Source organism: Cydia fagiglandana, chromosome 14 (assembly GCF_963556715.1).
Source record: "Cydia fagiglandana chromosome 14, ilCydFagi1.1, whole genome shotgun sequence".
Classification (NCBI taxonomy): domain Eukaryota; kingdom Metazoa; phylum Arthropoda; class Insecta; order Lepidoptera; family Tortricidae; genus Cydia; species Cydia fagiglandana.
The window spans coordinates 17,261,708-17,405,886 of record NC_085945.1 but is presented as its reverse complement, the minus strand read 5'-3'; the positions used below and the strand labels follow the sequence as shown (position 1 = coordinate 17,405,886).

Genomic DNA, 144,179 nt, shown 5'->3' with positions numbered 1-144,179 from the left:
CAAGAAAAAAGTCATGGATATATGTATTTTACCTTCACTGACTTATGCAAGTCAAACCTGGCTGTTTACTGCAAAAATTAAATCTAAAATAACTAAATGCCAGCGAGCAATGGAGAGAAGCTTGCTAAACATAAAAAGAGTTCAAAAAATACCACATATAAATATAAGAGCTGTAACAAAACTAATAGACGCTCTCGAGCACGCCAAAACACAAAAATGGAGATGGGCTGGACATGTCGCCAGGCTGTCAGACTCGCGCTGGACTTTGAAAGCTACCACCTGGAAAGGACCTGCAGGCAAGCGACGCTCCGGGAAACCAAACAGCCGTTGGACTGATGACATAAATAAAACAGCCGGTACAAACTGGAAATATATAGCTACAAACAGGGATAGATGGAAGTCCTTGGAGGAGGCCTTCACCCGATGAGGGGTTCTTGTCCACCACAAATAATCAATAATTTGTATATTTATAATATGTGAAAAATTGACTTAACAATAACAATAAATAATTAAAATTGACATTATATCTTAAATAAATACTTACAAATAGATACTAACATATTTTTGTTGTAATGTAATGTAACGAATTGGACTCGAAATAAAAGGCTTTTTTATTTTATTTTTATTTTATTTATTTATTTCTGTCCTATCAGCCAAGAGACAATAGTGGCATAGTTTGTTAGAAGAACAACTGCTACAAACGTGCTTAATTGATGTCCCATCATGGAAAGGCCTTATAACTACCAAAAAATTCAAGTTTGGTTCATTTAAAATTTAAATACGAAAAAACTAGTATTTTAAGAGTAGGAGACCGTAACCATGGCAACTAGTGACAAGAAAAAGTTGATTCACCCAAGTGGTATTATAATTGACGAGTCATAGAATCATTGCGGTTGTATAATGAGTGTCGGCATTTCAAACGATCCCCTTATTAGTATTATGTATTATGTCATATAAATGTGGTGATAAAAAATGTTTTATCACCTCTCGTCTCGGCAAAGGTGTGTCGCATCGCATGCTTTATTTCATCACTATTTTTGGTAGGTTATACAGGATGGCACAGAAAGAACTGATAGATAGATGAAATCGAAGATACGTTTAAAGGAGATTTTAACTTTTGTGTTTTTAGTTTTATTGTGATCTTTCAAACGTCGCTAAAATATTGGATTAACTTTGTTAGTTGAATTAAAATATTGTCTCTGATTATCCTGATAGTGATTTATGAAATAAAAGTATTTTAATGTTTTTTTTCCTAGCCTATTTGAGTGTCCCATAGCTGGTCAAAGGCCTCTTCCCTTGATTTCCATGACTCCCGATTAGGTGTTTCCTCCGATATATTAAAAAAAATGTGTGAAAATACTGTAAATGATCATAATTTTTCACACATTCATACGTTTACTACGGCCTAGTTACTCGTTACACACAAGACAGTAAAAACTGGTTCCAATCGAGCGCCGAAGCAGGTTGCGCTTGGAAAAATGGAATTCCTTCGATACGCATCTAATGTCCTTTTGTGAGCAAAACAAAGGTGGATTCCACAGAGTGCAGTGCGGGTACGAAAACTATGAACATGGTACCTACTTTATCTCAAATAAACAAAATATTTTTTTGAAAACAATACCCCTAGTGTAAATACTATAAATTTCATTCGATAGCGCGTACGCGTAAGTCTAATTTTCACAACATTCATTTTTAATTTTTATTTCAGTTTATAAGTCTAATTTTGTATGGGATTTTGAGTTTACAAAACGTCCCATGGCGCGCTGGTCAAAATCCCATACAAACTGAGACTTAACGGAAACGCGTAGGCACGTCCGTCAGGCTATCGAACACTAGGGGTTCAGTTAAATAATATCACTAATGAGAAGAAGATGTAGAATAGAAGTGCCAAGAAAAAAATACATAATATTCTTATTATTTCTTAAATAATTCCTTATGTACCGTGTAATTGTAACTTGGTGTTATAAATAAATTATTTGTATTTGTATTTGTATTTGTACTTAAGTAAATGGAAAAATTAACTTATGTACTTAAGTAAATGGAAAAATTGCTAAATGTGTGTTTACGACCACGACAAGGAGCTTTATCTAGAACAGTTTGCATGATGATGTTTGATCTGACGTAAACCGAAAGCTCGACTCGGTTTTAAATCAAAGTAAGGACACTTATTTATTGGTACCTACCAATTTACTTATAATGTGTACATTTATCCTCATATTCAATTTGAATAAATAAGTAAATATTCTTCATTGCACCAATAATTATACATTTTATATACATGTACGTAAAACTACCAAGAAATTTTAACGGATAAATATAACATAAAAAATATAATTTAAGTACTATAATTTTTAATTCAGTAAAAGCTGCTTCTGATCACGTCTTCGATCCCACCCTGTATCCATAGTTTACGTGTGCACCGCTACGTTTACGTTACAATATGTGTATGTATGAAGGGTGGCATGCCTTAATGGGCTCATTGTGTTCAATACAGCTATAAACCATCTTTGTATACATAGTGTATTAGACTTTGATTTATATTATATGACTTCATTAAGAGCAGTTAGAACCTTGTTCAGTAGAATCTCGCTAATCCGGACGGGTAAAAACCGGGGCAAAAAGTGACTGATCACAGAGGTTTCCGTAATTTTGAATTTTTTATGGTATATATTATAATAATTTAGGTAATTAGTAAATAAACGAAAGATTGATTGAAGTTGGTACGATTCGTGACGGTAATTTCATTAAATTAAACTTAAATGATTATTTATAAGTAACGAAGTCTGTTGCGGATATCATTACTTTGTTTGGAAGGAAGCATGTTGTTAAAGAAAGCTTTCCAGATAAGTAGATTTTCGTACAACGACCCACCTGTTGCTATCTATTGCACGTGCATATATTGCTGTCAAACTCGCACAGTGATATTGACAGCCGGCATCACGGGCGGGACAGCAATATAATAAAGCGCGTGCAATAGAGATAGCAACAGGCGGGTCAATCTACGAAAATATATCGGGAAATATACCATCCACCAATAATTAAATTATTATTGGCTTTTCTAAAATAAAGTCCCCGCCGCGTCTGTCTGTATGCATATTTGCGATAAACTCAAAAACTACTGAACGGATTTTCATATGGTTTTCACCTATCAATAGAGTGATTCTTGAGGAACGTTTAGGTGTATAATTTGCTAACCCGTGCGAAGCCGGGGCGGGTCGCTAGTCCTAAATAGTCGTGGCATACAAGATTTTATTGAAAACAATATTTTTTTAGTCACATATGACATGACGGACACATGACGCCAAATACAGATAATGATCTCATTGCATCGTGTTTAAAATATCTTTAACTTACACTTTTTGTGTATATCTGATTAACTGCTCGTTAGATAAACTCGTGATAAAATATTGTATCGCGTAAGATTGTATAAAAAACTTATCGAAATATCACGTTTTTGGTCTTTGATTGATACCCTGATTAAGGATGTAAGCTCAGTGGGTAAATATTGATCCAGTGACTTGCGACTTACTGCCGTATTCGAACTTCAAGATATTCACAAGAGACGACACGTACTAGATCCATTCTAGATACGTTATAGTTTAGATATCAACTAGTTCTCTTTTGCAGCGCAATTCGGGCAACCAATGTCACTTTTACATTAGATAGAGTAAGATATCTATTAGATGTGAATTGGATCTCTAAGTCTTATCCTCTTGGAAATCGTTCAAGAGTATCTCCAGAATCGCGCAAATGTCAAATTTGACAGGTTAGATCTTAAACATTTCGTTATCGTACTATCTTGGTGATGTCTAAAAGATATCTAATAGATGTCTATTTCAAAATCTGAATCGGGCCCTTATTTACTTAGTCACTTACTACGTTGGCTCAGCGACCCAAAATGAGACTTGGCCTCCGACACAAGACAGCGCCACTTTTCTCGGTCCTGTGCGACCTCACGCAAATTGTTGACTCGAAGTTCGAGACTTGCGACGCCACTTAATTATATCAAATAATATGTGATTGGTTTCCAAGTAGTGTCATGCGAGAGTCAACTCAAATATCTTCGTTCAGGAGAGATTATTATTTGTTTGCGGTAGATCTAAGGAAATGTATGTTGATACAAATGAAAGAAAAAACTCAAAACTAAAAAAGAGCATTTATGAAATTTAGAATAACTTTGGACATTGGTCAACATATTGATTTGATCACAGGAGATGACACATCGTTCCCACGCTAAGGAGTGGTCACAGCTAGAATTTTAGGTACCTACTATAAGCAATTACTTAAGTACCTAAGTTTTTTTAACAATACACATTCATAATTCTAATTAATTACCACCCAATCAATCATACTAGTGTAGGTACATCAAATTAGTAGTGTCATTAATTATTATAATTGTTATTGCTTAACAACTAAGGTAACCGTTAGTCAAATCGGATGCGATCTTCAAAGCAGGTGCGTATAGGATGCGCGTGCGACTGTTTTTTCCCAGCGAGTTGAAAGGGCACGAGTGAAGGCCGTCTGACCGCATCCGTCATATAGTGATGCTACTCGTACTACTTATATCGATACGATACGATAGTTATTACACTGACTTATTATTAACCCTTAGTCGCAAGATTTTTTTATTAATAAAAAACTTTTCTTTCATGTTTTTTAGATTTATACAAGCCACAAAATAAGTGAAAAAAAAAAATCTACAGCCTGTAAATAAGTAGGTAAGTAATTCTGTCTGTCTGTTACCTCTTCATATTTAAACCGCAAACTGATTTAAATTAAAATTAGTATGAAAAATAAAGATTTTTTTAAGAACTGAGGAAGGATATTGGATAGTTTTGTCAATCATCATTATTATCTCACTCAAATTCAGTTGTGGGCAGAAGCTTGTTCATTAATATATATATATATATTTTAAATGGATGTGATGTTTATTCAGGTATAATTCTAGAGTAATACAAAATTAAAACTAAAGTTAAGAAATCAAATATATTAAATCGTATTTTGCAACATGTAGCGCAATTTTCGATTAAATACGTGAATGACCCGTTTTAATATTGAGTCTCACTGAAGTTTAGTCATTCGAATCTGTCAAATATAAAATGCGGTTGAATTTCGTCTCTCTTTTTCCGACAGTTTAACTTTTTTGTAGAAAAAAAAGACAACATAAGATTTTTTGGAAAAACAAGTGTAAATTATTGTGACCTAAAGGTAATTAATTATTGTACCTTCATAGATCATTAATATGGTATGGTTAAATTTTTATTTTTTATTGACAAAACTAACCTGCTAAAGACTAAGGACTATAAGGTGGTAAAACAATAGGTATTGTTTACTACAAAAGCTTTCTACAAAAAATATGCATTAATAAATTAAAATGTACGAAGCTAGAAAAACACATAGCTACAAACAAATTAAACATTTTAATAAACATCAATTCCTCCCAGCGACAATCACAATTTGCATATTTTATGTAACAGTGCCAACGTCGATATCGTAACCACGTCACTATTACCGAAACAAAATGTGTTAATAACCCATTGATGCGCAACTCTAGTGTCACAACACTAGATTGAAGGATAATGCTTCAGTTCAATATACACACACTAAGATTTATTTTAACTATCACTATTTAAACTTGAAACAAAAGATACTCCGACTTGATTGTCGCTTACACTTTTCTCAACGCTACGCCAATAGCAGAATACAATTTTTAACGTAAGCGCCTTTTACCAAACGGTTACATTTTGTTAACAAAGGTGTTCACACTCTTAGCTCATTATCAATGAACTTTAAGATGTTAATTAATTATATGAAGAAAATTAATCACTCATTCATAAGATTGGTTTCGGGATATGTTATATCTGTAATTGTCTTCATTTTAATTATCATTTTGTGTCATCGGACTAATAAATTTGGCTGCGTAATTGCGTATTGAACAATCGGTGTACTTACATATATGTCAATATAATATTTTATATATCTGATGCACGGGATGTTTTAAAAGGCGAGATGTAATCGATGACTTTATTCATTTATCTTGAATGGTTTCTGATTGTTTTGAATAAAGTTTTTATTATTCTAATAGAATTGGGTCAAAGTAATAAACGTACTGGTGCTCGACGCGGTCCCAGTACATGTCATCTTGAAACTTAAGTCATTGTCAATAGAAGTGACAGCAAAGTGTCATCTATTGGACATTAGCCTTTTGAGCACTAGTACGTTTACCTTAATGTATTTAGTACTTTGTCCGCTCTTAATTTTTAGTAAATCGTCACATCCACATTAAATATTTCTGTAGATACCAGTGGCGGCGCGTCCATAAAAGCCGATTCCCACCGGCTTGCCTGTTTTTGGTCGTTTGAGCAGAGTTGTAAAGGAAATATGTAAGCAAATCAGCCCCGGCTTGCCTATGGATATATTTGACGCGCCGCCACTGGTAGATACATATTGATATTATAGATACTTATAAGTGTATAATTCGGAATTGTTGTGTATACAAATAGTGTGATTTAATTACTTATAATAAAGGATAAAAATTAAATGCCGGAAATAGATTTAAGTACGTACTTAACTGCTGCACGTGTAAATACAAACAAGGCCGAAACGTGGGTTTCAAATGCATAGATTTATCATCATTTACCTATAAAAAATACAGTTACATATTTATTTTGTTTTAGCCTTAGGAAAACTTACAGCTTAGATCGACCGTTTAAATGGGTCTTCGCCTGCGCGGTACGGGGGCGACGGGGTGGGAAGACTAAGGGCGGCGGGGAAGGTGCGGGCGGCAGGCGCACGGCGCCCGCACCTTCCCCGCCACCCGCACGTCATCCCTCCCCGTCGCCCCCGTACCGCGCAGGTGAGGACTCATAGCGGTCGGTCCATAGAGGAACAAGAGAGGTAAACGACATAGAAACAGTGAGCCAATTACGAGTTTCCACAGATATAAATCACTGTAGATTACAATAATCATTAATGAAGAACTAATTTTATTCACGTAATAAAACACTGAATTAGATTAATAATTAAAATATTAAATTTAACCTTTCGACGTGATTTATAAGGATGAATCTAGAATTTAAATAACTGCACTCGCATAAATGTCAAATCAAATTAGTGCTACGTGAGAGATCGACATATACATTTATTTTATTTTGTTAAGATCTTTATTCTTCTTTTTTTAATTTATTATTATTATTTATTATACCTATACATATACTTGGTAAGCGCGTTGATTAAAATTACTTAGGATGACCCACCTACTTACAGGACGGCGTCCACCCATATAACCATTCCAGTCGCAGGATCATCAAAGTGGTAACTAAATGTCAGATGTGTCGTAACAGAGTCCACACAATGTGTCTAGAATTGTTTCGAAACAAAGTGTCGTCGCCGTGTGTACACTTTTCCGTAACAAGGTGTCGACACATTTGTGTGCACTTTGCGTGCGGTTTGCGACTAAATCTGACAGCAAATTTGTGACAGCAAATGTCAATATAAAATACCTCTTGAAAACCAAGGTTTGTCAAACTACTATTAGTGTCTCGTGTGCTCGTAAGTAATTCTAGTAAGTCATCATGGGCGATGCAAATGATAATAATCGACCAAAACCATATAAACACCCAACACCCGTCAACCTTTTACAGAAAAGTTTTTAAAGAAATGCAATAAGCTACTTAGGTCAGCCAACGAATGCTCCAAAAAGTTTTAGAGGGAAATGCTCGGAACACAATTTTTGACTCTGTAACTTGGTTTGGACAAGTTAGGAGGTGAACATATCAAAAGTCCCCGGCCGTAGCCCTTGAGCGGGGGGAAGAGAGGGGGCTTTGAAGGTCCCATTTTCCGGTTTTTCGATTATATCTCGGAAACTATGCATCTTAGCGACATGGCCACTTATACAAAATGAAAGATAATTTAATTTGTTACAAGTTTATTCAGTCAATTTTTTCGATATGTTGAATAGTTTTTGAGATATCCGCTCTTGAAAGTTTATTTAGGGCTCTCAATTTTATCTTGATATATCTACATCAGTGAAGGTGCTAGGCCGTGTATGGTATCGTTTTCGTATAAATCTGGCTTGCTGAATCCATTTAAGGTATCACATTGACACCATTCCACAAAATAAAAATAAAAAACTTTTTAGGGTTCCGTACCTCAAAAGCAAAAAACGGAATCCTTATAGGATCACTCGTGCGTACAGACGCATGTCTGTCTGTCTGAGTACACAAAATAGTTCTTTACCTATAGATGACAGGAAAACCTATTAGAAATGTGCAGTCAAGCGCGAGTCGGACTTAATGTACGGAACCCTTAATACGCGAGTCCGACTCGCACTTGGCCGGTTTTTTTTAAACTCCTCTTGACGCTTAACCGCTGAACCGATTTCGTTGAAATTTGGTATAGAAATAGTTTGCGTCCCGGAACAGGACATAGGATAGATCTTATAACCAAAATCATCTTTTGAAGGTGTGAAAAGTGGCGTGGAAATTTGTACGGGAAATCAATAACCGCTGAACCGATTTATATTAAATTTGGGATGGTCTACATCTTTGATTTAGTTAAAAATGATAAAAAAAACATGACTTCAAACCTAAACTTAAACAGTATTAACTTCAAGAAGTCAATTCTGAATTCCCCCCTACACCTCATTTCACACCTTTAAAGGATGATTTTTGAGATAACTTATTATGTCCTGTCTCGGGACTCAATATATATGTATACTAAATTTAAATTAAAACTGTTCAGCAGTTTAAGCGTGAAGAGGAGTTTAAAAGAAAGTACATGTTTTTACTTTGGAATGGTGTCAATGTGATACCATAACTATATTTGGTACTGCGAATTTATACGAAAACGATACCAAACATGGCCTCGTAGCTTTACTGTTGTAGAAGTCAAAATAAAATTGAGAGCCCTAAATTCTTATTACTTGACCAAACTTGTGTAGAAGGAAAAGGAAAAATAAAAGTCTTCGGCAGGAATATAAGACACAAATATAACTTTTTTTTTGCGTTAGTATTTCAATCATCAAATATAAACATACCTTGATTATATCATTCTAGTGAGATCCTCACAGATAAACAAAAACATTTACTTAAAAAATTACAAGGTCGAAATGTCACGGAACTTGTGAGAGTAATATGTGAAAAATAAAAACTTTTATGACAAAAAAATCTGGACACAATTTAAGAAGCATCCCATTGCGTCGAGGAATCATCTGTATTTTTGCTTGTTTCATTACCTCCTCGCTTCTTTTTTTGTCCTTTGTATTCTGTAGCAATTTGTTAGATCTGAAAATAAAGATAACTTGCGTCGTCACGGATGTCGATTTATAGGTTTTAGGGAGTGCAGAATTCGAAAACGATGATCATTTTATAATCCAAGATGGCGGCTACGTATTTTGTCATAAAAGTCGTCATGAATATCGTTTTATAGGTTTTAGGAAGTGCCGATTTCGAAAATGATGACCAGTTTGGAATCCAAGATGTGTGCCGTGCACTTTGTCATAAAAGTCGTCATGGATATCGTTTTATAGGTTTTAGGGAGTGCAGAATTCGAAAATGATGACCATTTTGGATTCCAAGATGTCTGCCGTGCACTTTGTCATATAAGCCGTCATAGATGTTGATTTATATCCGCATTCGACATGGTCGACCATAATATTCTCATAGCGAAACTGGAGTTCTACGGCATTAGAGGCCAGGCCTTAAATCTTATAAAATCTTACTTTCACAATAGAACTCAATTTGTGGAAATTACAAACGTAGAAGGTAAATATGAGAATGTTATCAAATCCAAATCAATCAAACTAATGCGAGGAGTACCACAGGGTTCTATCCTGGGCCCAGTCTTTTTTGTGCTTTACACTAACGACCTGATACAATTTATAAGCAAAGAAATTCGGGATATCGGCCTAATAGTTTTTGCAGATGATACCAATGCAATTGTAAGCGCTAGTTCACTTGAGGCTCTGAACAGAAAGGCGAATCGAGTGCTGGAATTATTTGACTGGTGGTTTAGCTGTAACTACCTGAAGGTGAACCCAGGTAAAACCTGCGTTATGCTCTTGAGGTCTACAGTCAGGCAAAGAGACCATTTGAATCTGTCGTTCTGTGGCGATAAAATAGAAAACGTAAGCAGTGTAAAGTTTCTCGGTACTCATATAGACGATTTACTTACGTGGAAAAACGAACTCGTAAGCATAGTAAACTCCATTAGCTCGGCTTGTTATATCTTACGAAGCTTACGGAACATAGTGGAGCAAAGATACCTCAAGATGATATACTATGCACTGGTGGAATCAAAACTTCGTTATAGTGTCAAGTGCTGGGGGAATAGCTATGAGTATAACATGAACAAAGCCTTTGTTATCCAAAAACGAGCCATGAGGACTATAGTGCGTATTCCACAAACTGAGTCCTGCAAGGAATATTTCATAAATCTCAAAATACTTACTGTCCCGTGTCTGTACATCCTTCTGCTCCTCACTGACTTGGTCAAAAGTCTAAAGGAGTACGAGACCAATGAAGAGAGGGAGACACGTGTAAGTACTAGAAGAAAATACCTACACTGTAAACTGCAGCCTAAACTTAATATAGTCACTCATTGCGCAGAATTTCAGAGTGTGCAGCTCTACAACAAGCTTCCCAGTGAGTGGAGGAACATCGATAGCCTTGTTATCTTTAAAAATAAATTAAAAACACTGCTGCTGAAAGAGTGCTTTTATTCTATAGTGGAGTTTACAACCTACCTTAGTAATTTGTCTTCGTAATGTTGGTATTAACTATTTTAGATAAATACGTATGATATTGTACTGCATGTTAGATTTTAAAATTCCTACATTTAAGGACCTAGATTTATGCAACTTAGTATGTAGTTATATTCAAATACAATTGTCACATTGTTCATGAATAAATAAATAATAATAATAAATATAGGTGTTAGGAAGAGCAGATTTCGAAAATGATGACCATGACCAACAAAACGACATCCATGTCGACTTTTAACATAGTACATGGCCGCCATCTTGGATTCCAAAATAGTTATTATTTTCTAAATCTGCGCCCCCCAAAACCTATAAAACGACATCCATGACGACTTTTATGACATAGTGCATGGCCGCCATTTTGGAATCGAAAATGGTTATCGTTTTCGAAATCTGCGCCCCCCAAAACCTATAAAACGACACCCATGACGACTTTTATGACATAGTGCATGGCCGCCATTTTGGATTTCAAAATGGTCATCATTTTCTAAATCGGGGCCCCCTAAAACCCATAAAACGACATCCATGACGACTTTTATGACATAGTGCATAGCCGCCATTTTGGAATCGAAAATGGTTATCATTTTCGAAATCTCCGCCCCCCAAAACCTATAAAACGACACCCATGACGACTTTTATGACATAGTGCATGGCCGCCATTCTGGATTCCAAAATGGTCATCATTTTCGAAAGCGGGGCCCCCTAAAACCTATAAAACGACATCCATGACGACTTTTATGACATAGTGCATGGCCGCCATCTTGGAATCCAGAATGGTCATCGTTTTCGAAATCTGCGCGCCTTAAAACCTATAAAACGACACCCATGACGACTTTTATGACATAGTGCATGGCCGCCATTCTGGATTCCAAAATGGTCATCATTTTCGAAAGCGGGGCCCCCTAAAACCTATAAAACGACATCCATGACGACTTTTATGACATAGTGCATGGCCGCCATCTTGGAATCCAAAATGGTCATCGTTTTCGAAATCTGCGCCCCTTAAAACCTATAAAACGACACCCATGACGACTTTTATGACATAGTGCATGGCCACCATTTTGGAATCCAAAATGGTCATCATTTTCTAAATCTGCGCCCCCCAAAACCTATAAAACGACACCCATGACGACTTTTATGACATAGTGCATGGCCGCCATTTTGGATTTCAAAATGGTCATCATTTTCTAAATTGGGGCCCCCTAAAACCTATAAAACGACATCCATGACGACTTTTATGACATAGTGCATGGCCGCCATCTTGGAATCCAAAATGGTCATCATTTTTGAAATCTGCGCCTCCTAAAACCTATAAAACGACACCCATGACGACTTTTATGGCATAGTGCATGGCCGCCATTTTGGATTCCAAAATGGTCATCATTTTCAAAATTGGGGCCCCCTAAAACTTATAAAACGACATCCATGACGACTTTTATGACATAGTGCATGGCCGCCATTTTGGAATCCAAAATGGTCATCATTTTCTAAATCTGCGCCCCCCAAAACCTATAAAACGACACCCATGACAACTTTTATGACAAAGTATTTGGCTACCATCTGCATGCAAGACATTTCTATTATTTTTACGTACAAAAATGGCCCCCTGTCAACTTCCAACCGAGATTTAATCGATAATTTATTCGATTAATGTTCAGATTAATTCAATTTCAATCTATGTTAGGTCGACTAAACTAATCGTGATTAAAATTTGAGGATAAACTTTTTTTATTCCATTAATTAGCGCCACTTGCACCATTCCACTAACCCGGGGTTAACTGGTTAAACCTGGGTTAGTGGGACGGTGCAAGTGGGCCTTAGTCGAATAAACAGTTAATCTATTAAGTCCCATCTCTGACCACGTCATTTTTACACTTTGAGAATATCTGAAAACAAATGAACACAAGGAGCCATTTTGCAAATCCAGTAACTTTGTTATTACTTTTGACAGCGCGTGTCATGTGTCTACACAGAGTCGACACAAAGTCGAAACATTTGCGACTACTTTATAACTGCAATATTTCTCAGCCTTAAACAATATTTATACATCATAATTAACAAGTTTCGTAGTACGTAAAGCGTTATTTCTGTTATCTAAGTATATTATACGCATCGAAGTACTAAAAATGCATCAAATAATATATTTATGAACACAAGCACTGAGAAGTAAACAATTTCATTTCCGGCTAAACTAAAACAATGTGGTGGCGCGTTGATTATATTACACTTAGTTTATCAAATCACTCGAGCAGTTTAATTCCCCATAATAATTGAAGTCCTATTGTAATATAAATGCAAACAATATATAATTACGTCTTGTAATCCGTTTTAGAGATGGCGTATTAATGTCACTTATTTTTATTTAACTATTTTTCCATCTGACAGTTTCCATTTGACAGGAACAAAATGAACGAATGAACGAATGATTTTGGCATAAAGTAGTCGCAAACTAGTAACAATGTGTGCACACGGCGACCACACTTTATGTCACTTTGTGTCATGTGTCGACCCTTCCCCATTTCTGGTAACTGTGTCGACACGGCGACGACTCTGCGACTGGAATTGTGACCGAAACAGACGGTGTCGACACAAGATGTGTCTACACCGCGTCGTAACGGCGACTGGAAATGGTTGTATGGGCAGTTGGTCGACCTAATATACATTATTTTCTTATGATTCTCCGATTCTTTCGAGATGAAATGGACTTTGGTCTTACCTATTATTCTTTATTTATATCGCTTCATGAGAATCTTATGGCTTTCTGAGCTTACGTCACAAAGCGTATCTATCATTAGTATTGAAGCATCGTAAATTTTAACGTAAGCGCCATCCGCCATAAGGCTCCTATTCTGTACATATTTCATCATTGCCGAAAGTTCATACTCGCGAAATGTTTTACGACTGATAGATTTGGCAACGAACCGCCCGATCCTTGTTGTCCATATAGAGACAGTATCGACAGGGTCGAAGGTCAGGCGTCTGGGCAATTTGTCGTGATCTCTAACACGACTTGTACACGACCATTATTGGACGTGTGATGGTTAGGTCGAAGTATGAATTACGTTTCATACTGATAGGTATTTATTGTTTTTGGTATTTTTTTTTTCGTCTTAAGTTAGGTTATTTATAATATGAATATAAAAGTAAAATATGAAAACACTTACAAACAATAAAAAATGCATATAGCAATGCATTGTTATATTATTGTTACTCATTTTTTTAGGTTATTATAATATTTATTAAAACCGAAAACGTAGGTACTTCATTAATAACTAAATTAGAATAAAATTTAACCTATAATTAACCTACAAAACTAAAACTAATACCTAAAAAAATACGTATCAATGTGTTTTTCTTATTCTGTATTTAGAATTCGATAAATAAATTTACATAATTACATAATTATTTTATTTTCTAGATTTAAATGCTTATAGCAAATCGACCCTGTCATCGGCATTTTCCCTCCATTTGGGGTAGAATGCGTCCAAGTCGTCCCGCCATCTCCAGGATGACAGGGTCGAGTGGAGAAAACGAGGGGAGGCCTTTGCCCAGCAGGGGGACACCAAAGTAGGCTAGAAAAAAAAATAGCAAATCAATCTGAGCCGTAAATCGATAAGAAATTGAGTTAAGGTGATAGATGTCACAAGCTAGTGTAAACTGTATAATTAGGTAAATTAAAATTTAATTATGGCTACTCTAAAGGATGAATCACGCTAGACCAGGCCGGGCTCGGGCCGAGGCATCCGATACGCCATTTCCTATTACGGCTGATCGGTGATCAGATGGTGCTTTCTATTAGCAAACGAAGCGCCGGAAGCTGCGACCCGGCCCATGCCCAGTCTATAGTTCGTTTTTTTTAGCATTAGAAATAAGGTAAACAATCTGGATGTGTCTTTTAATTGAAAAACACGTTTTATATGACAAATATGTAACAATTATAAATCTAATACGATCATTTATATTCTTCTGCTTTCGTAATAGTTAGTTACTGATTTTGATTTGGGTTTTTTTTATTTATTTTTTATTTATTTTTAAAAAGCGTGTTTCAATAGAAGACATGTCAAGATCGCTTACCTTCTTTCAAGTTCTTTCTAATGCTAAAAAAAACTAACTATATTGTGAGTCAAAAGCGTCCTTTTCAATATTCATACTAAAGCCATTTAAACGTGTTGTTAGTCAATGTATCATCGTATTGTTACCACACAATTCTAACATTCCATAAAGGTTATATCTCAAATGTGTCTATGTAATCCTACATATATTATACGTACAATATGGTGTTTACGCCTTTTTTAGCGGAGTAATAAAAATCTAGCTCTTAGTCCGCTCTCCCTGTATGACCTTTAAGGTCAGACGTGCGTCTTTGTTTAATCTAAATTGCGCTATGTCTTTGTAGAGATGAGTAATAATAAAGACTAATAAAATACTTAGTTAGGTATGTATTATAAATTATAATAAACCGCCTAACGGCCCAATTCGAACTTTAAGATACGTCAGCTAATAGATCTAGAAAAGATATGGATTAGATATGTCAGTGTCAAACAAGTGTCAAAAGCGACGTTTCTTCAAACAAAAACGTCACTTTTGACACTTGTTTGACACTGACATATCTAATCTATATCGTTTCCATATCTATTATTTGACGTATCTTAAAGTTCGAATATAGGGGTAAGCCATTGGTCACTGGTCAGGCAACAAAGGCCCATAAGATACATATCTTACAAACATACATACAATAATTATAATAATATTTAAAACTAAAACAAATTTTGGCGACACAACTGTTTTTTGCTGCGTTACCTGTTCTGTTGTAGGATTCGATAGATTCCTACGGCACCGCCGAAATACTACCTACGCCTTTCGGCCAGGATTCCGCGCTCGCAATGGTTTCCAGAGGGTCTACCGCGAACCACGTTCGACGTGTTGCCTCCCTGTCACACTAACGTACGAATTTACAAGTGCAAAAAAAGAGGCAACACGTCGAGCGTGGTACGCGGTAGGCGCCCAGTAGTGGCCGCGGCACGCGCACATTTGTGTCGCGGTTGATAGTTTGTAATCTTAACATCTCTTTGCTCAGAGATAATAATGCAATTATCGATTATTGACGAATGTATTGATGATAGAATATAAAGATATTAAAGATAGAAAGAAGAAGCGCTGGTGGCCTAGCGGTAAGAGCGTGCGACTTTCAATCCGGAGTTCGCGGGTTCAAACCCCGGCTCGTACCAATGAGTTTTTCGGAACTTATGTACTTACGAAATATGATATTTGCCAGTGGCTTTTCGGTGAAGGATAACATCGTGAGGAAACCGTACTAATCCCAATAAGGCCTAGTTTCCCCTCTGGGTTGGAAGGTCAGATGGCAGTCGCTTTCGTAAAAACTAGTGCCTACGTCAAATCATGGGATTAGTTGTCAAGCGGACCCCAGGCCCCATGAGCCGTGGCAATTTGCTGGGACAACGCCAGGAAGAAGAAGAAGAGTATTGATGATAAAATACCAATTATAAACAATGCATCGATGACACGTAAGACGATGATGATAAGTTTTTTAAAGTGCATGGTAATTACTCGTTACTTTTTTTTGGTAGGAATTAGTGTTTATTCCCATTAAAGGATACAATATTAAAACTAAAGTTAAAACTAGAAATAAAATAAAAATACAAACTACAATATATACTTGCACTGAGAGAAAAGGATAACAAAAACACACTTAGAATTACAAAAATAAACTTAATCCGGGGACAAGGAGAGTCAACTAATAGGAACAAATTGACTTTTGCAATTTCTATTAGTTCTTGCAATTTCTATAACCTTTTTGTTGAAATTAGATTTAGGATTACTGAGCTGTTTGTAGAATTAAATAAACTTTACAGAAATAGTGAAACATCCATAATTATTACTAAACTTCATTTTTTCCCCCAGTACAGAACTGTTTAATTCCTGGTGATGATTTTTCTCTCAGTGTACCTACAAAAAACAACAAACCAATTATAAAAAGATTACTTATACCCGTATTAACGATGATGTCTCTGATATTTTAATAAGATACAAATACAAATAGTTTATTTCCAAAAAAAAAACATGAGATTTGTTCCAAACGCATCCTTGTGACGTAGGTTACGGAAATGTCAATTTATGTTTTTCCTATGTTTTTTTCTCTGTTGCAAAATGTGTATAAATAAGTTTTTAAACAAAACATTGTTTTACATTGTTCAGAAATACCTATACATCGTCTGTGAAAATTTGAACCGTCTTAGCTATCACGGTTCATGAGACACAGCCTGGTGACAGACAGACGGACAGACAGACAGACGGACAGTGGAGTCTTAGTAATAGGATCCCGTTTTTACCCTTTGGGCACGGAACCCTAAAAACGTTAAATAGTCGTATTGTCTAAGCTTTATATATTGTCTAAGGAAATATCAAACGTATGTCTTGTACTTATTATAAGCCTTTAGTTAATTACCGCACAAACTTGAACTTTAGTTTTGACAGGCCTGCGCTGTTTCTAATTTAACAATGTTAAAGTTTATCGGGTTTGACTGTGATGTCATTGCTAATCAAGTTTTACATTGTTTATGTTTAGGCTGTCTATCAAATTTATGATGCATAGCGCATACATAGGTACATTGTGGTCCATGGCAGTCTAGAAACATTTTACATACCCTAAAACTAATGCACAGGCCCCCCGTTTGAATTCTTCGTCCGAATTCCTGAGTTAAGGATTTTTTCTATGAATTTTTAATATTTATGTATAATATCGTCTAGTACTCACAAAACAGGACTTGTTGAGCTTACTGTGGGACTAGGGACTGTGGGACCGTTACGACCTTCAAGAAAAGTGCGCACTCCCATCTTAAAGGCCGGCAGCGCACTTGCGACCCCTTGTCAATGGGCGACGGTTTTTGCTTACCATCAACTGATTTATGTGAGAAATTTCCCCGTAATATTTATACAGGGTGTCCAAAAATTAGTGCATTCCCGTTGCCAGGGAGGTTTTTGGATTATACAGACATGAGCAACTTTTACTATGAGACCAACCTCTTTTAATAATCTCCCATAGAAAATAGACCAGTCAAAAAGTATAAAACAGCTAAATATTTTTTTCACGAATTCGAGGTTGGTCCCATAGTAAGTTTCTCAGTATAATCCCAAAACCTCGCTGGCAACAGGAATGAACTTATTTTTCAGCCACTGACTATATTTACTCATTTATAATCCGACTGTACCATTGTGTTGAAGCTTGTAAGTGGTTTAATTGTGAATCTAATATAATTGTGAAGCCTATTTATGGCAAAATTCATTTTAAAATATTCTGATGACAAATAGATGAACGGATGAATCGGATGATGTATTGTGGGAAAAATTCTAAACATTTCTAACGATGTAATAGTCCAATAATACATAATATATAATAGGTAATGTGCTATTCAACACCGTTAATATGTGTACCTGGGAGACCAAGCTTTGCTCGGAAAACATATAAATGTTTTGTTTTGTTATATGCTTTATACAGGTTGATTCAGGAGACGTGAGCAGGACTAACACTGCGCATTTTGTAAATTATAAGCAACTGTTTCGTATCAGGTTTAGTGAGATTAACGTTAATTTTCAAGTCGTGTTGAAAAAAAAAAATTTTACGACATGCATGGTCACCCTAAAATTAGAATACTAAACTACCGATATTCTGTGTAAAATTGAATGTCATCACTGTCATCACGGTCTGGTTACTTTTGAAAACTCGTATCTCACTGAGGTTTGACAGTTTATTTTCTTCGTAATCAAAATGCTGTCATTACGGTTAAAAAGGTTTTACGTTTATTAATTAGGTCTTGTAGGGTAACCATGATTGTAGAGAGTTAAATTTGCCCTCACCATAAAGTTAAAAAATAGGAAAAAGTGTCGTTGTTTCACCTAAAAACAACGGTAATCGATCAATTATCAGTTACTGGGTGTGCAGGATTAGTCCTGCTCACGTCTCATGAATCACCCTGTATGTTGTCTCCCAGATATTAAGTACTAGTTATTATATAAGCTGCACTGCTAAAGATACCTACATTTTAAGCGCACTAAAATACTAACAATCACCTCCATTAACAAATACCAAAACAATACATCGAATTACCAACCCGTTCTCAACCACTTCTCAACTATGTATCTTCATCGAAATTAGCGTATTCTTTTATCTTCCTCGTAAACTTTAAATCAATCAAAATGGCCGTGACCCGCAGCCGGATGGGCCGTAAATGTGAACATCAACATTCATTTGTTAAACTATAAAGATTTCAACCTGTTTAGCGGCAATGGAAATTTTCGACAGATTTTAGGTAGAAAATATAAATAGAAAATATTAATTTGGCGTAAAAACATACTTTAGGTACTACAACATAAAGTTAAATAAAGAAACCAAATAGGATGCCGATCAGCATAAATTAAACAGAGTCTGTAAGAGATACAGATACCTAGTTGTTAATAGTACATTGCGCAACGAAGGGGCTAAGTGAAATATTGTAAAGAGATAGATAGATAGTAAATTATGTTTGAGACTCGTGTAACAATATTCTTACCCCCGCCGGATTTACACACAATGTTTTTCATCACACTTGAAAAAATTAAATTTTTAACGAAATAATTCATAAATACGATGACATTTCAGACATTCGTCCGCCATATTGTAACTTTTTGACTACTTAGGCACGATTGAAAATTGTACTAAGTACTATAATATAAATTCTAACCACCTATTCATAAAACTTTACGGACATGATTTAGTTAAATTATGTTTTATGCCATTATTACATATAATAAGTCAAAATGACGCGATTATTAGCTAATTGGAGTTTGTAGCGCGTTGCAATGATGAATAAGGGGGTAAATTATTAATTTGAATAAAATTCAAACTAGGTGCCTTCCCTGAAATTACTTTTCCCCAACTCAAAAATGCTGCCACGTATAAGTAAATTCTACAAAAGCACTATCATTTGTATTAAATACGATTGCATATTGACGGGTTAAACTTACCATTGCCAATAACATACAATTATACATCCATATAACGAGTAAGTGTATTAGTGAAGACATTATTTTGCTATTTTTATAAGTGGTAACATTTCTAGCGGTCGGAGTTCAATTTACGAAATCGCCCGATAATTTTCGCACCTGCATTTGCTATACATTCGCGTATCTGATATTTGCGTATATTCTGCAACATCGTACCTTCTTCTTAAATTTCGAAATGGTGGCATTGGGTACCTAATTGTTTTGACATTATAATGTGCTAAAGTAGCTACAGAGTGGGTGTCATAACGTAAACTATATAGCAGGTGTGGCTCACTCCGCGTTTTCATCGCTTTGCAACAGGAAGCTACAAGTACATTCGTTCCACACCAATTTTGGTGGCATGGCGCTGTCGCCACCTAGCGGCCATATCTGTCCTGATAGTAACAGACGCGTTTTGTTAGAGAGTGAGTCTTCTGTACCTAGTAATATTATTTTTTCTGTGACTGATGTAGCGAGTAAATATAGCATTTACTGCAAGATACCTGACTAATGGCTTTCTGAATGCCTATCAATAGACAAGGTCCCTAGTCTACGGTCACGATTCGAACTGAAATTCTAAACTCATCATGAATACGAATGGTTAAAGTTATCATTACCTATGGCCTTAAGATCTTCGATATGCATAGATTACCTCCTATAGATTTTTCATAGATTAAATATTAGAGTTAGACCATCAAAAGTCTGCAACGATTTTGATAGCATACGCAGCTAGTGCAAGTGTTATTCATAGGTACGTCGTTTGTCATTGGAGTTTGCCGTGTAATATAAAAACTTGCACTGAATATGCTATCAAAATCGTTGTAGAGTTTCCGTGGTTTGACTCTAGGTACAGACTCAGCATTATGGCGGCTATAAGTCATATTCATTTTCTTGTTCTATGAATCTCTTACCACTGTATATGCCAGCAGCCCCTGTTTAGTCCATTCAACAGTGTATTTCGCTAAAATTTTCGAACGAGCTCGGCTTACGACTGCTCCGAACAGTAGTGAAAAGTGGAGAAAAATGAACAACACGATTGTAAAATGATACAATTTAAAATGGTGCAACTACAGCTCTTACGAAAAAGTGACTACTGTACCCCACTCTCCCCTGATTTAGGCATAGTCTAAGCCAAGGGAATTGGGCTGAATAACAATAAGCGATCGACAGCCCGCCTGTTTCCGGTCGGGTGTCTCTCTACACTTCATCTTCAAATCAGAATAAAAGATAAAAGTGTGTGTGCGATTTGCAAAATTGCAATGCATGATTCGTGGGCACATATCACCGTATATGCTCCATCTAGAGTGAGTGATCTGTATCGATACGATAATTACCCATTTTGAGAAACAATGTGTTAAAACCTTGGCCATGTTTAGGTAATATCCTTTGTTTGGCATCAAATGTCTTAGTAATCACATGTTAGAACTCAATGGCAGCAAAGAAGCGCATGGCCCGTTGTGAGGGCCGGTACAGACGGACTGCAACCCGACTGCATTGTATGGGAACTGCACGCCTACGTTGCAGTTGGCGGGCAGTCGGCGTGCAGTTCCCATACAAATCCGCTCTCCGGCTCCACTCCACCACTCTCTCTACGTCACTGAAGCCGCTTGCAATCTTCCTTATCTTTGATCGAAAGAAGCTTGAGGTCGTTCGCGAATAGTAGACATCTAACTTCCTTGACTACTTCCGGGAGATCCTTAATCATGATTATAAATTCTAACGGCCCGACGTTACTTCCCTGACTTACTCCGGTCCTGGTAAAATACGGTTCAGACTTGTACCTTGCATACTCAACAAACTCAACATACTGGTGATTAGAGGGCTGGCAGCTACTTCGGCCAGAGACTAAGTCTGGCCATCCAACGAGGAAACGCTGCCAGTCTGCTGGGCACCATAACACATGACAGCGACCTAGAGAGCATTTTTTATTTATAAGTTTATTTATAAGTCTATTTATATGATTATTTTAAGTTTTATATTCCATGTAGTTTAGTTTGTATTTTTTGTCCCAATAAACTCTCTCGCTTTTCTTAAAAATGTGAACGTAGTACAACATGAGTTTGAATTGAACATGAGTTACACCTGAAAATGACACATGTCATATTAATAACAAAATACAACTTTGATTTACATACTGCTGGCGGTCTCTCAAATAGTCTGCGAAAACTGCAGTAATTCGAGAGTGCAGTCAAGCGCCGCTAAAAAAAATTGCAGTCGGGTTTCAGTCCGTCTGTATCGGCCCTATGAAACACCTTCACTCACAAGTATAGCAAAAGCGATGGCTGAGCTCGCTATCTTTATCGAAAGCGCAGGCGCTTGGGAGTAACAAGAGTCTCGAACCAAGCCGCCGCTATACAATCGCCCTCATTTTAAATACGGTACCTTACCGAGGGGTGATTTTTTATTGTAATTTAGGTTTCGGGATATTTTATTTTTAAATGGACATTATGAAATAAAAGGAAATTTGTCGGGGACATTCAAGTAATATAACTATGTAAGTCTGGTACTAGTTTTCGTTGCCAGAAATTGCTATACAAAGAAATTTGAGCGAGTTGAAGTTTTACATACCAAACTTCTATTTACCTGCTCTATTTTACTTACTTTGTATTTATATGTACTTACTTTGTACTTATGTACTATCATTTTTAGCAACTAGTACCAGACCTACAGTACAGTACCTACATTAGTATTATATATGTTACTTAAATGTTCATTCAAAGTTTTATGTAATTTATGTAAACATGTTATTTTAAAATACTTTGACTGTATGGTAGCCGGCTTTTTGCGGCGGTTTCATGTGACTATAATAATCTAAGTAGGTAGATTTTTAATAAGTGTTGAATATATTTGTCATATCTATTTATTCAAGGTCGGTCTGACATTACACTTCGAGCGGATCAGCCGCGAAGCTTGACCCCAAGATAACACCTTATCTACGGCAATATTTCTCAGAATTATTAGGAACAGAATTTTTACTCAATCCCAATGTACTTGGTAATCCCACATACGTGTGTGTGTTTTCATTGAAGGAAAACTTCGTGGGGAAACCGGAGTAATCCCAATAATCCCAGCACAATCGGGTACCAATTAGTTGTATGAAAATGGTTTGCAAATGTTGAAGTAGATATAATGTAGAACGTAGCGGGACGGTTCAATTTACTAAATTTATATTAAAATACACCCCGACGACGTTTCGAACACTTTCATTGAAATACTTACTTTTTAGGGTTCCGCACCCAAAGGGTAAAACGGGACCCTATTACTAAGACTTCGCTGTCCGTCCGTCCGTCCGTCCGTCCGTCTGTCCGTCTGTCCGTCTGTCTGTCACCAGGCTGTATCTCACGAACCGTGATAGCTAGACAGTTGAAATTTTCACAGATGATGTATTTCTGTTGCCGCTATAACAACAAATACTAAAAACAGAATAAAATAAAGATTTAAGTGGGGCTCCCATACAGCAAACGTGATTTTTGACCAAAGTTAAGCAACGTCGGGCGTGGTCAGTACTTGGATGGGTGACCGTTTTCTTTTTGCATTTTTTCCCGTTTTTTTTGCTTTATGGTACGGAACCCTTCGTGCGCTAGTCCGACTCGCACTTACCCGGTTTTTCATGAGTAGGTAACTATCGCGCTAATCAAAGTGGTTTGGTATATGTACCTACTAAATAAAAGCTTATTAAAAAAGTAAAACAGACTTTTGCAAATCATAATTTTATGACTAAGTAGTGGCTCTGCGAGCTGTACCTATACACTTCGTGAACTCCCATTGCTCTGGCATTTTGAAAAATTTTCAGACAACAAAACCCATATAACCCACAAAAAAGATATTGAAAATAATTTGTGTAATACCTACGAACTCTAGAGGAGATCATCTGGTCATACAAAAGAATGTTTACCCAAGCTCAAAGGTAGAAGAGACTACTTCTCTTCACTCGGTCAATTATTTATTATTATTTTATTATGATCCCATAATGTTCCACTGCTGGGCAAAGGCCTCCCTATTTAATTGATAAATAAAGTAAGCTAGTTACATTAAGGTATGTTTATTTGACTTTAGGCTTTGACCATGGGGCCCTATCGGTTCCACGATTCCGTTATCAGTTGAGCAACTATTCAAAACAACTTATATTTAATCTAATAAACAACTAATTTAGACTCTGCTGCTATAACATTAAGGTTAATAATCGGAGACACTCGCACTGGTAAGTCCAAGAACGTCAGCGATTCAGCCGGGTTACCCATTTAGGTATTATGTTACATTTATATAAAGCTACATAACTTATTCAGACATTGCCGAGTTGACCGACAAATCGTCAAAGATGTCGCTAAAATTGTTTTTGTTCACGTTTTTAACTATTCGAGTGGCATGCGAGCAAAAGGCTAGTTTAGCGTTTGTGATAGACAATTCAGTGGTTTCAGCTGGTGACATGTTAAAAGTGAAATCTTACGCTAAAGATATGGTGAATATGATTCTAAATGAAGTTTTGATTGATGATATATTAGTGATCACCTTTAATGAACCAGGTATGTTTATTTTTGTTCAGCACGAGCATAATTAAAATGTTATATGCCCAAGGAAAAACACACATGAAAAATGTCGGATAGTTTTTCTTTGGCTTAATATTGAGTATAATAAAAAGTCGTTGATTAATAGTAGTAGAAGAGCCGGCCGCAAATTTTCTAACCGACTTGATACCACGATGAAATACACAATGGGAAACCATAAAAGTGATGCTAAGTCCGAATTCGATAGTCTGCCACGGCGGAACTTGCCGAAAGTACGAAAAAGAAGGCCACTTCCGGTGCGAAAAAAGGGGGCTGATTTAACCCATCTGATACCGAAATAATAATTATGGCAGCAGCTAGAAATTTACATGTAGACACATAAAAGCGAAGTCTGCCAGTATTTTTTTAGCCGGAAGTGCTTGGCAGACGCTCTCAAAGGTGGCCAACGGGACCCCTAATTTAACCCATCTGATACCACCATGAAACCAATTCCAGTCGGTAGGTATGAACCCTCATGTCAGGAATATATAAGTCTGCCAAGGCTATTCCTGCCGAAACACCTTGGCAGACGAGATTATGTAAGCAAGGTCGGCATCGGTTACCCTACACTAACCCATCTGATACCACCATGAAACCAATTCCAGTCAGTAGGTACGAACCCCCATTTTAGGAATATATAAGTCTGCCAAGGTTTTTCCTGCCGAAACACCTTGGCAGACGAGATTATAAGCAAGATGACCATCGGTTACCGTACACTAACCCATCTGATACCGCCATGAAACCAATTCCAGTCGGTAGGTATGAACCCTCATTTCAGGAATATATAAGTCTGCCAAGGCTTTTCCTGCCGTAACACCGTGGCAGACGAGATTATGTAAGCAAGGTCGGCATCGGTTACCCTACACTAACCCATCTGATACCACCATGAAACCAATTCCAGTCGGTAGGTATGAACCCCCATTTGAGAAATATATAAGTCTGCCAAGGTTTTTCCTGCCGAAACATCTTGGCAGACGAGATTATAAGCAAGATGACCATCGGTTACCGTACACTAACCCATCTGATACCACCATGAAACCAATTCTAGTCGGTAGGTATGAACCCTCATTTCAGGAATTTATAAGTCTGCCAAGGCCTTTCCTGCCAAAACACCTTGACAGACGAGATTATGTAAGCAGCATCCGCATCCGAGGGATCCGTATTTTGGAATTATACAGATTACGGACATTATTAATAGCTGTAGGCTTATTTATTACTTTATGATTATACATATTTGTATATTATTATGTTATTAATAAAATATATTTATAATTTATTAAACCTAAACTTAATACATTGGGAATTCATTACCTGTTTACGGCAGTAGTAGGGATTAGTGGGTGAGTTCTGGCTCACTGAGCGAGGCCAACAGTCCCTCCCCCTTTTTTCCCTTGTTGAAGCCCTGCAACCTTGCCTTGAACCCAAACTAATATCATTGTAGCTCGAATCTAACCTAATCTATTTTTATTGCTTTTAAAATATTTCAATTATCTACTTTTGCAAAGTTAAATGTTGTAATCTCTATTTCGCAAAATGGAATTTTAATGTGACTTTAATGTATGTGCAGTCTACTTAGTAATTGGGTTTAAAGATATAAAAACACACATTTTATTTCCTATCCTAAGTATCCTATCCTAAGTTTATTCAAATAATATTCTGAACATATATAGTAACATCATTACTTATTCTGTGTACAGTGGAGAAAACGAATGAAATCATGCAATTTGATTTTGCTATTTTTAAATAAAGAGTAACCAAACAGTATTTTCCACAGTTGTTGGTAATGATACCATCTCTTACAATTTCTCTTCATGAACATTTTATGATACCTAACCTTTCAGTTTTCGCCCGAATTAATCAAAAAATTCACCAACACCATTTACACCAACCAAATAGAAAACGGGTCCGTGTCCGAATTCGCGATCTCGAGTCCGGGTCCGCGTCCGGGTCCAGGTTCAGGTAGAAGTCGAATTCAAAATCTTGCTTGTTTTGCCAGTGGGGTAACTTGCTTAACAATCAATTAGAAAAAGACAAGTCGTCGAGGAGTTCCGTTCTGATCACCATCAGCAATACCACTTCATCAAATGCCACTGTTCTTAATGTAAATCCTTGTTTGCCTGATGAAAATACAAAAGTCACTATACAATGCCATTCAGATTTGTAGAGTTCCCTCGATTTCTTATGGATCCCATCATTAGAACTTGAGCTTGACGAAAATGTGACTTAAAAACCTAACGTGCTTAACAAACATAACGAAGAGGACAAATCCCCAAACATGAGCTATGCGTCGTTGAAGAGTTCCATTCTGATCATCATCAGCAGTTTCAATTCATCAAATGTCACAATTTTGAATGTAAAAGCTTGGTTTGTTTATAAAAACACCAGTATCACTATATGTTAGTGTGGTTAAAAAAACATTTTTTTTTCCTAAGGGGCCCTTATTTAGTTACACTTATTATGCTGATAAAATACACCAAGTTTCGTAATTTATCTCAACTACAAGGGTATTATTCAGAATTTTATTTAAATATCTGGTTTCACACTGTGCTTCACCACGTTGAAATTTTGTTGAAACCCAAAAAAAAAAGAGTATTATTCAGAATTTTATTTAAATATCTGGTTTCACACTATTTGCACATATGATGTAGAATTTTGAAGTAGAAAAACATTTTCTTTCAAAATAATATCTTTTAAATCACACTTTCAAATAATGTGAAAACTACTACTTACATAAAAATCTAAAAAATAGTAACTTATTCTTTTTGGATTTCATACAATTTGAAAATTTTCTAAGTGTTTGAGCACCCCCTTGTAGTTAAGATAAGATTACAAACTTGGTGTATTTTGTCAACATAATAAATGTAACAAAATAAGGGGGTGCCGCTTCTTCTAGCTAGTTTGAATTTTTCCCATACGAACGTGAAGCACTCTACTACTATATGCAGCACAACGTCCTGAGTAGCGCAGGCTGGTGCATGACAAAGTGCGCGATTTCGAGAAGCAACGTAAAGTTGACCTCAACACTAAACGCGATGATCTGAAAGCGCGCCAGCCTGCTTCCATTCACTACCACTATGTGGCAGGTGTTCTCACGTGCCCTCAATGTGCGCGGAGGTTCACCTCCAAGATCGGCTATGTCAGCCATATTCGGGCGCACGAGCGCCGAGCTAACTAGGAGTCGAAGTTGTCGCCATGATCGAAATCGGCCGGAAGGATCATCATCATCATTTCATTCACATAGAAGATTTGAAGAGTGCCCTCGATTCCTCATAAATCTCACCATCAGAACTGGGTTTTGACAAAGACGGAACCAATCTGTATGTATATACTTACAAGTTACAACTCAACTAAAAAAAGAATTTTCAAAATCGATCCCGAAATGACGGAGATATCAAACATTAAAAAAACCGAATTAATACCTCCTTTTTAGGGTTCCGTAGCCAAATGGCAAAAACCGGAACTCTTATAGATTCGTCATGTCTGTCTGTGCGTCTGTCCGTCCGTATGTCACAGCCACTTTTTTCCGAAACTATAAGAACTGTTGAAACTTGGTAAGTAGATGTATTCTGTGAAACGCATTAAGATTTTAACACAAAAATAGAAAAAAAACAATAAATTTTGGGGGTCCCCCATACTTAGAACTGAAACTTAAAATTTCTTTTTCATTAAACCTATACGTGTGGGGTATCTATGGATAGGTCTTCAAAACAAAAATGATATTGAGGTTTGTAATATAATTTTTTTCTAAACTGTTTTAAAAAAGAAGTTTTCACTTCAATAATACAAAAACAATAATAAAGCAAACCCAAAAAGCGGCCAAGTGTGAGTCGGACTCGCCCATGAAGGGTTCCGTAGCAGCAAGTAACAACAAAATTGCGGTTTACGATTTATGACGATTAAAAAAAACTACCTACTAGATCTCGTTCAATCTCTTATTTTAGAAGTTGAAGGGGGGGGGGGGGGGGGGGTGCACACACTTTACCACTTTGGAAGTGTCTCTCGCGCAAACTATTCAGTTTAGAAAACAATTATATTAGAAACCTCAATATCATTTTTGAAGACCTATCCATAGATACCCCACACGTATGGGTTTAATGAAAAAGAAATTTTAAGTTTCAGTTCTAAGTATGGGGGACCCCCAAAATTTATTGTATTTATTTTCTATTTTTGTGTTAAAATCTTAATGCGGTTCACAGATTACATCTACTTACCAAGTTTAATCAGTTCTTATAGTTTCGAAAAAAAGTGGCTGTGACATACGGACGGACAGACACACAGACAGACAGACAGACATGACGAATCTATAAGAGTTCCGTTTTTTGCCATTTGACTACGAAACCCTACAAAGGAGGTATTAATTCGGTTTTTTTTAATGTTTGATATCTCCGTCATTTCGGGATCGATTTTGAAAATTCTTTTTTTAGTTGAGTTGTAACTTGTAAGTATATACATACAGATTGGTTCCGTCTTTGTCAAAACCCAGTTCTGAGGGTGAAATTAAGGAGGAATCGAGGGCACTCTTCAAATTTTGTAGGTATACATATAGTAGTAGGGTGGTTCACGTTTGTATGGGAAAAATTCAAACTTTAGCTAGAAGAAGCGGCACCCCCTTATTTTGTTACACTTATTATGTTGACAAAATACACCAAGTTTGTAATCTTATCTTAACTACAAGGGGGTGCTCAAACACTTAGAAATTTTCAAATTGTATGAAATCCAAAAAAAATAAGTTACTATTTTTTAGATTTTTATGTAAGTAGTAGTTTTCACATTATTTGAAAGTGTGATTTAAAAGATATTATTTTGAAAGAAAATGTTTTTCTATTTCAAAACTTATACATCACATGTGCAAATAGTGTGAAACCAGATATTTAAATAAAATTCTGAATAATACTCTTTTTTGGGTTTCAAACAACATACAAAATTTCAACGTGGTGAAGCACCCCCTTGTAGTTGAGATAAATTACGAAACTTGGTGTATTTTATCAACATAACAAGTGTAACTAAATAAGGGGGTGCCCCTTAGGAAAAAAAATGTTTATGAACCACCCTAACATATAGTGATACTGGTGTTTTTATAAACAAACCAAGCATTTACATTCAAAATTGTGACATTTGATGAAGTGAAACTGCTGATGATGATCAGAATGGAACTCTTCAACGACGCATAGCTCATGTTTGGGGATTTGTCCTCTTCGTTAAAGATAAAGATAAAAAATAAAAAATAGTTTATTCAAGTAGGCATATTACAATGCGCTTATGAACGTCAAATAAACCTTTACCGGCTCCAACCATACACCTCTGCCCCGAGAAGATTTAAATCCCCCCTCAATTGGAGGAGGGTATCCCAATATGGGACCGGCAACAAACTCGGCGGGACACATCTTTTCAAAACATTATTACATCTTATAATTAGCATGCATTACGAGTAATTAAGAAAAATACAATTTAAATTACTATAGAATTCATGCAATTATACTCAGTGAGTACATAACTTTATAGAATTTGATATAAAAAATAAACATATATGTACATGAAATCACAAATACGTAGCTCTTTCAGAAAACATATCAAATCTTACAAAAGGAAAAGAAATTAAAATCAATAAAAGAAATGAGAATACACATTAAATTAATCTGACTGATTGTTATGAGATGCTTTCATACAATTTGATGTGCTTTCTTACCTGAGCTGAGTCACCTTTAACTCTACACATAATACAATATTTTTAATTGCTACTTGTCGTTATTACAGTTTCTGGTTTGGACTATGCATGTTTGTCTGTCATGTTTGTTTGTTAAGCACGTTAGGTTTTTAAGTCACATTTTCCTCAAGCTCAAGTTCTAATGATGGGATCCATAAGAAATCGAGGGAACTCTACAAATCTGAATGGCATTGTATAGTGACTTTTGTATTTTCATCAGGCAAACAAGGATTTACATTAAGAACAGTGGCATTTGATGAAGTGGTATTGCTGATGGTGATCAGAACGGAACTCCTCGACGACTTGTCTTTTTCTAATTGATTGTTAAGCAAGTTACCCCACTGGCAAAACAAGCAAGATTTTGAATTCGACTTCTACCTGAACCTGGACCCGGACGCGGACCCGGACTCGAGATCGCGAATTCGGACACGGACCCGTTTTCTATTTGGTTGGTGTAAAGGGTGTTGGTGAATTTTTTGATTAATTCGGGCGAAAACTGGAAGGTTAGGTATCATAAAATGTTCATGAAGAGAAATTGTAAGAGATGGTATCATTACCAACAACTGTAGAAAATACTGTTTGGTTACTCTTTATTTAAAAATAGCAAAATCAAATTGCATGATTTCATTCGTTTTCTCCACTGTACACAGAATAAGTAATGATGTTACTATATATGTTCAGAATATTATTTGAATAAACTTAGGATAGGATACTTAGGATAGGAAATAAAATGTGTGTTTTTATATCTTTAAACCCAATTACTAAGTAGACTGCACATACATTAAAGTCACATTAAAATTCCATTTTACGAAATAGAGATTACAACATTTAACTTTGCAAAAGTAGATAATTGAAATATTTTAAAAGCAATAAAAATAGATTAGGTTAGATTCGAGTTACAATGACATTAGTTTGGGTTCAAGGCAAGGTTGCAGGGCTTCAACAAGGGAAAAAAGGGGGAGGGACTGTTGGCCTCGCTCAGTGAGCCAGAACTCACCCACTAATCCCTACTACTGCCGTAAACAGGTAATGAATTCCCAATGTATTAAGTTTAGGTTTAATAAATTATAAATATATTTTATTAATAACATAATAATATACAAATATGTATAATCATAAAGTAATAAATAAGCCTACAGCTATTAATAATGTCCGTAATCTGTATAATTCCAAAATACGGATCCCTCGGATGCGGATGCTGCTTACATAATCTCGTCTGTCAAGGTGTTTTGGCAGGAAAGGCCTTGGCAGACTTATAAATTCCTGAAATGAGGGTTCATACCTACCGACTAGAATTGGTTTCATGGTGGTATCAGATGGGTTAGTGTACGGTAACCGATGGTCATCTTGCTTATAATCTCGTCTGCCAAGGTGTTTCGGCAGGAAAAACCTTGGCAGACTTATATATTCCTGAAATGAGGGTTCATACCTACCGACTGGAATTGGTTTCATGGCGGTATCAGATGGGTTAGTGTACGGTAACCGATGGTCATCTTGCTTATAATCTCGTCTGCCAAGGTGTTTCGGCAGGAAAAACCTTGGCAGACTTATATATTCCTAAAATGGGGGTTCGTACCTACTGACTGGAATTGGTTTCATGGTGGTATCAGATGGGTTAGTGTATCGTAACCGATGCCGACCTTGCTTACATAATCTCGTCTGCCACGGTGTTACGGCAGGTAAAGCCTTGGCAGACTTATATATTCCTGAAATGAGGGTTCATACCTACCGACTGGAATTGGTTTCATGGCGGTATCAGATGGGTTAGTGTACGGTAACCGATGGTCATCTTGCTTATAATTTCGTCTGCCAAGGTGTTTCGGCAGGAAAAACCTTGGCAGACTTATATATTCCTAAAATGGGGGTTCGTACCTACTGACTGGAATTGGTTTCATGGTGGTATCAGATGGGTTAGTGTAGGGTAACCGATGCCGACCTTGCTTACATAATCTCGTCTGCCAAGGTGTTTCGGCAGGAATAGCCTTGGCAGACTTATATATTCCTGACATGAGGGTTCATACCTACCGACTGGAATTGGTTTCATGGTGGTATCAGATGGGTTAAATTAGGGGTCCCGTTGGCCACCTTTGAGAGCGTCTGCCAAGCACTTCCGGCTAAAAAAATACTGGCAGACTTCGCTTTTATATGTCTACATGTAAATTTCTAACTGCTGCCATAATTATTATTTCGGTATCAGATGGGTTAAATCAGCCCCCTTTTTTCGCACCGGAAGTGGCCTTCTTTTTCGTACTTTCGGCAAGTTCCGCCGTGGCAGACTATCGAATTCGGACTTAGCATCACTTTTATGGTTTCCCATTGTGTATTTCATCGTGGTATCAAGTCGGTTAGAAAATTTGCGGCCGGCTCTTCTACTATAGCTCGTTAATAGTCGTTGGTTGTTAACTTTTGGTGTGGATTAGGGTTAGAAATAGGTTAACTTAGAAAAGAAATAAAGAAAGGCACTTGTTCGCCAAATCGAGCTTTTTGCACGGTAAACAACTATCGTAAAGTACCTTTTTTTTGGAGAACTGGGTTTAAAGCGAAGCAATTAAAGTACAATCGCCATTTGATACTTATTGAACCGGCCACTCGGCCAGGATGCTCACTAATATGTAAACATTTGGCGACTTTTAAAGGATTAAAGTGAATATCCAGAAAATTGTCAACACACTGAGCTCTCGGATATATCCTATAGCATCTATGTCATTATTAAAGGAGTTCATATCAAACCATTTAGGTACATATGTATAATATTTATGTAAACAAAAGATTGTAAGGTCTGCTAGGGAAATTGAGTCTTGCGACTATGACGCAAATGCAACTACTCTAGAAATACAAGAGCCACTCCACTCCTTTATGACTCTTGAAAGTGTGCCATCAATAAAAGCGGCTAGAGATTTATTTAGACCCACTGATTTTTAGAGCATTTGTCCCATAGGCCCCGTGCATGAACTGTAGGGCAGCGTAGGAGCCGTCAGAATTTTGGCGCGAGGCGTAATGTGTCGTTTATGCTTCCGACGTAGCCCACTAGATGACAGAACCTACTATGCACAAGGAAACGTACTGACGAGAACGGTAGATGGTAGCACTTGCTTTGGCAATGTACATGTGCACATATGTTTCCGATTCAGGCCACAAGATGGCAAACCCTCCAACGCGCACGCGGTCTCTATAGTCGCAATTGCTCTGGCTAAGATCGACTTTTAGTGTTCCGTACAAAACTTTGTTCACGGAATACTTATTTGACAACACTCATTCAATTTCAGAGATCACTAGAACTATGACTCAAGACATTCGTCTAGTCAGGAAGGCATTCGACTTGATAGACGTCAAAAGCGACAATGTTGGCCCAGAGATGGCGTTGTCAGGCATCGTAAAAGGTCTGCAGGAGAGCCAGGATGGCTCATACCTGTACGTGTTTACACACTCTTCAGCCAAAGACTACGACAGGATTGAGGAAGTCAAAAGACTGTGTCAAAGTAAGAAAAGCAAGGTGAGGGTTAGAAAATTGACTATAGGCCAATCTTAAAATGAGTGCCACTTCACTGTAAAAGGCTTAGGTTAGCGGAGCGGCCAAGATGTTCACAATATCTGAACACGCACTCTAACGCTTTGACAATAGAGGCGTGTTCAGATATTTGTGAGCACCCTGGCCGCTCCGATATATTTGATGGCGACTGTACCTACATACAATAGTTACGAGTAGAACCAGGCGTGGCTCACTCCGCGATTCCGTCGCTTTGCTGCAGGTAGCTCCGTTCGACCCCAATTTTGGGGTTTGCCATAAGCCGCGCGTGGCGGCCATATCTGTGCTGATCGCAACAGACGCGTTTTGTTAGAGAGTGAGTCTTCTGTACCTAGTACTATTATTTATTCTGTGGTAGAACTGGCTAGCTGAGCGCCCGTTCTACATTCACGAGGAATTCTTATTGAATAAATTATGAGCATTAATTATTACTACCCACTGTAATGTTGGCTTTTAACCGTAATAGTTACCTTATTTTGTTTTAACCATACTAATATTATTTACTGATTATTCTTAATGTTACTATTAAGTATATTTATCTTCCTTGACGTGCAAATGACTTTACAAATAAAAGAGTATGAGTATGGTCTAACTAGACCTTTCAGTGAATTTGATCGCGATGATTTTTGCGTCGCAGACGTTGCAGTACGTATTGAACTTCCCAATTTTTCTCCCTGGATGGATGCTGACATTATAAAGCCCGTGCTCCTATAGTTTTCACGAAAGCGTCTACCATCCAATCTTAATTTTACTTATACAAAAAAAAATACAATTTTATATTTTTAATTAATTATTTATTTTTCAGATCTTTTTCATCCTAACCGAGGATAGCCAAGCGAACAATTCACAAATGGATGATATTTATAACGAAATAACAGTGGAGTGCGGCGGGGAACTTATTCGGACAAACAACAGTACACTGGACAAGGTAGGTATTTAATTATTCAATGAAAACCGGCCAAGTGCGAGTCGGACTCGCGCATGACGCAAAAAACGGCAAAAAAATCACGTTTGTTGTATGGGAGCCACACTTAAATATTTATTATATTCTGTTTTTAGTATTTGTTGTTATAGCGGCAACAGAAATACATCATCTGTGAAGAAACTGACTAGCTATCATGGTTCATCCAGCCTAAACAATAACGTCAATAACTTATGAAACAGCATATAAATATGTGTGTATTATTTTACCTAAACTGTGTTTTTCAGACCTTCCAGTACATAAGGGAGAGCATAAAGGTCGCCAAGAATGTTATAAAGTCTACACTACTGCCTTCATCACGAAGAATGGAGATTAAAGTAAGTAGACTACAAAGGGGTTGTCCACAAATCACGCGAGATGTTTTCGGCTACCTACTTTTTGAATCCCCCTTCCCCCTTGGTGATATTTGGTAAGGTTTTGACATAACCTCACGTGCATTTTTGAAATTTTTCTATCTAACCGGTCAAGGCCAGGCCCTCCAAAATTTCGTAAAATGAACTCGCTATTTTGAAGTGCGGAGTGAAGATTCATGTTTAACGAAATCGAGAAAAATTAGTATCTACTCATGTGGTAGGTATTTTTTCTTAGTTTCGTTACTGTAGAAAAATACACGTGAGGTCTCCTTATACCCCCCTCTCCCAACGTGATCTGTCGAGATTTTTTCGTGACCCCCCTCCCCCCTATCGAACCTCGCGTGATTTGTGCACAAGCCCAAATTTATATTTCATACGAAATATCATCTTTTTGGGTCTTATTTGTTAAAAAGCTTATAACGTGTAACCTTTGTGTGTGCTTTGTAACAAGTATATTTTACTCGAAAAGGCTCTCTTGATTGTTCAAAAACTAATAAGAGTTACATTTCATCTACATGTGAGGCAAAATAATCAAATGCGAATTTTATTGTGAGTTGTTTTCTTATGTTTGCTGACAAAATTGACTTTTAGATGATGATTTTGAATCAGGAATATTTTTTGACATTCATTTTGAATCGATTTTCTTTAACTTTATTTGATATTTTACAGTTTAACCCTCGTGCCTTGAAACCCACGCAACGCTCAAGTTTCTATTTATCGAATCCCGGGTTCCCCTATACCTAACTTGATTTGATTTTCGTTTTCAGTTCAACAAACGCGAATCCAACGATTACGTGTTAGTTTCGGCCTCAGGAAAAGACGTCGAACTGAGGGTATTCGACGAAAAAGGCAATAGAATTGGAAATTACGTGGCCTGGTTGGATAATCTCAAGGTATTTTATTTTTACTATTGTTTTTACTTAAGAAAGAAAGAATATATATATATATATATATATATATATATACTTAATAAAAATGATTTTGACGATATCGTCTTATAAATCGATGAACACCGGTGGCATGCACGAAAAAGTGTCACGTTGTGGACAGATCTCCATGGTAACGTTGTAGACAGATCTTCATGGTAACGTTTCGGTCACTTATTCACAACCTTATTCATTAATGTTTTCTTATGACGTTATCACGCAAAATTATCGTCCGTAAACCAACTTTTCAGACAAGTGGATCTATTTCGCATGGCCGCGTAATATCCTTTTTTTTCCTAAATGTCTAAATTGTTAATCATGATAATTTTAAATGTACCTACTAAAAATTTACTTCTTCCTATTTCTAATAATGGTAGAAGTTTAACAAGTTAAGTATCTACTTAAAATATGACTCGCGCAAAACCAGGCCGGGCACGGGCCGAGGCGTCCCACATATCATTTTCTATGACGGCCGATCGGAGATCACGTGGTGCTAACATAGAAAGCAAAGCGCCGGCCCGGCCCGGCCCGGTCTAGTGTGTGAGAACATGAGATTAAATAATAATATATGACACATCGAAATTCTTTTACAGGCACTGAAACTAGAACATTTGCCAAACGGCGAAATCACTGTCAAAGCGAAAAGTATGACCAACGGTCACTTGGCGGTCTTCGGGCACATCCCAGTACAGCCAGTTAAGAACGATCTGGACGATACAAGACGCAAGCCACGGCGTTATGGATATCATTATTTAACATAGCCTTCACAAATGACAAATCCCTTTGCCACTGAAATTTGAACCTATAGTGTAGGAAGTAGAGTTGATTTTGCGTTGGAAATTGAACGAGGCAAAGCAAACGCGACTTTATTCCAATTGAATAGGATTTAAATTTCACCGAAATCAGGTACTATAGGCAGGACCTTGGGCCTCAGGATAATAAGATAGTATCGGCGAGACAGAAGCTCACCGCCTCCGTTGGGTCGGCAACGTTGTAAGAATGTGTGAGGATCGCGACGCTAAAGGCTCCTCCTACACGATGGGCCAGCGCCGGCCACTCCAAGGGATGCAGCCATGCGGTAGAATGAGATAGCAATATCACTTGCTCCCTCTAACGCATAAATGCGTCCCTTGGAGTGGTCGGCGTTGGCCCATCGTGTAGAAGAGCCATAAGGCCCCCCCCCACATCTGGCGTCTTTCGAGCGTCGGCGCGCGGCGTCTGTCGGCGTCGGTCCAGCGCTATGGAAAATGACGTCGCTGCGCAGTTGCGTCGACGTTGCGTCGACGTCGGCCATAGAATTGTAGACGCCGACGCTCGAAAGACGCCAGATGTGGGGGGGGGGCCTAAAAAGGCATACTTGGGACGATCAGTAGGGCGGAGGCCGAATGGACATGGCCCACGCCCCGTAGACAACATGCCATCGCTAACGCTTTATAGCGAACGAAACGCAACAGTCACTGTCACACTAATATGGAAGAGTGATAGAGAGACACAAAGCGATTCAATGGGCCCGATTCGGATTTTGAAATAGACATTTATTAGATATCTTGTAGACATCACCACGATACGACACGATTTGCTTAAGATCTAACCTGTCAAATTTGACATTTGCTCGATTCCGGAGATACTCTTGAACGATTTCCACAGGATATGACTTAGAGATCCAATTCACATCTAATAGATACCTTACACTATCACCTTGGTTGCCCGAATTGCTATTTGCGCTGCAAAAGAGAACTAGTTGATATCTAAACTATAACGTATCTAGAATGGATCTAAATGGCGAAGCGCAAGTGATTGTCACCTTGGCTAGGCCGCCTGGTGTCCCTGTGGCGATGCTGTTGAAGAGAACTTGCGCGATAACCAAGCCCATTGGGTGAAAGATTGAGGATCGAGACTACTGGCGTGTACTCGTTGGAGGCCAAGACTCATTTTGGGTCGCTGCGTCATTAGGTACAGTCTGGAAAAAAGATTAGAAAATAAAAGTGGCAACACTGTAGTGTCGTCCCGTTTTCTTATATAAATTGGTTTGAAAGAAACGACACTACAGTGTTGCCACTTTTTAATTTTTACTATTTTTTGCCAGACTGTAGTTGTATTACAAAATGTTTGCGTCGCAGGATATTTCGAGATTGGTTTATTTTGCTCATGTTCATCCGCTAATGTGGTATGGCACGCTGCTGTGTGGAAATTCGACAGATGCTTTTTACCTAATTTTATACAGAATACAGAAACACAGTATCACAGTCAGACAGTGTCAGCACAGTTTTTTCCTACAGAATAGCTAGTTCCTACAAGGCTTATTAAAATTTCGTCAAAAAGCCCTTTAAAACGCACTACTAAAATGTGATTGTATGAATCAAAGGCCAGTCATTGGGTAGATTAATTTTAAAAATTCACTATGATGAATAAGCGAGTATTATAATATTTATATTATAATTAGTTTTGTTATACTTACTTAAATTATTATTATTTTCTATCAAGTCACTATTTAATTTGTGATAAATTATTTAAATACAGGTTTTATCGAAACAAGTAGGTATATGAGGTTTTTATTACTTTTATTACTTAAACTTAATTAAAAATAAAATTGTAATATGCTGATAAGTATATAGGTACCTTACGTTAATTGTAATTTATGATAATTGAAGAACATTTTAATTTTAATAAATTAAATAAATTTTATTAAAAAAGAATTCATAATTATTACAATGTATGTTTTTTATTTAATTATGTCTTAATTGTAAAGAGGAACTAAAATTTAATGCTTTTATAAAATAGCATGTCATCGTGGTCGTTACTTTCTAAAAAATGTATAACTAAGTGTGAGAATGACGCGAGAATTGACGTTAAAGGTGAGAGTCCATTTCCAACGACAGCTGCATTAATTACTGTTCATTTTAGCGATGGGCGAGTCGAGTTATCTGATTCGAATAATCCGAATCAACCTACAGATGAGTTGATTCGAATCAAGACTATTGGCAATCCGAATCAACTCGGCCACTAAACTGACTGGTAACTTGGTATCCGATCCGCTGACTCGGCGAATGAATCGCCAATTCACCAACTCTCCGAGCCGAGTCAACGCTACGCTAAGGCCATTCAAAAATAAACCTTAATTCCATAGCCCGAAGGTTCTTTTTACAACAACTGCCGCTTGATTTGCCATCCCGAGTCGAGTTCACTGGTAGTATGGCCATTGAAAAATAAACCTTAATTCGGTGTCCTGAAGGTTCTGTTTACAACAACTGCCGCTTGACTCGTTTGCGGCTCCGCGGCCCGTGACCTTGTCGCGAACCACGCAAACCGTCGAGTCGAGTCAGTTCGAATTTCAACTCGGATCAGTGGCCGAATCGATTCGAATGATTCGAATCGAAAAAAAGTGGACTCGTCACATCGCTAGTTCATTTTACTATGGCAATTGACAATGACAGCGACGCGTTCAGTACCGGTAATGCAGCTGCGGTTAGAAATGGAATGTTACCATAAAAGTTTAATCATCATATCTGTACAAGTGTACAGTACGTTCTAACAAATATGTAGGTAAATGCGAAAGTGACGCATGGCAAGACAGGTGATAAAGATGCGACCATGATACCGCTTCTGGTTATTTTACATTGACAACTATTTCGACTACGTCCCAACCCACGGTATTATTGACGTAGCAAAGGTACTTCCCGGCTGTCGCTCTCGATGCTCTGCTTATAACGTACTCCGACAAAAATACGGATTCATTTCTGGAAAAGCAAAATACAGGATTTCTTACCAAAAAAATAATGACAACAGGAATAAATCGTCCATGCCTGCCATCCAGTTTTAATTCCCTCAAAATGATCGCTATTTTTTTTACTGACCGACCAGAAGTGAGGTCTTAGGATGAACTAGTTAACTGACCGAGCATTGACGAAGGTCTCCATTTCAGTTTGGGTAAAAATGGATGGAAGATATTTCGAATTCAAATAAAACAAAAGTAATGAAGCTCTGTTCGAAATTGAATCGAATGGGCTTGGCTTACTCATGGCCACAGAGGTAATTAGCTAATTAGTACGCACCTATTACGCGTAAGATCCTCGACCTTACTAGGGTAGCTATACCTACCACAGTGTAAAGAGTAACAGTGGACCGACGTCTTAGATGTTTGCGTAAACGCCGACACCGCACAAGAACGCAGTAGGGTTGTCACAGACCTTTAAACAAATGCCCAAGACTTGCACTTGACTTACTATAAGACTCGCTAGCCCTGTAAGTAGTACCGAGCTACTAAAAATGGCGAGGTAAGCAGCTCAGGTGCGCTCGACCCACCCTTCGCCCCTCGCACCCCGCACGATTGCCCTGTCTGTAGACCGACCGCTTAAATAAGTCCTCTCCTGCGCAGTACCCCTCCCCGGCGCCCCCGTACCGCGCAGGCGAGGAGTCATTTAAGCGGTCGGTCTATAGACGGCTTCGTCGAATGACTATTCACTTTATTGTTTTATAGGCTGTGGCTATACCCACGTATATAGTATATTCATCCGGTTATCCGGTCCTATGAACTTCCAAGTGATGTTGGGCGGTGGATTCGCTTCTTCCACGCGACAGGACAGCGTTACCGGGTTCCCGGTCCTTACGGTGACAGTCTTTGCCACTGGAGTGATGTACGGACGGACTGAAATGAAAATTGACGTGAGAAAAGAAATACGAGTACAATTAGTTTCAATAGCTTTTTTCAAAATAGCGCTATCTAGGCCCTAGCATAGAGAAATATAGTATGAATAGAGTGCTCACTCCATAGATCAGTTTTGGTACCAAAACGACTATTATTTTCGCAGTCGACATCTAGCATCGAGTAGCGGAGTTATCAGTACCGCTACTTGATATGATACTAGAATTCGCTTGTTACGCGACTCACGAAAATTGTATTGACCAACAATTCACAACTAATATTAAAAGCAGAAGGAGTTGAAAACAGAGTTCCGGTTAATCTGATTATAATATTAGCTGAAAATTGTTGAGCATTTTGAGTTCGGTCGTTGGAACATCTATTGTCAAGTAGCAGTACTGATAATTCCGCTATTCGATGCTAGCGGATAACCAATTTCTTACCAAAAACATTAACGATAACGGTTTTCTCGGCAGTGCCAGCCTCGTTCTCTGCAATACACCGATAGGATCCCGAATCATTGTAACGCGCCTCAAACCTTAAAATACAACAAATGTTAGATACATATGTCCATTTTACACAAGCGGTCTTTTCATTCATAATGTTCTTACCACCTCATGACTTCATTTGATTGTTTAACCCTTAAATCATTTCGTAGTCATTCGATCTCAAACCTATCTTGTTGTAGAGATGTGTTTTTGTTTTAAGTATGATGGCTAGATGTTCGTGTCTCCAGCGGTACCTCGGGCGTCCAGACGGCATTCGGCCACTTGGTACTCCAGAGTACGTCCTCCAGACTGCAGAGTGCAGAAAGACCCTATCGAAGTCGGCGCCGTCGACTGGACAGAAACGGCTTTGGGCTGAGTAGCAGGGCGGCCTTTGGTGTTGGAGGCCAAGATCCATTTTGGGTCGTTGCGCCACAGCACTCACACCAGTACGTAAGTAAGGCTAGTATGTTGCCTTATATGAGTTTAGATTATATTGCTTACTTGAGGTTAGTTCCTTCCACAATATGGTTCTCATCAGGAAAGTATGTGCCGTCAGCACGCTCCCACCTTACTGTGGCTTTCGGCTCTGCATCCACGGAACACTCAAGTGTAACCATTTTATCAAGTAACACATCATGTGTAGTTGTTTCTGCGTTTTCTATTTTAGGGGCATCTAAAAATTAAAAAGTTTAAATTCAAAGTAAGTAAGTAAGTAAGTAATTTATTTATTGTAAACTGTGTAGGTACATAAAGGTGTTCAACAAGAAAGTATCAACAGTTGCTGGTTTCGAGCGTACAATTTATAGCCTTAAAAATAATTAACAACTATATACATTATAACAAACATCTAATCTTATCATTAATACATATCACTCGCTGTTTCCATCGCTTCGAAAAATTCTTTTAAACTATAAAATACATTTTCTGTAAGAAACCGTTTAAGTTGAAATTTAAATTTGTTATCATCTAACATTTTAATATAGTTTGGCAGGGCATTAAATACACGTATAGAAGTAAAGAAGGCGCTTTTGTAGTACAATGTGTTATTTGCCTTTGGACATATTAGGTTGTACTTGTACTTTTCTCTTAGATTGTCAAACACAATATAAGTATGTACCTTCGTCATTGTTAAGATGTTTGGGTCTTAAAACATTCATGCTTGTAATTATCCGTAATATTACTTCAATTTCCATTGACTAATCCCTTTATCGCAGAACATAACGTCGGGTGACAAGCAAAAGTCACTAAGTACTATCAAAAAATTAAAGTAACAATGCACTTTATTGCACTTGTAACACGGTTTATTTTCCAATAATTTCAATGGTGTTAGTGACTTTTGCTTGTCACCCGCGACGACAAGCATATGAAAAAACCGGCCAGCGATTCGCACGAAGGGTATCATTACGCAAAAACGTGCAAAAAAATCACGTTTGTTGTAAGGGAGCTCCACTTAAATATTTATTTTATTACTTTCTTAATATTTGTTGTTATAGCGGATACAGAAATACATCATCTGTGAAAATTTCAACTGTCTATAGCTATCACGTTTCATGAGATACAGCCTGGTAACAGACAGACGGACGGACGGAGAGACGGATAGCGGAGTCTCTTAGTAATAGGGTCCCCTTTTTACCCTTTGGGTAGGTACGGAACCCTAAAAATCAAACATATCACAACAGCAACAGTATTGATATGCTAATAGCTAATATATAGGTAGAGAAACCGCGAAAAAAAATTGCAACTTACAAATAACTCTCAATTTTATTTCTCGGGAATCTTGCCCTTGCTCATTGACGGCGTCACATTTATAAATCCCATTGTGTTCCGATTTTGCTTCACCAATGACTAGTTTTTCTTCTTCAATTTCAATATCTTTAGGTAAATCAGTAAAATCATAGGTGTCCGCGGGTTTGTATTTCCAAGTTACGATTGGGTTTGGCCTGCCTTTAGATATTCTGAAAATTGTTTGGTTATAAGAGCTTGTTTAAATGAGTGTACACAGATTAAAAAGATTTATTAGCTATAGGGAATTCCATAAACAAGCTAAATAATAATTATGCATCATAACAAATTCTACTAACTCTACAGTTACAGTAAGTCTTTGGGTATTTTAATTTGAAAGGCCATAAGTATGTGAGTAGAACAGCAGCTGCATTGCATTTAAAGAATAATTTTCTTATCGATGTAAAATTGTCGTTTTTTAATAAAATATAATTGATAAATTCAAACCTGCAAGCCATTTCAACCTCGTCGCCAAGATGTGTAGTCAATTCTGTCTCTGACATTTCTAACACAGGCACTTCTGGAAAGTAAAAACACAACAAGTAACAACAAGAAATTAAACAGACATAACACTAATTAAAAAAGACATATTTTTTTCAAATACCTAACTAAATTCTTAATTTTAACAAATGATTGTCTGAATATCGGAGAAATAAAACGTACCAAGTCCAGATATTCTGACTTCAACGGGATATGACACAGCATTTGCACCGTTTCTTACATCACATGTGTATGTACCAACATATTTTGAAGTCATATTCCTAATAACCAGCGCATTATCCTCTTGAAAATATTCTACTTCATCATAACGATTAAAAGTAGAATCATCATCTCCGGCCTCGTTTGTAGTAAATACTACAGTCTTGTCATTGTGATACCACTTTATAACTGCTTCCGGATAAGCATTTACTTCGCAATATAGTTTTCCTTCTGCCTCATATTCTATAGTGATATCTAAAAATGACACAATATTTTAGTCATAATTTCTATTTCTATTTCTAAAGTTCGGTAAATATATTGCGTGTTTTTATGAGTAAAGTAAATCATTACTATCATTAGGTATAGGTAATTAGGTAACAGTTCAAATGTGAAGTATGACTTTAGACTTGTCACGATACTGTACCTTCAGGCGTCTTGATCATTTGGAAAACATATGGTCTGTATACATAAAGATCTGTAGTTTTAGAATCACTTCCGGTATCAGTACTAGCTTTGCATGTTAATGTTTGATTTTCCTTTATATTCGGTACTGAAACATAACTTATGTATGTTGCAGGATACTGCAACAGACTATCCTGAAATAAAAGAAAACCATTATTTATTGAAATTTCAGGCTCAGGTAGGTTACTTGTTTCGCGGGTCCAGTTTACATCATCTTTCATCATCATCATCATACAACATCATCTTTGCTATATTGACAGATATCGATAGCTATGGTTAGTAATTAACCTAATCAAATACTGCTTTGACAATTGCCTTTTTATCCGGTGATGTTTTTAAGATTCAGTTGGTTTAATTATATATTATTTACTAATGCACTTAGTAAGATTCTTATTAAAGTGGCTTTTCTAAGCCATTTCATACCTCAGCTGTCATCTTCTGTCCATCTTTGTCTTCCCACCAGATTATTGGTTGAGGATATCCTGTGACCTTACACGCAACTGTTGCGTTTTTCTTATAGTCCGTTAAAGAAGTCTCCGGGATTATAGAATCAATGACGGCTGCAGACCAAGATGCTCTTGTCACTGTTGAAGAACATCATAAAAAATATAAAATCGAAAAGTATTAACGAGGAAAGTCAAAAAAAAAAGAATCTGTAAAACAAGAATTTTCAAATTGAATTATAGAACTTAAATGTTTACAAATAAGTGATTTGATTTTGAGGTATTACCGTCTTTTTGCGATTCTAATGTTTTGCTGATAATCCGCACTGGTTCTGAAGAGACTTTGTCGATTCCACTCACCTAATAAAAAAAATGGACAAAGGAAACAGAAAAAATGAGAGGAAAGCATTGGACTGATATTAAAGTGATAGTTTTAAAAGCACTCAGTAAAACAAGCATTACGAAAAACCAGAGTTCACACCTAAAAAGAAAACATGCATAATTATAGAATTGGACTTCTAACTAGAAAAGAAGAAAATAAATCCTTGTGGCAAATTCTATGAACTTATAAAAAAATACTTACAGTCATTCTAAATATACATCCAGGTTCGAAATAGGCCTTGGTGATGTAGACTCGGGCGCTTACTTCACTTTCCATTAAATTAACGGTTCTCTGGCTATCTTTGTTTAACATGTGGATTGTTAAACTACCCAGCTTGTACTCATAGGACATTGGTACAAGGACGAAAATGAAACTTTCACGACCTGAAAATAATATTATTCTGAAACTTTCACGACCTGAAAATAGTCTTATAACATTGTTGTTTCAAATAACAATGTAATAGTCGAGAGATGTCGTTGTTAATCTTAAATTTGTTAATCGTAAATGTTAATATTTCTAATAGCTTTATAAAAGTTAAAATTATAACAGTGAACAGTAGGGCATGCAGTACCGGTCCCGGTACCAAGAATTTCATTTCCCGGTTCTGGGCATGGCCGGAACCGGGATTCCCGGTTCTTCCCGGTTCTCAAGGCATCTTTTGATTACTTTTAAGAGATTGTTTCTGTTAGCGTATAATCTTTATGAATTACTTATTTTCTTATAAATAATTGCATAAGAATTAATAAATGACTTATTTTATTATAATCAAAGACTCAATTGGCGGTCCAACCTATTTTAACCGGCACACATTGCCTCCGCCTGGGCCGAGCCACACGGCCGTAGCGTAGTCGATGCGCTCAGCACTATATGACGGCAAGGCCTGCCTGCGCGAATGCCTACTTTACTAGGTTAGTTTGTCAGGTTATTTGGGTCCCCCGTTTCATAGTACCATTCTTAAATGTTATATAATGTCCCGAGCTAAAGTACTAAAATATTAGTACTATTGAAATGGGAATAAATAGTCATATGATGAGAACCGGGAAGTACCGGTACCGGGTCTTCAGTACCGGTTCTTTTGACACCATAAAATTCCCGGGAATTCCCGGGAATATGAGAACCGGGAATTCCCGGGAGCATGCCCTAGTGAACAGTGAAGTGTAGCTGATATTTTCAAACACTGGCTAATTTTTTTTTCTGCTCGCTATTGATATTGATGCCAACTGTTCCTATTGGGTAATATTGCAATTCCTGTTTTACAATTTTGGCGCCAAAATTAGATTATAGGCTTAGACTCTTTAAAGTCAGAATATCAATCCAGGCAACAGTAGTGAAGTTATTTTAACTGTGCCATGATATAAAATAAAAGCGAGAAGCGAGAGTTTAGTTTAGATGAAAGAGAGAAGCAGTATACCTGGTAGTGGTGATGATGTTGTTTCCTCGATACTTCTTGGGTGCAAGGGAGAGAACCCAATAACCAAAGGACATTCCGATCTCTTATAAATGGTCACAGATATCACTCCCTCACACCATACTGAGGCTTGATATTCACCTCGGTGAGGCCCTACGATTCTGACAACCTGCAAAACGAGGATTTGCAACTGATTGGGTGAATATAAATATGTACATATATAATATCAGATCTCAAAAGTTTCATAGACGTAGATAAATCTAGAGTACTTAGTTGAAAAAAACATTGCCGGCCAAAGTATTATTATATTTAAGTCACCAGATGGCAAATCTATTTACAAATTATGTCTATTTATGATCTAGCTGTTCCTGGGCGATAACTCCTAACGCTGTTAAAATATTTGAATAATGAAATCCCGTGACCGTCAGCTGCCGTTCTATTGGTAGTTTCGGTTCTATCTGTGTTTTGGAGAAAAAATATAAGAAGCTATTACAAAAAAGTAGGCTGACTATAAAGAGGAGATTAAACGAGGTGGAATGGTCCCTTCAAACGTGTATACCTGCAGTTGTCTAGTTTCGATCAGCGACTCAGTTCGAGGACTGTGTCCACTCTCGTCAAAGAGCTGCAGAGCAGGCCGCTCTCCAGACACGGAGACGATAACGTCTCTAGTCAAACTGTCCACTGGAATCTAAACAATAATTATGTGGATTTTAGCAACAGCCACATGAAGCTTTTCGAGAGTAAATAAGTTACTTAAAAATACCAAAAGTGTGCTTGTAATAGAAGAACTTTAGTAAAAAAAAAACAATTATAAACTAAAATTAAAAACTACATGAAGCTACAACTAACTACAAGGTAAACTAAAATAACCTATAAATAAAAAACTGGCTCCAGTTCTGTGCCTTGGGGCAGGGTGCCAAGAAGGATGGCGGCATTGCCGCGCTGGACGGCAATACCAATGGGTTGCGCAAGGTAGGAGCCAGCCCTCTTGTCACCCGTCGCCTCGACGACGACCGACGGCGGCCGCACCAGCTCTGTTAGATGTTCCTGGAAGATGGGACGGCGCAAGGGTGTCCATGCATGTGGCATCCCAAACCAAAGGCCGTCCCATTTTCCAGGGAACGAGGGTCATGCCGTCCGGTATTTTCCCATCATCGCGGGTCAAACCAGACGGTTCCAGAACCGCCGGCACTCCAGCCGTGAAGAGCTCGGCGGAGGATGTGTAGATATGATAGGCTTGTGAGGAGGATGTGATAGGCTTGCGTGTCGTGAAAGACGGCCGACACTTCTCGCACAAGATACCAAAACGCGTCACGTTAGCACCGCACTGGCACAGATGAGGAGCCACACAAGCCACCCCCAAGCGGAAACACAAAGAAATCCTGAACATGTTCGTAATATTTCAATAAATCCTTCAATTTATCTAGGATCCTGCCATCAGCCCTCAGCGAGATGACGTTGGAACCAACTATGAAGGAAAAACCAAAGTAATAAGTAGAATATAAATTCCCCAGAAATGTAGGAACATAACAAGTAGACTTTGACTAGGTAATTGAAAAAGAAGGAACTCACTGTTAGCTGTCGGTAGTCAGTAACTGGCTCGAAAGGTTTTACATCGTAGTATCCATCTCTTACGATTTCTTTCATAAACCGGAAAGCCTGAAAAAAATTATTAAATAATTGTAGGCACCAAAAACATATTCAAGTGCTCACAGTTCGTCATTATCTTGAGGCAATAAATATTACATTCTAAAATTAGTTGCATTAGTTTCCTTTCCGCTACCCAAAGGCTATCTAAAAGATAATGATTAAAAATACCGTTTTTTTTTTAAAGATACCGGCCTCTTCGGCCTTGCGGCTTGCGGGCTAGTTTTACCTCTACCTCCAAGTTGTAATTCGTATATTATGAACACTAGTAGCAGGACGCCATAGCGTTTTATTAGGGCGAGGACCTCTGATGCTCGCGCGGGTTCGTACCTGGTGCAAAAGCCTTCGCTATCTATCGCGGTAACGCGGCAAGTGTGATAGGCACCTTTGCACCCGGTACAGCTCGCGGAGGTCTTTTTTTTTTGTTATATTTAAGAATATACCATTATAACTGCTTTATTTGCTGAATAAAAATTATTTCCCCAATTATAGATTTAAAAAAATATATCATGAAGGAACAGTAAATAAGTAGTATTTGTAAGTAGTAAGGAAACTTACCTTTCCATAATTGTTTAGATCCAACTGGAAGACGTTTCCGAAACATACTTTCGTTACTGTATTGTACGTTTCTAGACTCCCCCTGTGTCTTTCGGAAACCGGGCAACTGCCACTCATAAAAACGATCACCTGAAACAGATTTTGATCATTCAATAATAGTATAATGGTTGATCGTTACATTAAAAGAAACTGACGTTTTGCCTAATAACGTCTCTTCTCTCTAGAAATTTTAAGCAAGAGTGTAATACTTGAACTGAACCTGAACTGTCTCTGAGCAGGCGTGGCTCACTCCGCGATTTCGTCGCTTTGCTACAGGTAGCTAAAAGTACATCCGTTCGACCCCAATTTTGGGGTTTGCCATAAGCCGCGCGTGGCGCTGTCGCCACCTAGCGGCCATATCTGTGCTGATCGTGACAGACGCGTTTTGTTAGAGAGTGAGTCTTCTGTATCTAGTACTATTATTTATTCTGTGCTCTGAGCAGAATCTGCTGAACATCAAATAAAAGATTCTAAGTAGGCGTTTAGGATTTTTCTTTTGCCACAATCAATATAGATGAGATGCAACTTAGTTGAAATAACAATACGCTAAAATTCTGTATATCCCTTGCTGTAGGTATAACTTTTTCCGATCCAAAAAGCAGGGGTGCTATTTGAAATAGTTTTTGGCGCATAAAGACATGGCAAATCTTGAATTTGGTACGGTATTCATGCCTCGTACGTAGTTACAATTAGCACAAGTCTACTTCTACACATTTTCACTTTTTGTCATTTCCGTACAGTTTACAAAATATGTAAAAGTGAAAATTTTAACTAAAAATCTGTTAAAATGATAAGTCAAAATGACGGGTAACAATTATCTTCAGGCTGAAGTCGCCTAAGTATACCTAGGTAAGTACAAGAAATATATAAACAAAAAAGTAGGTACCTTGCTACGTGTTATATGACATAATCTTTCAATATCATCTAACTTAGCCTCATCTTTCGCACAAGCATCGGTGAACAAGAAAATGTCCGATTCAGGCCTGCTTTCCTGTAAAGCCTTTTGTAAGCCGGATAGAGAATTTTCCGGAATATCATGGCCACCGGAAACGGATAGAGAATCTATGGATTTCAAGAATGAATCTCCTGAGGTAAATATTTGTGCTGGGCCGACGTCTGAAAAAAACAAATTATAATTAAATTTTATTGCATGTATAATGAAAGCTTTCTAAATTGACGATTTTTTTAAGAAGAATCTGAATATGTATTTTATAGAAATCGGGATTATGTGTTGTATATAAAATTAAAAGCCTTTTCTTGCCCACACAAGTTACATAAAGTTACTGATTTAATTTTACCGGAAAAAGATACAATAATACTTAAATATAAAAGTTGATTAATGAAGATGATTGAAATGTGAATTAATTTATAAATCTTTAATCTTCCTGACACGCATCTTACAAAGAATGGGTAACATTATTTATGCTAAAAATGCAATGTATTTTTTATTGCGTGCAAGCCATGTTTGAAGTGAAAATGAGAAAATTTCACTTACCCGGGTCATTAAAAGGTACAACGATGAAATTTTCTATTGAGCTTGTATTCCCAATCGATTCTACCAGCGGCCTAATTCTTGTCCTTATCATACCAATCTCGTCCTGCATTGAATATGTTGTATCTATCACCAAAGTGAAAGATTTGGCATATACACATATTAAAAGTGAACATATCACTGCTAAGTGTCGGAACGACATGTTGTAAAGACTAGTGCTAATATGTAACTGAATGGTCAATTCTAAGTGACCTAAGTGGCCTATGTTTTAATGATTTGCTCTTAAGGGTAAGTTGATATGAAAAAACCATCAGACTGTTCAAACATGCATAAACAGAAAAAAAACTGGACACGTGCGATTCGGATTCACTTACGGGGGTTCGTCCGTGCCATTTACGCAAAAAATGGCAAAGAAAATCATGTTTGTTGTATGGTAGCCCCACTTAAATATTTATGTTATTTTGTTTTTAGTAGGTATTTGCTGTTATAGCAGCAACAAAAATACATCATCTGTGAAAATTTCAACTGCCTAGCTATCACGGTTCATGAGATACAGCCTGGTGATAGACAGACGGGGACAGCGGAGTCTTAGTACGGTACGGAACCCTAAAAACCGATATACTCTGGCACAGCCACTTCCAATAGAAAATTTGAATTTAGCGCCTATTTCTACTACATACTGTTAATTTTTAACAATGTATTTTTTATGTGGAGCTTGAATGAAATATCTTTTAAAAAACCGGGCATGTGCGAGTCGGACTCGCGCACGAAGAGTTCCCTACCATAATGCAAAAAACAGCAAAAAAAACGGTCACCCATCCAAGTACTGACCCCGCCCGACATTGCTTAACTCCGGTCAAAAATCGCGTTTGTTGTATGAAAGCCCCACTTAAATCTTTATTTTATTTTGTTTTTAGTATTTGTTGTTATAGCGGCAACAGAAATACATCATCTGTGAAAATTTCAACTGTCTAGCTATCACGGTTCGTAAGATACAGCCTGGTGACAGACGGACGGACGGACGGACGGACAGCGAAGTCTTAGTAATAGGGTCCCGTTTTACCCTTTGGGTACGGAACCCTAAAAACGGTCGGATCAGAGACTAAGTAGTTAAGTCCGACTCACGCTTGACTGCACATTTCTAATAGGTTTTCCTGTCATCTATAGGTAAAAACCGGGCAAGTGCGAGTCGGACTCGCGCACGAAGGGTTCCGTACCATAATAATAATAATAATAACCCCGCGGGGGCAGCTTGTGGCGAGCTGACGGTGAGTGGCGACACCGCGGACCCCTATTCCAGAGGGCCCTGTCATCTGGCCCTCGCCTCTGTGCTTGCCTTGATTGGCCGGCCAGAGTGGAGTCGCAAGAGCGGGACCTATGCTCCAGGTTGGAAGTGTAAAATGTCATAACGCCGGCGGCCTGCTGAACGGATCACCGGGATCTGGCTACCGCAGACTCACCTCTCGACAACCTTACAGCCGCTCCGAAGTGTTGCCCTATTGTCGCACTGTGCATGCGGCCGTTGTAGGGCCCACTAAATGAGTAGGCGAGTCACCACCTGTCTTACACAATTTTGAGACTGATTGTCACGGCAGGTGTCCGCTAGTCTCTCCCATAGCCCATTATCCAGTCCATCCAACTTTCAAATCTATAGCCCATGACCTTAGTTCCCATCGCAGCACAAAAGTGCTGCACTCCAATAGTCTTTGCACCTGGCGGAGACCATCTCCGGATGTATCACATTGTGCGTTCGGAGATAGTATCCGCCACGTGTATCCCTTGCCTTTAGATTAAATTGTCTTAAAGGGCCTCTGCGCTGTTGGCTTCGGCCCCACGCACGCCTCCCAAAAGTCCGGGATCCCATGGTCCCGAGATGTGGAAAGGACAAACAAATAATAATAATAACCCCGCGGGGGCAGCTTGTGGCGAGCTGACGGTGAGTGGCGACACCGCGGACCCCTATTCCAGAGGGCACTTTCATCTGGCCCTCGCCTCTGTGCTTGCCTTGACCGGCCGGCCAGAGTGGAGTCGCAAGAGCGGGACCTATGCTCCAGGTTGGAAGTGTAAAATGTCATAACGCCGGCGGCCTGCTGAACGGATTACCGGGATCTGGCACACCGCAGACTCACCTCTCGACAACTTTACAGCCACTCCAAAGTGTTGCCCTGTTGTCGCACTGTCCGTGCGGCCATTGCGGGGCCCACTCAATGAGTTGGCGAGTCACCACCTGTCTTTAACAATATTGAGACTGATTGTCACGGCAGGTGTCCGCTAGTCTCATCCCATAGCCCGATATCCAGTCCATCCAACATTCAAATCAATAGCCTATGACCTTAGTTCCCATCGCAGCACAAAAGTGCTGCACTGCAATAGTCTTTGCACCTGGCGGGAACCATCTCCGGATGTATCATATTGTGCGCTCGGGGATGGTATCCGCCACGTGTATCCCTTGCTTTTAGATTAAATTGTCTTAAAGGGCCTCTGCGCTGTTGGCTTCGGCCCCACGCACGCCTCCCAAAAGTCCGGGACCCCATGGTCCCGAGATCCGGAAAGGACAAACAAATAATAATAAAATGCTTTATTGCACACTACAAAAGAAATGGTACAAAAGTATGAACAGGTACAAATATGTAGGTAACAACAGGCGGACTTATCGCTAAACAGCGATCTCTTCCAGACAACCTACCATAATGCAAAAAAAAATAAAAAAAGCAAAAAAAAAAACGGTCACCCATCCAAGTACTGACCACTCCCGACGTTGCTGACTTTGGTCAAAAATCACGTTTGTTGTATGGGAGCCCCATTTAAATCTTTATTTTATACTGTTTTTAGGGTTCCGTACCCAAAGGGTAAAACGGGACCCTATTACTAAGACTTCGCTGTCCGTCCGTCCGTCTGTCACCAGGCTGTATCACACGAACCGTGATAGCTAGACAGTTGAAATTTTCACAGATGATGTATTTCTGTTGCCGCTATTTGTTGTTATAACGGCAACAGAAATACATCATCTGTGAAAATTTCAACTGTCTAGCTATCACGGTTCGTGAGATACAGCCTGGTGACAGACGGACGGACGGACGGACGGACGGACGGACGGACGGACAGCGAAGTCTTAGTAATAGGGTCCCGTTTTACCCTTTGGGTACGGAACCCTAAAAACTATTACCTATGTGTATTTTTTTTTTCAAAATATTTGACAAAATATTAGGTCGGACAGACAGACAGACCCACGGTGATCCTATAAGGGTTTTATTTTTTCCTTTGAGGTACGGAACCCTAAAACTTTTTTTTTTAAATTCCTTTACTTGGAACATGTATTATTTATGAGAATTTTCTGCAAGTAGCACATTGATATTTACTTGTATAGAGGATTACTGTCATAGTAACTTTTGTAGTCACAGTAAATTTACTGCCATCTATCGACACACGATTAAAACTAAAATTAAAAATATTAAAAAATGAATACAAATATGGATAAATAAGTTTTTTTATATTTATTTATTATTTATATATGACTTTGATCCGTGTTCTTTCACTGATTTGTGTTAAAATTGTTAAATAACAAATGGTGTTGTGAACGCCATCTAGCCGAGTATAGGCCAAAGATGTGGCGCCATATACCTATTCGAGAATGACTTTTTCTTGATTACCAAGGCACGTTTTTTCCTTAGACTTTACCTATCTTATACGGAGTTACATATATCTTTGCTAGTAGGTAAATTCAATAATCGAAGAGCCTTAATGTTTCCTGCATTCTGTTGCATTTGCTTGCAACAAACTTACATAGTGGATGCATTATTGATAGCGTTTGACCTATATTTGTAGGCATAAAGAGTTCGTTATGTCCTCGCCACGTGTTTGGATTCTAGGTATCTACTGATAACTGCTTATAACATGTATCTTTTGATTAAATATTAAAATTATATCACAGCACCATCGTCGTCGTTCGTCGAACTAGGACCTCAAAACCAAAACGGCCGTTTTAACTTTGGACGCATAGATTGACGAATCCAGCACCATAAAAACTAGTTTGATGTTTTTAAAAGGTACTTAAATACACAATACAGTACGTAGCGGTCCCCTTTTTAAAATACCTGTCGTTAAATTTAAATAATCAAGATTAATTATCAGTGGCGCTAGTGTGCACGTCGATGGGCTCTTAATTGGTATTTTCACCGTATTTTTCATAAAATAGGACAACTTTGCCCACAGACAGACAGACAGGGGAGGCCTTTGCCCAGCAGTGGGACACAGTATAGGCTATAAAAAAAAGACAACTTTGATGTTCAAATTTTATTAAAATAGATTACTAAGTATAAAATTTAGATAAAATAAAATCATGAAATAGCATAATGGTTTCTGGGAATCCCAAATACAACAAAAACTAAAACGTATCAAACTAAGGTGTCACTTTCATACTCATTATCAGTATCGTAAGTAAGAAGACTAAGAAGCAACTAGCAATAACTTTTTATGACTACGTATTAATCAGGATTGTTGATATAGGTTGATTAAAAGTCCCCTTGATATCTTAGGTCAGCGTCAAATGAAACTACAATACCTATTGTTTAACTGGTTTCAAAGCAATTTAACCTCTATGGTCATTGTATTAGTGTCCTAATTTCAACGAACATTTTGTTAAGTTATGGCGTTATTTCATTAAGCAATCACTGATATCTAGTTTCTTCTTTAAAAGCAAGTTTTAAAAACCGACCAAGTGCGAGTCAGTCTCCCGCACGAAGGGTTCCGTAACATTACGCAAAATACGGCAAAAAATCATTGTATGAGAGCCCCACTTAAATATTTATTATATTATGTTTTAAGTATTTGTTGTTATAGTGGCAACAGAAATACATCATGTGAAAATTTCAACTGCCTAGCTATCACAGTTCATGAGATACAGCCTGATGACAGACAGACAGACGGACGGCGGAGTCTTGTCTTAGTAACAGGGCCCCGTTACGGAACCCTAAAGAGTATGAATCATAGTATGGAATTTAATTTATAACGTTATTATTTTACTGAGCAAGCTCTGATTATCAGGTGTACTGTCTTCTTTACATAAATCAGTTTTACAAATTAAATTAACGTAGTTTTTATTAAAAATGACAGATAAAGAAAGTTTTGTGTTATTTATTTTGTTTCTTTTAGTAATAGATAGGTGTGTTTGCGATGTGAAAAGTAGTTTAACTTTTGTTATTGATAATACCGCCTCGATGACAGACGATATAGATGCAGTGAAAGTGGGTGCAAATGCTATATTTGATACCGTGATGCGCTCAAACTCTTCGCATATTGAAGATTTTGTTTTGGTGACTTTTAACGATCCAAGTAAGTTCTCATACTACTAAACAATATTATTTAACTCACATTATAGACGGGTCTAACGCGAATTATATTCAATCACCTTGATTTACCGACGTTTCGACACAGGTTTCACTGGTCGTGGTCGCGGCTGACTGATGTCCCAGCAAAATGTCAAAACAGAGATTTGTGCATCTACCCGACGAAAAGTGTATGGAAAAGTTTGGGGTAGACATCACATTTTCAAACCACCCACCACACATAATGTTAATTATTGTCAATAGTCCGACACGAAACACTCACCGACATCGGGAATTGTGTCGGGTAGATGCACAAATCTCTGTTTTGACATTTTGCTGGGACATCAGTCAGCCGCGACCACGACCAGTGAAACCTGTGTCGGAATATTCGTCGACCGCCATATTGGTAACATCGCCTCGTGATTCATTTCTTTGTTTTTGCTCATTAGTGTTGTTTAAAGTGTAATATTGATAGCGTATTATGCAGTAAATTAATGTGGAAGTGTGCAGATAATGAAAAATTAATCATGAAACGCGTTTAACCACCATTCTGGCGTCAACGCCGGGTAGCCCACGAGGGTCCTTGTAAAGTCCAGCTATCACCTTACAAGAGCTCATAACCCTAATACCGAACAACGTCGTGCTCTACGAGCATTTGGTATTTCTACCTCTAACCGTGGCTGGCTAGAGCCCTAGAGGCCATAATTTGATAGTTTTATACCGTACACTGGCTAAAGTTTATTTATTACAAATAATATTAATTCGATCCCACGTGGGATCCACTTTGACGTTGGCGAAATCATCGACAGTATCGATGGAGCCATATTACCCAAAGATTGATTGAAACCTGTGTCGAAACGTCGGTAAATCAAGGTAATTGAATATAATTCGCGTTAGACCCGTCTATAATGTGAGTTAATATGTATTCAAAACGCGACAGTTTAAAATATTATAATATTATTTAAACTGATAGAGAAATGTTTGTTTATTACCCGTTTGAGACTGATCCTCGTCATATATTGACAGATTTGTCCACTAACCAGATTTGCCAGACAGTGATTACACAATAAGGTATACCTTACCTAGTACAAATACCTAAATAGCAAATTAAATCGAAAATACTGTATGAACAAATTACTATATTAAATGTTTAGATTGCCTACTCTTTAAAGACAAGTTAGCATGATTTGCAATTTAGCAATGTTGCGTGCGACTTTATACTCGACTTGAGGCCGCGCTTAACAATAGTCGCGCGCGACAACGCAGGTCATGCTAAACGATTTTAAACGAATCGATACTACGCTTTTTTATTTGTTCATGTTGTTATAGCAACCCAATTTCGGACAAAAACAAAAGATAGAAGTAAATTTAAGAAAGAACTCAGGGATATCACGTTGCACGGAAATCCCGACTGTCCCGAGATGGCAATGGCTGGCATCAAACAAGGGATTCAGAACAGCCGAGAAGGTTCCACGATATATGTGTTTACTGATGCTTCGGCCAAAGATTACGAGAAATACGGTGAAGTAGAAGCGCTGAGCCAGAAGATGGGATGTCAGGTAATATCACGATCATCATCATCACTTTAACATAGATTGGATCTGTCAAATTCTTAAAGGGGCCCACTGATTAACAGTCCGCCGGACGGTACCGGCCTGTCAGTTGTTCGGAACTGTCAAAATTTTGTTCTAACTGACAGGCCGATACCGTCCGGCGGACTGTTAATCAGTGGGCCCCTTAACAATTACACGATTACAGTGGCGTTTCATACTTTGTCAGAGCAAAGCAAAGAGAATAGAGTGTAATACGGAGTTATATAATATATTTGCTGCAAAGTCAGTGCAACGTTGCTTTATTTACTTTATATTATTATTTATATTGAAAACAGAAAGTATTATTATTTTTTGTTCAGCGGTGAGGTGGATAATGCCGGTTCAGTTGAGGCGAAGATAATTAAAACCGTCTTGTATAGTCACAAATAATTATATTATCAAAAGCACAAGTTACATATTTAGGTGTAATGTGAAGTATAAATTATTCTCGTTCCCATGGTAATATAATTCAAGGATAGAACAATACCATAGATAACTATGAAAAGGAATTAGTCTTCTGTTGGACTTGCCAACATGCTGGGGCGGGCCGAAACCTTCGCCTTAAATAATAATAAGTCCATAATTTGCTACTAAAATAGGTATAACCTCATTACCCAGCATCATGGTATAATCCAATTAAAGAAACTTATGTTTACAATGAAAGCTAAACAATAAAGAGTAACATCTTATTAAACGTTATTCAAATCCTACAGAAAAAACAAGAGAAAATCAATATTATTGAGATCATCCTAAGAAATATTACCTAAATAACAACAAATACAACGCATATGTTGATAAACGCAAGAAAGAGAACTAAATGTACTCTCTTTAACTTCTAAGTAGTGTTAACAAAGCAGCAGTTTACCTGCAAACACTTAAGAGTTATAATCAAAGAAACAAGAACCTTGTCAAACTATAAACTTAGCTTACACACATATTTAGACATACCTAGTGTCCAAACTTAAAGGTGTATTAAAAACACAATGCATAAAAGCTTACTTATACAATAGAAAACTATTCAATGGGTAACACAGCAAAACCGCTTAAAGATCGTTTGTACACCTTTTTATTAGGTGCCAAGAGGTCTACAACGCGTACCTTATTATCATCACCAGGATATACTTTAACAATTCTGGCCATGGGCCATGTCATGGGGGGAGAGTTAGGCTCTCTCATAATAACTAACGAACCAACTTTAACATTTGGTTGGCTATCGCGCCACTTGGGACGACATTGTAATACATTCAAATAATACTTATGCCATACCTTCCAAAAGTGGCCTTTAACCTTGTTACAGATCTCCCAGAACTTTAATCTATTATTAGGTAACTCGGCCAAGTCCGCTTCCGGGAAGGATGTCATAGAAGTACCAATCAGAAAGTGGCCAGGCGTAAGGTAGCTGTAATCGTTAATATCGTCAGCAGTTACAGGCAAAAGTGGCCTAGAATTCAGGGTCCCTTCAATTTGACATAAAATAGTATTAAGTTGTTCATACGTCAGTACATAAGCCTGCAATATACGCTTTAAGTGGTACTTAGTACTTTTAACAGCAGCTTCGGCAAGACCAGCAAACACTGGTGAATAGCTTGGCACAAAGTGAAAGGCAATACGTTGCTGTGCCGCATAGGATTGCACCAGAGTCTGATGATCCTGTGATGCATTTAAATTGTACAGCTCAGCTAATTGGTTCTTTGCCCCCTTAAAGCATCCACCATTGTCACAAAATACGTCGGTCGGAAGGCCTCTTCGCGCTATGAATCGCTTGAAACATGCAAGGAAAGCATCAGTGGTTAAGTCTGAAGAGAGCTCCAGATGTATAGCCTTTGTCACAAAACAAACAAATACGCATATATAGCCCTTTGTCTGTAAAGCTCTTCTTACGCGAGAATTCTTTACTGCTATTGGACCTGCAAAGTCGATGCCGACTTTTTGGAATGCTCGGCAGGCCGTGACTCTTTCAGGTGGCAAAGAACCCATCAGCTGTTTTGCACACTGAGCTTTCATTCTGAAACAAGGTAAGCATTTGTTAACTATACTTTTTACATAGCTAAGACCATTTACAATCCAATATTTATCATTTAAGCTTGACAATAATAACTTGGGCGGAGAATGTAGCAGCCTAAGGTGCTCGTGCTTTACAATAAGCTTTGTTATGCGAGATTCCCTTGGTAGTATTACAGGATGTCTTTGTGAGTATGACACATTTGCGTTTTTTATTCTGCCACCAACTCTCAGCAAACCATGATTGTCAAGAAAAGGATGTAAGGAGTTGAGCGAACCTTTAACATTATCTAAGTTAGCCTTGAGACTGTCAATTTCATGTTTAAAGTAAATGCCTTGCTCACGTTTTATAATCTGAAGTAAAGCTAATTGAAGCTCCTTAGCGGAGAGATACTCAAGATTATTTGTGTCATTAGTTTTTAAATTAGAGCAAAACCTCATTATATAGGCCATTACCCTTACCATTTTGTTGAGATCAGAAAACCTTTCTAAGAAATCGTAAGGATCTGATCCTTTTTGGGTAACTAACGTCACCTTGGCACTAGAGGGCGCCTTTTTCAATTCAGGTAGGTCATCGATTGTAGGAGGGTTAAGCTTATCATTAAAATTATAGTTACCTTCCTGTAGAAAGCTTGGGCCGTGCAGCCACATGGGTATGTGACGCAGCTCATCTGGATCTGTACCTCTGCTCAAGCAGTCGCTCGGATTTTCTCCACTGGGTACATACAGCCAGCGCCATCTATCTGTGAGATCTCGAATCAACCTGACCCGATTGGCAACAAAAGCTTGGAGCCTTAAAGGCTCTGTTTTCACCCATGGTAGCGCAATTTGCGAATCAGAAAACAGATATACATCTTGTATATTTAATTGCGATTTTAGCGATTCATAAACTCGAGCGATTAGTTTAGATAATAGTAGCATGGCACACAGTTCTAAGCGAGCTTTGGTGAGCGTATCCTTATTGCGGGGGTTGATTCGAGATTTAGCACAAAGTAATGAAAGTGAAGCATTACCGTGTTCGTCGACCACCCGAAGATACACACAACAGCCGTAACCAGTCGTGCTACATGCATCAGCAAAACCTATCAATTGCAATGCAGAAGCATTGGAGGGAATATGCAGGTTCCTATTAATAGTGAAGGGTTCCATTTGAGATAATTTGGAAGCAAATGAAGACCACTCCTGAAGCAGCATAGCTGAAGGAACCTCATTCCAACCTATTTTTACAGCATATATTTTTTGCATGAAAGCCTTTGCCTTCATGATAATTGGCGCTATAAAACCTAGCGGATCATAAAATTTCGAAATATAGCTTAATATTTCTTTTTTGGTAGGTTTTTCCTTTTTAAAGGCCTCGGGGCAAGAAAAAACAAAGACATCGTCTCGCATATTCAGTTTTAAACCTAACGTCTTTAAATATAAATTATCTTTCTGGAAGTCTAAGTCATCAAACTGCCGTTTATCGTTGGGAATGCCCTCTAAGACTCTCTGATCATTAGATGCCCACTTGTGTGTATTGAAACTACCCTTACTTAACAACTCCCTTAATTGCGATTTGGCTTCCATCATAACCTTTAAATCGGAGTTTGAAAAACACATATCATCTACATAGGTGCAATTTCTTAATATATAAGCTGCAAGTGGGAAATCACTTTCAAACCTATCTGCTAGCTCTAGTAAGCATCGAGTGCTTAAATATGTACTACTCTTTTGCCCATAGGTAACAGTATCTAGCTGTATGCATTTTAGAGGCTCATCGGGATTGCTTCTCCACAATATATTTTGCAATTTGGCATGCATCGGATTAACATCAACACATCGAAACATGCGTCGTATGTCTGTGGAGAAGGTATAGTTGCCTAATCGGAACAAAAGCATTATATCAAACAACTCTTTCTGTACCGGAGGTCCGTTAAGCAAAATGTCATTGAGCGATACCTTTTTGTTAGTTTGCAAAGAACAGTCAAAGACTACCCGGGTACGTGTAGTTTTGCTAGAGTCATTAATTACAGCATGATGGGATGCAAAGTATAGAGGATCATTCTCAAAATCCAATTGATTGAAGTCAATATAGTGCCCATGCTTCAAGTCTACATATTCATTGATGAACTTTTCATAATCTGATAGCAAATTTATATTTTTGTGCAATCTTTTTTCGAGGTTAAGGAACCTATAATAAGCCATATCAAAAGAGCTACCAAGCACATCATTGACCTCATTCAAAGGAACTTTCAAAGGCAAGTCAACCTGAAACTTGTTATTTTCTAACACCGTTGTGCTCTTAAAAGTATCTTCACACATTTGATGCTCTGACATGCGTTCACAAAAGGTTTCAGGTATGCTCTCTACATTCCAAAATCTTTGTAGACTGTCATTAAGACTTGAGTCACATTGTGTACATAAAAGCGTTACCTTACTTTTGTCACTGGTTTGTTGTCGTGGTAAACCCCCACCTATGATGTAGCCAAACTTTGTATTTACAACCGTCGGGTGTGGACTGGCTGGGTCTTCAACAGGCTGCGCAGACCGCTCCTGCTGACCCAGAACTGGCTCCAGAAGGAGGACCTGGAAAAATATGTCAGCACCTAGAAGTAAATTGATCTCAGACGGCTGATGGAAATCAGCATCAGACAGAGTGATCCCATCAGGTATACTAAAAGCGTCCAATTTGATCGCATTTTGTGGCAGCTGGCATGTAATTTTTTCCATTACATTGCAATTCGCAGTGACTCGGTAAGGCATGGTCAAAGAATACACATCTAAAGGTATAGAATACTGTGTATCAGTACTTTTTCCACCAGCACCAATTATGTTGCTGTTGTCCTTGCTTGGGGTCAATCCTAAAACATTTATTAATTTAGTGGTGGCTAAAGAGCTTTGTGAACAACAATCTAAAAGAGCTTTCACATGAACCTCACTACCTGTCCGTGAATATAACTTCACTCTGACTGTGGGTAATAGTACCCCATTATGCCCCAAGTTTGATATTAAAGAAACTTGGGGTTGGTTAGCCGAGTCCGGATGCAGTAAGGTATTATGAGCCTGTTTGCAAGTACTGCACCGGAAATGAAAGCGGCACTTTCCATTGTGTTTGTTTAGACAGACAGAGCATAGGTCATTATTTTTGCTGAAAGCTATCCTTTCACTACTAGTAAGCATTTTAAATTTGCTACAGTCAAATAGTCGGTGATTGGACTTACAATAACTGCAGGCAGGCGAGACGGTCGCTGTCACATTTACCACTGCCTTGTGGTGAGACTTCCCGGGTGTGGGCGACGGCTCAGCATTCTCCAGTGCCAAGGCGCGTTTCTCCAAGTACAGCAGGAACTCGGTGACTGTGGGCTCCTCAGTGTCATCACGCTCCAATTGGTATGCCCGTGACGTGTAGATGTCTAATTTACGGTACAAAATAGCCAATATAATAGGATTCCAATTATCTGTACTTACATTTAAATTCTTTAATGCAGATAAAGATTGTTTAATGCATGACACAAACTGTCTTAAATTTGCAGGGTTAGATTTGACCAAGGCATTTATATCAAGCAAGGAATTAATGTGTTCATTTACAATTTTGAACTTATGGTTATACCTCTCCTCTAAAAGCTTAAGAGCCTCCTCGTAGCTGCCTTCAGCTAGAGGCAGGTTCTTAATCAAGTCAAAGGGTTCATTTGCGAGAAATGAGCGCAAATAGTACAATTTTTGGACATTGTCAATTGATCTATCGTTGTGTATTATTGCCTTAAACAAGTTAATAAAACCTGTATATTCACTATACTTACCAGTGAAAGTTTCAACTTTTATAGTAGGCAGTTTAGCCTTTTTGCAGGAAGACGCGGGAGCGTCAGACGAGGGCGCATCAGACGAGGACGACTTGTTTTTTATAGCCTCATTGAGGATAGTGAGAATGTTGTAGTATTTTGCCTCATAGTCCTCCACATCCTCCGCGTCCGCTTCGTCTAAGGCTAAAATCTCCTTATTACATTGCTCGTAATCTTTGAATAACTCTTCTATCCTGGCGCGCTTCGTTTCCAAGTCAGAAATTGCACTAAGGCCAACATCATTCTCATTATTGCTAAAGTTGAAGAGACGAGTGATTGAGGCCTTGGTGTAACCTCTTGCAGCTCGCAACCTCCTCAAGTCTTCAGATGCCATTATTGGTGATTGCGACTTAAAGGAGTTAAAGAACCACATAAACTTTAGGTATAGTGTAAACTACTTAACATAGGCACAAGCTTCACTCCCTACAATGACCAGTAAAGTTCAACCATGAAATGTGTTTTAAAGTATTCGTTAGTTGACAGCATTGACAACCCAATGCTGCAATGGCGGCTAATATGAAAAATTATTTTTTTCGCGACGAATGACGAATGACATTTCGACGAATTACATAATTAAAATTGTAAATATTTTGTAAAAACTTGCGCGATGCGAGGAATGTAGATTCTCGATGTGTAGAAGCGAAGAACCAACGTGATGCTCGATGCGACGAATATAAGTTTCGCGACACACGCGCGTTTTTGCTTGAAATGTAGATCCACGATGACCACGATGAATTTGAAGCGTGGGGTGTGCGTGGGACCGACGATATGCGCGATGCGACGAGTATGTTTGCGTCGCATGCGAATCTTTGCGTGAACAGTTGCACGAATATATGACGATGAATGTATGCAGCGAATAGGTATTGCACCCCTATTGTTTCGCGCCGCTTGCGTACTTCTTTTTAAAAGCGTGAATATTCTTGCACGAAGAAGCCGATGGATCGGTGACCATTTATCGCAAGCCGGAATTTTCTATCTTCGTCCTTTCTTCTCTCTCGAAGGACCAATGTTCAGCGGTGAGGTGGATAATGCCGGTTCAGTTGAGGCGAAGATAATTAAAACCGTCTTGTATAGTCACAAATAATTATATTATCAAAAGCACAAGTTACATATTTAGGTGTAATGTGAAGTATAAATTATTCTCGTTCCCATGGTAATATAATTCAAGGATAGAACAATACCATAGATAACTATGAAAAGGAATTAGTCTTCTGTTGGACTTGCCAACATTTTTTACTTTACTTTTTGTGTGTCAAATCATTTTTATACCTAATTCAAGAAGTGAAAAAGTCATTTTATGGCTTACAAACAGGCAGTGTAATGTACTTAAATAAGTACGAATTAATCATTAATTAAAGGCGACTGAAAAATGTAGGTGCGAATGGATATCGTCTCATATTTAGAAAATTTGGATTTCGCGCATTTTTCTACTGACAAGATTTGCTTGACCATCTATAACTTATTTACAGATAGTATTTGTTCTAACCGGCATTTGTTACGGTAACAAGAAGGCGCCACAGTACGTGGTGTATAACAAACTCGCCAAAGCTACGAATGGGCAGGTGTTTCACTTACAAAAAAGTGAAATCGGTGAGGTGAGCAATATTTTCCAACAAGTAGGTACTGTAAAATGTGCCTACTTTGCTACAAGATTCGTCATTTTTTTTAAATTATAATGTTGTGGTAGGGTAGACCGATCGCTAGTATTTTGTCATAATTTCAGATTTAATTATAATTTTGTCATAATTTCAGATTCTGAAGTACGTTCAAAATACGATAGAGAACCGCAAGAATATACTGACAAGTAAAACATTTCCCGCAGGTTATGGCAAGTTTGACGTAAGTATTGTATGAGGCCAAAATTTTGCGTCAAGGTATACTACTCATAGAGTTAGACCAAGAAAAATCTGCAGCGATTTTGATAGCCCACGCAATGCAAGTTAATACGTCATTATTTCATAGACATGTGACGTTTAAAATAACACTTGCACGGCGTGGCCTGTCAAAATTGCTGCAGACTTTTCTTAATCTAGCTCTATGAACAGAAGAATTAAAATTTACCATGGGGTTTACGTTAGACTGTAAATTATTAATTTTTTTGGTTCAATTAAGTACTAACACAACAAACAAAACACTTGCAAAAATCGGTAGGGTAGACCGAGGTAAGTTAAAACGGAGGTAAGTTGAAACAAGGACAATTTTGCGGTATTTTGAGGCAATTAAGGACGCATCTTGAGACAAGGACGCACATTGAAGGACCAGCGGACGGTGTGACGAGGCTAAACATCGTTTTATCCAGCTCGATAACACTTATTATATAGATGTCTCAAAATTGAAGTTGTTTCACTCACCTCGATCTCCCCTACTTTCATAGAGAAAAAAAAAACATAAATTGCTCACTCCATAGGTACATCAGTAGGTGGTACCAAAAAGACTAATATTTTCATAGTGGACATACCTATAGCATCCAGTAGCGAAATTATCGGTACTGCTAAGTAGCAGTAGTAGTACTGTCAAGATAGATGTAGCACCGACCGGAAAGTCTTGTTGAGCATTAGACTTTCCGGTCGGTGCTACAAGTCGGTATCTTTTTATTTTACCAAAACTGATGTATGGAGTGATGGCCCAGTTAAATTAAGGGTTTCACCTCGGAATGAGAGATAATAAGCTTGTCTTACTATATTTGTCTATGGTAGTATTGACACTTTCTGAGCGTATGCCTTGTAATTTTATTTTTCAGGTACCCATAGACGGAGATACGAAAGAACTTGTCATTGCTGTATCAGGCGAGCGTCCGTCGGTTAGCGTGACCGATTCCAAGGGCACTATGTGGCCTACTACAGATATCACCAGACTTAGTGAGATTGCGGTAAGCTTTAGTGAATCATCATTATGAATTACACCGACACACACCCTACACACGCACACGCACACCCCCGACACACACACACACACACACACACCCGACTCACACATACATACACACACACACACACACACACACACACACACACACACACACACACACACACACCCGACAGACACACACACACACACACACACACACACACACACACACACACACACACACACACACACACCAAAACCCACCTGCAAAATACCGCCTGATTCAGCCATATTTGCCAAAAATATCAGCATATTTGCTTTGATATAACAGAGACAAATATTCCTTTATAGGTGGTGAAGGTAGCAGGCGTGACACCTGGTCTCTATACAGTGGAAGTGGGCAGTAAAAGCGAGACCCATGTAGTCGTATCTGGGACCACCTCAGTACACTTCCAGCATGGATTTTCGACTATCAGCCCTTCAGATATCAAGGATACTGTAACGCGGCCAGTTCCGGGTATACGACACATGAAATTCTAATTCCTTTCTTAAATTTCTAGATGGGTTCCGCAAAAACTTAAGTCACTAAAACCTAACGCAACCCTACTCAGGAAGTATCTCCCTCTTCCAAAATCCAGATAATTATAACTAGGTATGCCTGTGTGTAAAAAAAATTAACAATTTTTTTAGGTGTAAAATCCCACCTCTCTATAAAATTATCAACTGAAGGTGGAAACTTGGAGCTACAAAGTGTTCAGATATTAGACATGAATGACAATATGATCTCAGAAACACCACTAAAACTCGTAAATAAAACTGAACAGTTTTACACCACTGCGCAGATTATGCCACCAGATGACATGTTCAAAGTCGCGGTAAGATAATATTTGCATCAATTGAAAAGTCTACTGTGAACGTCCCAAATCCCAATGTTTGATCTTAATTCCAGCAATTGACACCCAGTTTGTCAGCACTAAATTAGAGATACCAACTAATGACACAATTTTGACCACTGGATTGACATTATTATCGTAACTGGGGCATACACCGAATTTTAAAAACAAAATTTGTGATTCCTGTGGACAATAAGTAATTTTGTGGACAAGTTGTGAGCATAAAATATGATGATTTTTTTCACTCATGCGAATCAGAAAATTAGGCTTTTTAACTTCTTTTGATATGTCTACAGGAAACACATGAAACTAACGGCTATAGAGCCGTATGTCATCCAACTCAACCAATGACTATTTTGGTTTTAGGTATAGTCCTTTTTCCTCTAACCGCTCAGAGGCATATAAAAATGTCTCCCATTCCATTCCTATCTTTATTTTGACAAAAATTGCATTTGTCTTGGCAAGTTTGAATGTGAGCGGCTAGAATTCATGGTTTTGAATTACATAAGACACGGTGGTTTTCAGATAAAAGGCTACGATGTCAACAGCAAAACCTTTCTAACGAGAATTAGTTTAACACCAGTTAAACCTCAGGAAATTAAGCCTGGTAAGGATAAAGCTGATTTTACCTATTTTTGCTGGTTATCTTACTATTGCTGTCACTGATTCAATTGATTCACACCATTTTTGGTAAATTGACCTGTTACTCTATTGTTCACCATCTTCGTAGAGTTGTCTTATCTTGGCTTTTTGCCACAACTCATGGGGGCATACCGAGCATCCCAAAAACTGGTATTAGAGTGGATAGGGTAAAAGATCGAGAAACTGTAACTGCTGAGTAAATTGCTATACGGCGGTAGTCGTTCAGATAATTTAACCCGCGGCGATTCGATTGTGTAAATATGTCCTTAAGCCTAATAATTTCTAATTTGACTTCCGAAGTTTCTATTCGAATGGTCAGTTGCTTTTGAATCACGAATTCTTACGCTAGGTAGTTTTAGATTCACCTGTTTTGCCGAAGAGGCATTAAGGTAATTCAAGGGGAATTTACTTAAAATGTTTTGTTTTAATGTGTAAACAAAATATTACAGCTGCAGTTAAAAAACCTCCCGAGATAGATTGCGACGCTAAAGTTAATGCTGCTTACGGCAAATCAGTGGAATTGAAGTGCAAAGTCAGCGGTTATCCAAAGCCAGACGTGATTTGGGAGACTGATGACAAATCGGCTGTTTTCTCTCATTTTGTAAGTTTTAGTACACGTAAAGAAAACATAATGTCTTTACTTTGTGCTTTTTTACAAATTAAGTCCTATATGTATTATAAAATTTAAAGTTACAGCGTGAACATTGGCATGTCAAGTCAGTAAAACCATTATCTTAATAGCATACCTGCATACATTAGTGATGCAGAGATGCTAAGATAATAACTTTGCTGACTATACATACTGTGTTAGCGTAGGTACTTAAATTGTAGTTTGTTTATTCAAATGTTTACTGTATAAACCCTAAATCTAAGAGGGTGGAATGTGAAAAATAAATACTTACATATTTCTACACGGTTCTAAGAGATAAACCATTTGGTCCATTGGCCAGTCACCTGCAACACAACAAAGGCCGCAAAAATATCTGACACGGTCTTATTTGTAGGGCCATATAAGAGCATATTTTTGCGGCCTTCGAAGAATAACGTATAATGCAGGTGACTGGCCAAATGTGAGAGCACTTAGTTATTGTTATTTATATTATATTATAAGTGTCCCAATTACTTCTTTTTTATTTTACTTTTTTTACAATGTGTAGGTATCTATAAAAGAACTGCCGTATGACTACATCACCGTGCTCACAATAAATAATGTGAGAAAGAACAGCACTTACACCTGTAAAGCTGCTAATAGCGCAGGTAGTGCCGAAAGCAGTACCATTGTTAAAACAAAAATGGATAGATACTTTAAGGTTATAGCTTTTCCAAAGGGTAAGTTTTTATTTTATATCAGTTTGCTTAAGTAAATATAATAGTCAATGTGCCAATCGTTTACACTCCGTGGAGTAACGTAGTCATCTCTCTCTATCACTCTTCCATATTAATGCTTTAACTGTAGAAAATACTCTGAAACGCGAACTAAAGAGATTATCTTTATTTTTAATAACCTGTTCTAGCGTCCGTCCCACTGCTGGGCAAAGGCCTCTCCCCTTGATTTCCACGACTCTCGTTGTTGAGCCTTTTCCGGCCAGTTATCAATGAAGGTGTCTAAGTCGTCCCGCCCATAGATTTATAATATACAGAGATACCTTCCATAGTTGCTGCGCCGTCAAAGAGAACAGACAGCGTTGGGGCCTTGGTCCCGCCATCTCCGTCTGGGCCTGCCACGTCCGCGCTTATTTTGCGGCATCCATTTGCCGGTTGGTGCCTATACTAGCCCACCTATCCGGATGCATGCAGCAGACGTGACCCGCCCAGTCCCACTTCTGCCTGGCGGTCTTCTCCCCTACGTCAGCTATGCGTGTTCTGGAGCGCAATGTAGAGAGTAAAGAGATTATCTATATTTGAAAAAGTATTCCGGGATGGCAGATACTTTTGGCTCCTTGTTTCACCCGCTACTATTGATACTGACGACTGTACAACCTGAAGACTAGATAATCGTAACTTCGTAACATAGGTATGTTTCAGATACTATCATCGAGTACCAGAAGTCAGTAACAATACTCTGCAAAATAAAAGCTTTCCCACCAGCGACAGTCTCATGGTACAAAGGTGGGCGCCCACTCAGACCTGAAGGAAACCTGGATGTGTCAGAAGACGGGTCCGTCCTCACTATCCGGTCTATGGAACCTAAAATGGCCGACAACTACATATGCGAGGCGAGAAATGATGTTAGGAGGAAAATTTACAAGTTCAGTGTGGATATTAGTGGTGTTGGTTAGTAGTTTTATTAGATTTGAGTGATTGCGATTTGGATTTTTTTGGCATTGAGCATCCTGACGGTTTATTCAAAATTCCTTACTTAAAATGAGAAAAATCGAGACAATGTCGCAAATTAAATCTTTGGTGAAATTTTTAGAAGTAGGTACCTACTACTACCCTTTGACGCACACGTCAGTTACATGTCTATTTTTGTTTTTAGTCTATTCGTTTACTGTTAAATAATCTAATCCTATTATTTTTCTCATTCTTAGAGGCGCCAGAAATAAATAAGAAAATTACCAGCATCACGGCTGTGAAAAACTCCGAAGTGGACATTCCGTGTCAGTAAGTTTTTTACTAAATTTATTTTGACGACTATATTCAATTCAACATGACGATTACATAACGACGATTAAGAAGTAGGTACCATAGAAGCAAAAAAATAAAGGAAGAACAGATCAAGAAGGCAAAAGCTAAGATTAATGTGTATTGTCGAATCAGGAGCTTAAAACAACAGCAGAGAAGATATAAATTAATGCCAGTACTCCACCTCTATATCTTAAAATTAAAACACGACACGATCCCCATCGCCATCGCAATTTTGAAAATTTACCAAAAACTGAATCGGCAAAAAGATACACTTCATTTAATCATCGAACCTGCTCACATAATGTCTCGAAGAATTCATCAACTTTCAAAGAAGATTTTATTGGTCTGCTAAATAAGACTTAGGGGTTCTTCTATGTGTGGATATTAACTATTTATTATATTAATTTTTAACACCTGTTTAGGATAACTAAAGGCAAGCCAACACCGACGATTCGTTGGTCCTACAGAAATGCCGCTGGTTCTTACACCAGCTTACACGAGACTACAGATACCATACATTTATACAACATCAACGACACCAATGCAGGCTCATACACGTGTGTGGCAGAGAATGTGGTTGATAAGGACATCCATGGAATTGATCTGTTTGTAGAATGTAAGTCACGCTTTTATATAAATTCTTTATCTTTCAAAAAAAATTACATCAAAAATCTTTTTGAGTACCTACCTTCTAAACAAAAACATGTTCTGCCTACTCATTATGAGGATTCAGGAATAAAACAGGTGAAATATAGCAATCGAAAATAGTAACATTATGAATACATTTAAGTAAATGCATTTTTATCAGTAGTAAAATGGTTTCTTTTTATATAATAGAATATAAAAGTGGCCAAATGATGCCAATTAAATGTGGGAGGCAACGTAAATGATCTATAAAAATATCACGTCACCAGCATTTTTTTATATATTTTAGACAAGCCGTCAATATCAAGACCGTACCCGTCTATATTGACTGCAGACCTAGGGAATGAGGTAACGTTGAGGTGTTCTGTCGTTGGAGAGCCGGCACCAAGAATCACGTGGAAGCTCGATGGTGTACCTATATCGAGAACTGCAAGACATATTATTTATGCAGATGGGACTCTCCGGTGAGTCTAACATCGACGTTCGCTTGACCTTGTCCCATTCACTTATGGTCGGCGATGTAAGTTTCTTCTATACTTGTCAATTACCCGTCATTTCATCATCCACACGCTTTTTTTTCGTAGGTATTATCTCTTACACAGTCCATCCACATTTCCCCTGCTTTGCCATTCATTTTGAATCCCTCCATATTAAGTTTTGGTCACTTTCCTCGCCACGAGGCTTTCGTTCCTCCCTTACTTATTTTGCTTCGAGTATAAATTACAGACTTCTTCTTGTATATTCATTCTTTCTACTGTGAGTGTATAATCCCAATATCATCGGCTTCGGTCACCTACTCAGAATGGGAGAGGATCGGGCTGTCTTGGGACGACTTTTCAACAAATATGGTTATTATTTTAGAATGATTAGGTCCAATATAAATTATTCCCTTTTTTCAGATTTTACGCTATTTCATCAGATGAAGGAGAATACGAATGCGGAGCAAGCAATACGCATGGGGTAGACCGAATTAGTTACACACTCCATGTTTATGGTGAATATGCGTAAACACTTATTTGCTGTAGTTTTAAGCAGTTAAGGTAGTCACATACCTAACTAATTTAGATCTCATAAAATATGATCAAAAATCAAAGTGACATTTCTTTAACCAAAAACGCATACTTTTGACAGTGACAAATATTAATAACACATTCAGATCAAATGAATAGCCTGTTATGACAATCAGAATTAGCCTTGTATAGCTGGTATAGCTATATTGCTATAGCTGCTATAGTTATGCTAACGACACAGCCACAGTAAGGTAGTAAATAAGCAACTATTAGCTTTAGGACAAATTGGCATATGGCATATAAATTTAAGTTACCTTTTATTTCTTTGTCAATTAGACGATATTATTATAATCCTTTCTATTACCTACGTTTTTTTGTCTCAGTTCCAGTCGATATTGAGTCTCCCACCAACAGTTTGATAATGCAAATGGAAGGGTCAAGGGTAACATTGCCTTGTAGAGCGGACGGGTCTCCCAAGCCAAGTATAACTTGGATCTACCACAGCAAAGACGCTAAAATCGGACCGAGTCGAATGAGGTAATAGTTATTTGTTTTACAAGGGGGCAAAGTTGTTGTTTAACCGCTCGTGCTAATATTGATACCCGAGCAAGCGAAAGATTCCAAAATTGAACCACGAGCGTAGCGAGTGGTTCGAAAAATGGAATCTTGAGCGTTGCAACGGTTTCAAAGCACGATGGTTAAACAAAATTTGCCCCCGAGTGGAACACAACATTTTTCACCACACCAACCCGAAGCAAATATTAAATGTAAAATATCAAACAAAACCAAACCAAATCAAATCCAAATGAATGTTATGAAATATTTATCACCCAAAATTATCATTTAAAAGTCAATTCTACCAGCAAAAATTAGAAGAAATCTCAATATTTGCATTTGATTACTTTGCCTCACATGTGAATAAAATGCAACTTTGCTATCAGTTTTTGAAGTGCAAAGTAAGCCTTTCCGAGCTGGTGTGGTGAAAATAATATTGCATAAACCAGTTACGGGCTATGAGCTCCCTCAGTAATCAGAGAGCGTAACATATCAGACGAGTGACTAAAAATAAAAACACGCGAGTTTTAACCAGGGATGTTGCGGATTCAGATTTTTTGACATCCGCGGATGCGGATGCGGATATTTAAAGCCCCACATCCGCGGATGCGGATGCGGATGCGGATGTCAAGATTTGGTACTTAAAAAACGTAAAATATTACATTTTTTATTTAAAACACGTAAAATATTACATTTTTTATTTAAAAAAAACGAAACGTTTAGTATTTGAGCAAGAATATTGGTGCGTTTTATTTAATAAACAGTAACTTGGCCTACTTTTTGGGATCTAGACGATTTTGTTATATATAAGGACGAAATTACCTAGCTATTATGCCGCCGGCGCCGCCGCAGATACGTTTCTGTTACCGACTTGGTCGACATCCGCATCATGCGGATGCTCCGCATCGATTTTATGCGGATGCAGATGTGGATGTTGAAAATAATTCGGATGTTCCGCGGATGCGGATGCGAATATTCGCAACATCCCTGGTTTTAACCATAAAATTAGCTTAATGTTAGTATGTTTCATGATAGTTTAAATTGAATTCTTTATATCTATTCAGGCCAAGCGACGATACTGGAAGGTTAAGCTTCGACAGGATACAATTGAGGCAGAGTGGTGAATACACTTGCGTGGCTACCAACTCCAGAAGTTCTAAGAACATCACGTATGAAGTTTCAGTTTTAGGTAAGCTGAATACACTTGACTTCCTTAAACAAAAAAAAAAGGAAATTAAATGATGAAATTAACTTAATGTTCTTTGAGAGTGTCTATATTGATTTGAATTCTAAAATTAAGCGAACTGTGATCTTCCTATAGTATTAAAAGCTTTAGTATTAACGATAACGGGACATCATTGCGTATAATTAAGTTTTAAAATTAGGTACTTCTGACGTTTCGTTAATAAAAATTGTAGTTAATAAAAATATGAAAACCGTGTAAATTTTAATCAGTACCAGAAGCTTTCTAACGCAGAGATATCTCGGCTGATATGGCAATGCCAAAGACATTATCATAAGCTACCATTGCACCGACTGAATATAAGAATGTGAGGGAGTGTCATTATACTTAAAGTTTTAAACGTCATATTTTCATAGAAGTTAGAGATTTGACATTGCCTCACTTTCTCATTTCATTGCCAATGGCTTGCAGAGTTAACTGGGTCTCACTCTAAACTCTGTAACAAGAAAAAAAGATTAAAGACCTAGTTTTTCAATTACAATACAATGTACAAGAGTACGTTATATTTCAGAATGTTGTTCAGTTTGATTTACACAGTACAGTAAAGTATTTATAAAGAACAAATAATATTTAACCATCTCATATACTTCTCACGTATATGACTTATTCTGATTCTTACCTTTCGGTCCGCAGCACCTCCTAAAATTTACTACACTACAAAAGAGTTCCATGGAGTAGTAGGTGACATGGTACTTCGGATTCCGTGCAATGCTACTGGAAACCCAAAACCTGAAATCACGTGGACTATGGAAGGGTACTACTTAGCTTCAGGTAATGTGCCACGTGATTTGAAATACAGGTTCTTCCATAACTATTTTTAGTTACAAGATACTTCTGCAAGCGAAGCGAAGAGAAATTTTTTTCAAATAAAGAAATAAAGAAAATTATATTTATATTATATATATTTTTTAAAGTACATGTTTTAGGTACCAAATGGTATGACATTAATGCGGATGGCAGTCTCATTATTAAGAATATCAAAGACATATCTGCTGGGTATTACTCATGTAAAGCTTCCAATGATTATGGACAAGCAGAGGAAGAATTTGATGTCGTTGTTGACGGTAAGTACCACAACCTGTTTTAATTGTAAAATAGGAAGTTTTACATTTGGAGCATTTATTCAGAAAGGAATGCTTTGTAGAACAAGGTTTGTCTAGCTCTTTACCTTTCACTTATTTGTTACTGTTACGTCTGTTACCTACAGATTTTCCTGATTTTGGATTTCGTATCAATAAATTCAAGTTGAGAAAAGGAGACTCGGCGTTGATCCCTTGTAATGTTCCGCGAAAAAAAACTGACAGATTACTATGGTATAAGGTAAGATATTATATTGTTTTGCAAAGACATGTACTTATCTGCTATTTTTCCAGAAACATTGTAATTTATGAATATGATTATCATTTTAACCATAAATTTTTCGAATTTATTTATAAATTACCAGATATTCAAACGATATTAATGTTTTAGCGTAAGATATGTATGATGTGGATGTACTTTAATAAATAAATAAATAAATAAATAAATAAGAATGCGGCGTGAACCGGTTTCGTTCATTTTTGCATTTCTGTCATAAAAATAAGTAGTCGGCAACGGTGCTTCCAATTAATCGTAAAAGTATAAATGTCAAACTCTCTACAATGTTTTATACACTTTTGTTACAAATGGAAGGATCATTCACATCAGGATCTTTCAACTTTTAATGATTAGTATTAAAACTTTTTTTCAGGATGGTCGACTTCTTCCTTCCTCTGATTTAGCATTTCGCGTCTTGACCGAATCGGACTCGGGAACGTACACATGCCGCGTTAGCTCTATGGACCGACCAGCAATGAGTGGTTCCACTACGTTAGAGGTTGGCTCCAAACCACGATTTGAATATCATCACTATAACAATAACATAGCCTTTATGCCCGGAGAATCTGCCACGATGGACTGTACTGCTACCGGACTTCCAAAACCTAAGGTGAGTTTAAAATTACCTTTTATTCAATAGCTCTGAGCTCTCAGCAAGTTACTACTTATACCAGTTTACCAGTAGCTCATTAGGAAAATCTCTGATATTCTTCTCATCCTTATTTTCATGAAGTTTGAAAAATATGTTTGATGTCTGTCTTCAACTTTAACGAACTATCAAATTTGATGATTTGGGTTTCAATAATTGTCCTATTTGCAGGTGCAATGGTATCATAATAACAGACCGATACGCTTCAAAAACTTTAAATATGTCTTGGACATGTACAGCGACTACGACAAAGGACGCTACACTTGCATCGTCAGGAACTCACATGGAACAGAGCAGCGAGAGTTTGTCGTTTCGTCATTTGGTAAGAATTCCATGTTTTTTTTCAGTAGTCTCTCTCCCTCTTTTTCCATTCATCTCGTACATGCACATTCGTAAGCATCTAGGTTGCTCCTGCCTTTGACCCTACAGCCATTTCGTTGGGTCCACCATCTAAGCAATCGGCGTATAGTTTCGGGTACATTTAGCAGAGATTCCCAGCACGGAACCTATTGGAGCTTGATGGCATCGAAACAAAAATCAAGTAGCACCAGCTTTTCAACTGGCTTTCGTAGATTATCACTCGCCCTAATGCCTTAAACTACGTTGAATGATAATGCCATAGCAAAGTGGGTGGTCGATTTAAAAATAATAGCCTTAGAATTGACATTCAGGATAAACATATTTATAGCAGAGAGGGTATAACTGGATATATAAATTTTTTCGTACATTTTTATTTCAGGATGCCTGCTAAATATAAAGCACGACTTTAGTGCAAACGGACCTCTAATGTTGACTTCCGATAATAAAGTAGCTAACTTTAAAACTAGCGGTGGCTACATGCGTATACCTAAAGACGAAACCATCAAGTTGGTGTGTCCTTCGAGCTTTAACACGATCCGTTTAAAAGAAATGTTGGTAACTTGTGAAGATGCGCAACAATTTTTGCATCAGTCATCAGGCAGACGTTACGCTTACCCTGACCTTAAATGCAGAGACAAATGGCGACCAATAGTAAAAAGAACAGGGCGACGGTGTGCAAAAAGAAAAGCTGAAATATTGAACGTTGGCTTCGAGACAGGAGAAACATTCGAGACAGTTTACGAAGTTTGCCTTGCCCGGGATTCAAAGAACCCTATTTATACAAAGCTAGACATGCAACCATCGCTAGCTAATTCTGTAACTGATAACGATACTGTATGGTTTAACTATGGTTCTCCTGTGGACTTGGATAGTTTATACGATTGCAGTAATCAGAATGCAGAGACCTCAGCGATTTTGAATAAGGAGTTTCACACAGGTGACGGCTGTTGTTTTGCGAAGAGAATGTTGGTGAATCCTTTGGACGTTGCTCCTGGGCTACACGATGCCACCTACACCCATCTAAATGTTGTGCCTCATTGGGGCACTTGTAACTCTAAGGTAGGCATTTTCGGTTGGCGCAGAGTGATAACCTGCCGGTGTATTATGGATGGATTTATCCATCTTTATCCACGTGATAAAATAACTGTCACCTTTTAATACAGTGGGATAGAAAGTGACGGACACCGTTTTATCACGCTGTCACGTAGACAAGAACAACCATCATATCCGTACTGATAACTTATGTGAACTGGAAATTTGGATTAGTGAAAGGTTTATGAATGCGTTGCGTAAAATCTATTAGAGACACTGAATTTCCTTTTGCCATCAATATATTATCTTCCGTTTATTGCTTCTCACAGTATCTTTATTTCGATCTTAAATTAAATGATTTAGTGCGAGAATAAAATTAAACACGAGGCCTTAACTTATTTTTATACAGAATTGGGAAGAAGTGGAGCGTCGTATCAGGAATCTGGTGGTGTCTTCGGACCGAACCCTACAAGTATTCACCGGCACGGCGTATAACCTGCAGCTGACGGATTCATTCTCGAGACAAAGGAATGTGGTTCTTAACAGCAGGGGAAAGGGTGTCCAGGTTCCGAGGTACTTGTGGAAGGCAAGTAAATTTATCTTTCTTTTACACATAACTGTAAAAAATTTGTTTCCCAACTTCGTTTGGACATATTATAACATTTATAACTGAAAATTCGATGTCAATGGTAATTTGCATTGCTAATGAAAAAACCTTTGTGGGGAAACCTGCAATGCATCTGAGAACAAATCAAAAATTGCGTAGAGTTAGACCAAGATAAGTCTGCAACGATTTTAATAGCACACGCAGTGCAAGTGTTATTAATATAAACTTGAAACTTCTATGAATGTATGACGTATAAATATCAGTTGCACTAAGTGTGCTATCAAAATCGTTACAGACTTATCTTGATCTAACTCTACAATTATACAACTTTGTACAAAGAAAAGAAGTATTTGCCTTTCTAGTAGTGAAAATCTGTATCTCTTAAAAATACGATATGCAATTATGTCTTATTGTTTGTTTATTTTCTTTAGGACTATTCCAATGATCCTTGCTATGGTCGTTTAATATTAAAAAAACGGACAAAGGTAATTCAAATCTTCACTAAAACGTAATTTCACGTTCATCATTTCATTTGTTGTATTCTTCATTGCGAAGTCCATCTTTTGTACCATATTTTATGCAAAATAAAGATATTTAATATTTGATTTTTGATCACCTGTTCTACAATCCAGCTAGTCCAAGACCCGTCTACCGAGACTTCCTTGGCCATCATTCAAGTGAACGTGCCTGACTTGAGCCTGGCGAGCGTGCGAAGCTATCAGCTCTGCAATGACGTTTGTAAAAATGTTAAATGGATGCAGACCGGGTAAGAAATCAATCATTCTACTGTTTCTATTTATTTCAAATTTGTATATTATTTAATTAATTGCTAATTCGCGGAAGCTAATTATAGATTAAGATCCTATAGATAAGAGTGATATAGGTAAGGTAAGATTAAGATCTTTTATATAAAAGTGATATAAGAACTCATTGCTTTAATCCATAATAAAAAATATTTACCTATTATTTAATTTAGGTTTTTTTTCTGCAAACACTGGATTCTCATATAAAAGCGTGTCATATGCGGAAAAATACTTTAAAACTCGTTCCCACCATCAAAATTCTTCAGTTCTTTGTATCTCTCTATCACTCTGCCATATTAGCGCGTCACAGTTCCTTTCGTTCGCTGCGGAGTGTAAAATATTCGCATATTGGCTACGCATTCCGGTCAGAAAAACAATATTTTTTGTTGTCTCTCAAGGAAGTATTCTTCGCCTAACTATATTTTTGATTTATATAGAATTATATGTGAGAGCTCCATCGTGACGGTGGCAATTTTTTTTATAATAGTATATTTTAGTAATTACTGTTTTATTTCCCCAGACACTGGCGCAATGTAAGCCACGGGTTCACATACTGCTGCAGTCTAGCTGACTTCGAGCGCGCGTTCCGGTACCAAAACGCATTTCCAGACTTCAAAAATTTACTGCGTGTCTGACGATCTCGACGATCTGACATCTGACATGTCCTACATATCTGACAATGGTTATTGGTCCGTACATTCTTTAAGTTTGATTGGCGTTTTATATTAACGATTGTTCTCTTGGCCCTAAGCTAAGCTCTCATAGATCGAACGTGATCAAAAACTGTGCGAGTAAAAAAAAGTACCTATTTTAATTGTATGATGAACATTGGAAGGATAAGTTAGTTATTTGCTAATTTATAAGATATTCTGAGGCATTTATTCTGAGGTTGTGCAATTAAGAGAATTTGTATTATATTGTACTGTATACGTATGTATACTCACGTATCAGGGTCATCTCTTTTGACTTTTAAGTTTTGAAACAAACAAACGCTTGTATGAGGTGTTACGAGTAAGTGTATGAAGTGACAATATATTATAATGCCTAGTTGTATAAACAAAATAGACGTGAAAATATTCTTCTTTAGTTTTATTTTTGTATATTTCATGGCTTTTCAAGTTTAGACAAAGATTTCGAGGTCAAACTTGGATAGTTACATTTTCTATTTGGAATTTGGAAATTGATGTCAAGTTACCTGCATAATATTGGATAGTCAAATCGCCATCAGATTTACCGGAGCGGCCGAGGTGCTCAAAAATAGCCTAACAATCTGACACCTTGACAATAGAGGCGTGTTCAGATATTTGAGAGCACCTTGGCAGCTCCGTTATATTTGATGGCGACAGGACAATCCTGAACAAATCAACCAAGTCCCACGGCTGCATAGTAAGCTCAATAAGGCTTCTGTTATGGGGTACCTAACTACTAGACGGCAAATATTTACATTAGGTACATAGGTACTCTGTATACATAAAGGTCCATTGTTAAGTAAGTAGCTATATATTTATGTACATGGGTTATATTCGAAACTGATTTAAGGAGTTGTTTAATATATTTAAGTGTACCTCGGCCATTTTATTAAAAAGTTGTACATTATTCTTTTTTTGGGAATTTTATGTTGTTTTATGGCCTCAAAAATATCTGACACAATCTTATTTGTACAGCCATAAATAAGCGCGTGTCGCATATTTTTGCGGATTTGCAATAGTAACATAATATTATTGCATCATTCGTGAATAAAAGCACCAATTGTAAGTATATCTGTTTGGCCCTATGGTTGACTGGTAGAGCATGCCATTTGGCATTAAGTCCGCCAATTGTACGGTCGGTGTCCCAACGTGGCCATACTTATTGTATAGAAAAGTGGATACTTAGGTATGTAAAGGAATTGTTGTATTATATTTTGTCCAATAAATTTTAAATAAATAAATAGTAAATAAAAGCATGCCATCCCGCTTTGGAGTTATGTCAAGTTGACAAAAAGGAGCCACTCGCTTTAACGCTAAAGCATTTTAGTACAGTCAGCAGCAGAAATTGCTAAACGAGCCGAGTATTCAAAATGATCTTGCAACGACTTTATTATTAAGAGTATAAGAGCGTGTCAAGGTAATTTTGAACACCTCTGCCGCTTAGCAACCTCTGCTGCTAACTGTAATTACTTTCATAATAAACAATATTTGCAATGGGTTAGTAAATGCTGACAACTAGAAACATGATGCTAGTTGCATTGTCATTAAGGGTCATACCATGGTCACAGACATTTTATAGTATGTTTAACTCGTTCGAGTCTTTCCTGTAGAAATAGTTAAGAGCCCTTCAACGTGCACACTAGCGTGACTAGCGCCACAGCTAAATAATCGGAATTATTTAAATTTAACGAAATATATTGAAAAAAGGGGGCCGCTACGGACCGTATTGTGTATTTAAGTTCCTTTTGAATACATCAGACTAGTTTTTATGTTACTGGATTCGTCAATCTATGCGTCTAAAGTTAAAACGGCCGTTTTTGTTTTGAATTCCTAGATCGAAGAAACCAGCAACATAAAAACGAGTTTGATGTATTCAAAAGGTACTTAAATACACAATACAGTATGTAGCGGCCCCCTTTTTTCAATATCTTTCGTTAAATTTAAATATTCACGATTATTTGGCTGTGGCGCTAGTGTGCACGTTGAAGGGCTCTTAATTATCACGCTGCAGCTGCACCCTTATGAGGAAAAGAGACGGCTGTTTCTCCATACAAACGAAGTCCCCATTTTCCTCTATGGACACTGACATTGATATTAGCACGTTTGACTTTTATCGATTTTTTTATTATTGTAAAAATTTGAAGCGAAAAACAGATTTCATACAAAAGTAAAACGCTCCTAACTCTTATGAATTTATAAATTATACACGTAATTTTTAATTGATGTTTTTAATAAAACAACGGAAAGTACCAATCTAGAATTAAGAAATACATACATTGAAGTTTAAAAACCCTTGACGTATGATTTCTGGGAATCCCCAAGTACCGCAACAACTTCAGCATATTGAACACAACATTAAATAAATCATCTAGCTGTCCCTTTCCTACTTATTATCAGTCTGGAAGGTAAGAAGTCGTTAGCAATAACTTTTTATGATATCAGTGTTGTCCCCTTGGTATCTCAGGTCAGTATCGTCTAAAGAAAACTGAAATACGCTAAATATATTATAAAGCAATATGGCTGTAATGGCCTTGTAACAGAGTCGTAATTTCTATACACATTTCTTGCGGTTATGTCGTTATTAAATTAAACAACTATATTGATATCTGGTATATCGTCTTCTTTAAAAGCAGGCTCAAAAATAGTGTCAATCACAAATCGGGATAGTTACACAGTGAACGTAGTATGGAATTTAATTCAAAATGAAAGTGAAACTAAGTTTAATATTTGGCCTGTTCCTTTTAGGAATAGATGGAACTGTTGGTGATGTGAAAAGTAGCTTAACATTTGTTATTGATGATACTGGCTCGATGGGTGATGATATAGCACAAGTGAAAATAGGTGCAAACGCAATATTTGATACCGTGATGCGTTCGAATTCTTCGCAAATTGAAGATTTCGTGCTGGTGACATTCAACGATCCAGGTAAGTTATATGCTATATTGTAAACTTGATATTTCGTAAACTTTAAACTTTTTTTAACTATTTTCTCAATTGAAGCTTTTTTAAAAGTTTCTTTATTTGAATACGTTATTAAGTTAGTACATATATTATGTATTCTCAGAATTACGAGTTCTTTCGAAATTTATGGGAGAAGTGTTCCTAGGTTTCTGTACCTACATTTTTTACTACATGAATTTAATGATAATCATCATCTAAATATATATGTACCAAAAACTTGATACAGCTATATCTTGGGTTTATTACAGCTAAGTATAACAAATTGCGCGCCAAAACTAAAGATAGAAATGTTTTCAAAAACGCTTTAAGTGGTATAAGTGTGGATGGAGGTGACGATTGTCCCGAGATGGCCATGTCTGGAATCAAAATGGGCCTTCAGAACAGCCGAGAAGGGTCCTCAATATATGTGTTTACTGACGCTTCTGCCAAAGATTATAACGATTACGATGAAGTTGAAGCCCTTAGTCAGAAAATGGGATGTCAGGTAACTCATAGTCTCTTCTAATAATATTATATAAGCCAATCATTGATTTAGATCAGGAGTAATTATGGCCATTAAGAATCACAATCAGAAATAAGGCTCCAGTATCCTTTGCTTTCAGGAAGAGAACTTTTGTTATTTTAGGTACACATAAAAATTATATCAATCGTATTATTGTCGTTAGTCGGTTTCTATTTTCATTGCTTGAATGAAAATTCTAGTACGTAAAAATGTGTATAAGCAAAAACGATTTTCACTATTATCTTTGCTTTGATTAAGTACGGTGTTAGTTATGAAAACATTCTGTTTAAGGTTTGGGACTTTAATTTTAAAACTTAATAAGGCAATTCTTCCTCGTGGGGTGGTTTATCAAAAGTTTTATGAGCTTACAAATATAGTGTATTTTTGTACCTGAATTTCGCATTTTAACAGATTGTGTTCGTGCTCACCGGATACTGTTCAAATAAGAAAGCTCCCCAATATTTGGTTTACAAGAAACTCGCCAAAGCTACCAACGGACAAGTGTTTCACTTAGAGAAAAGTGAAATTGGAGAGGTAAGCAATATTGATAAGTAAAAATGGCGAGACGATCTAGACTGATTTTGTGGCGGGAGCATGCACAAAGTCGTGACGAGTGGTGGAAGATAGGGGAGGCCTTTGCCCAGCAGTGGGACACAATATAGGCTATGAAAAATTTGTAGGAAGAGTTAAGGTTGAGCTTATATGGGGCGACCAACTGGGGGACGTCCGGTAGGAAGGCCTAGGTACCGATGGATCGACGAGGTCCAGAAAGACCTGTGTATGGCATACAAGCGGCTGAATGGCGTCAGATCGCTCAGGATAAGAACGAATGGCAAAATCTAGTGTCGGAGGCCAAGATCCACTTCGAGACGCTGAGCCAGCGAAGTAAGTAAGAGTTAAGGTTGACTCAAGCGAGAATAGTCCGGATCAGAATCGAGGCGTCTGCAACACTTCATTTTCTATAAAAAGCAAAGCATCACATACTGGTAATCACCGATCATCGTCATAGAAAACGAAGTGTCTCATTGTCAGTCAGTTATTCCAATGTCTCAATATTTAATTTCTAGGTATAAATACTATAGATATTTAATTATCTACTAATTCTAGATTATTTTCAGTAACAAACCATTTAGGTATATTTTTGATTCCAGATTTTGAAATATGTGCTAAAAACTATAGAGAGCCGAAATAATGTTCTGAAAAGCAAAGATTTTCCTCCAGGCTATGGAAATACCTTTGACGTAAGTATTTTACCGAACACTAAACAGGTACATTTTTAGCTAGGTTCAGTCTACAGATACATGGGTTTACTTTCGGTTACTGTAATCGGTTAAAGATATTTTACTGTTAATTTCTTTAACCTACGATAAGTTTATAAAAGAACGAAAACTCGCGGCCATTTAACACACTTCCTTCGGTCGTATTTAAAGGACCCCGCAGCAAACATAGGGAAAAAGTGGTTTCAGTTAAATCTCACGAAATTTTAGTATGATGTTAATTTGGCTCTCCTGATTCTTTTTTTTGTATGGGCACAACTCTCTCAGAAGTATAATACTTTCAGAAATAATCAAGTATATAATTTTCTACTTACGCGACATGTTTTCTAAAATCGATGTATTGTTATGACACGCACTGACAGTTACTGAAGTTATGTTATAAGGTGAAGCCACCAACTGTCAAGAGGAGGAATTACGTAAAAATGGCTAACAAACACATATTTTGTACAAAACAATTACATTGATTATTTCTGAAAGTATACTTCTCAGAGTTGTGCCCATACAAAAAAATAATCAGGAGAGTCAAATTAACATCATACTAAAATTTCATGAGATTTAACTGAAACCACTTTTTCCCTATGTTTGCTGCAGGGTCCTTTATCGCCACTTGTGGCGAATATCCTACTTTTTGCACTAGTATCGGAATGTAGTTACTATTAACTTTTCTTTGTAATTACCAGACATCGTACATTTTCCAGCATTTTTGGTGCAGCGGAGTGGTTTTAACGGAATTGGTATAAATAATTTCAACCCTAATGATTAATTAGCGTTAGTTACGTTAATATTAACCTTAATTTACCATTTCAGTTGAAATTATCTATACCAATTCCGTTAACACCACTCCCTGCACCAAAATTGTTGGAAAATGTACGATATCTGGTTATTACATTACATAAGGCTGTTTTTAATTTGAAACGCTCCGTTGACAAATAGTCAAATGGAAATTTTACCGTGGTATGTAAAATGTAATTAAAAATACCTACTTATTTTGATAATAAAATGCCAAAAACCCAGATTTGTTATCACGTATATAATGTAAACAAGAAGCAACAACATTTCCGAGAATTTTGTTTATAAAATAAAGATACCGCAAGTTTACTATCAAATTAAGACCGTTTATGACAAATGTAGGTATAATAAGTAGTCTGTGCGGAAAGAGAAGAGTCTGGAAGTGTAGTCATAGTAGTCATAGTCATAGTATTTTATTCATAAACAATACAGGATTGTGTTTGAAAAAATACATTTTACATACACTTAAAACTAAACAAAAAAAGTAAATCAACACTTGAGACTAAACAATATCGAACACTTCATCTACAGTATAAAAACACCCTCTCAATAAAAACAGTTTTAATTTGTGTTTAAAGATATTATTACTTTCTGATATTGTTTTAAGTTCTATAGGAAGTTTGTGTCTTACACAGTGTTCCTCTATTTTTGATGATGGACGGAAATTAACTTTTATATTTTTGGTGCGCGACACTTTACGCAACACCAGTTTCAAATCTTGAGCTATGCTTAACGAGATCCGTGAGTAATAAGAGCACATACCCATACGATTCTTCTCTATCCGTACAGACTCTAACATAAATATGTTGTCATTGTCACACATTATGTAAGTCTTTTCCCATCGCATGTAAATATGCAGGCTATACCTACCTAGTCCAGTAATTTTGAATCGGCAAAACGTCGGCTTATTCCTAAAATCGATGGTAATTCCTTTACATCTGAGTTTGTTTACAGAATTACCTAACTTACGTGACACATTGCTTACCAAACTTACCGAATACACTTATCCTCTACCTTTTTTTAGGGTCAAACTAGGTCTTATTACGTTAGGATTACCCCTATACTATGCCATTTCTTTTATGATGAAATGTCAACCAAAAGCTTCTGGCAAAATATCACATGATATTAAACAAGTCTACTTATATTGAATAATTTTACGATTTAGACTCACTTGTTTTTAGTCAACCGTAAAATTTTTCAATGTTAGTATGTCACACAACAGTTTCAATTCAAGTCTACTTATCTTAGCTTAAATAAACGTTTAAGACGACAGCTAAAGTGAATTCCGTAGAACTACCTCAATAAAAATATATTTTTCAGATTCCCGTGGACGCAGACACAAAAGAGTTAGTGATTGCCGTATCGGGAAGGAACCCCGCAGTCAGCGTGACCGACTCGGGGGGCACTAAGTGGCCTACTACAAATATCACCAGACTGAGAGAAATCGCCGTACGTTCACTGAGACAAAAAACTAACAAAAACACACTTAGAATTACAAAAATAAAACTTAATCCGGGGACAAGGAGAGTCAACTAATAGGAACAAATTGACTTTTGCAATTTCTATTAGTGGGAAATACAACTTCTACATTTGTAATTTGAAGTATGCTAGAGTAATTTCAGAAATTTGGTTTTGTTATTCCGAGAGGTGCTTTAGCAATATCGGAGGTGGTGACGTCATGGGTGAAAACTAACCGTTTTGTAATTCTAAGCGTGCTTTAGCAATATCGGAGACGATGACGTCACAGGTTTTACTAAACTGTACTGCGATTCCAAGCTAGCTGTTGTTATTCTAGAGATAATGACGTCACAGGCAAAAACTAAACTATTTGCAATTCCACCGCCCCTAGCACAGGTGCGCCGCGAGAGCATGTCGCGCGCGTGGTAGCTACCCGTCTCTATTTCTGTCTGTATGAATAAAAAAGCAATTGGTAGTATATCTCTGTGCTAAAGAGGCACTATAAAAGCCTGTCGAGATATTCTACCCATTCCTTTCTTATTCATACAGTCAGAAAGAGACTAGTAGTTATTACGAGCGCAACATGCTCTCGCGGCGCACCTGTGCTAGGGAGGTTGGAATTGCAAACAGTTTAGATTTACCTATGACGTCATTATCACTAGAATAACAACAGCTAGCTCGAAGTAGCAGAACAATATATTCCTGTAGACCTCAACTACACAGTAGGTAGGCTACAACTACGCGGGTTAATATGTCCATGGCCCACAATATATCCTAAATTTATTATTTAACTTAAGTATGTTTTAAACAAAGAAGACACGAGACACGCCCGCCCGACATCCGACACAATACTAACTGTAACCAAATGAACGTAGCAAGTAGTATATTTTACTAAATTCACTAACATTCGTTTCGCTGTGTTGGTATTACAAAACTCGTTTAGTGATTGGTACAACAATGAACATAAACACAACAAGTCTATCTACTAAATACCAGTAAACTTTGTAATGTCGCTATAGTAACAACTGAATTGTTATTTTAAATGGAGTAATGTTATTCCCGCGAACTCATTTTTTAGATATTACAAAACTATGTAATTGAGACATTTACTAAAATCATAACTTGAAATCACAGATGCTTTTTTCCAAAAATCGCAAACTTTACTAGTAAAAATCGGAGAATTTTAGTAGTAATAAAAATGGATAGTAACAAATACTGAACTTTGTTTAATGCTCCATTAACTAAAGTCTGTTTGCTGAAATTAGATTTAGTATTAGGGTGACGGCACCAGTAATGGACACGGCACCAATTATGGACATTTTTTACGTTGATCGAATTTATTAAGCAACTGTCCCAACATTTTTCAACTGGCAACACTAAAGCATAACCAATAGACGTTTGAGCTGTCATTTTGACACATGTCACCAAAATCAGCCGTTTTGTTCTAAGATGGCTGCGAAGTAAAATCTCGTTGCGGGCGGTGGTCATAAAAATCCGTTATTGTTGTTGAAATCGTTAAGGAGGTGAGTACATATTTGTGCATGGTGTTATCTTGTGTTATGTTGTAATGAGATTTAATGTTATTTTTACTGAATAATACTATATTGCAAGTAAATTGAGCTAAGTTGAATATGTCCAATCACAGCAATAAGTTTTTTGTGGGGTTTGTTCATTACTGGATTCGATATTTTATGAAATTCAGTAATGGACAAGTGTCCAAGCTTAAGCTTTTTATTACTTTTTTAGTTTATTGTGTTAAATTATTTAATTTATTGCACTAAACATTTGAGTTGGGTTGATTTTGTGATTGCTCTTTATTTTCCAATAATAGACGATGTCCATAACTGGGTATTTTTAGTTGTCCATAATTGGGCTCTTTGTTTTGTCTTAGATGGATGGATAAATGTGGTCGGACTGCAAAAACTGCCAGGCTAAGGCGAGGCCGACCAAGCCATACGTCAACAGGTTTATTTTGCTATTATAATCCGTTTTTTATTCATCCTATTTTTCGATGAGGCAAATAATAGCTGTCACGTGGTACCACAAATTTGGTCGGACTGCAAAAACTGCCAGGCTAAGGTGAGGCCGACCAAACCATACGTCAACAGGTTTATTTTAGCTATTATAATCCGTTTTTTTCATCCTATTTTTCGACAAGGTAAATTATAGCTGTCACGTGGTACCACAAATTTGGTTGGACTGCAAAAACTCGTAGCCTGGCAGCAAAAACTGCCAATTCTATTTCTTGATTTGTGGTACCACGTGAGAGCTACAATTTACCTCAAATTGTAGCTCTCACGTGGTACCACAAATTTGATCGACCCAATCGCCAATCGGCCGGCCAATACAGGATTTGGCCGACCATTTTTTTTACTGTCCTCAAAGGCAGCTATCGTACCATACAAGTTTCATACGATTTTTCGATAAGATTTTTTTGATGATTTTTTTATAACTGTGGTCGGACTGCAAAAACTGACTGGTTATGGTGAGGCCGACCAAGACACGTCAACAGGTTTATTTTAGCTATTATAATCTGTTTTTTTCGTTCTATTTTTCGATGAGGTAAATTGTAGGGATTCTAGCTGTCACGTGGTACCACAAATTTGGTCGAACTGCAAAAACTGCCAGGCTAAGGTGAGGCCGACCAAGCCATACGTCAATAGGTTTATTTTAGCTATTATAATCCGTTTTTTTCATCCTATAGGTAAATTGTAGCTGTCACGTGGTACCACAAATTTGGTTGGACTGCAAAAACTCGTAGCCTGGCAGCAAAAACTGCCAATTCTATTTCTTGATGAGGTAAATTGTAGCTCTCACGTGGTACCACAAATTTGATCGACCCAATCGCCAATCGGCCGGCCAATACAGGATTTGGCCGACCATTTTTTTTTACTGTCCTCAAAGGCAGCTATCGTACCATACAAGTTTCATACGATTTTTCGATAGGTCTTTTTCATGTTTTTTTTTATAAATTTGGTCGGACTGCAAAAGCTGTCAGGTTAAGGTGAGGCCGACCAAGACATACGTCAACAATTCTATTTTGCTATGAGGTAAATTGTAGGTGTCATGTGGTCCAATAAATCTGGTCGGACTGCAAAAACTGCCAGGCTAAGGTGAGGCCGACCACTTTTTTTTTACTGTCCCCAAGGTCAGGTATCCTACCATACAAGTTTAATTCCATTTTTCGATGAGGAATTTTTTTGATGTTTTTTTGTCCAACGTTTTTGCCATTTGTACAAAATCTGCCAGGTTAAGCCTAGGCCGACCAAGTGCGTTGGAAGGTACTAAATGTCAGGTACCTCTACAGGGTAGGTATATTCTATTTTTTGATCAGGTTTGTTTCATGCAGCCGGCAACCGGATTAGTCCTAGAACTCTTATAGTATAACTTAGAAATCTAAATGAAAGTTCAAATAGCGTTAATAAAAGTTGATTTGTGACATTATTTGTTTCATTTATGTGTTCAATACAAAAGTGTCCATTAATGGATGTTCATAATTGGGTCCATGTCCATGACTGGGTGTCCATTACTGAATTTTTGATGTCCATCAATGGTGATTTCGTAAATTTCAATTTATATATTTTTTATTAATTATGTATTAAACATACAGAATTTTTGGTTTTGTTTAAATGTTCCTCATGTATTTGAGTGCCGAAAAAAAAATCACCATTTTTGTATCGTCAAAAAACATCCCATTTTTAAACGAAATTCTAATTTAGTGCGCTTAACATGTCCATGATTGGTGCCGTCACTCTACTGAGCTGTTTGTAGAAATAAATAAATTTTACAGAAATAGTGAAACTTCCATGATTACTACTAAAACTTAATTTTTTCCCCCAGTACAGAACTGTTTTTTTAATTCCTGGTGATGATTTTTCTCTCAGTGTTCCTTTCTACAAATTTAAATTCCCTTTGAATGATTTGATTGTGCCCTTAAATTCTGCCATTGCACCTGCTGTGTGTAAATGATTGCTTCAGAAATTTATAGCAGAAAAATTAGTATTTGAACTAAAAATTCAAGCCCTTAAATTCTACCCTGAATTTAAAAAAAAATTGACTTGTTCACAGTGACTTGGTAGTTACTGTACCTAACTATTCAAAATTTAGGTTTCTACGTCAAACGGACTCCTAGAAAAACGCATTTAATCGATTTGCAAGACCAAAGTGATACCTACCATTATTAAATGTTCCATGAACAAAGTTTTATGCGGAGCACTAAAAAGTACATAATAAGTTCATGGATTGAAAGAAAAAAAATATTTAAGATTAGCAAACTTTACAGGTGGTGAAAGTTGTTGGTGTGACACCCGATGTGTACACAGTGGAAGTGGGTAGTGAGGATGAGACGCATGTAGTCGTGTCAGGATCCACCACAGTGCACTTTCAGCATGGATTCTCTACCGTCAGCCCTTCAGACATCAAGGATACTGTTACGAGACCTGTGCCAGGTACTTAAGGATAAGTTCAGATAAAGAGAATTTTTCATGAGGTACTCTTTCAGATGTACAGTCAGCAAAGCTATTAGCTATATGTATGGATGTATTCAGATACATAATCTGTATGTAACGACTGTGCATACACACAAAATAGGAATTAACCGATTCGGTGCTGATGACACGCCTGCCGTGTCATCAATGTTTTTTACGTGTGGCGTATGACACGGGAGGAGTGTCATCATATTCTATGGCGCATGGCATGGCTGCCGCGTCATGATTGTTCTGCGCCACAGCCAAAAGTTTTCGAAAATGGAACACGCAACGAATCGGTTAATGGTGAGATACATCACGAAATTAAACCAACTCGTCACCACTCACCATGTACTAATCTAGTCCATGGCGTCACGCTGCTTAAACTACCTATTTAATGGTGATAGTAGGATGGTAGTTTTTGAATTCATCTAGAATTCCAGCAGGCAAAAACTAACATAATTTCGTGTCTTTCAAACTTCAAGCAGCCCAATAGATCTTACTTATCGATATAATTTCACACTCCAAGAAAAGCGAAACACTATCTTAGTTGATTCAGAGTGAGGCGAATAAATAAAGTATTTGTGTGTGTTCTAGGAGTGAAATCTCACCTCTCAATAAAATTATCCACTGATGGTGGAAACGTTGCACTACACAGCGTTCAGATACTGGATATGAACGACAATGTGATCTCGACAATACCACTGAAGCTTGTCGATAAAACCGAACAGTTCTATACCACCGATCAGATTATGCCACCAAATCATATGTTCAAAGTTGCGGTAAGATAAATGAATACTACAACCTATTTATTATAGACCGACGTGTTTTTATATTACCCCCTACAAATAAGAATAGGGTATCATGACGGCCGTCAGTCGAATAGCGTACGAAGATTACTACCCGATGGATAGAGATGAATGTATTATAATTTGTAAAATGAAGTGGCGAAATATAGTTTACCTTTTGGCTATCTCCGTTGTTTTGCTTTAAATTTTGACTGAATTTTCTGAATCTTGTTAATTCAAAGGTATCGATTTTCAGATAAACGGATATGATTTCAACAATAAAGCCCTTATAACGAGAATCAGTTTGACACCGGTCAAACCGCAAGAAATTAAGCCAGGTAAGGAAAATATAGCCAAGCACTGTTTCACTTTGCTTATGTAAAAGTTATATTCCTGATGAATGAACTAGCCATGTCACCATCACATACTAAATATTTGGGTTTACGTATACATATCTTGGGTTTCATTATTTATTACTAAACCTGTATTAAATTTCCATATTACTTATTATTTGTAGAATCTACGTTAATATTACTTACTTACTTGTTTATAGTATTAGAATTTTCTAAGTCTAATTTTTTTATCAAGTTTGATGTTTTCTCAAGAGTGTCTTCATACGCTAGCCTGAGTCCTTTCTCCTTGATTGTTTCGCTCAAGAGCGAAGTAGTCGTGTTCTAATTCAACGATAGGTGATAAGCTTTTTCTCTGTACACGTATCTTCAAAAAAATATCAATATAAAAACCAATATTTACATTTTCTTTGTAAAATTACAGCCAAAGTGGAGACAAAAACTCCAGTGGTAGAGTGCAAGGATATTGTTAACGCTGCTTACGACAAACCTCTGCAGTTGAAGTGCAAAGTCAGTGGTTATCCCAAGCCAGACGTGATTTGGGAGTCTGATGACAAATCTGTCGTCCTGTCTCATTTCGTAAGTTTACTGGACTTGTATAAAATGTACAATGTATAGATTAGGCCACACAAGCCAGATTTTGGAATACCGATTTGGGGAGTAATTTACAATCCTACATTAAACTAGAGGTTATATTTATACCCGCTGCCGTTTTCAAACTAAATCGCGTGTACGGTTTAATTTTTGATTAAGAAAAGAAAGATGGATATCATATCACCCAACCTTGAGATTTGGATAAGAATTAAATACTCAGGGTAAGCGCAACGCACCATTTGCGCCGATGGTGCTTAGAAATTTTATATTATTTGTACTGGAAATCAGTGCTAAGATTTTTAAAGCCTACTTGATGATTGAACTTTATTAATTCTAGGAGTCCACCATTGAACTGCCGTACGACTATATCAGCGTGTTGGAAATAAGCAATGTGACAAAAAACAGCACTTACACCTGCAAAGCTGTCAACAGTGTCGGCAGTGGCGAAGGCAGAACCACTGTTCAAACTAAGATGAAGAGCTACTTTAAAGTCCTGGCTTTTCCTAAGGGTAAATTATATTGTATTTATTTATTGGATGTCGATATGAGATATTTGAATAATTTTTGTCCACAGTTTTCTATTCTTCTTGCAAGTTAATTCCATGGCATAGCTCATATTCCCAATTTTACTGAAAAAAAATGTATCTTGTAAATTACCTAAAGTAGCTAACAAATAAATTTATTTTTATTGTCGTGGCCAGATCTTAGAATTGATCATTTCAGGACGTCATCATCATTCATCGGAATTATTTCATTAAATTAACAAATTCTATGATCTAGCCAATGGACATGATACATTCACTTATTATGTACAATTAGCGGTGACGAAATCTACAATAACTATACTTTTAGATGTTACCGTCGAATACCAGAAGTCAGTGAAAATACCTTGCAAAGTAGAAGCCTACCCTCCAGCATACGCGACTTGGTACAAAGATCGCAAACCCCTGAAACCAGATGGAAACCTGGAACTGTCAGAAGACGGGTCTGTCCTCACTATCACGTCTATGGAACCTCGATTAGCCGACAACTACATTTGCGAGACGAGAAATGCAAGGAAAAGGAAGATTTATCCGTTCAGAGTGCAAATTAGTGGTGTTGGTGAGTAGTTTTTACATAACCAATTCTTACCCACCATACTTAGATTAAGCCATTGAAATGTAAACCAAATGATTTGGAAAACAGTTTCTATAAAGAATTTCGTGTGCGAGAGGCAGATTCAAGGTGTTTTCTAATTTTCAGAAGCGCCAGAAATAAGCAAGGAAGTAACTAGAATCACGGCTTTGAAAGGTTCCGCGGTTGACATTACATGCCAGTAAGTGCTACCGACCCTACTTAAATAGTATTTTTTCTTATTTACTTACTCGTAATGCATGTTATTATAAGATATAAGGTAATATTTTGAAAAGATGTGTCCCGCCTAGTTTGTTGCCGGCCCCATATTGGGATACCCTCTAAATGAGGGGGGATTTAAATCTTCTCGAGACAGATGTGTAGAGTTAGAGCCGGTATAGCCTTATTTGAACTTCATAAGCGCATTGTAATATGCATATTACTTGAATAATAAACTATCTTTATCTTTAAAATTTTAATTTGACAAGAAACTCATTACTTGTTTAGAGTAACTAAAGGCAAGCCAAAACCGACGATGCATTGGTTCTACAAAAGTGCTGCTGCTAGTGACTACCCCCCCATGAATGAGACTTCGGAGACCATACATTTGGAGAGCGTCGACGGTACCCATGCGGGCTCATACAGATGTGTAGCAAACAATGTGATGGATTGGGACTACCATGAGATTGATTTGATTGTGGAATGTAAGTCATGCTTTAATATTATGACTGTAATAGACAACTTTAACTTCAGGCCTTTCATACTAAATGGACATCACTAGTAGTGATGTCCAGTGATTCACTACACCTTATAAAACAAAGCCCCCCGCCGCGTCTGTCTGTTTGTACAACAGAAATACTATCACGGTTCATGAGATACAGCATGGTGACAGACAGACTGACGGACAGTGGGGTCCCGTTTTTTCCCTTTGAGTACGGATCCCTAAAAATGAAACCTTTACCAACATTTAAACTAACTTAACGGTTTGACTCACTCTTATCAGGCGGTCTAGCATAAGTTGCGTTCTCGCGCGCGAGTCCATACTTGAAGTCGCGCTAGATGTATGGAGTCACGCGCGAGAATGCAACTCATGCTTAGCAGGTCAGTTTTATGTTAGTACGATAGTTTAAACGCGATTAACTTTACCAACACATTCTGCTATAGATAAGCCATCAATATCAAGACCACGTCGGTCTATTATGACCACGGACCTAGGAGAGCCCGTATCATTAACATGCCCTGCCGTCGGGGAACCGGTCCCAAGCATAGCGTGGAAGCTTAATGGAGTGCCTATACCAAGCACTGCAAGATATAGTATATTCGCCGATGGGACTCTTAGGTGAGTTTATACATAATTATTTCTGTGTCTGATACACGATATAACCTTTAATTAAAATTTTCACAATTCTTATACGTAGGTACCTACATATTATAATTCACTATTGGCTAATTCCGTCATAGGGCCTATTCCGCCTACGATTCCGTCAATCGCAGGAAAAAAAATCCATAAACTTTTGATTGCTGAAACTAAAAGCAATCGCTGCTTTGTCGATTAAATTATCAATTTTGTTGATTATCAACGTTGTTGAACAAGAAAAACGCCAGTGGACGGAATAGTCCCTATGACGGAATTAGCCACATTGACATTATAAAATTTATTGCTGGGATGACCGTCATAAAGCAAACTTGAACATTTGCTGTAGTGTTCAGTAACTTGGATTCGCTTTCACATTGTGGTTATGTTAAAATAATTCTCGTTGTTTTTCAGGTTTCTAGCTGCGTCATCAGATGAGGGAGAATACGAATGCGAAGCGAGTAACACACGCGGAGTGGACAGTATCAAATACCAGCTCCATATTTATGGTGAGTATGTAAAATAAAAAACAGAATACACGTAAGTAAAAAAAAAAACAGACTTATATCGAGCGGGATATGGACCGTGATTATCTTTTGTATTGCTTTCGAGCTCCCGATATTTCGACGCAGTAGTTAAGGTTGTGGAATAGATGAACTGCTGATAATCTACAGCGACAGTAAAATTCTTCGTCTAAGTCAACAGCTTTATTTTACTTCTCACAGTATTTGTAGGAAAGGAACAATTGGTAATCAGAAAACAATAACTCCACTCGCGATAATTGAGCTATCAACATTTAAATATTAAATAAAACGGTTAGGCAAAATCTTAGGAACCATTTATTGACGTGACAGACATTGACACACAAGACAGCACAGGCCTGCTTCAGCCAGTGCTCGCCACAAGGTAATCACGGTCCATATCCCGGTCGATATGTCTAGTGAAACTAACTGTGAATCATTCAAAACACTCAAATAAAAACCTTATAAATAAAAACAATAGACGAAAGTCGCGGTTGCTCGGTATTGTGCCCAGAAGGCTGGCCGCATTACCCCGCTGAATAGCAATACTGATCCGCTGAGAAATGACCAACTCTCTGGTCTCCTCTTGGTGGCCTCTATAAGGCGCTATTGAATTAAATGTACGAGTATGTAGCAAGCATTCCCAGTAAATGAGACAACCAATTGTGAATTTTTGCATAATATCTACGACACAAGAGCAACTTAGGGATAACAAGGTACTCGAATTTTATTGTTGACACCATTTTTATTTCAGTTCCAGTCGATATCGAGTCACCCAAGAATAGTTTCCTACAGCAGATGGAAGGGTCACCGGTGACATTGCCGTGCAGAGCGGACGGGTCTCCCAAGCCCAGCATAACATGGATCCATCGCAGCAGAGACGCTAGAGTCAGGCCCAGCCGATTAGAGTGAGTTTGAAGAAAAATGTTTACAAACTGGTTTTTAAAAAGTCTTAGGTATTATTTAACTATATAAATTAAAACGAATAAGGAAATTTATCATTAGTATTTATACCTCAGATCTGTCTCCGTCCGAAGGATGCTTGGGTAACCCGTCATCTCAATGAGTCTTTTTTAGGCCCTGAGAAAGGTTTAGGCGTCGGGACTCCACGGCCCCTAGGGTGTAGGGTGTCTACCTATACAGTATTGCTTAATCAGCAAATATGTGTTTGTTCAAAAGACCAGTAATCAGCACATTTGCGGAGCTTTAGGGTTTTACCAAGTTAAAGAAGTAGACAATTACACCATTATTTATTCTGCTGAAATCCCAAAAATGGTTTAAGCCAATGAGCGTATCAAATAAATAGACATAGAAACTATTTAAAAGGAACAATTTTATCTTTTTAGGCCAAGCGACGCTACAGGAATGTTACAGTTTGACAGGATACTATTGAGACAGGGTGGTGAATACACTTGCGTGGCAACAAACTCCAGAGGCTCCAAGAATATTACGTACGAAGTTGAAGTTTTAGGTAAGCTTATACTCAAAAAATATTAGACGAGTCATTCACCTTTGCGTCTATTGCAGAAAATTTAGGTATAGTGTAAGACACTGCCTGGGAAGGAATTAAGGACACGCAAGGATGCCTAGTATCTGCATTACCCTCTCTGCTCCACTGTCTTATCCCACAGGAAATGCGAGCCAATAGAAACGAAGCAAGAAGCTATTTCGTTACAGGGGAGATGGTCCTCTATTTATTATACGAGTACATTGTGAACTGCCAATTCATAAGCTTTATTGCAAAGACATAAGACCTATTAACGGTCAGTATAGTTAAGAGTGGTGCTATTAGTAAAATTGGTGCTCTGCTCTTTCACAATTTGACTCCGTAGATTAATAGAAAGACTTTCTAGGCACGTATCCGCCAGTAGTGACGCAAGCTTTCTAAAACGAAAAACAAAGATAACCTGCACTGATATGTCTTTAAGCTTAGAATATTCCTAACGACTGTAAACCCCTATTATGCATTATACTAAATCCAGATTTATCCATAAAATCGCTGGATTGGCTTACTAATTTATTAATAAAATTTCGGCCCACAGCACCTCCTAAAATTTACTACACGGCAAAAGAGTTCCAAGGGGTTGTAGGTGACATGCAACTCCTGATTCCATGCAATGCCACTGGAAATCCAAAACCGGACATCACCTGGAAGATGGGACCGTACCATATTGCTTCAGGTAATTTGCTACACGATTAAGGCCCACTTGCACCATTCCACTAATCCGGGGTTAACCGATTAAACCTGGAGTTACCATGGTTACCAGTACTATTTGACAACGGGTTAACGATTTAACCGTTTAACCTCGGGTTAATGGGATGGTGCAAGTGGGCCTAAAAAAAATTAGAGTTAGACCAAAAAAAGTTTGCAGCGAATTTGATAGCACACGCAGTGCAAGTGTTATATATAAACGTCATAATTTCATATGTAGAAGTTGGACGTTTAAAAGAACACGCGTGTGCTGTCACCATGAACCTCAAATTTCTGTGGAAATGCGATGTTTATAGCGACACTTACACACTTTATTCTTGTACTGTCTAACGGCCTGATTCGAACTTTAAGATCAATCAATCAATAGAGATCTAGAATTAATAGAGATCTAGAAACGATATGGATTAGATGTGTCAGTGTCAAAAGTGACGTTCTTGTTTGAAGAAACGTCACATTTGACACTGACATATCTAATCCATATCGTTTCTAGATCTATTAACTGACGTATCTTAAACTTCGAATCGGGACGTAAAGTCAGAACATAATTTGGTCTGTCTGCTTGGTTGGTACCGGCTGTGCTACTTTTATTGTATTGTAAAATTGTAACTTTCTTTGCTTCTAGGCTCCAAATGGTTTGATATTAGTGCAGAAGGCAGTCTTATTATTAAGAATGTTGACAAAGCGTCCAGCAGATTATACACATGCAAAGCCTCTAATGATTATGGACAAACACAAGAAGATTTTCGTGTTGTTGTTGATGGTAAGTTCAATTGAGATATATTTATACAAAATGTTTATAGGTATGTAGGTAAATCAGGTGAAGGCACTAATGAAATACAAATACCTAGCTAGTTAGGATTTGAAGTATTTATCCTTGTTGCACTTATTTCGGCAATAGTCTGTTCAAGGCTGAACCCTGAATGATAGAACTGGCAAAGAATTGGCAAGGAAAAATTTTGGTTTCAGTATTTCTCACGAGAAAGAAGAACGGAAAAAAGAAGTTGCATACATATACAGGGTGGAAAGATAAGTCGGGCCCTGGAGGGAAACTACCTTAAATCCTTAAGCTGGCTCATTTTACTTAAAGGAGACATTCCATTATTTTTAAAAAGAAACAAAACTGCATTCAAATTTTTTTTCTTTTTTTCTTCAATTTTGCTTGTCTAAAAAAATCTTGAGTACTAAATATTAGATTTTATGGATATTTTGTACGACAGACGAGTGTAAGACCTAATGTTTCTTGGAGAAATGTTATCATTAACATTAACTGTATCGACTAGTATAATAAAATTGCGAGTTTTTATTTTTTTGAATTTTTTGTCGGTTCGAGTCCCGGGCGAGGCAAGCGAGTTTTAGAAAAACTTTGAATGCAGTTTTGTTTCTTTTTAAAAATAAAGGAATGTCTCCTTTACGTTAAATGAGCCAGCTTAAGGATTTAAGGTAGTTTCCCTCCAGGGCCCGACTTATCTTTCCACACTGTATACAGAACAGATTAATTTCCCAGCAAGATTAGTTAATCAAATCAATATCATCATAATTATCATTGATTGTACAAACAACAATACTCTTTAACTGTCCATCTTTTCCTCCTTTTTTGTTAACAAATGTGTAAAGAAATCTGATAACAAAACAGGAATGTTTCATAGAAACTTTCTGGGACATTTTGGGAAATATGGTGGAAGTGGTTCATCTTCATGTACCTTACCAGCATACCAATTTTTATAGAAATCTAAGATGTGATCGAAATGTACAAACTTTTAGAGAAATGCTCATTAATGCCATTTGTAATAAGTACAAATTGTCAGTTTACAGTGTGGGGGATGGTAGTAGTCGCAGAAATTAATTGTGCCTCAAGTTCGTCATAAGCTGTTTCAATCACCACGCCTATGAAATCAACGTTTGAATATACGGCGCCATCTAGTATTAGAAACACGATTGTTTTCTAATCTTTACACAATCTGATAAAACAACCGATCTAGCTAGTCCGTTTTTTAAATACCTACTGATTACTACTACTAGACTAATGCGCATACCTATTATTATAACTATTTGTCTGCCTGTGTGTTTACCGTCTACCTCATACCCACAGACAAAACATCCTCCAGATTGAGCATAGTCGCGCTACCCCCTCTGCCATGCATACGGTAATTTTACTCCATGTTCGAGTCGAAAGTGTCTTTGTGTGACGTCCGTGTCTTTGAACGGACCAATCACGGCACGGGACTTCGCTCACCTCGTCCCGCGCACCCCCGCATTTTTGGCATCATCGGTTGCTTGAAATAATTGCTCTAAACTCGGTCTAGAGGATTCCTAATCTATGCTCATACCTCTTCACGCTTAAACCGCTGAACGAGTTTTTATCAATCATCATAATCCTTCCATGTGGAGGAAGTCTCAAGTAGAAGCCGGAGTTTTTACTAAACGCTGAGTGGGGTCCCTTTTTCGTCCGTTCCTCTTCCTTTTCTCTTAAATATGTAACCAACCATGACGAGATGTAAATAAATGTATTCTATTCTATTCTAAACTATGATATACTGTTACAGATTTTCCGGAACCAGGACTTATTACCAATGAATTCAAGCTGAAGAAAGGTGAATCGGCGACGGTCCCTTGTAGTGTTCCACATAAGAAAACTGACAGAATATTATGGTTTAAGGTAAATTACCCGTTTTCTCTGCCATATTCAGAAATGTAGAATTTTTCCGGAGTTAAGTATATTCATATATTGTAAATATTTAATTACACAAACGGGTCTGCCGCGATATAATGTCATTGTTTTTACCTTAAATTCCGACGTTTCAGCTGTGTAAATAACTAAATATGTGTACAAAACGCTAGTTTAAAGTGTTATATTGTAAATATTGTACAACGCTGGGTTTAAAAAGCTAAAAGGGACATTTCTCAGTAGTCCTGTGAAAGATTTTTTTTTACTTCTAGAGAAACGTGAAAAATTATCTATAACTAGTTTACAATTCGCCAGACGGACACAAGAACAGATCAGTCACATACTTCGCCGCAAAACAATCAATGATGAAATTGACAAGAAAAAAATATTATCAAATTATCCTTAAAGATGTTTTCTCTGTCTGTCTGGCTGTTTCCAAGACTTGAATTCCTATCCAATGAAACTAGCAGCGCATTAAATATTTCAGAACGGCGAACGTCTGCCATCTTCTGATCTAGAACTGCACGATGTGACCGAATACGACACAGGAACCTACACATGCAGGGTCAGCTCCGTAGACCGCCCAGCACAGAGCGGCTCCACCAGGGTTGAGGTCGGCTTCGAACCTAGCTTTGTTTATGCTGATGACGAGAAAAACATAGCCTTCAAGTACGGACAACCTGCCATCATGGACTGCACTGCTACTGGAGTTCCGGAACCTAAGGTGAAGTTGCTTTATTTTACATTTTATTAGAGTTAGTAGGTACAGTGGCGTTCAAAAGTGCATGGATAGATGTCGACCGTAATGCTTTAATATTACGGTTGAGACATCTTCAATTCTCCTTGCACTCTTGAACGCCAGTGTACTATTAAAGTAAAAGTTGAGATACATGTATTATACACTTGTTAGCCAGTAATTATAAATTAATTATCTTAAACATATTCGTATAGGCCAGTCCTCAAGCCCTCACTACTCAGAAAGGGCGTGGGTTCATATGCCACCGCTGTCACCATGTATGCTTGGCCAAACACTGATTTATTTCAACTACCCACGTACGATATATCTAAGATTAAGAACTACCTACATATTTTTAATGTAAATTTACAACTTAGGTCTTTATTAATCAATCACCCTCAGCAAACAACAACCTTTAAGTATATTTTTACCTAAATAATGTTAGGTATTTGTAAATCAGAACGAAACACGAAGACTTTTTTTATTATCTATTATATGTAGGTCTAGGTATACTTGACTAGCTGTTGCTCGCGACTTCGTCCGCGTAGAATCTTATCTTCAATATTTTACATCTTTTCAACCCATTTTTAACCCTTTTAAGGAATGTATTTTTAAAAACGCTGAAATTACTTTTCTTGTATTCTAATATTATGCCCTTATACACAGATTGAAGTTCCGCACTCACAAAATATTTAATCTACATAACATGTAGATTGGTGGTGGTGAGAAAGGGGGTTGAAAGTTTATATTATAAACTTAGGGGATGAATTTTCAAAAATGCCTAAATTTGTTTTCATGTTTTTTTTTAATTTAACTCTTTTCGTCCTGGTGGTCATCTATACTATACCAACCACCTATTTACATACATCCCCTTCAAAATTGCCTAAAAATTGTTTTTCCCTTATTTTAGTCATCATAAGCCATACACTACTGCACGCTTCTATTACTAAAAATTGTTAATACCTTTTTGTAAAGTTTCAAGTTCCTGGATTAAAATAAAACATGCACCCCAAGACGAACTTTCATCCCCTTTTTAACCCCCTTTTGAGGTTGAATTTCCAAAAACGTTGCAATTACTTTTTTGTAATCAGCTATTACGCCTTTCTAAGAAGTTTCAAAGCATTCGTAATGGATTCAAACTTTCAACCCCTTTTTAACACTGTTAGGGGATGAATTTTACAAAACGCTGAAATTACTTTTCCTGTCTTTTAATAATATCCCCAAATACAGAAATTCAAGTCCCGCGATCGAGAAAAAATTTGATATCCATACAAATTTTCAACCCCTTTTTCACCACCTTAGGGGATGAATTTTCAAAAACGCTGAAATTAGTTTTCTTGTATTTTAATAATATATATTTTTACGAGTTTCAAATTCCTAGCTTAAAATAAAACTTGAACGTCATACAAACTTTCATCCCCTTTTTAACCCCCTTAGGGGTTGAATTTCTCAAAATCGCTTCTTGTCTCTTGTACACTTTATGAATGTAATCTAGTGTGCAAATTTCAACTTTCTATCTTTTGTAGTTTCGGCTCTGCGTTGATGAATCAGTCAGTCAGTCAGTCAGGACACTTGCATTTATATATATAGATTGATTATTTACTGATGTCAGCTCATATTAAAGTGCGCGTCCACCGTGATATGAGCTAGCCAAAAGCCAAATCCGTGGGAACGGATCAAAGGGACGCCAGTCCCACTTGAACCTTTATACCCGTTAACTACATAGTTTATTCATTATACGGAGTCAGATATAAACTGACTATTAACACCAAATAGGTCACCCCTTGCCGCTATATAGAAGAACCGTAGGTATATACTTTGTTTAAATTTTTCATATTAATTACTTACAGGTGACATGGTACCATGATGACAGAGAGATAAGCCTCAAAGAGTACAGATACGACTTGGAAATGTATAACGACAGCGACAAAGGACGCTACACTTGCGTTGTCAGCAACTCCTACGGAACAGTGAAGCAAGAGTTTGTCATTTCGTCATTTGGTAAGACTTACATATTTAGTTGGGTAGGGAGAGACCATCAGACCACGGATTTCCACTTGCTACGATCGTGACGTACGGTACCTCTTTCGCTTCCTTCACTTTCATAACATTCCTCATACACGCTCGCCGGTTTAGGGTGCTCTTGACCTGGCCTTTCTTCAGGATGTCTCCGTAAGACATCTATGATATAATTTTTTTTCATGAGGCAAACGAGCAGACGAATTACGGTCGTCTATGAAAACCTGCAACACCAGAGTTTTAAGTACCGTAAAAGTATAAGACTTTGCCTTTTAACATAACTTTGCCCACCGCGTCAGTTCAGTAAAAGCGAAATAACTTAAAAGTACTTACAGATACACTTTTTTCACTTTCTTTAGAAAGGCAAAGTTATACTTTTTCGGTATAACATTGTTGTATTCATTTTTATTTCAGAATGTCTGCTGGATGTAACACGCTTTAGTAAAAACGATCCTTTAATGTTAACGCTCTATAACAAAGTGCCTGACTTTAAAACCAGTGGCGTCTACATGCGTATACCTAAGGACGAAAAGATCAAATTGGTGTGCCCTTCATACTTCAACACGATGTCTTTAAGAGAAATGATCGTGACTTGCGAAAAGGAACAACAATTTTTGCATGACGCATCCGGTAGATACTTCGCATACTCAGATCTTAAATGTAGAGAGAGGTGGCAGCCAATCGTTAGAAGAACAGGGCGACCGTGTGCAAAAAGAAATGCTGAAATATTGAACATAGGCTTTGAGACAAGAGAAACATTCCAAACCGTTTACGAAGTCTGCCTCGACCAGGACTCAAAGAACCCTATTTATACAAAGCTAGACATGCAACCATCGCTAGCTAATTCTGTAACTAATAACGATACTGTATGGTTTAACTATGGTTCTCCTGTGGACTTGGATGGTCTATACGATTGTACTAATCAGAATGCGGAGACCTCAGCGATTTTGAATAAGGAGTTCCACAGAGGCGACGGGTGTTGTTTTGCAAAGAGGATGTTAGTGAATCCTGTGGACGTTGCTCCAGGGTTACAGGGTGCCACGTACACCCATCTGAATGTGGCGCCACAATGGGGCACTTGTGACTCCAAGGTAGGCATTTTCGGTCATAGAATAGTCAGCAGTTAATGTACTTATGTGTTTTTTTTTTTTAATTATTCTCACTCTCATTATTTGCCATAGTATGCGTTTTACTCATATTTAAGGTATGTGAACTATTGTTACAAAGATAAAGCCACTTCGCTACCATGTTCTGCTTATACAATTCAGATCCGATCAATAAAAGGCCTTAATATACCCGTAAAACGCACATTTTGCGCAGAATCTTTCACTATTGCTAATTAAATTAAATTTAAAGGATTATTATCTGTGCTATTTCTCCAGTCTCCTATCATTCATATCCGCAATCCAACATTTGCTTTGAACTGTTTTTGTATCTATCAAAATTTGAGCACAAGTCCGTGACTACCTTTTATTGTATAGAATTGGGAAGAAGTGGAACGTCGTGTCAGGAATCTGGTGACGTCCGCGGACCGGACACTTCAAGTATTCACCGGAACAGCTAATGACCTGGAGCTGCCTGACGCGTACTCCAGGCAGAAGAATGTGGTTCTCCACAGCAGGGGAAAGGATGTACAGGTTCCGCGGTACTTGTGGAAGGTAAGCAAGCAACTCTCTTTGGTTATTTGACTGTTTGCTCTACTATTATTGTTGGTCTATTCAAGATTTAAAAACTTTTTTGTTCTTATTCGTCCAAAACAACGTCATAACGTAATACCTTTTCTGCAAACCAGATAGTCCAAGACCCGACCACCGAGACTTCTTTGGTCATCATTCAAGTGAACGTCCCTGATTTGAAGCTGGCGGAGGCGCGTAGCTACCAGCTGTGCAATGATGTTTGCAAAAATGCCGAATGGATGCAGTACAGGTAAAAAATCGAACCGCGTTCAGGGGACCTAGACAAGATGACGATCGTTTATCGATAAACCCACGATAAACCCCAATCAGACCAGACAGATGTAATTAAGTTTCGATTGAAACTTAAATTACTCTTACTGTAAGTGTAAACGATAGTCAATTAGTCACCTAGCTAGGCTTCAGAACAGATTCTCAATTCATCTGGATCTTTGGATTTCTTTAATTTATGTTTCCCGATTTCTTGAAGACGTCTGGGGGCCCGATTCGGATTATGAAATAGACATCTATTAGACATCTTTTAGACATCACCAAGATACGATAACGATATGTTTAAGATCTAACCTGTCAAATTTGACATTTGCGCGATTCTGGAGATACTCTTGAACGATTTCCACAGGATATGACTTAGAGATCTATTTAATTCACATCTAATAGATATCTTACTCTAAGTACCTAACGTAAAAGTGACATTGGTTGCCCGAATTGCGCTGCAAAAGAGAACTAGTAGATATCTAAACTATAACGTATCTAGAATTGATCCAGTATGTGTCGTCTCTTGTGAATATCTTGAAGTTCGAATACGGCAGTGGAACGATTTATTTTCTGTGTTTTAATGGGTAGGTACATCACAGTTGGCCGAGGCACTGATAATGAGATGCTGCATAAATTATGGGAGCTCTTCAACTATTAAAGGCACACCTATAGTAATTAGCGTAAGGTAAACGTACTAGTGCTCGACATGCTAATGCCCATTAGATGACACCTTGCTGCCAGCTCCATTGACAATGATTAAGTTTCAAGATGACATGTGGGTACTGGGACCGCGTCGAGCACCAGTACGTTTACCTTATTTTTATATTTAATCGTGCAGTCTTTCGTAAATCGACCTTTGGTGAAGTGGAAACTGTTGATACAGTCCATAAAATTATAGTAGCTTTGTGAATTCGGTTTTTAGGGTTCCGTACCCAAAGGATAAAACGGGACCCTATTGCTAAGACTTCGCTGTCCGTCCGTCCGTCCGTCCGTCTGTCATCAGGCTGTATCTCACGAAACGTGATAGCTAGACAGTTGAAATTTTCACAGATGATGTATTTCTGTTGCCGCTATACCAGCAAATACTAAAAACAGAATAAAATAAAGATTTAAGCGGGGCTCCCATACAACAAACGTGATTTTTAACCAAAGTTAAGCAACGTCGGGCGGGGTCAGTACTTGGATGGGTGAACCCTTCGTGCCCGAGTCCGACTCGCACTTGCCCGGTTTTTATTTATATATGTCTTATTTCAGACATTGGCGCAACGTACACCACGGATTCACGTACTGCTGTAGCCTACCTGACTTCGAGCGCGCGTTCCGATACCAAGGCGTGTTCCCTGACTTCAAGAATTTGCTGCTGGAAGTGTCAGATCTGCCCGATGACCATTATTTACACGCTGCATAGACTTTCCTTATACTAGGTGTTTCAAAACTACAAAGTGATCACTTTCTACACAACACACAACACAACAAAGTGATCACTTTCTACACAATACAACAAAGTGATTACTTTCTACACAACATAACAAATTATTACTTAATTATAATTAGTAATTCATTACTGAAAGTAGAAAGTGATCACTTGCTGTAAGGCAGCTATCTAATGTGTGCTTTAAGACATACTTATTTACTGGTACGAGTATGTTCTTGTGGTGTCAAAGACTTTTATGTTGTTATAGTCTGGTCAACCAATTAAACCATTCATGTCACTGCAAAAACGGGACAATATCAAAAAGTTAATGAAGCACCTACTTTTTACTTCTTTTTTGTGATAGCAATAGTTGTCTAAACTACTTACATAAATGTTTGATGTGTGCTAATAAAAAAATAGTAAACAAAGATTTAATTGTTTAAGGGGCTCCCACGCCAATGACCTTCGATCTAAATCCCTTAGTTTTCTAATGTTTTTTGTAGCTTATATTAATAGCAACGGCTTTAAGCAATATAGTATCCCATATTTACTTCAAAGTTCATTGTCTTCGAGATATTTGGCATCAAAGTTGAACAATTTTAGACTAAAAACCTGGTTTTCTGGCCATAACTTTTGTGTTAATTAGTTTCAAATTAAAACCCTGGAATCATTTTTCGAGACGTCAAAGACGAACCCAAATATGTAGATTACGTACATGTAAGATCCTTCACAGCAAACTAGATACGAAAAAAAGTGTTTTTTTAGACAATGTTTAAAAAATTCATAAAAAAATAAGTATTCTTTTTTTTCAAATTCCGGTAGACCAAAACGGAGATAAAAGATTGAAGCGATAACCGTTTGTCTTATAATTCTATATGTAGTGGAAAAAAGGAGATACGATTCAAAACTTGGCAAAAATCGATGAAAACCTCGGGTAGCCCCTTAATTGAAAATACTAATATAAACTTTGTGTCATTTATATTAACCAGGCGTCGCATTTGTTAACCATGTAATACTATAGAGATAATTTTAATGTTAGTATATAATTCCTCATCAAAGTGTGCCAAACATAGATATAAACTATGGATGAGCGCATGCATACGAATTGCCTGTTGCGATCTTCATGTCAGCAAAAAAGCGCCATCTGTTACACACTGCGTACAACTACGTAAGCTCGACGCTCGACGCTCGACGCGATAACTTTGTATGGGCGTACAAGGCTTGTTAAGTTCATTCGCGGTTTATATCACAGGAGCGTCGAACTCCTCGCGATAAACTTAAAAGCTACTGAACGGATTTTCATACTGTTTCACCTATCAATAATTCTTGATAATGGAAGGTTTTGGTGTATAATTTGCTAATAATGTAGAAAAATATGGAATAGCATGAGTCCGTGGTCCGGGTTTAAAATAAGGGTCATTACGTTGACGTCGAATAATACGGCTCCAAATTTGATTTCGTGTTGGATCAAAAGGATTAATTACATGTCAAGATTTGTTACATAATATTGGATGAAATTTAACTAAATGTAAAGTATGTAATCAGTTCAAATACAAATGTCAATCAGAATAATATTAAAAATCATAAAAATGTATCTTAGATTGTATGTATGTATAAACTCTTTATTGTACAAAACACAAATTTATGGCGCAGGATAGGCAGTACAAAGGCGAACTTCTCCCTCTAAGTTTCCGTTATTCTACGTTATTTTGTGATGTCATTATCGTCTCAGGCGGCAATGCAATATTTTAAACATTCGCGCCGTGCGGTGTGCCGCCCTGTGTAAGCCGGCTCTGTCAAGGTCAACAAGTTGGCCGAGCTACTAGCTACAGTCCGATAAGTACATCCCGCGCTTTCACCTTTTTCTACAACAACTTTTTCTATCAGTTTCTTGCTTGCAAAACAGGTAGAGTAAAAAAGAAGGAATCTATACAGCGATACAAACATGATGCAAAAATATAAGTAGGCAATTAAAAGTAATAAATACAGCGATGTGAATTAATCGGTGTTTGAAAATGCGCGCTTTGTTTCTAGCGCTTACCTATTAAACATTTTTGAGTTTTACCTACATTTAATTAAAAACTTATACCTGACAAGAATTAATATAAATACCGAAATTAAAGTGCGTATAGGTCCCTAAGTCAACGAATAAAACAATAACAAATACTTGATCTTGTTATTTTGAATGTTTTTAATAATTATGTAAAACAAAACGGGAACAAACTCTGTAAAACAGACAATAGGTACTTTAATTTCAGTAATTATATCCGGTAGGTAATCAACTAATCATATTTAAGTAAATTTACCTATACAACTTACGCATTATGCATTTCTACTTCATAATAACTTCCAAAGAGGAATGACGTCCTTACAAGGTTAATGTATTAGGGCTATGACGTACGAGCGAACATCAGTACCGCGTGAGAATGAAATAAAATTATCGTTTAAAATTGGGTTTAAGCAATAAATAAACGTAATTGGAAATTACTTACCGATGATATGAGATCCCATCTTTTTTCTTACACTTCCGGTAATGGTTTTTGCACCCTTTTACAACGCAATGAGGCATTTTTATGTTATGCTGCGTGACAACTTTCTACTGCGCAACTCGCCACACGACTGAGCGCCGTGGTGTGATAAATGCGATTATCACACCCATGTAGCGGCCCCCTTTTCAGTGCTCGTTAACCGCGTCCTTACGAAGTAATATATATGTCAATGGTGCCAAATCATGCGTGGCGCGATTTCGTCGCGTCGCCAGAAACTACAAGCGGCCCTAGCCAATTTTGGTGCCTAGCCATAATCGTTGCCGCGCACCGGGAACCGGGGGTGCAATCCCCCCCCCCCCTGCCTTCGGACAAACTTAAATCAAAATTTAGCATAAAATAAATAAATATAAATAATTTACCAATGTTCATTAATAATCAGATTCATATACTTATTCAGATTCGTGTTTTGTCCTGTAACTATAAAATTTATCTATAAAGTATTAAAGAAACATGGCAAGTAAGCATTTCGTACTTAATTTAAAACGACGATATCCAATAGTTTAGCTTCTTAAATAGTCAAAAGGTATATATATATACAAATGATGAGATGTAGTGTTGCTGTTGTATGATTGATAAAACAAAACAATTCGTTTAAACATGAATATGTATTTCATCGTCGGTGATCGTAATAATCGTAATAGGCACAGTGTGGTTGGTTACCACACGCACGCATTCAGTTTTTTCTTTATCTTCGGAATTGCACTAAAAAAGAAAACACAACATTAAAAATATAATTGGTGATTTGTTGCTAGTTGTTGCCCGTGACTTAGCTCGGTTGGTTTTTTATGTTGATTGTGCGTAAACATTGTGCAGCATTAAATAACAGGTGGGTCTATAAGCCCCGTGCATGAACTATAGGGGGCAGCACAAGTGCCGTCAGTGGTCAGATTTGTGGCGCGAGTAGGGCTCGCGGTCGCGTCCGTGTCCGCGTCCTTTCGTGTACCCGTTTCCGAGGCTCCGTTCTCGTGTTACACGAAACCGGATTTGTGGCCCGTTCGGAACGGGTAATTAGGGTCCAATGTAATTGAGGTCCGTGTACCAGTGTGTCCGGATCCACAGATATTAAGGGTCCGGCCCGTTCTCGTCGTATAGTGACGATCGGACGCGTTCTTTATTAGAGCGAAGAATGAGAAGTTTATAACGAACAATCACACATTACCAATAACAAGCAAAACGAAAAACAGAACAACAACAACTAGGTATGACCGCGGCTCCGGAGCCGAACGCAAATCCGGATCTGAACGCATTACACGGGCACGGACTTTGATGGGTTCGTGTAGTTCGGACGCTTAGCACCGCCGGGGCTAAGAACACGGACGCGGGTCAAACAGATCACTGTGTTATGTCTTTCCTGTAGACATACACAAGAGTTAAGGGCTATAAAGGTTAATTTTCTTATTTAACCCTTATCCACGTGAAAAGGTCCTCCTTTTATTTAGAGAACTATGATAAAATCATTGCTTACATGCCCACAAGCTGTTAACTATTGCCCACAGGAGAGAAAAATGTACTGTTCGCGATAACACGCTAGTTTTCTCTCCTGTGGGCAATAGTTAACAGCTTGTGGGCATGTAAGTAATGATTTTATCATAGTTCTTTGATCTTTTCACGTGGATAAGGGTTAAATAAGAAAATTAACCTTTATAGCCCTTAACTCTTGTGTATGTCTACAGGAAAGACATAACACAGTGATCTGTTTGACCCACGCACGGATTGGCGTGTAGCACGGATATCAGGAGTCCTAGGCGCGCGGCGTAAATGTGAAGTTTATGCTACCGATGCACGATGTAGCCCACCAAGACGCCAGAACTTATATGCACAAGAAAACGTACGAGTACGGTAGATTAAATAAAGTTCAAACAAATTCCTATTGTTCCAGGCGGGATAGTAAAATAATCTTTTCACCACACCAGCTCGGAAAGGCTTACTTTGCACTTCAAAAACTGATGATAGCAAATTTGCATTTTATTCACATGTGAGGCAAAGTAATCAAATGCAAATTTTGAGTTGTTTTCTTATGTTTGCTGGTAGAATTGACTTTTAAATGATGATTTTGGATGATAAATATTTAATAACACTCATTTGGATTTGATTTGATTCGATTTGGTTGATATTTTACATTTAATATTTGCTTCGGGTTGGTGTGGTGAAAAAATTTGTGTTTCACTCGGGAGCAAATTTTGTTTAACCCTCATGCTTTCAAACGCTCAAGATTCCATTTTTCGAACCACTCGCTACGCTCGAGGTTCAATTTTGGAATCTTTCGCTTGCTCGGGTATCAATATTAGCACGAGCGGTTAATCAATAGCTTTGCTCCCTTGTAAAACAAATAACTATTTTCCGTTTGTTTCCAAACGAGCAGTGGTCATGGGACGGCGTTACAGAGGAGTAGAGTCTGTGCGGAACTGCGATCATATATAACCATGGATACCGCCTTTAGGAACATTACCGTTCAAATTCTCGGGCCAAATTAGCACACATACACAATTACGCCTACATTCAAATAAGACGACGCGTTTACAGAGCCTGTAATCAAAGCTGGTAAACGAAATAATAGTCATCTTTATTACACTAATGGTACATAGCTAAGTGTAGATGAAATGCATATAATGTCAATAACTACCAATCAGCGACATTAATCCGCTAATAACCTTCTTGCTGTACGTACTGGCCGCTGAGAGTTCGCGGTTCATATTTGATTAGAATATGACTTGGACAGGGATAGGTTTATGCCATACAGTGAAGAACCAGTCAAATAATTCACGTATAATAATTTAATGCAGATTAAAAGATAGCTAGTTAAAATGTTGTTATGACATGACAGACTAACTCAACATAAGTAAATATATCATTGTTGTATAAATGTATTCCGCTATAATAAGTATTTTGTATATTTTATTATCAATCTGCATGGCAGTGCGAAGTCACGTTCAGGTATAGTCTGTCCGTTTTTCTAAGATCAAGTACGCCATAGTAAATGTATGGCGAACTTGATCTTAGAAATCGGACTGGCTTATACAGTCTGCAAAATTTACATGGGTACACGAATCGGGTCAAAAATATTTGAACAGGCGGAGTCACAATAAATCCCCACTTTCAGTTCAGAATATTTTATATGTATATAGCCGGTCAAGCAAGTTTGTCAGTAGAAAAAGGTGCAAAATTAAAATTTTGTATAGGACCACAGCCGTTCGCGCGCTTACATTTTCTAAATTTGCCGCTCTTATAATATTTTAAACTTTCGCGTTTTGAACACATTTTAACTCACATTATACGAAACGAAACTGATTTACGTCAGTAAATCAAGGTAATTGAATATAATTCGCGTTAGGCCCGTCTATAATGTGAGTTAATGTTTGCCGCTCTTTTCTACTGACGGAAATGGCTTGAGAGAGAACCTTCATATATGTGACAGTAGAGGGTGGATTCAAATGATCAACATTTTCAGATAATGTGTGTATTTGTTAAATTAATTCAGTGAAAGCATGATAGGAAAAATGTATCTACATATAGGAGACCGGGTATGATTATTTCACGGGTTATATCTCATGAATAGAACATATTCTAGATATCTTGCCAGGCATCCACTCAATTTCATGTCTCTCTAATTGGACAGCTTTTTTCTATAGTTTTCTGCGAATAGCATCTTGTGGGAATCTGAATGGAAAGTAATGTAAAATGACAATACCAAATTTGATTATTAATTTGAAATAACTAGGTAGTTTTTTTATAGCTCCACCTCATGAAATAAAAAAGGAAAATACAAATCTGTAAGAAGAAATTTATTACTACATTTATAATTATATAGAAAATACCTAGAAACCAAACACAAGTTAATAAAATAGTCTACTTCATTTAGCATAACACCATCCCTATTATCCTCGCAATTTAAAAAGTCGTATGTTGTTATGAAAGTCGTATGCAGTTGTTACGTTTTAGCTTAGCACGGTAGTATTGAAAACAAATCGTCATGTTTTTTCCAAATTCTACTGAAGTTATCTGTTTACTACAAGTGAAAAGTGATTCCACTGTCCTTGGTATGAACTAAAATAACTTCTCCACCACTTCACGACACATGAAGACTTCACGAATATATTTTTAATTACAAAAAAACGTTGTTTTTATAAATCAATTTAGCCATTTGTCACTGACTGTCATCTCGGTCGTACTGAGATTGCCAATCGAGCAGTTTGTAAGTACCGCCTATCGCGGGGTAGTTTGCGTTGGTCGATCGATCGGTGCGGACAATTTTACACGAAAACTTATTCTTTTTCGGAAGAACTGCATGCGGTTACATTGATTGCGGATGACCTGCACCACGTCACAGGGGGGTGAGTGTAGGGTTCTTATTTATTTATCTTATATTTTGTGTTTTTTCCACCCTTCATATGAAACGGGTGTCGATTTGGCGAGGCCATTGAACCAGCGCAAGGAATAAGTCAAAATCCACGCCGAATCGGCTGGAAGGCCTATTTTAACATTTGGTCTTCGAGCCGGATTTGTAAAAATTCGGGCTCACTTTTTCGGCGCCTCGCAAATCTCACCCGTTTCTTTCATTTTGTCATTGCGGTTTCATTTCATACAAATTTTGGGGGAATTATTTATTTTTAGGTTTCATTTTTTTATATTTTATATATATTGACTGGGGATTTTGTTTTATTTCATTTCATTTTTCATTCCATCTTATTCGCCGCGGACTTTTCCAAAATTCAATTTGTCATAAATTTATTTTATTGGTTTTGACATCTCAAACTAAAACAGTTTTGGTTGCCAAGTTACCACATCGCTAGGTTCAGATACTATAGGGTTATTTCGTCTAGTTAGGTAACTTCTATACTAGCCTAGTGGTTGTAGTGGTTGCTTACTATTACTGTGGTCGAGGGTTCGATCCTCAGCTAAGATGGGATTTTTGTGTTTTTCTGAACATTGATATTTCTAGGTTAAGCGGTATTGAGCATTATTTATCGGTATTTAATGCAATTTCGGTACATGAACAAATTTTTCAGGGGTTCTAAACATTTTCTTTCAAAGTTTGCGGAATAAATATTTCATAATATATATTGAAGTTAGCGGTAAAAACTCAATATATTATTACAAAGTGCGGTTTATATTTAATGATTTATTGCGGTGCGGTACGTTAAAAATGAAAATAATGTATAATTGTTATTTGTAGTTTTCATGGTGTGGTTCTTGTTTGGATTCGGGATCCTATTGATTATATTTATTTGGGTTTCGTGTTCGAATACCAACGTAAACATGGCGGCAGCTAGGCGGATACAGTTGCTGCAGATGAAATATCATACAGCATGTCGTAGTATGGATGTGTTGGATGGATTGGCTCGTAATCCCGAATTGTCTTCGGAACAAGAAGGTGATTTTCTCGTGCGGTTTCAAGATTTAGAGAAAGTTTATGAGGCATTTACGGAAATGTTTTATGAACTTCAGCTCTCTGCTGCGGATATAGAGAGCTTTGATTTGGAAAGTCATCTTCAGGAGTACGAAGCGTACAACAAGAAATATTACTTTATAAAACAACGCCATTTAGGGTTGACTAATTTGAACGCTTCAGCTAACGCGGACAATAGCTGTAGCAGCGGTAACGGTAATGACAATCCTAAAAGCGCGCGGAATAGGGCAGTTCTCCCTAAAGTCAAACTTCCTACCTTTGCGGGACAGGTGGAAGAGTTTGTTTCTTTTATGGAATTGTTCCAATCTTTGGTGGGCAATGATACCACCTTATCGGATACTGAAAAAATGTATTATTTAGCGGGGTCGCTTTTAGGTGAACCAAAGTCCTTGATCCAGCATTTGTCGGTCATAGGAGATAATTATTCGGTTGCGATTGATTTGTTAAATGCACGGTACAACAACAAAAGGTTGTTAGCGGATCGTTTGTTGCACAATTTGTTAAGTGCACCTCATGTCACCACTAAAGGGGCAAGTGGTTTAAAAATGTTTTTAAATACTTTAATTGAAAACACAAAGGCCTTGGAAAAGATGCAGTTTCCTGTTGATTCGTGGTGCTATTTGCTGTTTTATATTAATTTTCAAAAGTTAGACGGCAACTTGAAGAAACATTTTGAAGATAAGCACGCCGATAAAGAGTTACCCACATTCTCGGACCTTATAAAGTTTTTGGAAACCGAAATACGGATTTTGGAATCCAGTGCGGAGCCACAGGCCAGTACGTCAGCGGGAAGGCGTAGTGGAAGTGGACTGAGCCATGCGGTAAAGGCTCATGCGGCATTCGAGGGTGCGGGTTCGGCGTCGGCGTGTCGACTGTGCGGAAAAAGCGGACACTTCATTGCAAGGTGTGAAAAATTCCTGGAGATGAAACCTGCGGCTAGGAAGCGTGAGGTGGTATCGCTCAGGTTGCGCTTCAAGTGTTTAAATGGTCACAACATTAACCAGTGCACTTATAACAAGAACTGTTACAAGTGTAATTCGGCTAAACACCATTATTTATTACATTTCGATCTTCCGGCAACTGGTTCAGATCGTGAACAACGTTTGACTTCAAATAATGTTGCTACAAGTGGGAAGGCTCACAGTGCTACTTCGTCCTCTCCAAGTGCTCCTATTGTGAGTGCACCTTCGGCCAGCGGCAACCCAGGAAGTGCGGTCCCTGGAATCACTGGACTAACGGCATCACAGGCCAACAAATCTGATAGGTTTCAGCGGAAGGTGCTTCTTGCGACGGCAATAATAAGAGTACTGGACAGCAGCGGTAACTTCCAGGAGGCGCGGGCCTTACTGGATGGAGGAAGCGAAACCACATTTATATCGGAGTCTTGCGTGCAGAAGTTGGGCTTAAAACGGTTTAAGTCTGATGCCCCAATCACAGGACTGAGCTGTACTCCTATAAGCGGTTGTAGGGGAGCAGTTAACCTAACCATGGCACCTAGGCTGACGGATCAGCCTATGCTAGTGACCACGGCTACAGTCTTAAATAAAGTTACCCATAACCTGCCTGGATATTCGTTGCCGGCCCAATTAGCGGATAATTATCGCGGACTGTATCTTGCGGATGAACAGTTCTTTGTCAGTCGGCAGATTGATATTTTAATAGGCGAAGACATACTTGGTGACATCATACTCAGCGGACGTATTAAAATCAATGACCACATTCCACGGGTAACGAACACGGTGTTCGGCTACGCGTTGTCGGGTCCAGTCACTATTGCGGCGTCCCCTCAAGTTTCCTGTGCGTCCCAAGTCTTCTTCTGTAGTACAAGTACAGATCGGATTTTAGAGCGGTTCTGGGAAGTGGAGGACATTCCAGTTAATATAGAAAGCCCCAAGGATCTGGAATGTGAGAAGATGTTTAAGGAAACCCATCGACGGGTTGGAGAGGGCAGATATTCGGCACGGTTACCTTTTTTATCTGATGCCCCTGAGATAGGAAATACTGTGCCAATAGCCATGAAGCGGTTCTTGGCTATGGAGAGGCGGCTTCTCGTGAGCGGCAACGAGGCTTTTAGAAATAAGTATGTTGGGTTTATGCGGGAGTATTTGGAGACTGGACACATGTCTTTGTGTAATGGGGAACCAAAGGACTATACAAGTGATAGCTATATCATACCACATCATGGAATTTTTAAGGCGGATTCTGACAAAATTCGTGTTGTTTTTGATGCTAGCTGCGCATCAGCTAATGGAGTCGCCCTAAACGATTGTTTACATGCGGGTCCAAAGCTACAGCGAGACATCGCGGAAATCATGATGGAGGATGATGTTTAGACAGATTTTGATTGCTGAGGAGGATCGGCGGTTTCAGCTCATTTTCTGGAGGGAGTCCCCAGACTTACCTTTGCGTATCTATCGACTGAATACCGTAACTTACGGTATGAAGTCGAGCCCATACCTCGCGATTCGGACGCTAAGACAACTAGCAGACGACGAGGAAACACGGTTTCCTGCAGCGGCACATCTTCTCCGCTCTTCGGTGTATATGGACGACATTTTAGGTGGAGCTGATTCCATAGAAGACGCGAGCAAGTTGAAGCAGGAGCTGACGGACTTACTACGCTCTGGCGGTTTCGAGCTTAGTAAGTGGACGTGAAACAGCAAGGAAGTCTTAAAGGACATAGAAGAGGAGCATTTAGAAAAACCTCGGAAAATATTTGACAATGCGGATGGCCCTAGCTTCTATAAAATCCTTGGTGTTCAATGGGATTCTAGCAGTGACAGTTTCTCATATCGTACCAGGCTAGACGACACTAGTGGATGTACTAAGCGGTCAATTTTGTCAACATTAGCTAGAGCTTTTGATCCTTTGGGGTGGATCTGTCCGGTCATCTTTCAGGGTAAGGTCCTCATGCAGCAACTCTGGCTGAAGAATTTGTCATGGGACGCGAAAGCTCCTAATGACGTGGTTGAGGAATGGCAAGGTATTTTGAAAGAAATGCCCCAAATCTCAAGTCTACGTATGGAACGGTTTGTCTTATTGGACGTTAAGTCTTGTTCTCTGCACGGGTTCTCAGATGCGTCAGAACTGGGATATGGTGCTGCGGTATATCTGAGGACTGTGGGGCAAGATGGGATGGTTAAAGTTAGTTTGATGATGGCCAAATCCCGAGTCTCACCGATCAAATCAAAACTAACTATCCCGAAACTTGAACTTAGCGGCGCTGCGTTGCTAGTCAAACTTTTGAAATACGTCGTTGCTGCCATCAGTGATGATATGACGATCAACGGAATCTTCGGATGGTGTGACAGCACCATTGTTCTCTCGTGGTTGAAGGTATCACCACATTTGTTACAGACTTTTGAGGGCAATCGCGTTTCTCAAATTCTGAATTGCGGTTTAGAGATAGTCTGGAGACACTTACCTTCAGAAATGAACCCTGCTGATGTCGCGAGTCGCGGTTGTCGCGCATCAGTGCTGCCTGAGCACCCTTTACGGTGGGGTCCTCCTTGGCTGTCAGGTGATGCAGAGACCTGGCCCAGGAATATAATGGACAAAGCGGAAGATCCATTACCTGGGTTGCGGAAGGTGAAGGTAAATGTTCGGGCCTTAGCTGGAATTGTTGACGAGGATAATATTTTTACGCGGTTTAGTCGGTTGAATATGTTATTGGCGGTCGTAGCATATTGTTTCCGGTTTGTCAACAATGCCAGGAATTCGTCTGAAAAACTTATAGGGGTGTTGACAGTCTCAGAGCGGCGGTTCGCATTGCAGCGGTTAATGAAATTGGTTCAGCAGGAGGAGTTTGCGGACGACATCCACTGCTTGACCCAGGACAAACAATGTTCCACGCGGCTACGTCGGCTTTTGCCGTTTATTGGGGATGACGGCTTGTTGCGCGTTGGAGGTCGTTTGGAACATTCGAGTTTATCATTTCCTAGGAAGCATCCGGTGATTTTACCCAAAACACACGCTTTAACGATTTTGATCATAGATCATTTTCATGTGACTTATTGCCATGCGGGAGCTACGGTGCTCATGGCTGTATTACAACGGCAATTTTGGATTCTTTCTGCGGGACAAGTGGTTCGTACGCGAATTTTCAAGTGTATGAAATGTTTTAGGACCAAGGCTAGGCCTATAGCGCCAATTATGTCAGCGTTGCCTTGGGATCGGGTTAACGCGACTGGTGTGTTTCACACGGTGCAAACTGACTTTGCTGGGCCGTTCAGCATTAAACACTCTCGTTTGCGGAATGCAAAAATTCTAAAGGCGTATCTTTGCGTATTTATATGCTCTGCATCCAAAGGGGTCCATTTAGAGTGCGTCACTGACCTTTCGACAGAAGGTTTCCTCGCGGCTTTGACGCGATTCACGTCTCGACGCGGTATGCCGAGTGTGATACGTTCCGATTGCGGAACTAACTATACGGGTGCAAATAGGTATTTGGATGATGTGCGGAGATATTTGGCTTCTCAAGAAGTACAGCAAGGGCTTAGCGACGGCGCGGCCTAGCAGTCAATAACATGGCGCTTTAATTCTCCAGCGGCGCCTCATTTCGGTGGTTTATTTGAGGCGACCGTAAAATCGGCTAAAACATTATTGCGGCGAGTCATAGGTGAACAGGTTTTGACGTTCGACGAATTGGTAACGGTATTTACCAGGGTTGAAGCGGTTCTTAATAGTCGTCCGTTATGTCCGTTGTCCCAAGATCCTCATGAATTGGAGGTCTTGACGCCTGCACACCTACTTATAGGTAGACCTTTGCTTTCGGTTCCGGAGTACAATTTTGAGGATATTCCAAACTCGCGGTTGAGTCGGTTTAACTTAATTCAAGCTATGTCTCAACGCCTGTGGAGAAAATGGAGTGAACAATATCTACATTCTCTCCAAATGCGTAGAAAATGGACATCTCCAACTGATCCGCCTAAGCTGGGCGATCTAGTTCTAATAAAGGAGGAAAATTTACCTCCTCTTAAATGGAAGTTAGGGAGAATAGAGGAATTGCTACCCGGCAAAGACGGTGTTGTTAGGGTAGTACGTTTAAAAACTTCCACAGGTAGCCTCACGCGGCCGGTTGTTAAAATTTGTAGGCTTCCTATGGAAGAATAAGCGGAGGCAGCGATACCAAACTGTTTTAGTTTAGTTGTAGTTTATTAATGATTTGGTTTTTTTTGTTGATAAAGGCTTCAGCCTTGCTCGGGCGGGGGAATGTTTAGTTTTTAATATCATTCATCACCTCATTTCATTCTCACCTTTTTTGTTGTTCGTTTGGGGAAAAAAAAGTAAATAAACAAAAAGAAGAAAGTGTGTGTCAGTGATATGAAAACGATCGGTGCGGACAATTTTACACGAAAACTTATTCTTTTTCGGAAGAACTGCATGCGGTTACATTGATTGCGGATGACCTGCACCACGTCACAGGGGGGTGAGTGTAGGGTTCTTATTTATTTATCTTATATTTTGTGTTTTTTCCACCCTTCATATGAAACGGGTGTCGATTTGGCGAGGCCATTGAACCAGCGCAAAGAATAAGTCAAAATCCACGCCGAATCGGCTGGAAGGCCTATTTTAACACATACATTGAGGTTAAAGAAGCTATGGTTATCTGATTTGACTGATTAATTTGTCTATATTTCTATTGTATAGTTGCTTTATATCGTTCTAATTCTTTCCAATTTTTAGTGTATTTTCCCCTTTCCTTTTTGTGTAATATATGTATGTTTATCCTATAAATTTTGTATGTATTTATATCCTTTATCTTTCTGGTACCTTGTTGTACATTTTGCTGCATTTGTCACCCTCTTTTCACTCTCTCCTCTCATCTACTCAAAGGTTAACTGGAAGAGATCCCTCAAAGGGATAAGTTCGCCTTTGTACTTCTTGCTAATTGTATGTTATTTTTAATATGTCTTTTTGTACAATAAAGAGTTTACTACTACTACTACTACATTACAAGTCACAGTTTACAATGGGTGAAATATATCCCAGATAAAATTACAGTTCTATTGCCCAATTTTTACCCGATCTACCCGGTTTTAATAACTGTTGGACTGCACAGATTAGGCAGTACATAAATGAGACTCTATCTTGTTTGATACTAAACTACGTACATATATTCTAGTCTCCGATATGGTGTGGTCTTATGGGGAGCCAGCACTGACGCTCACGAACTCTTTGTCCTACAGAAAAAATGTGTACGAATCCTGGCAAATATACGGATCCCAAACAGTTGCCGTCCTTTTTTCAAACAATATGAGCTACTTACACTTCCGGGAATATACATAATGGAGGCCGCTATCTTTGCTAGGAAAAACCCCGATCTATTTGAAGCTAAATTGGATACATACAAAACTAGAAGCCAGTATAGAAACAAATTAAAAACACCAAGCTCTAAATTAGCCATCTATAGAAACGGGCCCCATTTCGTATGTATCCAAGTAGTAAACAAAATACCCGTTGAGATCAAATTGGAACCAAATGACAAACTGTTTCACAAAAAACTAAAAACCTTCCTAATACAAAAATGCTATTACTCAGTGGATAACTTTTTAAATGATGAAAGCTAGCCGCACTACTTATAGCAAAAATTGTAATCAAACTAACATTGACATTCAACTTAATACGAAATTCGCCCTGACTAATTATTAATTATACATTAATTCAAAATATTAGACATAATAATAGCATGCATGGCCTGTAATGTACTTTAGTATTAAGCTAGATATAAGAAAATTTGTGTGCCCTGACAGGGTGTCATGGAAGCTTCCTGTATAACTGTAATAACATCCCATGTACATGACTATACAAATAAACATCTTATCTTATCTTATCTTATCTTAAAATTACAGTTGTATTGGGCAGATTCTTAACTAGTTTTAGCAGTTTTGTCAATCGCACTGTCACTTTTTAGTATCTGAGACAAAAACAAGTGTGTTTTAAAATGAAAACTAGTGCCTGCGCTAAATCAGATGATGGAGTTGACGAGCCGACACCACCACCAGGCTCCGTTTAGTAAGCCGTGGTAAAAAATCGGAACAAAAGGGATTCAAGTATCATGACCTTTAGTGTCGTACTATAATCACGTGATCAGTGTTGTCAGCATAGCAAAAACCATAAAATAGCACTGGCGCGCCCTCAAATCCCACGACTCTTCTCTTTCCGCACAGACTCTACCTACGCTACTTTTTCACCCTAGGGCCGCGACGTATCACTTTTAATCCGCTTAACGGACAAACAATGATCTACTTGTAGAGCATGGGAAATTAAAATAGTTATTTACGATACTAGTGCGGAAAAGAGGTACCTATTCGCACGTGTATCGTACAACGTTTTACAGTGCATATGGCCCTTTAAACTTTTGACATACGCACGAAAAGTGCTATTTTACGCACTAGTGCGGGAACCATATGTACTGTAAACATGTTTTCAGCTCCACAACTGGCATCTGTCGATCCTGCATGAGTTCCGTTCTCGCGCGCGACTCCATACAACAAGCGAGACTTCAAGTATGGACTCGCGCGCGAGAACGCAACTCGTGCTAGACCGCCTGTAACTGGCAATTTTAACTCCAGGGGAGAGCAGGGTGAGACGGAGTACTTTTAAGGATTAATATTTAAGTTAAACGACAAAGAACGTACCACAGAATTACAGTCTTTCCCGTGACACTGAAAGAAATAAGCTTCTTGTTAATGACACAAGATATAATCAACTATTGTACTTTTTTTCAGTCCTCTCGGCCATTTCATTTCAAGTTGTACACTCAACTATTTTGTATATTGGAAACGTATAATTTTACTGAGAATCACGAGCTATACCATGTTTCATACACCTAGTAGGTTCATCCCTACGGTAACGGAATGGAAAGGACAAAAAGGGTATAAAACATTTTGGGACACACTTTTTTCTTCGAATATTACCTATCGGGGGGGGGGGGGATAATAAATTGGCCAAATATGATCACATGATTTCTGGACAACCCCTAATCAGCAATAACTTGTCAAAATTTACCAATACTTCGCATTTTAGCCCGGTGCACTGTAACGTAAGATTAGTAAAAAAAATTACCGCAGGGCTCATAAATCGTAGACGCAGCGTCTAGGAAGTAAAATATATGACAACAGGTTTATGCCAATAAAACACATATTTTGAATAGGTATAGGTATGTCATTTTTATTATATTTTCATTTTAATAATATTGTAATGAAAAAGCTTTACTGATAAAAACAAAGAAAGAAAGAAATAAACATAATAAAACTTTAAAACCTACAGATAAAAAAAAAATGGCCTAGATCGCCGTCAACGGGCAAGGTGGCCAGAAGGCAGAAGGATTTCCCCGCTGTATGGCGATACTAAGACGCTGCGCGAAATTGGTCATCAGAAGCCTCTATTAGGCGCCGACAATTCTTTGTACAGTCGACGCGCACTTGGCCCCCACGGCCCCAAAGTTTCGACACTCACTAGTAAATTCATCATTCTTTGACAATTTCAATATGGCGGTTTGTTTACATAGTCAGCAAGTTCCATAGCATTCTATGGAACTTAACTATGTAAACAAAACACTTTACATCGACCCGCCTGGGCCCTATTTCACCAAGCCGACATTTGTCAGTGACATATGTCGGTGACAATTGTCAAGTGACAGCTGACAAGTGACAATTTCGTAAACTGCTTTAGTATAGAAGTGCTTATAAACTTAACAGGCATTTAGTTACAATTGTCAATCTTTCATTTAATGACAATGATTTGGTGAAACAAGAGTAGTTTTTATAAGTCGACATGTTTGTCAATTTATCGGTAATTCTTGACATGAAATCGGAGCTGTGTCAGGCTTAGAGCTTAGATGACAATTGTAGTGTTTTCGTTGTTAGCAAACTCCGTTATTGGCAAACGTTGGCAAAACTTTGTACCCTAAATTCGCCTTTAGGGTACAAATAAAAATCGCTTTAAATCGCTTTTAAATTCTTCTTAACAAGCATGAAACCATAATAACACTATAAATAGTAAATTTTGTTGCCTACGAAGACGTTTAGTACTTCAACATTTAGGATTTGGATTTGGAATAAGTCTCAGTATAGTTTTGATTACGTTGGGGACCGGTAGCGAAATTAGGTATGTTTAGGTAGGTATTGTCACAGGGCGGACACGCCATACATCGAAAATCGTTTGCGTTTATATGTGTGCACGGCACGTCTGTACACGCGTCATTGTGTGAGTAAGTGGCTTAGGGCTGACTCGTGCGGCGCCCGGGGAAGGCGAAACCGAGGTTTGCCGAGGCCGGCCGAAGGACACGACGAGCGGCCCGCTGCGTTGCATAATTCGACCGAAATACGTAAAAAAACAAAATATAGGTTTATGTTTAACAAAATATAGGTTTATGTTTTATTTCGCTCCAATTGTTGAATTGGCTTTGTCAGTTTATAGTCCTGCACGTACTTGGACTTTCAACACGCCATTATTAAATGTACCTTATTGTTGATGCCTATTGATTATTTTATATAACATTCATAATTATTTCTTAAATTCTTAAAATTAAATTAAAAATCAAACGCGAATGTCCCGCGACCAACAAGTTCTTTTTTGTGAAAAGAGTGTTAAACTAAAAATAAAACATTTACGAGGAATATCCGTGTAGAAGGTCTAGTTACCTTAGGTACTTTAAATATTAAATGTTGGCTTAACATTCACAAATTCAACGAACGGGTTTTAATTCATATGATATTATTATTTTTACGCAAAAGTATAGCCTTATTTACTGATACATATTTCGTCTCTTTGGAAAACTATATTATTATTCATTTCTACAATAAGTAGGTATCCGTACTACCCGTACATCGCACAATACACCGGCATTTTGAACGTTGCGTGATCGCGTCGCGGCGTCGCTAGCCGAACTGAGCGTACGTCAGGAGTCCGTCAGAACTCAGTCGCGGGGCGAGGTAATCCGAGTCGGGGCGGGGCGGTGCGTGTCCGTTCTGTATGATAATACTATTACTTATTCTGTGGTATTGTTTTAATTTTAATAATTTACTTGGGCGAAGTTGGGCACTAACGGTAAAGTTAGGGTTTTGGTTAGAAAATGAATCTCCGCGAAAGCAAGGTGATATATAAAGTAGGTACGAATAAATTTCTACTCTGACGTCACTGCACTTTGCATTTACAGAAAAAATAACTTAAAAGTAACAAAAAAATAATGCTTTCACGCCTTGTCAACAAATAATGTAGGTATACGCTGCATTAGATGGGGTTGGGATCTCAATCAATATCATGTTAGTGATAACAACACAGCACATAGAAAGCAACTAACGATCCAAGGGATCGACAAATATATCGCCTAGTAAAAATTACCCTTGTTTCACAAAATAATTGTCATTAAATTTAAGATGGACAATTGTACCAAAATACCTGTCATGTTTATATGAAATTCTATACAAAACAATTTACGAAATTGTCACCTGTCACCTGTCACTTGTCAATTGTCACTCGACGTGTGTCACTGACAAATGTCGGTGTGGTGAAACAGAGATCTGTCATTTTTTGACAATTGTCGTACCTGTCGTACTTGGTGAAATAGGGGCCTGATGTTTCTATTCCAATCGCATGCGCGCGATTATAATGCCGTCTTGATCATAATGCCGGCCGTCAATACCTGTGTGCGAGCGGTACAGCAATATTATTATGCGCGTGCGATAAGATAAGATAAGATAAGATAAGATAAGATAAGATAAGATAATGTTTTATTGTCAAAATTGTGTAAAAAGTATAACATGTTATAAATTATAAAGGTATCAACAATTTTGCCCATTGCGAGCGTACAATAAATCTTATATAACTAAATTCAATGTCTAAGAAATACTTAAATAAAGTTAGTCTAAATTACAAAAAATATTCATTTAAATCATAATAACATTTATACAGCAGCCAATCTTTCAACTTGCGTTTAAATTGAACTCCATCCAACGACTTAATACTCTCAGGCAAGTGATTGTAAATTTTTATTAACATAAGTTCTCTTCTTTAGAATATAACTTGACGGACGGACTGTGCATATGTCATATCTGTATTGAGATCGTATATTTCCCTTAGAATTATTAGTGTTCCGTACAAAACTTTGTTTACGGAACACTTATGGGATCACTTCGGTCTTGCAAATCAGTTAAATACGTTTTTCTCAGAGACCGTTTGACATAGATACCTAAAATTTGGAACAGTTATAGCAATTACCACCACTCATATTGTGAATAAGTCAAAACTGCTTATTTCTTATTAAAGGGGGAAATTTAGGGGGTTGAGAGGGGTAGGCTGAAACTTTTTTCATTTGTAAGAATCGTGTGGGGTACCATTAGAAAGCTTGCAAAAAATTGAGTCGATGGACTGATTTTGACTTCATTTTAGACTGCAATAGTTTCGTCAAAAAATGCATTTAAAGTTGCAAGTTTTCATACAAAAATTTTCACCTCTGTCCTGGCGATTTTCGCGAAAACTATAGCTAACAGGCAGCTGACCAGTCAATACCCAACTTAAAGAAGCATGGAGACGGCGGGAAAATTATCAGCTTAACTTTATCTTTATTAGTTTTTCAACTGCAGCTTGACCTTTGGTTGCTTAGGGCTAGCTAACTGATGCTTACACTGGTCAATTCATATTAGGCGAGAAACATCCTTAGTTAAAACTTTGGCATTGAATTGCTTATTTTTGTGGGATATTTAATTTTATCTTAATAGCCTACTATAAGTATGAGAGAGATCTACAAAATACGACCTTATTAAATTGCAAATAAGTTTCAATTTCGAACGGGCTTTCCAAGCAATGGACTAGCATCTCAAAAATCTGAAAAATTCAAATTAAGAATTCCGTTCTTGACTGTCGTTGTGTTTTTTTTTCCACAATAGGACACTTAGAGTTAGTAAGGCGTATAGAGATAATAAAGTCATTTAATATTTATGAACAGCTTTGGCCTCATGTATAGATTTTATTGAGAGTATCTGATTCGTCGAAACAATATACACAATATTCCTTTTCATTAAGTACCATTACATTTCTGTATTAATTGTATAATTATAATATCTATTAATTATATTCAGTACTTATGTATATTTTTGAACGGATCGGTGAGCAACAAGATTCAGGGCTATAACCGCGAAAATAGAAGTTCGCAAATTGCGAGCATTTTTCTCTGTCACTCTAATTACGCCTTCATTGGAGTAAAAGAGAAAGATCCCCGCAAATTGCGAATTTCGGTTTACGCGGTAGCCCCTCAGTCCTGTTACGAGAAAATAATTTTGGAAGACATTAATAAATAGTACCTATATGACAGTTAAATATCACAGTTTTTTAGAAACAGGTAAAATTGACGAAATATTTAAAGTAAGCCGATCTTGTTTTTTAGCAGTTCTAAATAATATTAAAGTCTATATATATGGCATAGAACTAGAAACAAAATCAAATAAAAAATAATAATGAGTTCTAAATTCAAATTGAAGGAGTTATGTTACATTTTAAGGTATTATAGGCCAAGCGCGCACCACGATATAAATTTTTGCGACACGATTTTAGAATCGCGCTGTAATATATCGCAGAAAATTCACTGCGCGCACTGCGATGAAAATGAAAAAGTCGACCAGTCGCTTGTCATGAAACGTGTCTTTAATATGCGATTGCTGTATGACTGGTGATCCCCGTCTATTTCCATAATTAAATGGTCAACATCTAGCGTCTCATTTTGAGACTCCATTGGAGGTGCAGGTGCCGAGATGTTGGGGTTTGGAGAGCGAAATGCCGACTGAGGTCCGGCCGGGGTGCGATTTTATTATCATAGTGCGCGGGGGGCCATACAACTCCGCATGCTGCAATTCACTTTGCGACAATCGCGTCGCGAACAATTGCGGAAAAATGTGACAAATCACAATTTAAAAATCGCTGCGATTTTTTTGTCGCATATGCGCGCACTAACATATAAACACATACGTTGCATTTCTGCGACAAAATTATCGCAGGACAAAAAATCGTGGTGCGCGCTTGGCCTTACTCTAAATTATTATAATACATCAAGCATTCGCGAGATGCTCGACTTCGGTATTCAAACACAAAGCAATAGTACAAGAATCTAACTAAATGCAAAGGCCGAAGGAGCGTCCGACAGACGCGCGCCTCCCGTAACTTTTCCAAGTATTTTTAAGTACAAGTGTCTAAGTCGCAAAATCCAAAGGCTGAAGTCGCATTGGGCCGAAAGTCCGGAGCATCCAGGAGGTCAGTTCTAAACACAGGTAATTAATACAAGTGTCTAAATGCGAAGGCCGGAGGCCGAGCTCCGCGTAGGGCCGAAGGCCCGACGCCTGTTAGATGTCAGTGGTTAAACACAGAACTGACAGCCTGGACGCTTCGGGCCTTCGGCCCTACGCGGAGCTCGGCCTTCGGCCTTCGCATTTAGATACTTATACTATTGTTCTGTGTTTAAGTACTAACATCCTGGACGCTTCGGGCCTTCGGCCCTACGCGGAGCTCGGCCTTCGGCTTTCGCATTTAGACACTTGTACTATTGTTCTGTGTTAAAGCACTGACATCCTGGACGCTTCGGGCCTTCGGGCTACGCGGAGGTCGGCCTTTGGCCTTCACATTTAGACACTTGTACTATTGCTCTGTGCTAAAGCGATGACATTTTGCTAAAGCTCGGCCTTCGGCCTTCGCACTTAAACACTTTGTACTATTGTTCTGTGTGTGTAGTTGAATACGGTACCCTAAAAACAGGCAAACAACCTCTGTAAAATGTAACGATGCGAGCGGTACGGCTACCATCAGTTTGGCATTGACATAAACGCTACCGTGGGCGTGAACGTAATTTACTTTCTATGCATCTCGCTCGTACTGACATATTAGTGCGAAAGAGATATACCTATAGGAAGTAAATTACGTTCACGATATCGTTTATGTCAATGCCAAACTGATGGTAGCCGTACGGAACACTAAATGCCTCGAGCTATCTCGGACTTGGCCAAATTATTTAATAAAGATGTCACTTTGTTCTTTAACAAATAAACAAATTTCCAATATATATATACATGTCAAGGTCAATATTCTATAATTAGTTATTATAATTAAATTATTAATAATTATTTAATTATTATAATTATTTGTTATTTATAATTATTCTATTATAGAGATAGGAATAGGCGGGACAATCAATCAATCAATTTATTTAATTCAGACCATGTCCATAGTGTTAGTATACATTCCCTTAATATTATGTTAATTACTTAAACCTATACTAAAATTATAACAAAATTAACAAATTATACTAAATCATAACAACTTATATACTAAGCCTCTGGAACCCGTATGCACATCGTCGCAGTGTTTCCAGAAGGCGCAAGCAGGTGACTCTAGCACTAGGCGCAAGAGGCTGTTGGAACTGTCACGCACGAGACGCATCAATGAGGCAGTTCTCTTATTATCACACCGTAGCTGTCAGTGTGCGCCTCCGCGAACATACCGGACGCGCTGCAAAAACGAGGCAGTCCCAACAGCATCCTGAACCAATTGTTGTACTGGATGCGAAGGGCATTGAAGGCTCTTTTAGTATAATTTGTCCACAGGCTGCACGTGTAAAGGGTCTGGCAAGACGCTTTAAATAGCGTTACTTTGACATTCCCATTACATCGCGCAAACCTGCGAGACAACATATTACAACGCACCGGCAACGCCCTGCGCTCCCTCTCTATGTCTACATCATCGTGGAGATTATCGGTCACCCAGTGTCCGAGATACTTAAAGCGCGTCACCCTTTTAAGAGCGACACCACACAAGCTGACAGGAGATAGATCGTCAAAAGCCTTGTTACCTGCTATGAAAACTAACAGTTCGCTCTTACTTGTGTTGTACCTCAGACCATGAGCCACCGCATAATCTTCACACACCTTTAAAAGTTTCACTAGCGCACTGATTGATGGACACAGCAGCACCATATCATCTGCGTAGCTAATGTTGTTCACTGTCGTGCCACCTAAGGAACATCCGATATTCGTGCTGCTGAGTCCAGCAATCAGCTCATCCATGTACAGATTGAATAAGCGCGGCGAGGTGAGTCCACCCTGCCTCACCCCGCACTCCAACCTGTACACGTACGAGTGCACGCCCGCCCATCTCACCTGGTTGGTTTGATGCCCGTACCAGTACCGAAACAGGTTAATCACCTCCCTCGGAGTGCTCGTGCCCTTTTCCATCTTATCCCATAGTACGTCATATGACACCGTATCGAACGCCTTCGACAGGTCCAAAAAGCAGGCAACTACGGGAGTTTTTCCTTCAACATAGTACTTAACGGTATGCTTGAAACAAAGAATGGCGCTCTCTGTTGTCAGACCCGGTTTGAAACCAAACTGCGCGTCATGAGTAAATGGGTCGTGCTTAATTTTAATGTGATGTGTGTGTGTATGTACCAGAGATGTGAAAAATACTTTATAAAAAGTATTTAAATACAAAATACAAATACTTCCTTAATATACTATTTCAAATGCAAAATACAAAATAGTTTTTGAATTTGTATTTCAAATACAAAATAGGTATTTTGAAAATACTTTTTAAAAATACAAATACTTTGCGATAAAAGGTACTCTGAACAGTGAATACCTAGTCTGAATTAAGAAGTTTACTCGGAATTCCCGAGTTGATAAGACTCTTTATTCTTTGAAAACAGTGTGTCAATCAGTCTTCTATCTAAAGTGCAAATTTCTAATTGTTTGCTCATATTAACCGGTAGGACGGATGGATGATGGTTTTTAACGGGCAATTTTAAAAAGCATTAATTTAGATTTGTAATGTTTTACAGCTAGTATAATGCCTCTCGTTGGTGTGATGAAAACGTCTCGTTTGTGTTTCACCAGGGCAGAAAAGTTTGTTCTCCTCTCCTCTCGTATCTTGAAACCCTCGCAACACTCAAGATTCCACTTTTTTAACCACTCGCTACGCGTGTGGTCATGTGCGACGTTACTAAACAGATCCAATGAGAGAGTTCCAGGACTGTAACATCAGAAGAGATGTAACTCTCCTACCTACATTAGCTACTATAAACTATTTTGTATTTTGAAAATAGAAAATAGGTCCCGAAAACTATATCAAATAAAATACAAAATAGTTTTCTTCAAAAGGTATTTAAATACAAAATCCAAAAAAGATATTTTGCATTTTGTATTTGCATTTTAAATACAAGTATTTCAAATAAGTCACATCTCTGGTAAGTACACGTGCGTGTGAGTGTGTATGTACACGTTCAGGTGTGTGTGAGTGTGTGTGTGCGTGTGCGTGTGTGTGTGTGTGTATTTTTTTCATTTGTAATATTGGCCTTATGTCTGAATCAAAATCTTTAAATAAATAAATGAGGAGTGTCCTTTCAAAAGGACTTATTTAATTTTTTGTATGGTGCACATAGAGAAATTAGCCCTTTTGGAAGAATCTCTCCTCAAATAATATTCTTATTATGCCTATTTACTCTCTTTAGAAAGGTTCTTTACCTCTGCTGTGCAGGCGTTGCCACCACACTAGAAAAAAGTTTGCAATCTAAATGATTCCTGTTCGTGATAACCAAAAGATTAGGTCGAAGGAATAGGTCGATCAGTCTCAAAAAATATGTCTGCGGTTTAATTGCCCGGACCCATATATTATCATACAAAATGTATGAAAAGAGTCGTGCCAGTTAGAGTCTGTGCGGAAAGAGAAGAGTCGTGGATTCTATGGGACCCAATACATTCCACGACTCTTCTCTTTCCGCACAGACTCTAGACGCAACCACAAAAATACAGGTGTTGTGTTAACTCCTCCTTCTAACTTACTTTCTGTGGTGTTGAAAAATATGTACAAAATAAATCTGAATTAATGGTACGGAACCCTTCGTGCGCGAATCTGACTCGCACTTGGTCGGTTTTTAAATAAAATACGTAAAAGGAATAGAATGTGAATGTGAAGGGTATATACCTTGACGTCAGCCTTTCCATCTGACGTGTCCATCTGCCATGTGTTGAAAAAAAAAAACAATATTTGTCTGATGAATGAAATGTCTGATGAAAAAAAAAAATGAAATGAATTACATCTGTATCTTGGTTATACTTTCCAAAAAAACACCTTTCATATATATATAGTCGTACGATTTTTAAATGTCGGAATCCACTTAAGAGATTACCTGCCGATGAATGGCATTGTTATCTTTTTTAAATAAAAAGCAATAAAAAAAAATTACATATCGATAACAACTCTACCGCTTACAGAATTGAGTTAAAATTACAATAGCAGGTACTGTGTCGTTCTATGGACCTTGCTAACTATGTAAACAAACCGCCATATTGATATTGTCAAAGAATGATGAATTTACTAGTGACTTTTGTTTACATAGTTAGCAAGTTCCATAGAATGACATTTTACATCTGTATAGTTGATTTTTTAAGTAAGTTTGTTTTATATAAGTATGTACCTACAAATATAGTTAAAATAAAACAGAATTAGGTAAAAATAAAATAATAAAAAACCATACATACTGATTTCCCATCGGCCTGAAATAATAAAAATACTCGTACACGCAATCAAGATGTACTCTATTGGTTATGCGCGAAGTGCGTGGTGGGGGTAAGTGGTTCCAATTTTCACCACCGCATGCGCTGCGATCGCTTTACTAGCTTCCACCATGCACTAAGATGTAGAATTGACGTTTTCCCCTAGATTTGCGGATGCTAGGTTGCGTGACAGTGGTGCACGTAGCGATTACAAAAAAACTTTTTGAAGCACTTAATTAGTATCCATGTATGAATAAAGATATTGTGAAGACTTGGCCCCTATTTTACCATGCCGACACTTGACACTGACGATTTCCTGATCAAGCGACGGTAAGGTTGACGAAATATAAAGTCAGCCGATGTCTCGAACAAGATCGACTCACTTTTAGTGCTAGCGGTACGCCGATAAATGGTGCAAATTGTGTTAAAAGCATGAATATCGGTACGATTGATCTTTAGCCCATTTGAATTTATTTTTTTATTAAAAAAAAAAACAAAACATACCTACCAAGTTTGGGCTTCTCCAAATATGGTACCGTTCAATTTTTTTTTAATACCTGAATATAATACCTATTATCCTCATATCAAATCCTAAGAAAGCGACTTCGAAAATATTTAAATTTAGTAAATTTTTTTTTATTATTACAAAGACTATAAAGTCCCAAAATGTCCCTGTCGTATTAGGTACTCAATACGAGTAGAATGTTATTCGAGTAAAATAAGAGTACTGAAACTTGGTTTACATGTTCCTTTGCTTAAAATGGGCATTTCTGTTTAAAGTTATACCAATATTATTTGTGTTAGAATTGGGAATTTTTATATTATTTCTACTCAGAATCACGAACTTTTTCCATTTTTACTGAGATAAAACGTGTCCCCAAAATTTTTGGTCCGTTTGGTTACGGTTTTCAATACAAACTTCTATGACCGTAACAAAACGGACAACAAAAATTTGTACTTATGAAATTTTGGGGTACTTTTTTTCTTATCGAAAGAGCTCGTGATTCTGAGTGGAAATAATACAAAATGTAAGCAAGTTTGGGGGTAGAACTTTAAATAGAAATGCCCATATATATTATACATTCCACGGCTCCTCTCTTTCCGCACTGACTAAGAAAGTTTTTATCTCACCATAGCCTTACACTCGTTTCCTGAGCACTAAAACAAAGATGTGAAAAAATCAAATAATAGTGCATTATGATACAAGTGCGAAAAGTAGGAAATTGATAAGTCGACACGAGTTGCGAATTACCTTTTCGCTCGTGTATTGTACAACGTTTTACAGTACATGGTCATGTGGCATTTAAATTTTCGACATACGCACGTATACTTAGTGCTAGTTACCGCACTAGGGCGGTAAATTAGCACCATAATATGTAATGTAATAGTACATTGTGATACAAGTGTGCTACTTTGGTAATGACACACGAGGCGATATTGTGCGCGCGAGCTGTAATGTAAGCGAGCGCGCAATAAGAAAGGCGATGTGTGTAATGATCAATGCACACGCGTTTCATACGACGTTTTTTGACACACTTGCGAGGAAAAAAAATAAACTTTTATATTACCTAATCAAATTTTAATTGTTAGAACAAGTTAATAAAAGTCCAAAATCTGTCATACTGCCTGCTATGCCGGCGCCCCCAAATAAAATCTTCTCGACCAATTTAAGAAGGCGAGGGAGCCTCCTCATACGTTACCGCACAAGTGCGACAGTATAATAAATAATAGGCCAAGAGCATGTCGTGCCATGTGTTACCATTCTGTCAAAAAAGGCCAAACGGGGGCTATTCGTAAGTATCATGTAATTCATGTACAGTATACTAAGCATAAGGGAGTTCCTTTGCAGCGCTTTGTACGTCTTTTTACTAAAAAAAAAAAGATTTTTTTTGTAATATCTCTAAAACGACTGGTCCAATCATATTCACTATAGTTTTCATTGAAAGTATTTATGAAGCATTTGTTTCAAGATTTTTGTCACATTTTTTGGACCTATCGTTCATAAGTTATTTGGCGTCGCGTTTGGACGATCACGGAGCAAAGCCTCAGACAGACCTGACAGACAGCCATGGCGAAACTATAAGGTTTTCTAGGTGAGGTTCAATAAGTTCCACGTTACGAGCAAGTGTGTTGAAAATAATGTTATATGTAACTATACTTTTGAGAGGCATTAACGTGAGACACTACATTCGGGTTTCGGGTGACGGAAGGGTAAGTACGGAACCCTACACTGAGCATGACCCGACATGATCTTCGCCGGTTTTTATAAATCGTATGAAGGTACGAACCCAACACACACTTGGCTGGTTTATTTTTATATAATATACGTAAAAGGAACAGAATCTGAAGGATATTTCATTTACCTTCACGTTAACCTTTCCAGCTGAGGTACTGTCCATCTGCACATGTGTTGAAAAAAAAAACGTAGTATGTCTTAACATAATTATGTAGGTACATCTTTATCTTCGTTATACTTTCCAATAAACACCTTGCAAACGGCGAAATGTTTGTAAAATGCCGAAGCCGTTTGTAAACCGCGGATTCTTACAAAATACCTGCGTATTATACATATAGGTGTAGTGCATGATTATTTTCCATCGTATTTATTTTTACGGAAATATTCGAACTTGTCTCGCTATTTCAGTCATTCTCGGTACAAAAATACTGAGGTTGACTGAAGTAGCATGACAAATACGAACGTTTCCGAGAAAATACGATGGAAAACAATTATGCACTACATCTGTATAGTAAGTTTGTTTTACTAAGTACGTTTAATGTACAAATGTGGTTAAAATAGAATATAAATAAAATAATAAAAACCCATACATACTAATTTCACATCGGCCTGAAATAAGAAAATTACTCGTACACTGAAGCACTTAATTAGTATACTTAGTACGCGTTTTCTCGCTAATTTTACGCGGTTTTTTTATGCGAGCGGTTTAGCTTTCGTATGCTAATACAACAACACACGTGCCAACATTTTTGGTCCGTTTGGTTACGGTTTTCAATACAAACTTGAATACAATAAAAACTATGACCGTAACAAAACGGACAACAAATATTGGTATGAAATTTTGGGACACTTATTTTCTTATCTAAGAGCTCGCGATTCGGAGTGGATATAATATAAAAATTCCAAAATCAAAAATGCAAGTTTGGGGGTACAACTTTAAATAGAAATGCCCATATTGTACATTCCACGACTCCTCCCTTTCCGCACTGACTCTAAGAAAGTTTTTATCTCACCATAGCCTTACACTCGTTTCCTGCGCACTAAAACAAAGATATCAATTAATAGTACATTATGATACAAGTGCGAAAAGTAGGAAATTGATAAGTCGACACGACTTGCGAATCACCTTTTCGCAGGTGTATTGTACAACGTTTTACAGTACATTAATCATGGCCGTTTAAATTTTCGACATACGCAAACGAGTGTATTAATCTTTTAATTCTTAGGTACTTAATTACGAGTATTTATATAAGAATTCAAGTCTTGGAGACATTTTACAATTTTAACATCTCTAAGGATAAGTTGAAGATCGTTTTTATTGTAGGTACCTATATATTTTATCTCCGACACTTAGAGACTTTTACATCTCTAAACAATTTTAGTATTCGTGTTGTTTGTTTTTTTTTATTTAGTTTTTATGTTATTTTTAAAAAGCGTCTTTCAATTAGAAGACACGTCTAGATCGCGTAGTCTTTTTTTCGACCGAGGGATTTGGTGTCAAATCGTACACCGATGTTCCTCGGTTGAAAAAACGACTAAAAAGTCATAGCCTTTTTGGAGAATACATCAAAATTAGTAGATGGCAGGTGGGAGACAGGTCAGACAGGCCTCCTTTGGAAAGATGACATAAGTAACCTACCTGACATCTACAATTTGACGCTTAAACGTCTTGACGACATGAAAATGTCTAAACTGCCAGAGTTCGCAAGGCGTTATTCGGATAAAGTAAACCTCCAAAATCATTATATTTTAAACTTAAATGACAGAGACGTATACATACAGCTGTCAGAACAGGAAAGACATGATTTCCACCACACTTAGCGGCTTCTAATCCTAGCAAACCTGACAAGCTGCGATTAGTTCTTGACTGCGCCGCTAGGGTGTCGAGGAAATCATTCAACCTCCTTAGCGGGCCTGACTTCCCGACTGACGTCATGGGTACTAGTCTCCCCCGCGTTTTGAGGGAGTATCCAAGTTGACAGAATTACGACGTTCCTGACCGACTGTACTGACTGACCTACAACGCTCCGGACCGACTGACCGACTCGCCTGATTACTGGGTACTCCAAGCTGACGTTGCCATGGGTGCTAGTCTCCCCCGCGTTTTGAGGGATTATATCCAAATTTGACAGATCGACGACGACGACGACGACGTACGGTCTGTACTGACAGACCTAGGACGTTCCGGACCGACTGACCGACTCGCCTGACTGGTTATCGCCGTTTGTCGCGCGTCGCGTCACCAAGTGCCGAAGTCACCAAGACGGACTTCCATGACTGGAGGTGGGTGCCGACGGAGGCTAACCTGGCCGACAACGCGACGCGCGATACAAACACCAACAACCGTTCAAGACGTCTAAACAGACCTGACTTCTACTACTGACTTGCAGTTACTGGTGACCATACTGTGAGACCGACGACGCAGGTTTTAACTGACTGCCCCGACTTAAGCGACGACCTGACCAGACTTGACGCACTGACTTGAATCATGACTTGACCAGGCTTTGACTCTACGTACCGACTTGACCCTGTTTGACGCGGACCAGGTCAGCACGGCTTGACACGGCTCAACGTGCTGACACGGCCTGGCGTCTGACCCGGCCTGTCGTGGCCTGGCGTCTGACCCGGCCTAACACGGCCTGACGTGGTCTGACCCAGGCTGTCACGGCCTGACGTGGTCTGACCCAGCCAGATACGGCCTGACACGGCCTCACTTGACTTGACACGACGACTTGACTTGAAGCGGCCTGACGTCTGACCCGGCCTGACATGGCCTGGCGTGTGACCCGGCCTGACACGGCCTGACGTAGTCTGATCCAGCCTGTCACGGCCTGACGTGCTCTGGCCCAGCCCGATACAACCTGACACGGCCTGACTGACTTGACACGTCTTGACTTGACGCCGCCTGGCGTCTGACCGGCTTGACACGGCCTGGCGTCTGACCCGGCCTGACACGGCCTGACGTGGTCTGACCCGGTCTGTCACGGCCTGACATGGTCTGACCCGGCTCGACATGGCTTGACACTTAGAGGATATACCAATGGAGACGCCATGTCTAAAATTTTCGGTACAAAATAGTCTGCCGTTTTTTGCGGGGGAGGGGCACATCAAATGTATAGGTAACTACGTCATGTCAGATAAACGTCAGTCCATACATATGGTTGACATGTGGTTGACCATTGGCCGCCTATTTTCGACAGAGGGGAACGCCTGTTAATGGCGGCTCCATTGTTAATTACTCCGAGGCTTGACACGATCAACCTGATTTGACATGGACATGGACATGGACTCGAAGCCACGGCGGTCGAAAGCCACTCAGCTTTTGAGTATTGGCAGACGACCAATACTAGAGGTGGGGATGTCGTGGCTTCCGACCTCCGTGGCGACCTGACATAGACCGATTGACTGACTGGCTGACTGACATACATATTTGGAACCTTTGAAACTCGGACTTTTAAATTCAAAATTAGACATGACAGCAACAAGACAAAACCAGACCAGTTCACAACAGATAGCCGACGAAGACGGACGACACAGATACAACAATATTGTTTGTAACAAGAGAAAGATTTAACTCTAGCTATTCGTATATTATGCGGCGGCTTGTTAGTCAAAAGTAGACGTTTGACAATCCAGTTACTATATGATATAATTATGGCGCCGTACTACGACAACTATTTTTTTTTCTCTCCCATTAATCATATGATGAGATTGGATGAATTCAGGCCATTTTATTGTAAAATGTCGGACAAAATGGCCCGATTTTGATGTCCTAGACTCTAGAGTGTATAATTTAACGTTTATCACCTTGGCTGAGCAAGAGGAAGTATAGCACTGAAATGCAAAAATAACAAAAAAAATATTAAATGTGATATAGCGGTTCTAGCAATATTATAGCTCGTTGGTAGGTGGTGTAGGTATTGATGGTGATAATATTGGAGCGGTCTCTAATGTATTAAGAGTAAAAAATATTAATTTTTGAAAACTTTCGTCGGCATAATTTTTTATCTATGACATAATGAAAATGTAATTTATGTCATATTATAATCATGTGAAACACTAAAATCGGTTGGCTATAAAAAAATACCGAGAAATTCGAGGGGGGGGCAGAGTCACTTAGCTTATCCTGCACGGCCTTTGTTCGCAGAGGGTCTCAGGAGGTTATTCAAATACTGCCTATTATAAAGTAAAAATTTGGACTTAAATTTAATCTTAAAATAAATACTTACGACTGACGAACACTCATTTCCTTGACACTGTAACAATATAAATATTTTGGGACAATCTAAAACAAACAATCAAAATAGTAAAACGAGCTAGATGCACTGCGCGTGTCAAGATCAAATTAAAATCAATTTGTAAAGTTTGAAAGTCTATCACTGTCAACGCTCTTGATAGTTCATAAATTGTACTGCAAATAATAAGGTCCTCCGATTCAGGGTCATTCTCTAAGATTATGTCTGCGGTTGCGTCTAATTGCCGCGATTCTTTTCATACATTTAGTATGGGTCGCCGCAATTCGACCGCAGACATATTTTTTGAGAATGACGGTTCAGAGTGTTACTAGCCGCCTAGTCGAACTTGAGAGATAAAAACAAAAGCTTGTTACATCCGATGTGCAACCATCTCCGGAACACTGGAAATAATAATAAAAATAAATTGAGTACCTAATATTGCGTTACTAAAGTAAAAAATAAGTAGTTCAGATCAGATCCTCGGAGGTGATATAATTATGTCAATCCTGCAAAAATTAAAGAACACAACAAGAACGAAGCGAGAAGCGACCGGTGGTGACAATAGTAGTTTGTGTTACAAGGGATCAAAATGATATATTTCCGTCAAGGGCGTACATTGAATCCTGAGCGTAATGAGGGATTCAAGTGTTAACGCCCAAGACGAAATAATTTTGATACCGTATGACACATACTGCTTTTCACATCAACTATGAGATAATATAAAAATCTTAATCTATGAGGAAATTATTATGTTTTAAAATATTATTCAAGCTAAAAAAGAATGCAAAAAATAACAAAAACAGTGTCCTAGAACAGAAAAGTGCCACTTTGATCCCCTCTAGCAGGGAGGAAAAGTGCCACATTGATCCCTCCTAGCGGGGTAGAAAAAAGCCCTTTTCCGAATAGGTGATATGAAAACAATATTTCTGTTAATCGTATTCAATCAGCTGTCATCTAATCAACCGTCACGTTGATATTTTAGGGGCCTACAGATTACCAGTTAGCCGGACGATATCAGCTTGTCAGTTGTTCGGAGCTGTCAAATTTGGAGCTGATGCTGATATCGTTCGGTAGACTGGTAACCAGTGGGCCCCTTAAGTATCACATTTTGGAAACAAAATAGAGGCTGTTCGGAAAGAGAAGAGTCGTGGAATGTATTGGGCCTCATACATTCAACGACTCTTCTCTTTCCGCACTGACTAAGAAAGTTTTTATCTCACCATAGCCTTACACTCGTTTCCTGAGCACTAAAACAAACATAGTACATTATGATACAAGATACAAGTGCGAAAAGTAGAATATTCGCTGCGAGTTGCGAATCACCTTTTCACATCACTTATTCGGAAAAAGGCATTTTCACATCACCTAATCAGAAAATGGATGTTTCTTCCCTGCTAGGAGGGATCAAAGTGGCACTTTTCTGTTCAACGACATTTCATTGCCAGTATAAAATATTAATATAATTAACTATGAACATCGTACGTACAGCCTGGCAAAAAAGAGTAGAAATTAAAAAGTGGCAACACTGTAGTGTCAACACTAAGATTTTTTTATTTTCCTCATAAATGGTGTGAAAAGCAGTATGTGTTACACGGTATCAAAATTATTCCGTCTTGGGCGTTAACACTTGAATCCCTCATTACGCTCAGGATTCTACTTTAGAATCCCTCACTACATTCGGGATTCTATTGTAGAATCCATCGCTTCATTCAGGATTCAATGTACGCCCTTGACGGAATATATCATTTTGATCCCTTGTAACTACTATTTCGCACGTGTATTGTACAACGTCTTACAGTACATAATGGCCCTTTAAATTTTCGACATAAAGTGTCATTCTATGGAACTTACTAACTATGTAAACAAACCGCCATATTGAAATTTTCACAGAATGATGAATTTACTTAGTGACTTATGTTTACATACTTCGCAAGTTCCATAGAATGACACTTTACGCATTTATAGTGCTAGTTACCGCATTAGTGCGGTAAATTAACAACATATACAATACAATACAATACATGTAGAATATGACTAGTACAATAATATGTTACACAACGAAGGCCGCAAAAACATCTGACACGATCTTATTTGTAGAGCTATAAGAGCGTCTCACATATTTTTGCGACCTTCGAAGAGTAGGTATCATTGCAGGTGACTGTACTACTACATAACTGGCTCCACTGAGCCCTTTTTAGGGTTCCGTACCCAAAGGGTAAAACGGGACCCTATTACTAAGACTTCGCTGTCCGTCCGTCCGTCCGTCCGTACGTCCGTCCATCCGTCTGTCACCAGGCTGTATCTCACGAACCGTGATAGCTAGACAGTTGAAATTTTCACAGATGATGTATATCTGTTGCCGCTATAACAACAAATACTAAAAACAGAATAAAATAAAGATTTAAATGGGGCTCCCATACAACAAACGTGATTTTTGACCAAAGTTAAGCAACGTCGGGAGTGGTCAGTACTTGGATGGGTGACCGTTTTTTTTTTGGTTTTTTTTTCTTTTTTTTTGCATTATGGTACGGAACCCTTCGTGCGCGAGTCCGACTCGCACTTGCCCGGTTTTTGGGTCACTACCCAATTACCACTACCTAATTTGTATCCTGACTCCTGACTTTGAGCTCGCCAAAAAATCACACAGGATAATAATTATAATACATTACCGAAGCTTTGCATTTCGGTCCAACGCACTGAAAACAGAAATACAACAGAGTAGGTATCTCCAATAAAGTACCGGATCACAACAAATCAAAACGGCCCCAATTTCACATCGGTGACAGGTGCGACGAATTGTAAAATCACTGTTTCTGACGTCACAGGCATCCATGGGCTACGATTACCGCTTACCATAGGGCGGGCCGTATTCCTGTTTGCCACCATCATTGTATTATTTAAAAAAAATTTTATGATATCGGAAAAAAACAGATATTTCTCCTGCGAAGTTTCTGACAATTGTCAAAGATTTAGAAGAATTGTAGGTAATTCTTGACAGGTAATGAGTTAGTCGGAATTTCGTGACAATTGTAGTGTTTCTTGTGACAATTGTCATAAACTTAGCAAGAGAAATATCTGTTTTTTTCCGATATCATAAAGTTTTTTTTAATAATACAATGATGGTGGCAAACAGGAATACGGCCCGCCCGATGGTAAGCGGTAACCGTAGCCCATGGATGCCTGTGACGTCAGCAACAGTGATTTTACAATTCGTCGCACCTGTCACGTTGGTGAAACAGGGGCCTGTTGTCTAAGTATATACGTATTTCTGTGAAAAAATATTCGTAGTTAGCGACACGAAATTCTATGGAAAATTAAAAAGCGGATCCCTTTGTTTGACATAATTATTGAAAGTCCTAATGTAATGATTGGCAGATTATCATTATAATTCTGAAACTGTTAACTTTTCAGGATATTCGTAAGGTTAGGTTTGTTTTATGGCAATCCTACAAAGTTAAGAGTTTCTGAAAAAAAAAACAAATTATGACTAACGAAAATGCGGACAAACATTTCATTTTGACTTAAAACTTTATGGGAAACAATACAGACCCATTAGAAATACATAGAAATCAGCAGTGTCGCAGCAACGCGTCGTCTGCTGCTGCTGTTTGCGGTGCGCGGTTTTAACTTGTACCTTAAAGGACAACTGTCCAATCTATCCATGCTCCATGTATTAGGTTAGGTAAGTGATCAGTGGCAAAAGCATACTAAATATTTGAGACTCACCTCTACTACACACTCGTTCGATAGACACTAAAGGAAGCAAATATATAGTTTCCATTCAATTAATCAATCATATTTATTTGCAAAAATACAGTAACTAAAGGTGATATAATATGTAACTTAACTATTCGGGTAGGTACTTGCATATGTGTGTGTTGTTGGAATACTTAACTTTTTTATCTACTTTTTCAGGGTTCGGTATTTATTTTGGAAAATGTTGACATGATTGCTCCTTTTGCACACTTGAATTGAATTATCTTTAGTTTATAGCGTCATTCTTGGTCTGTGGTTACTGGTTAGAATAAGTAGTTCTACTTACTTTTGCCTCACAATTAGATGGTCCAGTGCACTAAAATATAATAACTTATTATTATATTTATCTTAAAACACATTCAGTAAATAGCACTTGCTGGAAAAATCTTATTAAGTATGTATGTAGGTATTATTTGTTAATGATTAAAAAAACTATTTTAATATTAGAGCGTGATATGTATGTATATATATATATATATATATATATGTATCTAAATTAATTTACTTTAGCTGAACAGCGTTTATCTGCCGGTATGATCTGTAAAAATGGAATAGATAAGACAATATTTACCAACATTTAATTACACAATGCAAATTTTTGTCAAGCAGATACATCTGCGAGCGAGAGCGATACGACAAATATTAATAATTATTAAGCAAAAAGCGGCCAAGTGAAAGTCGAACTCGCGCACGAAAGGTTCCGTACCATTACGCAAAATATGGAAAAAAAAATCACGTTTGTTGTATGGGAGCCCCACTTAAATATTAATTATATTCTGTTTTTAGTATTTATTGTTACAGCGGCAACAGAAATACATCATCTGTGAAAATTTCAACTGTTTAGCTATCACAGTTCATGAGATACATCCTGGTGACAGACAGACGGACAGACAGACACACAGACAGATAGACAGGCAGATAGACAGACGGACAGCGGAGTCTTAGTAATAGGGTCCCGTTTTTACTCTTTGGGTACGGAACCCTAAAAATTACACTGCCTTGGGCGGGCAAGACCCGAACTTGCGACCTTTCAGTACACCGGTGCGTCTCCGTATGAGACGTGTAAAGAACAATAGAAGGGAGAGAACGATTCGCACACTTCTGGTAAGCCTCGGTAGCTCAGTTGGTTCAGTTCAGAGCGATCAGACCGATGTTCCGAAAAATCGCAAGTGCGAGTCTTGCATTTTTCCTTAAATATATAAACCTAATTATTATACAATTAAATATTCCTTAAAATAATAATAATAAAAAAGCCATTTATTCATAACTAACAACTAGCAAGTAATATTTTATACTATTTTAGTTTTGAAATTCTTGTTAGGTATGAATCCCTCTTTGGGTGAAGGCCTCCTCCAGTTCAGTCCAGTGCTCTCTACTTTTGGCCACTGTCATCCATTGTTTTCCAGCTACTTTTGCTAGGTCATCAGCCCATCGTAGCATCGGTCGGCCAGGCCGTCTCGTTCCAAGTGGTCCTTTCCATTTTGTAGCTTCGATGGTCCATATTTTATGGATGGATGGATGGATGGAAATATTCCTTACAAGGGCTAATTTTAAGTTCTTCATTTTTGCCAAAAATGGCCAGGTCCCTTTACAGATAATTATGTTAATCCGTCTATATATTTTATGATTTCCTCTGTTTTATTTACCTGTCTTTATAAAAAAAAATACCCTAGGTACATACGTTTTCTGTGCATACATCTGAACACTGCAAAAGATAAAACGTGCGAGTATTAGTTATTTAACTTGTGCAACAAGATAGCAAAGTTGGTTTTTGCTGCGAGCTTCGAACATTTACAAACTAAAATAAATGTCATATACCTACTAAGAAAAAATTACCAAGGTCTCAAAAAAAAAGAGAAGGTGTTTATACTTAAAATAAAACAAATTAAAATATTTTCTATAAATAATTAAATTTGTTCTAATACTTTCGAACATTTAGTCAAAGTCTGAGACCAGAATTTGAATAAATATAGGTACCTAATAATAATTTGATTAAGAATGTATGCAGTCCCGTGTCTTAGGTATGGGCAATATACTATATGAGTATGAGTATGAGTATAGTATTCGAACTTCCAAGATATTCACAAGAGACGACACGTACTAGATCCATTCTAGATACGTTATAGTTTAGATATCAACTAGTTCTCTTTTGTGTTAGATAGAGTAAGATATATATTAGATTCGAATTGAATCTCTAAGTCATATCCTGTGGAAATCGTTCAAGAGAAGTTTCAGAATCGCGCAAATGTCAAACTTGACAGGTTAGATCTTAAACATATCGTTATCGTATCTTGGTGATGTGTAAAAGATATCTAATAGATGATAATAGGTGAGTACAGTTGAATAATAAGTATGTTAAAATCGGGACCGACACTTTAGGGGCCCACAGATTACCAGTTCGCTGGACGATATCAGCCTGTCAGTTGTTCGGAGCTGTACGTCTACCACCGTAAAGTGTGCTTACATTGCTATAAAATTCGACATAATTTAAATTTTAAAATTATTATACTGTGTTAGGTATGTTTATATCATATTGAATAATTTTACGATTTAGACACTTGTTTTTTTATCTCAATTCTATTTTTTTCTTTTTTTTTCAGTAAAGCACTAACAGTGCGAGCAGCGTTCACAATGGCTGTGCATCGCGTACTGCGGCGCGCCGCTGCAGCGCCATAAATGACATATTTTCATAAGCGTGGAGCGCGCCCTTAAATGGACTCAAGTA

At 38.0% G+C, this 144,179-nt stretch overlaps 7 protein-coding genes across 7 annotated transcripts; 4 read left to right on the top strand and 3 right to left on the bottom strand.

Moving 5' to 3' along the window:
- Window positions 1–24,053: 24,053 nt before the first annotated feature.
- Window positions 24,054–36,656, top strand: LOC134670559 (hemicentin-2-like). Its single transcript, XM_063528366.1, has 6 exons — window positions 24,054–24,321; window positions 33,313–33,539; window positions 34,378–34,500; window positions 34,782–34,871; window positions 35,675–35,800; window positions 36,427–36,656. The coding sequence occupies exons 1-6, from the start codon at window positions 24,117–24,119 to the stop codon at window positions 36,592–36,594; spliced, it is 939 nt and encodes a 312-aa protein (XP_063384436.1). The 5' UTR covers window positions 24,054–24,116; the 3' UTR covers window positions 36,595–36,656.
- A 2,769-nt stretch (window positions 36,657–39,425) lies between these two features.
- On the bottom strand, window positions 39,426–50,118 carry LOC134670903 (hemicentin-1-like). The gene is made up of 17 exons (XM_063528722.1): window positions 49,876–50,118; window positions 49,267–49,496; window positions 48,342–48,470; window positions 47,709–47,795; window positions 46,696–46,824; window positions 46,140–46,305; window positions 44,930–45,111; window positions 44,634–44,706; window positions 44,327–44,487; window positions 43,866–44,037; window positions 43,406–43,696; window positions 43,190–43,262; window positions 42,707–42,915; window positions 41,462–41,633; window positions 40,916–41,010; window positions 40,328–40,478; window positions 39,426–39,570 (listed from the first exon to the last, which is right to left on the bottom strand). The coding sequence occupies exons 1-17, from the start codon at window positions 50,072–50,074 to the stop codon at window positions 39,441–39,443; spliced, it is 2,649 nt and encodes an 882-aa protein (XP_063384792.1). The 5' UTR covers window positions 50,075–50,118; the 3' UTR covers window positions 39,426–39,440.
- An 8,627-nt stretch (window positions 50,119–58,745) lies between these two features.
- Window positions 58,746–63,550, bottom strand: LOC134670468 (uncharacterized). Its single transcript, XM_063528294.1, has 2 exons — window positions 61,202–63,550; window positions 58,746–58,793 (listed from the first exon to the last, which is right to left on the bottom strand). Exons 1-2 carry the CDS (start codon window positions 62,978–62,980, stop codon window positions 58,746–58,748), a joined length of 1,827 nt encoding a protein of 608 aa, XP_063384364.1. The 5' UTR covers window positions 62,981–63,550.
- A 5,353-nt stretch (window positions 63,551–68,903) lies between these two features.
- Window positions 68,904–77,380, top strand: LOC134670466 (hemicentin-1-like). Its single transcript, XM_063528293.1, has 15 exons — window positions 68,904–69,263; window positions 69,521–69,593; window positions 70,040–70,233; window positions 70,552–70,726; window positions 71,162–71,256; window positions 71,656–71,809; window positions 72,892–73,016; window positions 73,704–73,841; window positions 73,997–74,134; window positions 74,278–74,390; window positions 74,800–75,036; window positions 75,247–75,397; window positions 75,815–76,494; window positions 76,877–77,057; window positions 77,370–77,380. Exons 1-15 carry the CDS (start codon window positions 69,170–69,172, stop codon window positions 77,378–77,380), a joined length of 2,559 nt encoding a protein of 852 aa, XP_063384363.1. The 5' UTR covers window positions 68,904–69,169.
- A 3,830-nt stretch (window positions 77,381–81,210) lies between these two features.
- LOC134670894 (hemicentin-1-like) lies at window positions 81,211–105,913 on the top strand. Its single transcript, XM_063528710.1, has 26 exons — window positions 81,211–81,491; window positions 81,776–82,011; window positions 82,441–82,563; window positions 83,181–83,270; window positions 85,416–85,544; window positions 89,836–90,001; window positions 90,617–90,801; window positions 91,064–91,145; window positions 91,582–91,736; window positions 92,089–92,260; window positions 92,604–92,852; window positions 92,994–93,066; window positions 93,372–93,568; window positions 94,029–94,203; window positions 94,633–94,727; window positions 95,494–95,647; window positions 96,086–96,210; window positions 96,782–96,919; window positions 97,574–97,711; window positions 99,495–99,607; window positions 100,104–100,340; window positions 102,203–102,353; window positions 102,786–103,462; window positions 103,853–104,029; window positions 104,164–104,297; window positions 105,575–105,913. Exons 1-26 carry the CDS (start codon window positions 81,269–81,271, stop codon window positions 105,726–105,728), a joined length of 4,548 nt encoding a protein of 1,515 aa, XP_063384780.1. The 5' UTR covers window positions 81,211–81,268; the 3' UTR covers window positions 105,729–105,913.
- A 7,626-nt stretch (window positions 105,914–113,539) lies between these two features.
- On the top strand, window positions 113,540–116,023 carry LOC134670465 (uncharacterized). Its single transcript, XM_063528292.1, has one exon. It carries the CDS (start codon window positions 113,540–113,542, stop codon window positions 116,021–116,023), a length of 2,484 nt encoding a protein of 827 aa, XP_063384362.1.
- A 12,093-nt stretch (window positions 116,024–128,116) lies between these two features.
- LOC134670464 (uncharacterized) lies at window positions 128,117–128,908 on the bottom strand. Its single transcript, XM_063528291.1, has one exon. The coding sequence runs from the start codon at window positions 128,906–128,908 to the stop codon at window positions 128,117–128,119; it is 792 nt and encodes a 263-aa protein (XP_063384361.1).
- Between the last annotated feature and the right edge of the window lie 15,271 nt (window positions 128,909–144,179).

Excerpts from the sequence above, each read along its gene's own strand:
- LOC134670559 (XM_063528366.1), top strand. The coding sequence starts at position 24,117 with ATGTCGCTAAAATTGTTTTTGTTCACGTTTTTAACTATTCGAGTGGCA. Across the intron at positions 24,322-33,312 it reads GATCACCTTTAATGAACCAG|AGATCACTAGAACTATGACT; the intron begins GTATGTTTATTT and ends ATTCAATTTCAG. Across the intron at positions 35,801-36,426 it reads CCTGGTTGGATAATCTCAAG|GCACTGAAACTAGAACATTT; the intron begins GTATTTTATTTT and ends ATTCTTTTACAG.
- LOC134670903 (XM_063528722.1), bottom strand. The coding sequence starts at position 50,074 with ATGTCGTTCCGACACTTAGCAGTGATATGTTCACTTTTAATATGTGTA. Across the intron at positions 42,916-43,189 it reads GAGGTTGAAATGGCTTGCAG|AATATCTAAAGGCAGGCCAA; the intron begins GTTTGAATTTAT and ends AACAATTTTCAG. Across the intron at positions 39,571-40,327 it reads CGGATGAATATACTATATAC|AAATGAATCCGTATTTTTGT; the intron begins GTGGGTATAGCC and ends TTGCTTTTCCAG.
- LOC134670468 (XM_063528294.1), bottom strand. The coding sequence starts at position 62,980 with ATGTGGTTCTTTAACTCCTTTAAGTCGCAATCACCAATAATGGCATCT. Across the intron at positions 58,794-61,201 it reads AAACCAGTGACAAAAGTAAG|AATGAAAGCTCAGTGTGCAA; the intron begins GTAACGCTTTTA and ends ACCTTGTTTCAG.
- LOC134670466 (XM_063528293.1), top strand. The coding sequence starts at position 69,170 with ATGGAACCTAAAATGGCCGACAACTACATATGCGAGGCGAGAAATGAT. Across the intron at positions 70,234-70,551 it reads AATTGATCTGTTTGTAGAAT|ACAAGCCGTCAATATCAAGA; the intron begins GTAAGTCACGCT and ends TATATATTTTAG. Across the intron at positions 76,495-76,876 it reads GGGGCACTTGTAACTCTAAG|AATTGGGAAGAAGTGGAGCG; the intron begins GTAGGCATTTTC and ends ATTTTTATACAG.
- LOC134670894 (XM_063528710.1), top strand. The coding sequence starts at position 81,269 with ATGAAAGTGAAACTAAGTTTAATATTTGGCCTGTTCCTTTTAGGAATA. Across the intron at positions 95,648-96,085 it reads GTCAGGCCCAGCCGATTAGA|GCCAAGCGACGCTACAGGAA; the intron begins GTGAGTTTGAAG and ends TTATCTTTTTAG. Across the intron at positions 96,211-96,781 it reads GTACGAAGTTGAAGTTTTAG|CACCTCCTAAAATTTACTAC; the intron begins GTAAGCTTATAC and ends TTCGGCCCACAG.
- LOC134670465 (XM_063528292.1), top strand. The coding sequence starts at position 113,540 with ATGGCGGCAGCTAGGCGGATACAGTTGCTGCAGATGAAATATCATACA.
- LOC134670464 (XM_063528291.1), bottom strand. The coding sequence starts at position 128,908 with ATGGAAAAGGGCACGAGCACTCCGAGGGAGGTGATTAACCTGTTTCGG.